The sequence below is a fragment of the Talpa europaea genome, assembly GCF_964194135.1.
Source record: "Talpa europaea genome assembly, chromosome: 16".
In the NCBI taxonomy this organism is placed as follows: Eukaryota; Metazoa; Chordata; class Mammalia; order Eulipotyphla; family Talpidae; genus Talpa; species Talpa europaea.
In genome coordinates, this window is record NC_140084.1 from 25436593 (window position 1) to 25580771 (window position 144179).

A 144179-nucleotide genomic window follows, 5' to 3' on the forward strand; every position below is an offset into this window, starting at 1 on the left:
AACATTACAATACTTACATATTAAAGGATCTAATGGAAAAGGTGCACAGCATGCAAGATCAGATGAGGCATTTCTAAAGAGCATTTGAGAGCTGTGGGACAATATCAAGTGTTATCATATATGTATTATTGGAATCCCAGGGAAAGAAAGAAGGGTGCAGAAAAAATATTTGAAGAAATAATAGCCAAGAGTTTTCTGTAATTAATATTAAACTACAGATTTAAAAACCTCAGAAACATCAAGCAGAGTAAATATACCTACCCTTGAGAAACAAAACAGAATATAAACAAAATAAACATGTGAGCATGGCATATTCTATCTGCAGAATACAGAAAACAAAGAGAAAATCCTGAAGGTAACTGCAGAGGAAAAAAAAAAGCAATATTCTATACAGAGGAACATAGATACTTGTCTGAAACCATGAAAACCAGAAGACAGTGGAATGACATCTTTTAAGCGCTGAAAGATAAAAAAAAAAAAATGTCGTGAAAATTAACACAATAGGATGGGGAAAAGGAATTGAAGATATATACTGATACTACATATAAAGCAATGTAATATTACTTAGAAATAGACTCTGGTTAATTAAAAATGTATATTGTAAACTTTGTGTCAACTACTAATAAAATAATGAGAAGCCTAATCATTCAGCAATAAAAATAAAGTGAAATCATAAAATGTACTATTTACTCAAATGATGGGAGACAAAGAAGAAAAAAAACCAGATTAAATAAATTGAAAAAGGTAGTTAAATAAAAGCCAAAAGACTTACAGATTAAATAAAAGGGATAATTTATTCTCTATAATAGACTAAATACAAGTTACTTACAAGATGCTATCTACATGGCACCTATATTAAAACACTAGTTAAAAATAGTTAACTGGTTAAAATACAAAGCTAGTTAAATAAAATAAATTAAAATATGTATCAGGTAAACACTGATTTCATTTTTCATTTTTCTTAGGAGTAGAATTGCTGGGTCATATGGTAATTCTATCTTTAACCATTTGAGGAAGTGCCAGATTATTTTCCAAAGTGACTGTACCTTTTTTAAAATACTTTTAAATTTATTATTATTATTTTTTTAATTTTATATATTTTTTACATCATTTTTCATTTTTGCACAATGTATGCATTTTCATTTTGGTTATAGTCCCCATATAATTCCCACCTCCCCTTGTTTTTTTTTTTTAAGATTTATTTATTTATTTATACAAGAACTGGGGTACAGGCCAGATTTACAGGAGGGTGAGAGGATTCACAGAGACAGAGTGGGGAACAGAACAGGCAGACTGACAAAATACATTGCTGAGGGGAGCAGTGGGCACGATAGGAAAAGTCTGCTGTGCCATGTGGGACTCTCACCGGGATAGAACTGGCGCTGCAGAGGCTTTTTATTTAACTACCTTTTTCAAGCGGACCGCTTCACAGTGCTCAACCACCTGTGCCACCAGGGGAGGCCCCCTCCCCTTGTTTTGACCCTACTCCTTCCCCCTCCCCCGTATTGTGTCTCTGGTTTATAGTTGCTTGTTGATTTTGATTTTTACTTTATTATAATTAGTCTTTGTCCTGGTCCCTTATTTAGGTTTTCTAAATTTCTGCTATGAATTTTCTTTTTCTTTCTGGCTTATTTCCCTGAGCATGATCCTTTCCAGGCTCCATCCCTCTTGCTGCAAATTGCATGAGTTCAAATGGGCACCTGCACCCCTATGTTTATAGCAGCACTATTTACAATAGCTAAGTTATAAAAACAACCCAAATGGCCAAAAATAGATGACTGATCAAGAAGATGTGGTCCATTACTCAGCAATCAAAAAGACTGTACCTTTTTATATCCCCACCAGCAGAGTGACAGGGTTCTGAATTCTCCATATAATCCTCATTTGTTCTTTTAGCCCTGCGGTTTCACTGGGTCATAATTGACATACAAGTTTAAGGGGTACAACAAAATAATTTGACTTCTATTGTGATATGGTTACCACATTTCTTATCATGCCTGTCATTTCTTATCAATACAAAATAAGAGAGAATTGGAGATGTGAACCTATACCCCTAAATCACATAGTGTTGTGAACCAGTGTTGCCTCAATAAAAAAGTTATACATTTTTTTATAAAAAAGAAAAATGTGTTTTTCCCTTGTGATAAGCACTCTTAGGATTTACTCTTAGCAATGTTCATATATGCCAGATAGCAATGTTAACCGCAGACCTCTTGTACTATCTCATAATTGGGAGTTTGCCCTTTTTGACCCCTTAATCCACTGTCTCCCACTAACCTGATCTGATTTCTTTTTCTATGATTCTCCTCCCTTCCCCTCCTCTCCCCCTCTCACCTTACCTCTTCTCCTCTCCCCTCATCTCACCTCTTCTCCCTCTCTTCCTTTCAATTCCACATATAATTGAGCTTATACAGTATTTGTTTTTCTCTTTCTGGCTTATTCCATTTACCATAATGCCCTAAATGTTGTCCAAAAATGACAGAATTCCTTTACTTTGATGGCTGAATCACGTTCTATTATATATACACTGCAACTTCTTAATTCATTCATCCATTGGCAGACCCTTAGGGTGTTTCTCTGTCTTGGCTATTGTAAATAATGCTGCTATGAACATGGAAGTGCAGATATTTAACATAGTGGTTTTTATTTCCTTCAGACATTCTCAGAAGTGGAGTTGGATCATATGGTAGTTCTGTTTTTAATTTTCTGAGGAACCTCCATACTATTTTCTGTAGTGACTGTACCCAACACTTGTGCTTACTGACTTTTTGTTCAGTGTCACTCCAATGGGTGTGGAGTGGTGTCTCTTCACATTGTTTTGCCTTTTCCTGATGTTGAGCATATTTCAGGTGCCTATTGCCTATATCTTCTTTGGCTACGGCCATCCCTTACATAGTCTTTGCCCATTTATTTATTGACTATTTTCAGTTTTAAAACACAAACTTATTGGCCTCTTATCGTTAGCCATGAACTCATTAAAATGACATTTGCATGATAACATTTGCAAAATGGATACATTAAATTTTTTTTAGAGATTTATTTATTTATGCATAGAAGAACTGGGGTATAAGCCAGAGGTGGGGTGTGTGTGTGTGAGAGAGGATTCACCAGACAGAGTGGGGAGCAGAACAGGCAGATCTACTGAAATACACTTCTGAGGGGAGCAGAGGGAGAGTCAGGAGAGGTCTGCTGCGCCATGTGGGTTGTTCCCTGGCCAGCTGGGGATCGAACTCATGCTGCAGTGGCTGGCAATAGCTTGATAGCGTTGTCTTTAACCCCTGTGCCACCAGGGAGGCCTAATACATTAAATTTTTAATTAAAGACAGTTGTACTTTGATTTTCTAAGATTTGGTTGTGTGTGATTTTTTTTTTTTTTGCCTTATTTGTTTTGGCTCCCCAGCCCCCACCCATTCTCCATCATCTCTCCCCCTTAACCTTAGAAACCTCACTTTGTCTATTAATGTCTGTTAGCTTATAAGTATGTTACTTTGTTAAATCATCCACTAAGTGAATGTCCAAGATTTGTTATTCTGATTTGCTTGACATGCTATAGATGTTTTCACCTTCTTGATAGTATCTTTTAAAGCAAAAAAGTTTTTAATTTTGGGGCCTCCCTGGTGGCGCAAGGAGTTAAGAAGCAACCTATGAAGCTATCTGCAGCCACTGCAGCATGAGTTCTATCTCTGGCCAGGGAGCTACCCACATGGCTCAGCAGACCTCTCCTGACTTGCCCACTGTTCTCCTCAGCAGTGTATTTTGGTCATCTGCCTGTTCTGCTCCCCACTCTGTCTCTGGTGAATCCTTTCATCCTCCTGTGCCTCTGGCCTATACCCCAGTTCTTGTATAAATAAATCTTCAAATAAAAGTTTTTAATTTTTATAAGTCCAGTTTATCAATTTCCTCTTTTGTTTCTTGTGCCTTTGGTGTCATTTCTATCATCAAAGCCATGGTCATTAAGATTTACCTATATGTTTTCTTCTGAATTTTATTGTTTGTTTTCAGGTCTTTGATCTATTTTGAGTTAATTTTTTGTATTTGGTGTGAAGTAAGAATCCAATTTCATCCTTTGTGTGTTCATACCTAGTTATCCTGGCACCATTTATTGGAAAGACTATTCTTTCCAGCCTGAATAGTGTCAGCACCTACGTTAAAAAAAAATCAGTGGAATATAGACAATGTCTTGATTACCATTGCTTTGTAGTAAATTTTGAAAGTAGGAAGTGTGAGTCCTTCAACTTTTTTCTTTTTCAAAGATTTATTTGGCTACTCTTGAAATTTCATATGAAATTTAGAATTAGCTTATCCACTCCTAAAAAGAAACTATTTGACATTCTAATAAGGATTGTGTCAAATCTATCTTCAACTTGGAGTATTGCCATCTTAACAATATTTATTTAGCCTTCTGGTTCATCAAAACCTGATGTTTTCCCACTTATTTAGCTCTTCTTTAATTCCTTTCACAATCCTCATAGTTTCAGAGTATAAATTTAATCTGTGAATAGAGATAGTTTTACTTCTTCCTTTTCAATATGGATGTATTTTATTTCTTCTTCTTGGCTAGATACTTTGGATAATCCTTTAATGCAAGGTTTAATAGAAGTGTTGAGAGTGAATATCTATGTTTTGTTGCTGATTCTTGGTGGAAAGTGCTGATCTTTCACCTATGGGTATAATGTTAGCTGTGGGGGTGTGTGTGAGTGTGTTGTAAATGTCCTGTTTCAGATTGAAGTTACCATCTATCATTGGTTTATTGAGTGTTTTTATCAAGCAAATGTGTTAGATTTTGTCAAATCCTTTCTGTGTTATGATCATCATGTGTTTTTTTTTCTTTTTACTCTAGTTATTTTGGGATATTATATTAATTGATGTTTAGATGCTACATTAACCTTGCATTCCAGGAATAGATCACACTAGTTCATGGTGTAAAATTCTCTGTAAGTTGTTGGATTTGATTTGTTAGCATTTTTGCACCCATCTTCATAAGGAATCAGGAGTTTTCTTTCTTTGTCATGTCTTTGTCTGGTTTTTGCTATCAGGATTATACTGCTCAAGTGAGTTTAGAAGTGTCCTCTTCTATTTTTGGCAAGAATTTGTGATGAACTTTTCCTAAAGACAGGTACTAAATTCTTCTTAAACTGCTTGGTAGAATTCAGTGGTAAAGAGTTTTGGGCCTCGACCTTTCTTTGTGACTACTTTTTAAATTACTCATTTACTCTTTACTTTACTGTAAATCTATTCAGGTTGTTGGTTATTCTTAAGTCAATTTTTATAGTTGGTATCTTTCTAGGAATTATCCATTTTGTCTAAATTCTTTAATTTGGGGCTATATAATTGTTCACAGTATACCTTTATAATCCTTTTAATTTCTGTAAGGTCAGTAGTAGTATCCCCTCTTTCATTTCAGAGTCTAATAGTTGAATCTTTCCCCTTTTTAAATTGACAATAACTAGAGGTTTGTTATTTTATTGGATTTTTCAAATAATTAGGTTTTGGTTTAAGTGATTTTTCTCTATTATTTTTCTAATTCATTGATTTCTACTCTTTTTTATTACTTACTTCAATCCTTTAGGTTTAGTTTGCTCTTATTCCTCCAGTATTTCAAGGTAGAAGATTAGTTTTTTTTTTTTTTAAGATTTATTTATTTTTATACAAGAGCTGGGGTACAGGCCAGAGGCATGGGAGGGTGAGAGGATTCACCAGAGACAGACCAAGGAACAGAACAGGCAGACGACCGAAATACACTGCTAAGGGGTGCGGCAGGCGTGGCAGGAGAGATCCGCCACGCCATGTGGGAATCTCCCTGGCCGGCCAGGAATCGAACCCCTGTTGCAGAGGCTGTGGACAGCTTCACAGCGCTACGCTCAACCTGCTGCATCTAGGGGCGGCCCTAGATTAGTTTTTTTTTTTTAAGATTTATTTATGTATACAAGAATTGGGGTACAGGCCAGAGGTATGGGGGGGTGAGAGGATTCACCAGAGACAGAGTGGGGAACAGAACAGGCAGATTGACTGGAATACACTGCTGAGGGAAGCAGCAGGCCAGTCAGGAGAGGTCTGCTGCGCCATGTGGGTAGCTCCCTGACCGGGGATCGAACTCGCGCTTCAGTGGCTGTGGATAGCTTCATAGATTGCATCTTAACCCTTTGCACCACTAGGGAGGCCCAGAAGATTAGGTTATTGATATGAGAATTTTCCCTCTTTTTTAAAGATAGGCATTCACAACTGTAAATTTTCTTTTAAACACTGCTATCACTGTACCTCATAAGTTTTGGTATGTTTTAATCTTCCTTTTTTCCCAATCTTTAAAAACTTAAAAATTTTAAATTTACCTTTAGATTTCTTTTTTGATTCACAGGTAATACAGTAGTGTGTTGTTCAATTTTCACATATTTGTGAGTTTTCTGGATTTCTTTCTGTTATTGACTTATAATTTTATTCTATGTGTTTAGAGAACAAGCTATGTCTTATTCAAGTCTTTCAAATTTATTGAGCATTGTTTCATGACCTAGAGTAAGATCTAGCCTGGATAATGTTCATGTGCATTTCAGAAGAATGTATATTTCCCATTGTTGAATAGAACATCACTTCTTTTGTAACTTCTTTTGTGTAAAACTCTATTTGCAGTGATTGGGCGCTGGGCTGTGAGGCTCCCCACAGCCTCTGCAGTGCTGATTTGATCCCTGGCCACCGGCTAGGGTCCCACATGGCACGACAGACCTCTCCTGCTGCGCCCTCTGCTCCCCTCAGCAGTGTATTTCGTCAGTCTGCCTGTTCTGCTCCCTGCTCTGGCTCTGGTGGATTCTCTCACACTCCCATGCTTCTGACTGTACCCAGTGCTTGTATAAATAAATAAATCTTTAAAAAAAACCCTCTATTTGTCTGATATTAATATAGTTGTAATTCCAGGTTTCTTTGGTTGCAATTTTGCATGATACATCTTTTTCTGTCCTTTTACTTTCAACCCATTTGTATATTTGAATCTAAAATGTATCTCTTGTAGACCACATATAGTTGGATTTTATTTCTTTTTCCAATCTGGCAATCTCTGGATTTTGATTGGATTGTTCTTATTGACACTGTTGGATTTACAGCTACCATCTGCTGTTTCATATACCTCTTCAATCCTTTTGTTCCATATTACTCTCTTCTTTCTTTTGTATTTTGCATTTAAATGTCTTTAATTTCTTCAAAGATGTTATACTGTATTTTCTTGAGTTATATCCTTATTGGCTGCTATAAGGGTTACCTTGTATATCTTAACTTATGAACATCAGTGTTAGATTTATACTAGCTGAATTCTAGTGAGAAGCAGAAACATTACTAATGTGTAGCTACATTTCTATTCCTCATTTCTGTGGTAATTATTGTTATACATAATACATCTGCATGTTATGCTCCCAACAATGCTACATTGTTATAATTATATATATAAATTAATGTATCTTAAAGAAACTGAGAGATGAACAACTATTTCACAGCTTTTGTTATATTAACCTGCTTATAAATGGTTCTCTATTTGATCCTGTGGATTCAAGTAACCACCTAGAATCATTTCCTTAGCCTAACACAAGTTCATTCTCACCTACTTCCTTTTTACAAATATAGTACGTTTTCCATATGTTATACAATGAATTGCATACATATTGTTATACAGAATTATTTTTTAAATTGGATGAAAGGAGGTAGGTGTTTTTATACTCTTTTATAATTACATTATTATATTTATTGGTATTTTTGTTTTTTTCTTGTGCATACAAATTACTGAGTGAGGTCACTTGCTTTCAGTTTATAGCTTTCCCACTAGTAGATGTTGCAAAGTGGGTCTGCTACCAGGAAATCTTTCAGTTTTTTTGTTTGAGAATTTTTTTTTTTCAAATTTTTGAAACATAACTTACCTGGATATAGGATTCCTCACTGGCAGTTTTTTTTTTTTTTTTGAAAACTTTGAATATATGACACTGCCATCTAGACACTATTGTTTTTGTTAAAAAGTCAGCTTCTAGGGCCTCCCCAGTTGCGCAGCGGTTGAGCGCTGGGTTGCGAAGCTGCCCGCAGCCTCTGCAGCGCTGGTTCGATCCCCGGCTGCTCCCCGGCCACTGGAGGAGGGTCCCACATGGCGCGCAGACCTCTCCTGCCGCCCGCTGCTCCCCTCAGCAGTATACTTCGGTCCTTCTGCCTGCTCTGCTCCCCACTCTGGCTCTGGTGAATTCTCTCACTCTCCCCCGCTTCTGACTGTACCCAGTGCTTGTATAAACAAACAAATAAATAAATAAAAATAGATCTTTAAAAAAAAAAAGTCAGCTTCTCATTTTAGTTGGTGTTTCCTAGTATGTGATGCTATCAAGATTTTCTCCTTAATTTTGACTTTTAGCATATTTTACTATTATGTGTTTTTTTGTTGATCCTTGTGTATTTATCCTACTTGGAGTGATTGAATATTCTGGATGTGTAAAGTGATTTAATGAATTTTAAAAAAAATTTCAGTCATAATTTATTTGAGCCTTTAAAAATTATTTTTTCTGTCTTCCCTCCCTGTTATGTGTATATCAGTGTCCTGCATTTCTCTCAGGTTCATTTTCTTTTCTTTTTTTCTCACTGTCCTTCAGATTTCATGATTTTCATCGATTTTGGATTCATTGATCATCCATCATTGAGTCTTTTCACTCTTTTCCTGCCAATTCAAATCTATTGTTGGGCCACCTTAGTATATTTTTTTCATTTCAGTTATTGTACTTTTCAACTCCAGAATTTTAAATTTTTTTTGGAATTTCTATCAATTCATGCCTAGCCTCAATTTAATGTGACAATTACTTCATTAATTCATGATTTCCTTTAGTTCTGTGAACATATTTATATAGCTACTTTGACCTTTTTTTCTGATAGAGCTGACATCTAGTTGTTCTGACAGGCAGTTTCTGTTATTTGCTTTTTGTCCCATTGTAGAAGTCTTACTTTCCTATTTCTCTTCATATTGTCTCTTTTTCTGGACACTGGATATTTTAGATAATATATTGTGACAACTTTGAGTACTGATCTCTTCAAGTCCTTTTGGGGTTTTTACTGTTATTTTCTTATTTATTTGTTAAATTGTTGGCTGGATTATTACCTTCCACCACCCACATAATGGAACTTCTAATTCTGCTCCTCAGGGGCTGCAGCCTTGGCTATGACCATATACACATGGGATGACAGTGACTTTGGCAGAGACCATGCTGAATGTCTCTTTCCCTGGCCACACTAGCTTTTAATCCTCATTAATTGCCAACTATTACTCCATCATTAAAAAGAAAATCTCTGTAAAATAAATTGCCTCACAGACTGATCCAATCATGTTTGAGAAATTTTTGTCAATGTTTGAGATTTGTTGTGATTCCACAGGACTTCTCCCAACTAACTCTTTTCTGGGTTCTCTCTGACAAACTTGCTGACTTACAGTTTAACCTTTATCTCACCTGAATGCATAGATTTCTTACCAATTACCCTTGGCCACAACCTCCACTGTTTTTGAGACTTTCCTTAAGCCTCTTTTAATTTTGAACACCAAGTTACAAATTAACTCATTTTCTTTGGAGTCAGAGTTTTCTTCTTAAGCCTGCATCTTCTGGGAAAGTTCTCTGAACCACACTTCTGAGACTGGGAACAATGGCTCACTTCTCTCTGAGTGACACCCCCACTTTTGGAGCTCAGTATTCAATGGCAGGAGAGAGACAATAACTACAGCTCTTCTAGCGTGCCTCTTTTGGTTTGGACCTCTTATATACAAACTTCAAATGAGCCAGGTGAGGATAATCTGGACCACAGTATTCCCATTATATCCCAACCACAGTAGTGCCTTCGTTCCATAAGTGAGACCTGGGAAGAAGGGAGTCCTCACCTCTCAGCTACAATTGCCTGCAACTTGGTCTTACCCCAGATGTCAAAGGGCAGGATAAGAGATGATGACATCCTGCCTCTCCCAGGAAGACAATCCTCTGAGTAGGAGCTGGTAGGAGAAACCCCATGTTCTTGACCAAACCAGTCTGGAATGGAGCTTCCATCTTGCTTTGATGAAAGGGAGAGGGGAGAGGAAGAGTCTTAGTTCATATATCACAGGCTGTTATTATTTTTTTTTTTACTGAGGTTTAGTAGATTTTCACAAGTGTTTCTTCTCTTTCTATAAGCCTCTAAGATCATTTCCAGAAATTCAAAATGAGGTTGAGTTTGTTTTTTATAATTTTAACTGGGCAGTTAGCTATATAATAGGTCCTCACACTTCACATGTAACTCTGAGGAGGGTACTTTTTTAATTGCATAAAGAGTACCTTAAAATTCCTACAGCTGACAGAATACTGATAAAAATGATGAAATGATGAAAAACTCAATGTTCTTGCCCCAAGATGAGGAACAAGGCATGGATGTCATATCTCACCACCAAACTTATAATCAAAGCTCTACCCAGTGCAGTAAGACATGAAAACACAAATAAAAGACATACAATTGTAAAAGGAAGAGAAAATATCCCTTTTGTAGGATATAATAATCTATGTAGAAAATCCTAGAGAATGTATTCAAAAGTTTCTAGCATAAATAAGTGAATTTTATAAGGTTGTAAGATACAAGGTCAAGATTCAAATGCCAACTGTACTCCTATATAGTAGCAATGTAGAATTGGAAGTAAAAACTTATAAAGCATTTACCACAGTATAAAAAATGAATATTTACATGTAAATATAGCAAAATATGTATAGAATCTGTTTGCTGAAATTTATAAGGCACTCATGGAGGAAATAAAGAAGACCTAAAAATGGAAATACATCTATATTTATGGATTGGAAGATTCAATATTTTTGGGGTGTTAATTCTGCCCCAAGTTATCTAAAAATTGACCTCAATTCTATTCAAAATCCTAGCAGGATTTTTTCATAGATATTACCAAGTTGTTTCCAAAATTTATATGGAACTAGAAGGAGATAGAAGGACTGAAATAATTTGGAAAAGAGGAGAGAGGTTGGAGGACTCACAGTACCTGATTCAAGACCTACTATAAAGCTATAGTAATAAAGAGAGCATGGTATTATCTGTATGTTCCACAAGGTTCATTATTTACAAATAGTTAAGACATGGAAATAGTCTGAATGTCCGTTGATAGATGATTGGGTCAAGAAGATGAGGTATATCCATACTATCCTTTCTTATATAACCATAAGAAAGGATGAAATGCAGCCATTTTCAACAAAATAGAGGAGGAAATTTGACAGAATAATGTGTGGTAAAGCAAGCCACAATGATATAAACAAACATTGAACATTTACATAGCAGACAATTTGACATCATAAAATACTTTACCAAGCCAGCGAACCACAATAAACATTGAGAGGGTTCCATGATTAAGGGGGTGAAGAAGGGTGGTAATGGGTGAAAAAAAAACAAACACAAAACACACAATAATAACATGACAAAACAATAATAATTTATATGATTTAGTAATATAAATTAAAATATATAATTCATTTTAGAAGGAGAGGCAATTGCAATACAACATAGTGGGTGTTATGCAGGGTTAGCCTAAGTGTCTGTGGACAGAGTGGAGTTGGGAAGCTAAGGAAGGCTTCCTAGAGTGAATCTTTTATTTTTTAAGATTTATTTATTTATTTATACAAGCACTGGGTACAGTCAGAAGCACGGGAAGGTGAGAGGATTCACTAGAGCCAGAGCGGGGAACAGAACAGGCGGCCTGATGAAATACACTGCTGAGGGGGGCAGCAGGCACGGCAGGAGAGGTCTGTCACGCCATGTGGGACCCTCGCCGGTGGTGGCTGGGGATGGAACCAGCGCTGCGGAGGCTGCGGGCAGCTTTGCAGCCCAGTGCTCAACCGCTGTGCCACCAGGGGAGGCCCCCTAGAGTGAAACTTAACAGGGGAAAGATGGCCATAGAGAAGGTATTCAAGTAGCACACACGAAGGTCAGAAGCTTAAAAGCATCTGCTGGTGCAACTGTCGTGCAACTGGGGGGAGGGGGTGGAGATAGCATGGTATTGATAAATAATAGTCACATAGATGAATAGAGTATTAGAGTCCAGAAGTAGGTCCACACAAATGACTGACAGAGTTACAAAGGAAATTCAATGGAGAAAGGAAATCTTTTCAAGAAATTTGGCTCATGCTATTGGCTATCCATATGCAAATAGATGGACCTTGACCAAGACCTTACATATTATAAAAAAAGTAACACAAGATGAATCATCGTCTTAAATGAAAATTGTGGAACTATAAAACTATTATAAGAACAGAGAGTATATTTATGACCTTGAATTTAACCAAGCCTTTTCAGGTATGGTACTGAAAGCATAATCTATATAAGAGGAGAAAAAGCAAAGTTGAACTTATCAAAATTAAAAATATGGCTCTGGAAAAGACATAGTTAAAACATTTTTTAAAAATCCAGTCTGGGGGCCTCCCCAGTGGCGCAGCAGTTGAGCGCTGGGTTGCGAAGCTGCCCGCAGCCTCTGCGGCGCTGGTTTGATCCCCGGCTGCTCCCCGGCCACCGGAGGAGGGTCCAGCACGGCGCGCAGACCTCTCCTGCCGCCCGCTGCTCCCCTCAGCAGTGTACTTCGGTCCTTCTGCCTGCTCTGCTCTCCGCTTTGGCTCTGGTGAATTCTCTCACCCTCCCGCGCTTCTGTCTGTGCCCAATGTTTGTATAAGTAAATAATAAATAAATATATCTTAAAAAAGGGACCTCCCCGGTGGCACAGCGGTTGAGTGCTGGGTTGGGAAGCTGCCCGCAGCCTCTGCAGTGCCAGTTCGATCCCCGGCCGCTGGGCGAGGGTCCCACATGGCGTGTAGACCTCTCCTGCCGTCCATTGCTCCCCTCAGCAGTGTACTTCAGTCCTTCTGCCTGTTCTGTTTCCCGCTCTGGCTCTGGTGAATTCTCTCACCCTCCCGTGCTTCTGACTGTACCCAGCGCTTGTATAAATAAATAAATCTTTGAAAAAAAATCTTAAAAAAAAAAATCCAGTCTGGGAGGATGAATTCCTGGTGGTGCAAGGGGTTAAGCACTGCATTGTGAAGCAATCCACAGCCTCTGCAGCACAAGTTCGATCCCTAGCTGGCCAGGGAGCAACCCACAGGGTGCAGCAGACCTCTCCTGTCTCGCCCACTGCTCCCCTATGCAATGTAGTTCAATCAGTCTGGCTGTTCTATTCCTTACTCTGTCTCTGGTGAATCATCTCACCCCGCCCCCCCACCCCACATCTCTGGCCTGTACCCCAGCTCTTGTACGCATAAAATAAATAAATCTTAAAAAAAAATCCAGTATGAGAGAAAATATCTGCAAAATCACATTTGTGAAAATAGATATCCATATTTATAAGTAACGTTTGAAGTTCAACAATAAAACAACAAATAACCCAAATTTTAAAATGAGCAAAATATCTAAATACTCACAAAATGGATATACAGATGACAAATAATCATATGTAAAGATTCCCAATATTGGTAGTCATTAAGGAAATGCAAATTCAAATAACAATGAAATATCACTACACTTTTATTAGAATGGCTAAAATAAAAAGTTTGACCATATTAAGTGCTGACATAGATGCTGAGGGGCTGATGCTCTAATATGTTGCAACAATTGAGGAAAACAATTTGAATGCTTCTTATACAGTTAACTATATGCAGCAATCCTATTCCTGGCTAAATCAAACATATGTTCATATAAAAACCTTTATACACACTTTTATAGCAGCTTTATTTATAATAGCCCAAATTGGGCATGACACAGATGTTCTTCAACCAGTGAAAAAATAAACTGTGGTACATCTGAGCAATGGAATACAACTCAGCAATAAAAAGGAAAACACTATTGAAAACAGGAAATAGGGGTAAATCTTAGGTGTATTTTGTTAAATGAAAGAAGATAGAATCCAAAGATTGCACGGCATATGTTTATGTTGCCATTTATAAGACATTTTGGTAAAAGTAAAACACTAAGGATCAGGAGTAGGGCTTGGAGGAGGGGACTAATTACAGAATCTGCATGAGGGAATTTGGGGGGATGAAATAGTTCGTGACCATGGTGGTGGGTACCTGAGTGATTATTTGTCAAAATTCATGGAACTGTACATCACCAAGCGTAAATCAAAAAAGAAACAGGATCCGGGGAAATGAAAACATGGAATAAAATCTGTGACATTCAACCTAACTGTATTGTAATGAACACCATAAGCACACTGAAGGAATCAGAGAAGAAAAAACTAACCTAAGTTATTTTGGAAAATATTCTATCCAGAAAATATTCTATCCAGAAAGGTAATGTAAAGATAAGAATTATATATAAAAGTTGTACATGAGTTAGTGAATTTGTTTCTCATGGGAATGTAAGTTAGTAAGTCAGTAACTACTTTATGTGTATAGACAAGGTAGTAAATTAAACAAATATATTTTAGGAAAAAGAGCCAGATTTCCTCACTGTTGGAAGAAAGATCAAACAAACAAGAAAAGGAGAAAGACCAGTATGTACCTTGTGGTACATTAGATTCTCATGGTAGATAGAAAGGATAGATAGGATAGATAATAGATAGGCAATTGATCAATAGATAATAGATTGATAGATAAATTATATATATTGGAAGATGATAGATAGATAGATAGATAGATAGATAGATAGATAGATAGATAGAGTGGATAGGCTAGATGGTGGATGGACAAGTGGATGGACAAGTGGATGGATGGATAGGAGATAGATAGATGGGTAGATACACATATGGATAGATGGATGGAGATGGTAGATAAATAGAAATACACATGTGCATGGGGAAGTGTACATTATATATTTCCAATTTCTGTTTCCTGAGATGACTTAGAAGCAACCGCACTCTAATAACAATGGGCAACACATAATGTACCAAATTTGGTTTCTTTGTAATGCTCTTCAATAAAAAGAACAAGACCTTCTTTTAGAAGCGGCGTGTTCTAGGGCAAGGGCAGGGACAACACAAGTTGGCTTGAGGCATCTTGCAGCTTGAGCAAGTAAGAAAACAATGGGGCTTGTTGAAAGGGCACAGGAGTCAGCTTGACTCCCCAGTGCCCAAAACTGGAACAACCAGAGCAACAAAATAAATAGTGATGGCATAGATTTATAATCCAATAAAATATTTATTGATGAGTCCATCTTAGATAGATCATTGATTAATTAGAGGTGGAGGTACATCTCTTCCTTACAAAAAAATTCCAGTCCTCCTACTACATGTAGGAGTGAAGGAAATTGAATGTCAGCAAAATGTTGCAGGCTAGACCCACTGATGGTCACTGAAGTTAGTGGACAAAAGTTTGCACAGACACAGAATAGTTGTATGCTCTCAACTAGAGAGAAACCTTACAGATACTGCTTACACAAAGTGATAAAGATTATCATCAGAAAAAAAAGACATTGATATTATCCAGTCTCAGATACAATGCACTGAGAAAGGCACATTGTCTTTGTGGCATTTTTGCCAAAAAAAGTATAATCTGAGCTGAAACAGGAGAAACATTAAACAAACCCAAATTGAGGAACAGTCTCACGTAGAATTGACCAGAATTCTTCAAAGTGTCACGACCACAAAAAAACTGGGGAGCTGCCACAGATTGGAGGAGTCACGATGACTAAATGCAATGGATAATTTTACTAGGGTTTGCAAGATGTTTACATGCGGGAAGCTGGGTGAAGGGAACTCTGTGTACTATTTTTGCAACTCTCCTGTAAGTATGAAATCATTTCAAAAGAAAACATTAAAAATGCAAGGGAGAGAGTGAGAGAGAGAGAGAGATAAGAAAACAAAGAAAGGGAGTGGCTTGGGTGACTTCATCTTAAAAATCATTCCTGGCACATGGTGTTGACTAGAAACACAAAGAGAAGCAGCTACAATAATTTGAGGGAGTTACATTAAAAGGGGCCCTGACTGTTGGGGATCTAAGTTACTCTTGGGCTCCCACTCTCTGTGGTGGGAGGTGGTTGGCTCAAGGGTCAGCCCTCAGAATCCATATTCCCCATGCACATTTTAGACAGGGCCAAAGAAGAAACTTCCAGTGACATAACCAGGGACCAGGGAGAATGTCATGAAGCAGAATCATTCTAATCAGTAGCTCTGGACAAGTGTCTATTGGGGACACTCACCCCCTTTCTGAAAGGGAGGGTGTGTGGTGCACACAATGTTTGGCCCATGGCTGTGCATGTGAATGCATGCTGGGAGTCTGGCAAGGACCTTGCTTTTAGTTCGAAGACCGCAGAATACAAGGAACCCACCCACCTGAGGGTGAGGAGAAACAGAACATTTTAGGGCTCGCAATGCAGTCTTTGTTTGGTACCTTCAGAAGTGCATATTTTATATCTGCTTTTCCTGCTTCTAGATACACAGTAAGATCACATGAGTAAGAGCCTCACCCTCCTGAAGGGAGATGTGGCCATGTGACTGCTTTGGCCAACCAGAGTAAGTGCAAGTGGGGTTAGTGCTTCTATGTGGAAGTATTTAATGACAGTGGTGAGACTCCAGTGCTCTCTTCCCTGTTTTGGGGACAGAGATGTTCCAGAAGGTGGCAGCTCCCTCAGCCAGAATCCCAGAGTGGGGACACAGGAGCAGATCCCTTGCTGGCCCGACATTGCGTGTTTTGAATCTTTAAGATGGGGGATTGTTAGAACAGCATGTGCTGGTCTATCCTGATGGGTTCCACTGGGCAAAGTGGTGGGGTTCCCAGGCAGGGACACCACACCTGCACGCATCCTCTAGTTAAGTCAGCAGGTGGGGCAGCTCAGGTACTTCAACAGTTTTCTTCCTGGGCTAGGCTAGGAGGGGCTTGTCTAGGTAAAGCCCCCAAAAGATGGGTGATGAGCTGGCATCTGTGGGTCAGCCTGGGCTTTTCTTCCACAAATATTTTGTTTATAAATTCCCCCTTCTGGGGACACTTAAAATGGCCACACCAACTTCCCACTGTGGCAGAGAAGCAAGGGCTGCATCAAATCTGAAAAGTCTGAGAAAACTTTTCAAGTCGGGCTGGTCCAGGGGCTGGAAGATGATGCTCAGAGCTGTGGTGTCACCCCACTCTCACTTACTGTGCTGGTTGAGAAGCCCTGGGATTAAACCCTGGGATTAAACTAGATACTACTGTCCACAAACTCACAAAGCAAGGGCTAATAGCTATTCTTGGGGCCTCAGTCTCTCCATATGAATTAAGGAATTGGGGTAAATGAAGGAAAGACTTTCAAATATATATATATTTTTTTGGTCAAGGAGTCCTCTCTCCAAGTAAAAACCTAAAACAAAGTGGTTCTGAACCTGCTATCCACATCCTCTCCTTATCCCCCAAAGAGCACAAGCCTTGTAGGTTAACCTAGGAACCCCCCAGTGCTCCTTAGAACACAGTTTGGAAGGTCCTAGCAGCTCATCTAGCTCGTATAGGGTGTAGCTCTTCAGGACAGCAGGAACACATGGTGCCTACAAAATCTCAGGCTCCAGAGCTGGTGGGGTGCAGTGTGGTTGGGCCTGACAGCCCAGAGCCCAGATTGTCCAGGACCCCTGCCCATTCAGTGCTTGGCTCACACCAGACAGAGCTGGTCTATCCTCAGCTATGCTGGTCTATCCAGAGCTGTCTCTCTGATCAGGTCAAAGAACTGAAAAAGGCACAGGAAGGGAATTATTTTCCCAAGACAAACTTAGTCTTTTATGCCTTACCTGTTAATATCTGAACCCCCAGGGTGCCCCCCACTATAATCCCTGCATTTTAGGAAAAGCTGGTGCAGTGCTTTGGAGTAAGACTGCTCTGGGTTTGAATTCTTCACACTTCTGTGACCTTGGAGAGAAAAGTTACTTAAGCCCCACCTGCTTTTGTTTTCTGTCTGTCAAGAACAGCAGCTGGTCCACAGAACTGCAGAAGATGGAGGAAGGGGCCTGGGCTGATGCCTGGCAAGAGGGTGTGCAGACACCAGCAGCCCCTTTTCCTCCTCATCAGCACCAACATGATCAGATGGGGTTTCTCTGAACATTTCTCTTCCCCAAGTTGTCTCTGAACAACTTGCTCCCCAGACCTTCTGCCACTTCAGCGCCACCCCGGGACTCACAGCTCCTGCAAGGACCAGAGGAGGAAACCCATCAGCACATAGTGGACAGATCTGATTTGGCTAAACTGGGGAAATCCGAGGTGCCTGTGCACCACTCAGAACCAACAATTTCCCAACAGTCTCACTCAGCAACTTGCTGACTATGGCAGGTTGCAGCCCAGGGCCAGGGTTCACAAAATTCCAAGCAGTTTCAGAGTGAAAACTATATAACACTAACACCTCCCAACACAATAGCAAGAACCTACTTTAATGTTCGTCTGATCTATTATCGATGGCAACTAATTGGTTGGTTCTAGTCCCCACAGTTGATCATTATTTGCAGCAGAATGTAGACATAATCCCAGGCTGTTTGTTTCAGTGTGGCCCTGAAGGAGTTAAGTGAAATAAAGAATATTATCAATATTGTATCAGTCACAGATGAGAAACTACATACCAGGATCAGTGTAATTCATTCATTGGTTTATGGACACCGAGTCCTCCGGGGACTGTCACAAATCCACTTGATGTTCCTGAGTGTGAGATTTAGCATTTGGATCTTTGATTTAGCTGAAAGATGTGTAAAAACTCATGCAGTCAGACAACTCCCTACAGGCGATTCATCTGTGTTGGCTTTTACGTAACAGTTATTCCAATCAAGTGCTAGCAGTAACTTAAGCTCCATTACTTGCCTCTGAATTCACATTTCTGAGATGCTGGAAGGTGGAACAGCAGCAGCGGGTACAAGGGCGTCCCTCTGGGAGAAGAGGGGCTTCTTGTCCTCTGGCCACTTTGGCAGGCAGGTACCTCCGGGAGGGCCGGCTCGGAGGAGGATGTGGCTCTGGTCCCCAAGCCACTTGAGGTCCTGGGTTTCCTGATGCAGGCGGTGTGGGAGAGGGAGAGCCAGGAGCCCCGAGAAATAGGGCAGACAGTGCTCAGAGCTGCAGTTGCCGGTCCTCGACTTGCTCCCTGGCCAGCTCAGCAAAGGGGGTAGGGAAGAAGTAAAAACCCACGTCTGATGGTCTGATGGTCTGGCCCAGGCAGGGCTCTTGTGTTAACTCTGTGGTAATGACTTGACAGGGAGTGGGTCTCGGTTTCCCTCCCGCCAGGCTTTCTGCTGCGTCCCTCACCGCAGCAGCCCTGTCCAGCTTTGAGTCTCTGATTTCTCATGACCTGTACCAAAGTGGGGGGAGGAAGCGGCAGGGGGCTGCATCCCATTAGTGCCTCCACTGAGAGTAAAATGCAAGTGGAAAGCTTGTGCAGTTTCAGAGTAATGTGTGAAAGTAGGGACGAGTGACTGTGATGGGCTTCAAATACTGTTATTAATAGGGAATACGTTAGATGGGCTCAGCGAGCAATATCACAGGGCGGGGAAAGCCCTTCCCATGAATGAAGCATCTAATAATCCTCACAGCAAACTTCAGAGGAAGACACGTTCACTGTCCTCATTTTATTCCAGAAGAAAGCAAGGCATAGGGTGGGTAGAAAGTTGCCCAAGGTCACCAAGTGGTGCAGTGTCAGAGCTGGGCTTCAGAACCGGGCTGTTGACGTTGGCGGCAACTCTCACCACATTGCCACATGGTTCTATCATGATGGCAGTTGACAGCATCTGTCCATTGCCCCATCAGGGGTGTGTGTAGGCTGGCAAAAGGGGCACATCTGTGGCCTGAGGTGGTTTACCAGGTTGGCTGTGCAGCCTCCTGGGGACTGATTCACAGGCTGAGTAGCTGTGACCTCGGGAGAGGAGGGGAGCCTCGGGGATGTTGTCAACAAGGTGGTTGGGACCTGGGTCACATGAGGGAGGGCTCTGAGTGGGAGGATCCTGGAAGGGTGTTTTGCCAAATTCCACATTTAGGTGCTCTTCCCAGGGTAGACGAGCCTTCTCGTCAGAGAAGTAGATACCCATTAAGGCAGTATTAGAAATTAGGCAGAAGACAGAATTTTAGAAATTATACAACACGCAGTACAGGAAGGCAAAGAACTCGAAAAAGGAGAAGTCGAGGGACCTGGAGGATAGAAGAAAGTTCCAATCCTAATCCCTCCACAAGGACACCTGATATCTCCAGAAGGATAGAGCATGTCCAGAAACACAGACTAGAGAGTAGAGGGAAAAGGTAATTTCTAGAGACATCATGGTTAAGAGCTTTCCAGCGTTGATGAAAGATATGCATCCTCAGAATCAAGAATCATAAAGAGTCCCAAGCAGGATAAATAAAATAACAACAATAAAAAAAAAAAAAACCAAATTCAAACCAGAACATATCAGAGGAGAGAGAGACAGATAGAGACAGACAGACAGATAGAGCGAGAGCGAGAGCGAGAGCGAGAGCGAGACCGAGAGAGAGAGCGAGAGAGAGAGAGAGAGAGAGAGAGAGAGAGAGAGAGAGAGAGAGAGAGAGAGTAGGTTCAAGTCGAAAAGGTATTCATGGAAGAGATAGGAGAGATTCCTTCTGGTTTGCACTACCTCGGGGCCTGCACCACCAGGCAGCTGCTCTGACTTCACTGGTCTGTAGTGCCTGTGGTTGGCTCTTGCCCTGTCCTGGGACTTGAGGACTCACACCACTGTGAGTCAACCCCTAGAGGAGAAGCCAGGAATAAAATGAAGCAAAGTGCCCCACTCCTGCCGGCCCCTCCCCCCATCCCTGATCTTGCTTATGCCAATGGGGCCACACCTTTGAGCTGGAGGAGGGAGAGAGGAAAGAGGTCAGACTCAGCACATGATGCTGGTGCATTTGCCAGTCACCTCTGAGGGAGAAAAGTCGGAGAGGAGACTGGGAAGGAAGCTTTCTTTTGCTTGTCAAACACCGTAAGGGAGATGTTGTGCAAAGCTATTGGCACAAGGTGAGCACCCTGTAAGGCCGAGTTTACTGAGCACAGACTGCGGAGCAGCAGTCCTTGTGACCACTCACCCTGTCCTCTCCACTGCCTATGAGGGAGGGAGGGTCATTCCCTCACTAGATAAGGTCACAGATTTTCTGGAATGTGAGCCTGGGCTGCTCATACCTGGGAGAGACAGGAAACTAGTCTTCTCTAGGAAATACACAGCTATCGAGGGTGGGGCTGAGCAAGAGCTTCAAAATCACATTTAAGATCCACAAGTGGGCATGTTTCAATGTTGCACCATAGACTCCAACCACAGTGTTTCCAGAGCACCTACTGTGTGTCCAGCTTGCTTTGCAGCCCCTGGGGTGGCTGCAGGCCCAGCTTGTGCAAAGGTCAGTGGGAGGAGAGCCCAAATGCCACGTTTCCCTTCACTGCTGGCTGGGGAGCCTGGGACGCTCAGATGCAGCCATTTCCTTGAGCTCCGATTTTTAAAGAGCCTTGGCTTGAAACGGTTCCATTTGGGAGGGCTTCTCCCTAGCATTTGGTATGGAATTATTACCAAATGCTAGGGAGGAACCCTGCCAAATGCTGTATATCAGCTAAAACCCAAACTCCTAAACAATGAAATATTTATAATAAAAATAGACCCCGGAGAGGGGTGCAGGCTGGGGTTCCCAGCTGGTAAGGGTCCCAGGTTAAGGTGTCACAGTCCGTCGGGTCCACCATCCCAGGGACATTCACAGGGGCTGCAGGCACCGGGGACAGCAGGGGAGGCTGCGAGGTCTCTCAGCAGGAGACACGCCAGGGGGTCCCACATCCAGCTGGGAGCTGCTGAAGTGTGCCTCGCCCAGCCCCTGCAGACATGGCTCAGAAATCTCCTTAGGTTCCTCCTGCCTGAGTTCTAGTGCAGTGCTCAGCATTCAGCAGGCACACAATAAATGCACAATGCCTGTGTGCATGGATCCTTCCAGTAACAGCAAACCTCGCCCATCTGGAACCCACAGGAAGTGAGACTAAGACAGCTGAGTTTTCCAAATAGAGCCATAAATTATTTTCCTGTAACATTTCAGATGGAAATATTTCTAAGATGCGGCCTGCATTTCCTTTCTTTCTTACTTGGAGAATGTGGAACACCATTAACCTTTCCGTAATGGCTCAGGGTTGCTGCTGTGAACTTCGGATGCTGAGCGGGAGGTAATGTAGCCCTCGGGGCTCCCGAGGTGTGCCCTCTGCTAATGGCCTTGGATCCTGGTGCTTCCTACAGCCTTTCGGCCTACTTCCCAGAGATTTTGGGGTTCTTCCCTTCCAGTTTTCGCTCTGGTCAGTGTGGTTGTCTCTGGCAAGCCTCCTCCCTCTTGCTAAATTGTTATTTCTAATTGACTGCGGACCAGACACCAGAATTCTGAGCTGATTAGCATTATATGCAAAAAGTGCTAACATGAGTTGACTGAATATCCGGTTGGCCTCTGTTATGTGCAGACTTGAGACCTTTGTAGTCATTGTTTGGGCCCAAGTCATTCTTAAGTTTCTTCTCGACTCACATTCCTGTCTCAGACAAGGCAGATCCCATTTTGGAAAGTAACTATTCACCGAGATGCTCAGAAAATTCCTAAGAACACCAACCACCAATCTCTAAATCCTCCACGGACCCTGGAATTTGCAAATCTTTTCCATAGAACCTCACTTCTTATGATCGCCATCATTTAACAAGAAAAGCATGTTGGTTTTTACTTCTGCATTTGGAAGATTAGGAAACTGAGGCCAGACAGATCAGAAGACCTGATGGACACCCATGGACACACTGATTGTGGGTAATTTGGTGAGAGCCTGAATAAGTCTGGCTCCCGACGGAGGGTGGGTACACAGTCACGGGGATGTCCAGGGTGTCTAAGGCAGACGCATTTCCAGGAGTGCAAGCAGGCTGGTGATGCACCCAGGAAGCCATTATCTCCCTCATGTAGTTTTAGGCAGGAGCACAAGAGCCACATGACAAGGACATGGTAAAGGGGAGGGGGCCAGGACCGGATGCCTGATGAGAGATGGCGTCCGAGAGGGGGCAGCCCACGGGCGTGATGGCCCTGCTGGAGGAGCCCAGACACTGCCATATCCTGGCTTGCTAGGGCGTACCCCACACTCTCTCTCCCATAGTTCCCCAGTCTCTTGCTACCGCCTCTCATTGTGGACTCATCTCCAAGGCAGAGGACAGGCGGTGGGAGAGAGCCCATAGAGGTCAGCCTCCCTGCACCCAGGGCCGGGGGAGAAGGGCAGCATTTTGGGTCTGGAAGAAGCCAGCACAGGAACTGATAGATTCACAGTGCCAAAATAGCTCGGTTCTCAAGTGGTTCCCTGTGGCTCACCGCCTCCACCACTGGCACGCACCCTGCTGGTCAGGGTGGCACAGCTGAGGGGAGGCCGAGGCTTGGCAGTTACCTCCAAGGCACTCACATTCTTCCACCCAGAGAGGAGGTTGTGGGCAAGTCCTGTGCAGCCTTCCAGACCTAGCGGGCTGCTCCTACCCACTTCTCCTGTAGCTTGGCCCGCTCAGCTGGAGGCCGGCAGGACGAAGGCCATGCAGAGTAGGGGGAGGTGGCACATCTGGAAGCCAGGCCCCCACAGCAACGCAGGATGCACCTTACTCGCTTTTCCTCCCTCACTTTAGTTTCTGCATCAGCCAAGTGGTGGAACCCCATCTCTGCCCCGTGTGGCCAGGTGGGAAGGAGATAGCAGATGACAGGTCCGCCCCACTCTGGGGCTGTGCAAGTAGAGCTGCTGGCGTTGGGGTCCCTGCTGTCTGAGGAAGGATCACAAGTCTTTCAGCAAAAAGCAAGTCCTTCTCCCCTTTCAGGACAAGCTGCCCAGGGCTGCTGGGCCCCTTGGTGCTGGCATTGGTGGGGGGGGGGCAGGTGCTCAGAACCCCAGGCTTAAGTGACTGGGAGACTTCACAACTTTGCCCAAATATACCTGGTACAGGTATCTCCCTGCCCCCAAGAGTTCCTGTCCCCACTCCCCAAATCTGAATTTTGTTCATTTAAAAGATTTGTGGGTATGCCTATTGCATGAAATCTAGAAAACACTGGACTCTACCAAGAATAAAAGTCACATCACCCATAACCCTCCATCCAGAACCACCATGAACCTGTGGATGAATTCCCTTTCGTACCTTTGTTTTTGGCATGACATATATGTAAGAAAGAAGTATGTGCAATATTGGCGAGGCAAAGAGGCTCTAAGGAATCCCTCCCCCAGGTTAATAGAGACTGTCCTCTGGTTAAGTCAAGGGCCAAATACTTGTTTTAAGTAAAGGTGAGTTTACATGTGTTCACATGTACATGTATAAAATAGGGTTCATATTGTAAATAAATAAAGTTTTGTACCCTGATTTTTGCTTTCCCATATGCTGTCAAATTAATCACACTATTATTGATTAATGCAAAACTGCCCAATGTACGCAATGCTCCCGTGCCACCTAACACTGTCTTGTTGTTGAATGTGGAAATAAGTATTTGTTCTTTTATTCACCTGCTCAAGAACTAGGTGCTGAGTCTCTGTGAGCTGGTGGCTACTGCCCACAGTTGAGGAGGCAGAGACACAGGAGCCATCCCATCCTGAAAAGCTTGCAATTCCATACAAATCAGTAGGCTGAGGCCACACACAGTGGGCCCAGCTTGGGGGAGGAGGTGCTAACGCATCCCAGCTCCACCTAATCCTTGTCCCTAGAGGGCCTGGTGCAGAACTGAGCATGCACCACCCTGGGGCTCGAGTGAGGCCCCTACCCTACTCCCATGAGACCTCCTGCAAACCCCCCCCCTTCCTTTTTTCATGGGTTCTGAACGCATGATTCTCACCCAAATTCTCACTCTTCCCCACAGCTTCTCCCTCTCTGGCTGCCCCAGCATAAACGCTGATGGGTCAGGGCACACACAAGACATCAGGCCTAGTACTTATTTCATCTTTAAACCTCTGAATTGTGACTTATTTCAATTTCAAGCCTCAACAGTGCAAGAATAAAGAGGCTATAAGGAACCCCCACCTGTTTCAATAAATGATTATCAGTAAATGATAATCTTTAGGAAAAGTTTTCCTCTGTAGATCAGCTTCCAGAATGTCAGCCCTGAAGTGTGGCATTTGGTAAGGAAACATAACACAATCTAGAATGCTCACGGTGTCCCTTGGTAAACACTGTGTCTTGTGTGGGTCTGTCTGGGTGTGCATCTTTGTGTCTGCTTTTTGCTGCCACAGCTGCTTCCTCTGGGGCCCCTGTGCTCTCTGGGGGTGCTCTTGCTGGGCCTGGCACTTCTAAATAGTGGAAAGACAAATGCTATTGTCCACATAGCTCTTTGCTATCATCCTCACCATGGCCAGGTGGGTTATAACAGAAACATCTCAAGGTGTCAACCTCCTGGAGTCTAGCTCCACAGTTGCATCTGAGGAATAAGTTCTGAGGCTTGGATGTGCAGTGTGGTGACTATAGTTAACAATACTTGAAAGTTGCTGAAGAGTGGAATTTTAATGCTACCACCACCACCACCACCATCACCATCACCACCACCACCACCATCAGCAGCACCAACAGCACCACCATAAGATGGCAAGATGTGAGGTGAAGGATGTGCTAACTAACCTTATTGTGGTAAGCGTTTCACACTATGTATGTGTATCAAATCATTACATTGCACACCTTTGACATACACAATATTACATGTCAATTATATCTTAATGCTGAAAATGCTGCAACTGGCTTTAAGGGTGTCTGGGTGGGTTTAACCTCAAAAGCTTCCTATTTCAGAAATCATAGCCTTGCAGCAGGCAGTTGTTTATAAAATCAGCATTGCAAGGAGGATTTCGTTGGTCAGTGCTGCTGGAAAATTGTGGACTTTATATTAACAACTGTGTTTCCACTAGTACACATCAGGAAGGCCAACTTCAGTGCTGCACTTGTAAAATGATGAACAAGTGACTCAAAGAATATTCTCCATGACCTGGGGAACATCCCACAGATAGATAACAGAAAGTGGCAAAGGGCAAGAGTGACCCCAGATTAAATGTAGTCCCAAGATGTGATTATTTTTTTTTAAATGGTGACTGCAAACGCCCACTGCACCAGAGGAAAAACAGCATTCTTGCTGTGTGAGTTCCCAGCGCAGCCTGCTCAGGAAAATCTTTTGTGACAAAAGCTAGGTGGGCTTTCAGGAAGATGGGGTGAAGGCATTGGCTTGAGAGTTTGGAACTTAGTCATTCTGGACCCACAGACTCTGATCTGACATTCTGAACACTTTCCTGGCAAGGAGAGCTCTGGATGTCACGGATGGCTTCTGTGTTGGTTTTAAGAGTGGATGCCATCTGCAGAAAGGTGGCATGCTGGAAGCAAAGGACACCAAAATATCTGCACCCTCTGGGCCACTAAATGAAATAGTGTGGGACATTTTAAAAACAAAATCATTCTTATTTAATGGAAAAGTACCTATAAAATACTTACACATCATTGATGGGTATAAGAGAGTACTTCCTTTGTAGCAGGCGTTGCTCAGTGCTAACTCACTGAACTCTCCCCAAGTGTCCATGAGATAGGGCCTCATTTTCCAGATATGGATGTTAAAGTACAGAGGGGCTAAGTTAATTGCTAAAGGTCACACAGCTCTAAAGTGGTGGTGCTGTGATTTGAACCCAGTTGAAATGGCCCCAGAGTCTATGCTAGGGGACAACGTCTCTTCTTTGAAACAACGGAGCATTCATCGCCGATGGCAAGCATGACTCAGGGAATGAGCAAGGGGAGAGGGGGCTGGTGAACAGAGGTTCTGAGCGGGCAGCAGGCAGGAAGGTTGGACCAGGCTTCTGTGATGACCACTTCTCGCTAATACTGGAAACGTTCCTCCCCATGGCACATAGTCCACTGGAGGAGCTGAAGCAAAGAGCTACAGTGTTTCCTTTGAAGCCAAGAAGGGCCTGTTTGTCCCCTGCTGGGGACAGAGAGGTATATCTGGGACTCCCTAGGACTGAGGGGTTAGCCTGGGGGCAACAGGAACCTGCTGAAAATTGCACACCACCATTGGAATTAGGTCAACTTACTTGCAGCAAATGTGATGGCCTAGGGTTGGCATTTCCTATGGGCCTATCAGACAAGCCCTAAAGCCCCTAGTGCACTTAAGGCCAAAGGGCAGGGAGACATGAGTGGGGAAGGACAATGTGGGGCAGACTTTTAGGAAAGAAAGTCAGCAGGACTTGCCCCTCCACACTTTTCAGCAACAAGGTCCATCGGGCCTTAAAGTCACTGTGCCAAGTGAAATACACCAGACAGACAAAGACAATTAAATATTATGTCACTTCTGTGTGGAATTCATAAAGGGAGAAAAAACGAACCCCCTAGCAAAAGAAATCGAGGTGGCAGCTGAGGTAGTGAGCAGGAGGAGACAGACTTGGAGGAAGGTGGTCAAAACGTACATCTGAAGCGACATTGCTGTACTGTACACTGGAAAGCTGTTAAGAGCGCAGGTCTTAAGAGTTCTCAGCACTAGGAGAACACTTTCTCTTTGCCTCTATTGTTTCTATTTGAGAAGGTAGCTAAAGGTCTGGTGGCCAATTTTTTATGCAATATCTGTGCTCAAACCTTCATGCGGAATGCCTTCAACTTATACGGTGAGGTGTGTCAATTACTTCTCAAAGAAAAAACTGGAAAAAATAAATCCTCCACCCCCACCCCTGTGACCTGATAATTTTCCCTCTGTCAACTGAAGCCAAGAAAATGGGCAGAGATGCAAACGGTTTGACCATGAAAATGCTCGCTCCACTTCTGAGAGAACAAAAACTTAGAAACAATTTAGAGGTTCCAAAATAAGATACTGTTTTAATAAATTATGTTGCATCGTTGGATGGAACATTATGTGCCCATAAAACCATGTTTTCTAAGAATATTTAATGATGTGAGGAAATACCTTGTGCTACCAGGTTAGAGAATAAAAGCAGGACACAAAATTGTTTACACAGAATGATTCAAAGTTTGTGAAAACAATAGCTATGCATGGGAAAATGATTGGCAAGAACACAAAGGCTAACAGGATGAGATTAAGGGAGATATAATTGTTTTCTTTGTACAATTTTATGCTTTCTAATTATTCTTCAATGTGCATCCAGGGTTACTTTCTTTCAGGGAAAATAACCATTAATTTTTAAAAGTTGCAATGAATTTCTAGTGATGACAATAAGATTTAAGCAGTTCTGTTCATGGTTTCATTCATTCATTCACTTCATCAATAAAAGTTAAAATAGTGCTTGACACCCAGATTTAAGTGTTAGAACTAATTTCTTGATTAGTTTCATCAATATGACTTAGTAGCAGCTTTCAGCCTAGGGTGGGGAGGGGATTCTCACAATTGAGTGTGAGATGGCACCTCTTACGTTGGCAGCTGTCACCTCAGGAGGGCCACAGATTGGGGCCCTCAGAGCAGGCAAATGGCTGGATGAGCTAGGAGAAGGGGTGAATATGACTGGGCCCCAAATGCACATCTAAATTGACACATGCACCCTCCATTGCCAGTGCCATTCCCGACTTGTTTTCCATCCCCTTAAGTGCCAGATCCCTGCCTTCACTCTGCCTGCTAACTTTCCCATGCACAGATGCAGAGCACCCAGCCAGGGCAGTCTAGAGCCCTAGAGTGCAAGTGCAGATACAGCCTTCCGACCCTAGGGATTCGAGAGAGCCCTACCCCACTTCCCCATCTGATTCAACTTTGTTTCCCTCAGGGGATCCCAGCTCCTTCAGCAGACATTCGCCCTTCAGCACATCCCCCTGCATGTTCCCTTCCTGATATCCCAAGACTCAACTCAGTCCTTTGGAGGAATCAAGGTGTAAAAGAAAGTCTTCACTGGGATGTTGCTTCCCAGTTTAACGGCCCAGTGCCAGTTGGCCCAGCACCCACCTGAGCTGTGTGACCCGGGGGCAGGCCCACAGAAGGCCAGAAGGCGCACTTGGGGCTCTGAGTGCCCATCAGAGTCCAGGGGCTTCTTCCTGCTCATGTTCCCCAGTTGCTTCCTAGCATATGGAGTCACTAGCATCCTGTTCCAGGACTCTGGCTGACCTTCCAGTCACACCTATGAGGCCAACACTGGCTATAAGATCTCTGCTAACTATATTTTTCCAATATTTGGTCCCTTTGTTTCTAGTGACAAATAAAATTTACACCTTTCTGAAAGGTAAAATTAGAGCTCAAAATTGAACTTTGTGAAAGCAGGAGTCAAATTTGTATTCATAACTTGATACACTGTTTTAATTTGTTGTCTCAAACCTCACCCCAAATTTAGGGATTATAGACTATTTAATGGATCCTCCTTGTGCATATTCTGGTCTGAACTTCCACTGGCTTCATGGCTCTCCCCCCCCCCCACCCCAAGTCTTATTCAGTTGACAATAGTCATGGCAGATGACCTTAGGGCCTCAAGTCCAGGTTCCAATATCTATCCTGGATGTTTTAGCTACACAATTTTGCAAAGAGGCAGGAAAGCAGAGTTGTAATTGTAACCAATAGTGCTACACACAATTTTTGGCCTTTGACGAGGTTAAACAAAACCTCCATGAAGATATCCATGTTGCTCCTGCCTTCAAATATGCTCCCAAGACAGGAAAATTAGACTTATAAATAAATTACCATTAATTGGTTATTTCGAAACATGAGTATTCACTTTACAAAAGACATCTGCTAAGAAGCCTTAAATAACCAGCTTCCCCCAGTACAGTAAATCATATTCCATTTACAAAAATTCAATTTACTATAACCTTTTCTCGAACAGAGCTATATGATGCAAAGCAAGGCACACCTGCAGCTTTCAGAGAGTACTGGACAATTTGCTGGTTGCTCTCTTTCTCTGTGAAGAGTATCAAAAGCTCTGTTTTGCTTTTCAACCCCTTGCTCCAACCTGGTTTTTGAGCTCTCTGCTCCCTGACCCAAGCATTCCTTGTTTTGCTCAGGTACTAAGCATATCAGACCTTATTCTATGGCAAGTGGCAGAAGAGTCAAGCAAATTGAATTAAGTTTGCGAAGGAAATTTATGCTTACGAAAGGGAAAGGTGCAACATGGGGCTGCCTTCAGGTGTGGCTGGATCTAGGACTGTCTCTCCACTTTTGCTCTGTGATCAACTGCATCAGCACAGTCTCAGGCTCCTCTTACCGGTTTCTACAAGTTCTCTGCGCTCCTCCTTGGTGTGGGGGTGGAGACCACAGTGTTCCAGCAGCTCAAACTTGCTATTCTTTGTTCTTTTTTAAAGATTTATTTATTTATGCATATAAGAGCTGGGGTGTAGGCCAGAGGTGCGGTGGGGGATGGTGGTGGTGAGAAGATTCACCAGAGACAGAGTAGGGAGCAGAACAGGCAGATCTACTCAAATACATTGGTAAGGGGAGCAGCAGGCAAGACTTGGAGCTCTCTGCTGTGCCAGGTGGGTCAGCTCCCTGGCCTGGGGATCAAAATATGCAGTGGCTGCAGATAGCTTCATAGTGCTGAGACTTAACCCTTGCACTACCAGGGAGGCCCAACCTTGCTACTCTTGCCTATTAAAAAACCCAAGATTCATTTGGATCAGACCAACCTAGGTCATAAACCTATTTCTAATGCCAGCACAGAGAGAGGTGAGGCCCTCACTGTCTGGGGCCTAAGAGCAAATGCCCTTGAGCCTTGAGCAAATGCCCTCAAAGCAGGAAAGAGAAGGCAGGGGTTGCTGCTGGAAAAAGGGGCACAATTTTGCCAAAGCCATGTATCTGTATGGCCTTTTGGGAGAGCTTGTGGCACAGCAGTACTCTAGTTCTTTAACGGGTGTATTTAAAAGGGGATGCTGAAGGAAGTTAAGGTTGACTTGACTGACTTTTGCCCAGGGACCGATAGTTCATGGCCCAAGATTCTGTCCCAATTTCTTTCTTTTCTTTTTCTTTTTTTCCCCCATGATCAGCTCTTCCACCAATTTAGAGGGCAGTCTTTGGAAACCAGTTTTCAGGATAGTCTTTGCAGACTCATTTTTCCTGTGGTGTCTATGGCTGACAAGGCTGTTCTATGGCCTCTGTGGAGAAAGCCTCCTGCTCTCAGCCACAGAAAGCTCTTTAGCCAGGGAAGGAATGTTGCTGAGGCCCAAGCAGACTTCCCCCAAATGAAGGAGAGCCCCTTGTAGATATGAAGGTTTCTGGACCACATGCAGCTGAGAAGCTATGGTTTCCCATGAGAATCTAGATGGGACCCTGAAGCCACCCAGGCCAACTCACCCACTGACACACGGGCCTTTGCAGCTCTCTCAGCATTTTTTTTTCTGCTTAAAGAAGGTGGACCAGAAAGTGGCCACGATTTTCAAAGAATCACTAATTCGAGGTGATCATAGGGTTTTGCAGATTTTGGAAATTATCTTTTTGCAGTGGGAAAACTGAAGTGTGGGGTATGGGCTGGGGGGCACTGGGCCCGCCCTTCGAAAGTGTTCTGGTCCCCCCCTGCGCTCAGAGCCGAAGATTGTGCTTCACTCTTGGGAAAAGGTAATGGCCATCTTAGTGGCTAGTTTTAACCTATTGCTACTATAGGGAGGTAGAGTTTTTTTTTTTTTTAAAGATTTATTTATTTATTTATTACAAGCACTCGGTACAGTCAGAAGCGTGGGAGGGTGAGAGAATTCACCAGAGCCAGAGATGGGAGGAAAACAGACTAGACTGACAAAATGCACTGCTGAGGGGAGCAGTGGGCGCAACAGGAGAGGTCTGTTGTGCCATGTGGGTCCCTCACCAATAGTTGGGGATCGAACTGGCGCTGCAGAGGCTGCGGACAGCTTCGCAGCCCAGTGCTCAACTGCTGTACCACCGGGGAGGCCCTGGGGAGGTAGAGTTATAAGGAATAGAGGAGAGCTGGGGGAAGGAAGAGCAATCTAGAAACAAAAATAAAATGAGGGTTTTCAAAGGAGGTACAACTTCAAAGGGTAACATTTATGAATCACTCTCACTTTGGGGTACCTAATAAAAGAGGTCAGAGTCAATCTATTGTGAGAAGGGAGGTACTTTCAAGGTAGCACTGTGAGAGGCCAGGTAGTCACACAGCCACTGCTGTGCCTTGGGCAGAGGGCACTCCTCTGCACCTTGCTTCTCACCTGTGTAGGAGTTGCCGAGAACTGATGGCACCATCTCAACTTTTATCCACAGCTGCCATCCACCTGACTCACCAGCTCAGGATCCAAAGACTTCCATCAGTTTCAAGAATTCAAAAGGCTGAGGATGCTGCAACGGTAAAGGGCCCTGGTCAGAGCACCTGGCAGGTATGTCTGACCATCCAGAGGGCCATGAGGGTCCCTGCCTGCTGACTCCACATCTGGAGTCTCTGCTGAAAACGCAGTCACAGGGACCCAGCCTGCAGGCTGGGCAGGAGCAGCGAGAAGTACTTCAGAGTCTGAGAAGGAGGCGGAGATGGAGTCCCCGAGGAGAGGCCTGCTGGGCAGAGGCAGAGCCAGGGAGAAGGGTGGTGAGGCCGAGAAATCCGGGACAAGAGCAAAAGGACCAGAGAAGCACACAGTGTGGAAACGGCCACCAAACACATGAGGTGGGGCCTTTGTCCGCTGTCCAGTCCCCTCCCGCCCCACCTAGATCCTCACTCAAAACAAGCACTGCCCTGAGTGGACTCCCAGAGATTCCAAGGCACCCAGCAAGGCTTTGGGGAACGCATATCCCACGGGCGCCGACAGGGGGCGCCGCCGAACCTCCCCACCTGCCCTCCCGTGCTACCCGACCCCTCCTCCGGGCTCTCGCGGTGGGGCGCCGCCTCCAAGCGGTGGGCAGCCTCTGCCAGGGCAGCTCAGGCCGGCGGGCAGACACAAAACCTTGGCGGCCTCAGAGTGTCGGTGCGCACTAGCCGAGGTCCCCCAGGCTGGGAGCGCGGCCCTCCCGAGACTCAGGGCCTCCTGAGTCCATAAGACCCAGGGCCTTAGGGTCTGGAAGGGGGTGCCCCAGACCTGGCACCCACCATCCTGGCTAAATGGGCCTGGGCACGGCGGAGGGCCCCAAAGTGGTGCAAGGATGCGCATTGGGCTCCCTGCCTCCCAAGGCCCAGGAGGGGCCGGCGACTGGAGGGTTAAAAGGCAACTGCCACCCCCATTCTCTTGGGGAGAAAGTGTCTTTTCTCCAAGTCCATATGGCCACTTCCTTTCGACCTGCTCGGCCCTGCTCGCCTCTTTGTCCGAGCTGTCACTTATAAAGAATCACTTGACTTACAATAACAGGTTCAAAAGACGACAGAGTATAATCAGTTGATCCACGAAGAATTGAAATAAAGAACACCCCACTGCTCTGGCTATCATTCCCATAGAGATAGTGATATCATTGATGTGATTGCGATGCTAATTTCTATACAAGAAAAAAAAAAAACCTTGTATTTTGGAATTTGTTCAAAGAGAATTTCAGACACATCAGATTGGAAAATAACGCAGACTGAATTCCTAAACTTTTGGGGGTATGCAGGGGATTTTGTTTTTTGTTTTTTGTTTTTTTTTTTAAAAAAAATCACCACTGCAGAGATTTGGGTGGACTTTAAGAACTGCTTGTTGGGGGGAACTTATTCTTTCTCCCTCCCCAAAATCAGATGGAGGGAGAGAGAGAGAGAGAAGGAAGAGCAGGAGTTGAAGGAAGAGGTGGACGCTCTGGGTTTCCTGGGCAGAGTTAGAGGGAGCTGGCAGCAGTGACCAGGCTGGGTGCCCACCCAAAGCAGGTCACAGGCAGTGAGGTGCCAAGGCCCTGTGTCCCAAGGCAGCTAGGGCTCCTCTTGTAACTCCACCCAGCCCGCTGCTTTCTCCTCCCTGCTAAATTTTCTGTACCCCTGCCCCAGACTCTTAAGGGTCATTTGCAAGTGAGTGTTCCTTCCCCAGGAGGGGGCTAGGGGTGGGGAGGCTGGGTCTGCTTTTTCTGTATCTTTGCTTTTTCTGTATTGTGGTACCCTGGTTTAAAAGCCACCAGTCATGGAAGGGGAACTATGTTTGGGCAGGCTGGAGCAAGTCTTACCTGAATCAATGTTTTAAGTGTCCCTGTGGCTTGCGTTTTGAATAATCAATCTGTCTCCATAGCTTTTTAATCATGCGCAACACAGGCCTCCCTCCCTCCCTCTCTCTCCCTCTCTCTCTCTCTTACTCTCTCTCTCCCTTCACTGCCCTTCCTTTCCTCCCACCCTCTCTGCCTCCTTCCTCTCTCCTTTATTTGTCAACTCTTTTGGATCCTGTCTTTCTGCTATTAACATGCCCCAATGTCACATGCGAGTCTTTTCTTTAAAACAAGCTCTTCATTGGTGTATCTGGATACTTCTTTTTATTATTATTACTGAATCTTTTTTTCCCCCATAATGACACCAGGATCATTATATAATCCCATAACAAAGAGGCTTTTGAGGCACCAGCTTTTGTCAACTCTAGGACAGAGAATCCATAATTGCATTATTCAGCTTTCCCCCTCTTCTTACCCTGGTGCCTGGCTTCACAGAAACCGAATCTCAGGCATCACTCACATCTCTACCTTGTTACCTCCCCTTATATTATTTACCAAAGCGTTTGCCTGGAGGACCAGTCTTGCAAAGTTGCCTTAAAAAAGTTATTTTGTTGGATAATTAAGTCCTGGAGCCCACCGCGTGATGATTATTCTGGACCCATAAGGCAGAGAACCTGCGTGACGTTTTTCTCGAAGTTTAATTACCGTATGCTAATTTCCTCGCCTACTACGTGATTAATTAAAATCATATTTTCATAATCATTTGGCACTAGTATTGTTTTAGAATTATCATGATCTCCTAAATAGTGTCTGTAAATAAAGTCGCCTCTAATGGCAGGCGCGGGAGGCGAGGCTGAGGACCTCTCCGTGTTTGTATCGCGGCGATTGGCAACATAACTGCCTTATTTACATTAAATACGCCACAAGGTTACAGCGCGGATCAACGTCATTTGATCGCTGATGACTCCCTTAAACGCCCGGGCTGTGACTGATTCTCCGCGTCCCGCTGTCCACCGAGATTCACCCGGGAGTTTTTTTTTTTTTTTTTTTTTTTTTTCCCCCTAGAAAAGAAACAAGACTTTAAATAGTTTCAGGAGCAGGTAAGAATTACGCTTTTTTCCTCTCGCTCTTTCTGCCTTTCTCTGCTCTCCCTCGGTGGCAAATCTCTCGCTCTCTCTCTCCCGCTCGGCTGGATAAAAAATTCTTTAGTCAAAGGCAGGAATGCAAAGTAGTGACAAGCGAAGGGGCTGATATATGTCTCAGTAACGAGTCTGACAATCAGAATGGAGCTCTTGGAGAATAGATAGATTTTAATAAGTGTGTTTACATGAGCTCAAGGTCAGAAGCAAGCTGCGCTGTGTTAAATGGTTTCTTAGTTGCTAGACAGAGAGAAAAAATGGACGATCACACACCATTCTTTGTAGATTATTATATCAAGGGTTCAGTCTCTGGCTCATCAAAGCTAAATGCCGCAAGACCTATCTAGTTGCTGTGAATTATGCCAGCGCGACAATGGAGAGGGTTTTTAATGGTACAATGCATTTCACCTACCAGATAGGGGGAGGCCGAGCCGGGGATGGGGGTGTCTGCTGGGGCTGGGTGATGAGTATCAATGAACGGGGCGATTCTGAAAAGAGGCAGATGAAAATCGAGCCCGCCCTGCCCCGGCTGGGCTGGGAACAGTTCGCGGGGCTCTGCCGAGTGGGCGAGCGAGGCGCGCGAGCAGGGCGCCGGTCCCCCCTCAGCCTCGGAAAATGATCAAGTCAATCATGTGGACATGTTTCATTATTCATTGAACACAATCTTTTACAACGCTCCGTTTACGTGCCCGAGTTTGCTCCCGACGCCCGCGTTTCAATGTTTAAGGTAAGGAAAACAAAGATGGGGGGGCGCGCGGGGCGCGGCGCGGCGCGGGGGTGCCGGCGGGGGAGGCGCAGCGGGCGAGGGGGGTGGCCCCGGCGTCCGGGAGGTGGCAAAGTGAGTTTGGACTCTTGGTGTGGCTCCCCCATCCCCTCCCCCTGCCCATCTCGGCGAGGCCTGCCTCGGGGTGCCTTCGCGCCCCATCCCACCGCGATTAAAAAATACGGTCTAATTAAATATCCGCGGCGGTGACGCTGGCCAGGGGAGCTGTCAGCGGGGGTGGCGCGGAGAGGGAGAAGCCGAGGGACCCCGGGCGGCCGGGCACCCACCGGCGCTGGCGAACTTCGCCGGCCCCGCGGGGGACCCGCGCCCGGGCCGCGCCGCCTCCCCGGCCCGGCCCGCGGTCCCGGGACCGTTACTTTGAAAAGGAGTCGCGGGGCGCGCGCGCGGGACCCCACGCCCCGCCGCCGCCGGCCCAGCCCGCGCCCCCGCCCGCCCGCCCGCGCGCGGCCCCGGAGCCGCTCTCCGGCCCCGGGAAACTTTCAAAAGGGCCTGGGGGGTGGGGGGCGTCCTCCGGCGACCGGGAGGCTGGGGCCGCAGAAACTTCTGCTCAAGTGACTTTATCCATTTTCTCCCCTGCCCGAGCGCGGGCTCCCCAAGCTCCCACTCTCCCCGCGCGCCGCCTCGCAGCGGGATTCCGGCCCCTCCGCCGGGGGCAGAGAGGGTAATTTGTAATTTTTTTTTTTTTTTAAATCAAAGTTAGCTGATGCTTACAGCGTGGCAAACTTGCGGGCGTTGAAGGGCCGCGGAGACCTGCCATTTTGTGTTTTCATTGGCCTCCAGGGCCCGGGAGCCGGGCGAGGCCGAGGTCCGGGGTTCGGCTGGGCCCGGGTGCCAGGGTCCGAACCCGTGACCCCGGGAGAGGCCGCGGCGCCTGCCAGCGTAGGTGGCGGCCACAGCACCTGCCTCAGCCCAGCGCAGGCCTGGGGTCAAGCCCGGGGTGGGGTGGGGGCGAAAATAAAAATAAAGAAATAAATAAGTAACAGGTTATGGAGGGAACCGAGCCGGGCGGCCCTGGACTGGGGAAATGAGGCCAATCAGAGCGAGGGAGCGCGGGCGCCAGGGCTCGGGAAGGCGGGGGATCTGGAGGGGTTGGGGGGCCTCTGGGAAGAGGGCAACTTGGGGGGAATGTACCCCCCTCGCCCAGATGTATCACTGGTGTGGGGGGGGGCGAGAATCTTTGCTGATGAACCTTTCTGTTTGCTTCAAGACATTATTTTCTGAAGATGAAGAATTGAGGAAAACAGTCGTAGGCGGGACCGGGATGTATTTTAGGCAAAAAAAAAAAGGGGTGGGGGGAGCTTTTCTTTGATGATGAGTAGGAAAGTGTTCAGATCTCGACGCGCCCATCTGTTGCAGTTTTGCAAATAATTTAAAATATAGATATCTCCATATAGATAGATGCATGTGAAGTGGAAGGTGAAAATGCAGGCACCGGGAAGTTAGAAAAAAGAAGGAGCAGGGACTGCAGGGCAGAGAGAAATCTGCCGGCACCTCCTCCCCGCGAGCTCGTCGGAGGAAACTCCAGCAGGGTTTTCTTCGGGGACAGGTGGAAAGTTGTCTGCCCCCTCTTTTCCCACTTCTGTATTGTGAGCGTGCCTCCGGCCGCCTCTTGGCGATCGCACCCGGCACCCCGAGTTAGGTAGAGGATCTGCGTCTTCTTCCCCGGGTGGGGGTGGGCCCGGCGGGGGGGTGGGGGGCAGCAGCCCGAAGCTGGGGGGTGCCCAGAGGCGCAGGGCGGGGTCGCAGCCCCGCACGCCGGTCGCCACCGCGACTGGGTTTTGTTTGCTGGATATTGTTATGTCTAACGAGTGCCTCACAGGAGACGTGATTTGTCAGGCGCCTTCGTTTTCACTTTAGCAGAAAATACGGCGGCCGCGCTGCGCGCTGGCCTGCAGGGCCCGGCGCGCGGCGTGGCCCGGGGCGCGGCGGGGGCGCGGGGGCGCGTGCGGGCGGCGGCGGGCGGCCGCGGGGCACCGCCTGGGGCCGTGGGCCGGGCGGGGTGGGTGCGCGCGCGGGGCCGGCCTCGGGTTCCTTCTGCGCCTTCTCCCGGCAGCCGGCGCCGCGGCCGCTGTGCAGTTTAGCAGCAAGCCGACAGGGGCCGCGTTTGCTGAGCGCATCCCGCTGCCGGGCAGCTCGGGCAGCTCGAGCGGGCGGCCGGGCTCGGCTAGCGGGTGTAGACGCCGGGAGGGGGCGAAGGGGGGAGGGCGGGCGGGCGGCCGGGGGGCGCGGGAAGCCAGGCTGGCCCGAGCGCTGGCCGCCCCCCGCTGGTGTCCCCCCCGCGTCCCCGGCGAGCCGGGCGGTCCCTGGAGCCCTGGCCTCGGCGCCCCAGCCTGGGCTTAGGTGAACTTGGGGTGGGGTGAGCGTGCGTTCCTCTGTGTGTGCATGGGGGTGGGGAGGGGTGTGGGCTGCAAACGCTCCGTGCTGCTGCCCAGTTTGATGTCAGCAACTGGATTTTGACTTTAAGGTCGGCTTTGCTCACTGCTGGGGTTGGGAGGGGGCGATCTTTTCCCATCACTCACATCTTTGTTCATTGTTCACTGAGTGCAAGGCAGCCGACTTAAAGAGACGAAAGAGAGGAAAAACGGGGTGGGGGGGAGAGAAAGAGAGAGGAAAAAAGAGGGGGAGCAAGAAGAGGGAAGGAACAGAGGCGTGGGGAGAGCGCCCCCGCCTCGCCCGGGTCGGGTAGGGTGGGGAAACCGTAAACCCGCGCGCCGAGGGTCGCCGGGAAAGTGGACATTACCGCTTTAATTAACTTCGAGATGCTCCGGCGGCGGGACCTGGCGTAGCCGTGACGCGCCCCCATAAATCTGCCCGGCCGGGGGCTGCGCGGAGAACTCGCTCGTACAGTAGCGGCGTCAGACCCAGCGCGCGCCTCCCAGTCCGGCGCCCATTTGCATAATTGGATTTTTTTTTTTTTTTTTGGCCTCCTTCTTCCTCCCTGAAACTTGTTTGAAAACCCAACTGAAAACCGCGACGACCTGCACGCTCAAAAGCGAGTGCCAAGTAAGTGCCCCGCCGTGGCCTCGGCGTGCCCCGAGGTGAGCGCGCAAAGCCGGTCGTCTAGGTGCCCGGGAGCCGCGCGCGGGCGGCCGGGCGGGCCTCGGGTGAGGGCTGCTCGCTGGCGGGAGGATCGCAGCCGCGGGCTCCCGGGCCGCCCGCCCGGCTGGCAGCTCGCACAACTTTTTTCCCCCTCAGTTTCCCGACTTTGCGGGTCAGGTGAGGCGTTCAGGCCCCGCGTCTACCTGGAGCGAGCTTCGGGGGGCGAGGTTTGGGGCGCGCGGTGGAGTTGGGCATCTTGGGGTCCGGGCAGTCGGTCCCTGCCTCGGTGGAGGGCAGAGCCGCTGGCGAGCCAGAAAGCAGGGACCGCTGCTCTTCGCGCCGCGCTGCGCCGCGGATGCAGCTCGTCGCCAAATGTCTCCCCCATTATTTCTAAGGTTTGTGTCTCTGACTGAGTGTGCGTGTGTGTGTGTGCGTGTGTGTGTGTGTGTGTGTGTGAGAGAGAGAGAGAGCGAGAGAGAGCGAGAGAGAGAGAGAGAGAGAGAGAGAGAGAGAGAGAGAGAGAGAGAGAGAGAGAGAGAAAGCAGTGGCTGTGCTTTAAAAAGAAAGAAAAGCAACTGAAATAAGAGCAGGCAGAGCCTCTGCCTTTGCTTGCCCCCCATTTCTCCAGCATCGTTTATTTCTGTTGCTGGAAGCAGTGCAGCGCTTCTTTGCTAAAGACAGGGTCATGGAGAGATTGACAATTCCGTTGGAAATGCCATAAATTCCACAGCCAAAAATGTAGCTGCGTTCATAAAATATCAACCCTTGCCTGTCGAGGAAAGTGGCTTTATAGTATCTCAAATTTTATTAAAGATACATAATATATTATTATTTGCAGTGTTCAGATCCTGGGGGGAAAGTCAATTTGCTTGGGAAAAAAGGAGTTCTTGTTTGCTTGGGAACTTGCTGGGGGCTGGGCCCACTACCCGGCCTGGAAGGGGCAGGGTACTCAGCTTTCTGCCTGGGGAGTCACAGGGGGGCAGCCCCCGGCAGCCCCCTGGCCTCTGCTTGGGGAGAGCCTAGGGCTCTGGCTGAAGGCTGCTTTAGTTATGATGTCATTCTGATAGCAGAGTGCAAATGTCTCCTGATTCCACCATTAACCGCCTGGCTGATTTGCTTGGTAATGATAGCACTGACGTCCAGCGCTTTGACAAATGCAGGCCAGCAGAGCCCTAAGAATTAACTTTCCCCCCACTGAGGAGGGAGCAAGCCGCCTGAAGTCTGACCACCAGGCCCCTGCCTTTGAACTTGGTAGTGCCTGGTGCAGGCACTGACATGGATGACAGCCTCCTGGACTGAGGGGACCTATGTTTTGCCAAAGTTTGGAGAACTTTTAGAAGGCTTTGACTTCCAGAATATTCTGAATCCGGTAAAGCTTGAATCCAGTTGTGTCCAGGCAGACATTTGGAGCTGCTGAATGGCTGGGACCCCAGGTCTCTCTGGGGCCATAACATGGAAGAAGGGATTGTGACATCTGCTTCCTACCTCCAGTGACTTTATGTTAATATCTCTGCAAATAAACTGGATTTAGTGTGGATTTTTAAATAGTGTACAATGATTTAAGATTTCTTTTGATTTACTGTTCAAATGAAATTTGCATAAATGTGTTGAAAATGAACTTAACATCTGGGCACATGAAAAAAGGTTAGTACCTCATATGTCATCCACAGAGAAAGTCTCTAAAATGCTTTCACCCTAAACTAGGTTGGGGGAAACAGTTCCTGGAGACAGACATGGTAATTATGGAAAACCTGAAGAAAGTGCTTTCAATAAATTTGCATTCTCTTGGACCACTGCTCTGAAAACTCATCTTGTTCTGTGCCTGGAGTGCTTAACTTCTGAGCAGGCTTGAGATCCTCACAACTCAGCAAGTTAACTGCTGGCTGGGGCTGTCTTCACGGAAGACTTGGGGCGGGCAGGGAGTGACAGTCACGCTGTTCTGGTCCAAGCCCGAGGCCAGTAACCCCCATTACAGGAGAGGGCAGGGAGGTGGCCAGGATGTGCGGCCCAACTCACCACACTTGCCCATGGGGTGCTGAAGGCAGTGCTGAGATGTGGAATCATTGTCTGCTGAGCCCCAAAAAGCTGACCGATTAGGTTGCCTACTCTGCCTTAGGTAACCAGAGAAATTTCCATCAGCTCAGACCTATAAAATCCACGAGCCCATTCAAATGAACTCTGAACTCCATTTTACTTTTTGAGCAAGACAAGCTTATCTCTGGCGTAAGGAAATCAGAGTTAAACCGCCTTCCCCAAATGTGGTTGCCTTTTGCTCAAAAGTTGGCTGTGAATGGCACAGGTGTTTTTAAAGTGCCTTGAATGGAAGGGGAAAAAAAGACAGCGATGATGCTCATGAGAATATAGATGAACTTATTTATTTTTTTTGAAGAAGATCATAAAAGAAGAAAGCAAATAGATTTATTTTTCCAGTTTGAATGAGGACAATTATAGCTTTTTAACATCTTTGGATTTAGTGTTTTTAATAAGCTCTTTAAGTAAGCTGAAATATCAGCTTGCATTTTGTTCTCAGCATTATTTAAAGTGAGACTTGATACAAGTTTAAAAACAGAAGTGAGCTTTCTGCAGGTCAACTTTAGTCCATGTTGAGGACAGAAGTCCCTGCAACGCCTCTGCCAGGACCAGAGCAGGTGAGTGCTTAGCCCTGCTTCATCCTGTCTCCAGGTGAGGCCTTAGATTCAGTTAGAAGGCCCCTGGGGTCAGGTGGCCTGACCTGTCTCTGAGGTATGAGGCTGGGTGCTGGGGTCTGGAAGCAGGCACAAGTTTGCAGCTAGGGAGACTCCTCTCTGCTGGGAGGGGGGGCTTGCTTATGAGCCCAGGGGCTTTCTCTGTGCCGCCACACCTGCCCTGCTGCTGTGTGCCCATTCCTGGCTGTGCCATGCAGTGTGAGGGAGGGGCTGGATCACCAGGTGGGGGCTCTGCCCAGCTGGTGATACACATTACGCATTTGACCTGCTGGTGTGGCGCCTGGTTGGGAGTTGTGGGGAGAGAGGGCTTTTGTTAAAGAGGGGAATCGATTGTTCAGGTTCCTCCCGATGACTGTCAGGGCCACTGTCACATTCCTCTTGGTGGCTTTAAGTGGCCTGAGAGGAATGAGAAGCCCAGCTAAGCTAGGGAGTCATCTGTGCTCAGGCCCAGCTAAGCCAGGGAGTGGCCCCACTGAGGTCTCAGTTGTGATGAGGCTGGTGTGTGTGTGTATGTGCACGCGCATGTGCTAGTGCATGCATCTGTGTATGTATGCTTGGGCTGGGGGAGGCTGATGCCTGCTAGAAGCACCTGTTCTGAGATGATTTCCTTTTCACCCTCAATTGAACTACCCAGGGTAGATTAGAGAGTCTCTAAGTGTATGTGTGTGGTGAAGGGCTGGAGGCTAAAATAGCTGGAGGACTCAGATACTAGAGGGAAGCACACACCCTCTGTTCCTGGGGGAATGCAGGTCAGCTTCTGAGATTCTTTTCTCTTTTCCCCCAAAGAAGGCAGATGTGAGTGGAAGCCAGCTCAGGGATGTGGGTCACTTGGCAAGCCACCTGCCTGTGCCTGGGGTGGGAGTGGGGTCTTCCTGCCAGTTTATGCCATCGCCTGCTTCTGTTACCCATCTGCTTTGGGTGGTCATTATGGAGAGGCTGATTTGAGCTGGTTCTCATGGCAGCTTGAGAATCCCCCACTTTCACTTTTTAAAAATCATTGTTGACCTTTAGTCTTTCTCTTAGGTTGAGAGTTTTGCTACTGCAAAAGGCATGTAGTACTTGACTTTTCACAGCCTTTGAGTGTGTTGGAGGTCTGGTTTAGCTGGCCTGAGAGACAAGATTCAAGGTGAGGTCTTTGGCGGAACTTTTTTAGACTAGCCTGAGCATTACTGCTCTAGACCAGGGTTTCTCGACTATGGTGCTGTGGACATTTCACGTGTGTGGTGTCTGTCCTGGACACTGTAGGATATTTAGCAGCACCGCTGACCTCCACCCGCTAGATTCCAGTAGCACCCCAGTTATGACAGCTGAACTTATCCCTCTGGGGGAGATCTGGCTCATTTCCCTGCCCCCCATGTGCCAGACCTTGTCCAAGTCATCTCAGGAGGCACAATAAGGACCCACCATCCGGGAGTCCACAGGCTGGTGGGGAGACAGTTGTGCCCTAGTGCCCCGAGACGACTGGAGGTTGGATGAACCTTGGGGTCTGAGAGAAGGGGGACCTTCTGTACTGGAAAAATAATGAGTAACTGGAGTGAAGGTTGGGGAATCAATTCTAATCATTTTTAAACCAATCACCCCCTGGAGGTGGTCCTGCAGGTGTGAGCTGTTTCTGGGCTCTGACAGTGACACTGCTTAGCTCTAGGTGTCCTGCTGGCAGGGCGGCGATGGTTTACTTTTGAGCACTTAATATGTGGTAGGCATCGGTTCTAAGCACTGTATTTGTCCCAGATTTCAGGAAGGGTCAGTGATGGGGTAGGGATTAGAACCCAGCCAGTCTGCCTGCCTCTAGAGTTGGCATTCAACCTCTCTGCTGCTATGAGCACCTGCCTCCCCTCTTCCTGCTGCCCTTCCTGGGGGCACGCTCACTGCAAGACCCTGTCATTTCACCACTGACCAGGATACCACCCATAGTATCCTGACGTCAGATTTGGGGGCAGGCTCAAGAGGTCCTGAACAGCCAAAGCCAGCCCTTTGGGGGACAGAGGCCTCCAGGAGGTGGTGGCAGGAAGGTCATGCAGGTGATCTGAAGATACTAAGAGATGTAGGAAGGAAAATTAGTTTATAGGGTTTCCCCCTCCTGTACCTACCTATTCTTAGTCTGTAGCTTTACAATGAGAAAATTAAGTGCCGTTTTGACACAGGAAAAATGATCACCGTAGGCTTGAGCTGACATTAACCTGAAAGTTTTCTATCAAGGCATTATGGCTTTGATTACCTGAGCAGTGTTTAGCTGGGTCTTTGATTACGGGGCTGGGCAGGGCTCCTGGGGAAGGTGTTTTTGTCTCTCCCGCTCCCTGCTGGTGCTCAGTCTGGATGCTGGTGGCTTCATCCCACACCTCACCTTTTTAGTCCATTTGGGGCCATCAGCTCCTTCAGATTTTTCTAGCCTTTTATTGTTTTGTTACTAAATCACACACACATACGTACACACACGCACACACACACACAGGATAAAGTAGTTCTAGTTAGTGTAAACGCCAATCCATAGAGTCCCCAACATTGAGATTAATCACAGAAATGCTCATTCAGCTTTAATTATAACGATGTTCTTTCTCACTTGCTTGTCTGAAGTTCCAACATAATACTCTTCGATCTGGATGGGGTTTGGGTTCCTGGGAAGGGTCGACGTAAGCCCTCAGGGGTTCGTGGTAATTCAGTGAACATTTATGTTTGTGATTTCCTGGCACCTGTGCGCAGGGTGCTGGGCTCCAATATCTGCAGTGGCATCTGTTGGTTGCTTGCCTCATGCCAGGCCCTGCCTTGTGCACCTTACTTAACCACCCAGGGAAGTGCATCCCTCCGTGTGTCACCAGTGGGCAGACCGGGGAGGGGGACAACTTGTTGCAACCAAGCTGCGCAGGGTGGTGAGGGGGATGCGAAGGCCTGTGTTGGCCTGGCCTGGATACCTGCCTCCTACCCAGACTCAGAGGGGACTGATAAAATCATCCAAGGTCATCTCAGCCCACCTTGACTGTGGAGGTTTAAATGTAAAGGGAACTTGCTGCTCGGAGAACATATGAATTGTTGTAAAATTTTTTTTCAAGAGGGAGGAAATGTTTGGCAACTGCATCAGCTAAACTGTATCAACTCTAGAGATGCAAACAGCTCACCACAGAGATATTCTATATAAAATTTTATCTCTTTGAATAGCTTGATTATTTAATTTTATCTTTCAAAATATCTAGAAACATTTATCCTATTGACTAGAGAAAAAAGTGGCACAAACGATTTTTTTGTCCTTTAAAAATTTTTTTTTAAATTCTCTATTGAAATCTATTAAAGTCAAGTCAGGCAAAGCCTTCCAAATTATTACAGAAAGGCTGTCGTTTCTCTGAAGCCTATTGCAGGGGGTGGGGGATGCTATTGAAATTACAGCTAAAGTGCTTTAATTATTTTGCTTCTTCAACTAGGGCTCCCAGTTTGGGGGTGTAATCTGTGGATGCCAAGTGGCTATTTCAGCAGCCTTAAATCTGCACGGAGCAGAGAGCGCCTCTCTGATGAAACATGGCTGGGTCTGCTCATTAAACTCGGGCGTGATTCCTGCTGCATAGAGGAAACTTTACTCCAGACCTTTCCACGGAGGAGGGGAGGCTCTGGCTGGTGGCCACCCCATTCTGGTAGCCCAGGAAGAGTTCAAAAGGTGGCAAATGTAGTGTGGGAATGTGGGGAGGGAGCAAAGCGGCCACATGCCGACATGAAAGGATTTAATCCGTGCAGCTGAAATCTTCTCTGATGGTGGAGGGCGCTTGGTGCTGGTCGAAGAGCTGCTCCCTCTCACCCAGGCCCGCCAGCCTCTGCACCCCAGCTCTGCCCTGGGGAAGCCACAGCCCTGCCCCCCACTTCCCGCCCCCCCCCCAAGCGCGGGTGGACTTTGGACGCACCGTTTCTTAAGCAAAAACCCAGACGTTCTGTCTGTGATTCTTTTTGGAGATCATTGATTTGACAACTTAATATCTATTTTCTCTGTGTTTTTTGTTTTGTTTTCAGTTTTCCCCCTCGATTTCCTCCTTTTCAGCTGTTTCACTCTGCATAAACACGCCTTCTGAAAGTATGTTGAAAAAGCTTCTGTTAAAGTTTGGTGGGGGGCATCAAAAATTTAGTTCCTTTTAAAATTCATATCTAGCATATTTTGGTGGCAGAAGAAACACAGTCAGATGTCAGGGAGCATTGGCGTCTCCAATGTATCCATTAAGGCTGGAGGCAGCAAGGGCTCCTTTAAAAAGTGCGCAGTGGTTTTGTCAGTGCCAGATAGTGATGGGCTCAGCGGGTCTGGCCCTCTGATTGGCATTTCCCAATGGTGGTGATACGGGCAGGCTGTTGGGGAGATGCCATGCCACGCTGTTGGCATGTTTATTCTTCAGGAATGGCTGTCTGGTGAGGTCAAGTAATACATTCCAGATAGTAGAGCATGCACCATTTTCAAAGTCTCCCAGAAGCCCTGGCTGCCTTTTGACATTCTGCCCTGTTATCTTACCGGTACCAGCAACTAGATCCTCATGTTTCCCTTGTCTCAAAAAGTTGATAGGAACTAGCATGGTGGGAGATTTTTTTTTTTTTTTGCAGGTCCTGCCTGAATTAGGAGCCTGCCTGGTGAAAAAATACCAGGCCCACGTGTGGATCTTGGGCACGATGGGCTCTGCTATTAAAACTTTTTCTCCCTTTGCATGGTAATATTGCTCAGATAAAATTCATGTAATTTTGTGTGTGATCTCTAAATACCACCTTCAATAAAATAATTTGTTCATTGATCTAAAGAATGAGTGGTTTCCAGCTGCTTCATTCCTCCGGACAGACTTTAGAGTTGGGATCTGTCCCTTTGCCTCCCTCCTGGTGGAGGCTGGCCTCCCGTGGAGGTCATTGTGAAGGGGCCGGCAGCCTTGGGGGGGGGGGCGCTCATTTCTCCAGGAAACAGAGGGCTGAGCAGAATCCAATGCAAAATTCTCATATAATGGCATGTGTAGCTACTTGTGCTCATCATCTCCATCTCAAAGGCAAGCAGATCAAATGGACTGGGGAGCCAAGGAGATCCTCCTTTTATTAGTCTGCATTGTCAGCCAACCATTAACCCTTAGATTAACGCAAGCAAACATGTATTTTCCTACATACTCTAGACCATTGCTCCAGAAGGAGGAAGGTCTAAAGGGGATTCTTTGTGTGCATTTTATTTGTAATTGCATTTTTTGCAAGGGTTACAGGGTACATGCATTGCTTGATATATCAAGTCCCTAAGTTAGTTTTTTTGCATAATTTAATTTGGGGGATGTTCCCTCCCTCATTCCATGATTAGGATGCTTATTTCATTGAGCTGCAAGCATCAAGTTTGTAAATGAGCAAGAGCTAGAAGCATTTTTTTTTTTTTTGGTTTTATTTTTAAGTAGCACAACACAGTGATCAAGAGCTCAGGGTCAGTCAAATGGGATCAAGTTTGACATCTACTCCCCACTTGCAAGCTGTTTGTGAGCGGGGCATTTCTATCTTTAAGTCTTAGTCTTCTCATCGGGAGAATTGGAATAGTTCTACCTCCCTAATTGAGTCATCAGGATTAAAAGAGAAAATGTTTGAATTGTGAACCCAGAGACCAGTGATGCAAGAAATGGCCAGCTTATTTTATTACTTATTTTATACATTTTGTCAAATATTTTTTGAAATGGAAACCACCAAAAACTATGGGCATCAATCATTTGCAGGGTGTAGTGGAGAAGTGTCATTCCTCCTTTGTTTGCCTGACTGGTCTTTGGAGTTATTTACCTGGAAATCAATAAGTATCAGCTGATTGATTTCCTATATGTTTCAGAAGATGCATTTTAAAGGGTTAGCTGAGTTCATGTAGGGCTTGGGGAGGGGTGGGGTTTAAGTCTTCATTAAACAAACATTCTCACTTGAATGCATCATATGTTATCACTATGTTTTCAAGTTATATATTTGCACATTTGTGCGCACACGCACTTACACATACACCCCCCCCCCCCTGCAATGGTGACTGGAGTCTTGGTGAGGATATGATGGGGCTTGCTCTTTATCCTTTCTCTGGAATAAAGCCAAAAGTCCTGAAGAGGTACTGTCATTCATTCTTGCAATCATTCACTCATTAATCTATCTATTTAAAAATATGTATTAAGTATATTCTGAGTCCTAGGCTGGATTGGCGGTGTGACACGAGCAAAATCGTTTGGAACTGTTGTGTCAGGACAAACCAGAAGTGAAGATGGTGATGGTTTCTTAGGTTCTGGGTTCCTGATTAAACACACACGTAGGTAAATATATAAGAGACTAGCCTAACTTGTTAGGTTATTGGTGCATACTTACATGTTGATTTCAAGGAAGTCTAACATTTTAGCTTCAAATCTAAGATTAATGAACTAAATCTGAAACCATTGCATTCAAGATGAGCCACCTGAGAGAGAGATGGGGAATTGAACGAGACTCCTCCACTTTTTCCCACAAGGGGCAGAGGTGCAATTCTGGGTTGACATCCCCTCACTGGAGGGGACCCCAAATCTATGGCAAAAGGGAAATGCTAGCCATTTTGTGAAGTGGACAATACCTTCATGATGCTATGTTAAGAAGCCGGATTGCATCTTCCTGGGAGAAATTTGAAACTAGTATCAGATTCTGCAAATAAGTCTCTACCATTTACTGAGTACCAATTACACTGGAGACCTTATGCTTAAAATAAATGCTGTCACTGAATATAATCCTTAGAATGCTCTCTGCCTTTTGATGGAGACAGGGAGGCTTATCCATGTGCTATGACTTGTCCAAGGTCATGCATCTTGTAGCTAGCAGTGCTGAGCTCTCTCTGAATGGAGCTTATATCTGTCATGTGTAGGCTGTATTGGGCTGGGGCTCTTATTATCTGGCCTGCACCTTCTTAGGAAGGGAATATTCTAGCATCAATAAAGTCATTGCAGAATCGGGCCTCCCTGGTGGCGCAGCGGTTGAGCGCTGGGTTGCGAAGCTGCCCGCGACCTCGGCGGCGCCAGTTCGATCCCCGGCTGCTCCCCGGCCACCAGAGGAGGGTCCCACATGGTGCGCAGACCTCTCCTGCCGCCCGCTGCTCCCCTCAGCAGTGTACTTCGGTCCTTCTGCCTGCTCTGCTCCCCGCTCTGGCTCTGGTGAATTCTCTCACCCTCCTGCGCTTCTGACTGTACCCAGTGCATGTATAAACAAAACAAACAAACAAACAAATAAATAAATAAAGCATGCCTCTATTAAAAAAAAAAAAGTCATTGCAGAATCAAGGCTCATGGCATAGACATACTTTTAGTTGCTGAGAGTCTATCATATTCATTCCTTTCTTGGACCCTAAAGGGTGAGACTTTCTGAGCATTGCTGAGCTCAAGAACCATTTCTTTTCTTAAGGTGGAGTGATGGGTAAGGGGAACAGAGCCCAACTTACCTGGTTCCCTAGTCTTCTTAGCCTTCTTGGCCATGTCACCATGCACTGCAGGTCATTCTCTTCTATTTGTCCATCCTGCAGATAGTTACTGTGTTGGCCCTGGGCTTGACATCTGTAGCTCCTGCAGCTCTAGAGAGAAACACAAGCATATTTTTCATCTCAACTGTACCATGAGACTATGGAGGAAGAGAACAGAAGTTTGTGGGGAAGCTTCCTCTTCAACTAGGTCAGTGACATTCTTGAGGACCAAGGGTAAGAATGAGCCAGTAAAGCAAAGGGTAGGTGACATTTCCAGGAATAGCATGTGCAAAGGTCCTGAGGTTGGAAACAACTTAATGGCATGAGGAGGAAAAAGAAGGTCAGCATGGCGGCACTGTGTCCAGTGTAGTTGTCTCTCTTTGCATGGGGCAATCTCTTCCCATCCCTCACTCTGCTATGAGCACAGCCTTGTGAGGGGCACTGCCTGCTGGAAATGTCCACAGCCATGATGGCCTTTTCCACCCAAAGGCAGTACCTTCCTTTAGGTGGCCCTTCCCTCTTGTCCTCCATCCAGTCTCCTTCCTATACAAATCATTTATCTGTTTTACAAATATCCACTGAATGGCTACCCTGTGCCAGTCACATAGAGAAACTAGAAAATAAATTTAGCTGCATAGGCAAAAGATTATAAACTCTTACAAGGGATTCACAAAGGATTCTGGAGTGCCTTGCTTCCTTCTGCCCACTGTCTCCAGTCCCAACTTTAGGGGTGGGAACAAATACTTATTATCATGGAAAAAATCCTCAGTTTTGTTCCATGTACTTGTTTATGCTTTGTGCAGCCTCAGAGGAGAGAGGGTGCGTCTGGAGTTCTGCACCTTCTTTCCTGTTGGTGTGTCCTCCTTCTCCCTTGTTGGTGACTGCAGCGGCTCCACCTACTTCCTTCCATCCTTTTCCATTCTGTTGAAATTGACTGCTCCTCACATCAGCAGGGTGCAGCCTGCTGGGGTGATGAGGGAAACTCCACCACGGGGATCCTTGGTCCCACAGGACACCTTGACTTTGTACTCTATTCAGCTATATTTTTTTTCAATAGGTCTTCACCTCTCAACTCTTTCTGGGGTTCATGAACATCTCCCCCTTTCAGGAAGGGATGTGTTGGTGGGATAACTAAGTGCTTGTTTATGTCACTGTATGTCCAAAGAGGGCTTCTGGATGTAGCTCTTGGAAGTGCACATTTGTACTGCCTGCCTGGCCCTTTTGATTCATTGCTTCTATGATTTCAGTGGTAACTTTTGAATTTAATTTTTTAGTGGAAAATGAAGTATGTCCTGGCTCTTTGGATACTGAACTTTTTTTCCTCATCATTTGGTTTTAAATGGTTAAGTAAATTTCATTAAATAACTGTAAACATTCCAAATAGTCCTGCATACATATCATATTTCACACCATTGTAACTTCGATGTAAAATATTAAAATGTAAATGACTCAATAGAAAAATTATGGAAACAAATGCATGACTTTTATTACACTTTCAGAAAGTTGCTTAAATATTTCCCTTTCCTTAGGAAAAACTATGATGAATTAAGAGAAAAGATGTTTATGGGCTCTCTAAAAAATAATCCTTAAGAATGAAGAAATAGATTTTGGTAAACAGCAGCTCACCTAATTTTACCTGTTCATCTCCGTGAATATATGTTGGTTATTGTTCATTCATCTTTGATTATTATAAAGTAAGCTCTGTAAGCATGGGTATAATCTTTTAAAAATTAATTCCTAATCTTTAGCTGGAATAGTATTTTTACCCCAGTATATAGGTATAGATTTAAATTTATTTATCATATTTTATGTAATTTTAATCACCAATTCTTCTTTTTCCTCTTAAGTAATATTTCAGGTTTTAGTGAAAATTGTCTGGGAAGCTTTTGGTATTTTACTTTTGACTCTCATGCCTTTCCGTGTGCTTCTCCAGTATTCATCTTGAAAAGTAACTCTAATTCCTTTTTCATAACAAATAGCAAATAATTTAATAATAGAAAACAGTAACTCTAATAAGAATTATACTTTTCTCCAAGAGTGCCAACAATAGGTAGGATAAAATAAAAATCAATATTTTGACAGTGTTCTATTATGTCTGGCTCATTAATTTATAGAAAACTTCTCTCTTTTAATCCTAAATCACAAATTGTCAACAAATAGTAGTTTTAATGTCTACATTCATCCCAGTGCATTTAATGTTTAGCAAGTTATTTTTGGAGGAAAATGATTTTTGATTCTGCAGATGTATAGAGATTGCATTGTGTAGGTTTTTGTCTTAGGGAACAATGAAAAAGTTTTGCCATGCGATTTGTATTCAAGAGATGGTTCATTTCAAATTCCAGTTCAGCACAATACTATGGTTTTTTTTTCATATAAATGAATATATATGAATGCATATCTATATATGAATGCATACATCTATGTATGTAGGTGTGTAGCCATGTCTATGTGTTTGCATATATACATATCATTGTCCTGTTTTATTTTCTGTATGTACACACACACAAACACACACACACATACACACACTCTCTCTCTAGAAGGCCATGCTCATTAATTTCACTCAAAGTTTCATGTAGATTCTTCTTCTTTTTGAAGAATCGGAGTTTGTGATTTCCGAGTACCGATTGCCAGTTGATTTAGGTCAATGCTAGCACTTATTCAGGCTCCTATTGACTCGGGGCACGTGATATAAGTGATTGATCCACCTTAGACACAGGATTGCTAATTTTCCATTGTAACGGTCCTCTCTACCCAGCCCATTCTTCATCACCTCGAGTTCTTCAAACTGTGTTTAAGGTTACGCCATGCCCTGCCCCCAGGTGCTGTGCTGTTACATTAATGCAGAATTACATCTCTCACTTCTGCAAAAAGTATTTGTAGCAGGACTGCCTGTCCTCCTTTGTTTTCCAGACATCACAAACGCCTGGGATTTAGAATAGCAGATAATAACATACAGTGCATATTATTGATGCTGCTTTAATTGTCTTATTGACAACTCACTTGAACTTGGAGAAGCATGCTAATATTTATCATCCTGTGAACTCATGTGCATTTTCTTGACTAAAGCCATAATTACAGAAGAATTCAAAACTCAGACGTCTGCCTGTAACTGCCTCACCTTTTCTCTGTTTGGACAAAGGCTTCTTGATGGCTCCATCTCTGGGAGCCTTGGCTGGCTCTCTTTGCTCATTGCCCCTTAAGCTTTGCGCATCCTCTGAAGCTTCTCCCTCTAGGGGTGATCTGGCTAATTAACACCTTGACCAGTGCCTGGCCAGAAAGGGAGACAGGACTAGGACCCACCTGAGCAGTTGCAAAGAGAGCCATGCTGTCCGGCCTTCGGGTGGCCCAGAGGTTTTTGTGTTTAGAAGAGACAGATGTTCCTTTCCTTTTGGGAAATGCCAGTAGAAAATATTAGAAAGATTTAAAACAGACCAAAGCTGGATGGAGGCCACTGCACTGACTAGGAGGCAAGAGGTCATTTGAGGAGGTGTTTTGATGTGCTCAAGTTGGTGTGGGGAGCCACCTTGATCTGACTGTGTTTCTGCCCCCACTCTCCCGCCCTGGCCTCTTGGACATGCTAGGCTTGATCACTCTGGAGGCCTTCAGCCTAGCAGTTTCCACTGGCTGAAACCCTCTGGTCCTCGCCCTTCACCTGGCTCTTCTGCTCAGTCCTCGGGTTCAACTCAAATGCTCTACTTCATGAGGTCTTTCCTGATCTCCCTCTTCCTCCACCTCCCTGCTCATCCCCCATTTTATTGTCCTGTTTTCCTTCCTTCATAGGATTTATCTTTATTGATTCCATCTATGTTGGCACACATACCGCCATGCATTCCTCCCTTCTCTAGAACTAGGATTCCCCCAGCCCTTGTGCTCTCCTTGGTGACTCTATTTCTACAGTGACTTGCAAACAGCAGCCAATTTTAATTAAAATGTTTTGAAAGAAGGCTACCTTCCTAAAGGAAAGTAAGGATTTGGATGTGTGTCCTTGACCCATTAAGAACGACATTGTGACATACAATGCAGCATCCTGCCATGGTGCTTTGTTCCTTGTTTGGGATGGAAGCTGCAGCTGGGACTTTTTCTTCATGACCAGTGGTCACCATGATGGACGTTCACATAGAAAACGTATTGGGTCATTGTCAAATCTTTCTCTCTTTGTGGGGGCACAGTTTAATCAAGGGTATTTCTTCTGGCTTGTGTTGTGGTCATGGAGCTTTTTCTCTTAAGACATTTCTCTGCCTGTAGCACCTTGACTGAGGTTGGCCATGCAGTCTCCCCCATGGGCCTCTCCCTTGACATCAGTACGTTGGGCACGGAGAGTTCTCATCGGGTTCCTTGTCACTGCTGAGAACCAGCTGTGTGGGGCCCTGATTAACACAGATAGAGTTGTTAGTCGCTCTGCATCCTTGTCTTCGGCAGCACTTGATGGGGTCCCTGGGCAGAGGAGTCGTGGAGCCTGGAGAAGATGCCGTCTTGACTCCCTGATTGGTGAGGCGCTCATCTGACTGATGAGTGAGGTGGAGTAACCCCACTGGCTTCAACAAGACACTCGAATCACAGAGGATGATTGCAGAAGGGGAGAAAAGACTTAAAGCCTATGTCACATCCTGTTGCCCCAGTGACTGCCATCTTGGGGCGCTTTACAATACGCTTATGAAACTTGAAGAATCGATTTTCTGACAGTGTTGAAGATGCTCTTCTTCTTTCTCCTCCCCACAAGTCAACAGCAGTGAAGAATTCCTATAGAAAAAGAAAATTTGGGAACAACCATACCACAAATCTCAATTTTCACCTGTCTCTCCCAAGGCAATTTTCCATTGTATAAGATTTCTTCCTTTGACCCACATTATCTGTTTACTCTGTGAGCTAAACAAGAATATATTTTCCCCATGTACATCTTTTTCCTGGCCTAGATTGTAAGCTCCCTGAGGATAGGACTTTCCTCTCTTCCTTCAGTATATCAGCGCCTTGCCAGCCACTAACCTCCCCGCCCACAGCCCTCAGCGTTATGAGGCACTCATAGGAGGGGTTCTAATTTCGAGAGGGAAGCAATAAAAAAAAAAAAACTTTAATAAATGACTAAAGAGAATTAGGAGCATGGGTTTTTTGGAAAAGATTTAGAATAATTTCCCAGTGAATTGTTCATGATTTATTGACCTCTTGGGCTAAAGACTGCTTGCTATCTAGTTGGTTGCTTTTTTCTTTTCCAATTCAATATGTTAAAAAGTCTGCTAATTATTATTATTTTTTTTTAAATAAAGACCATCACGCTCTACCAGGGAGGCTTGCAACCACTATTACTCAAAGCAGAATTTTTTAGGAGTGAGGCTGGCATCATGAATGGTTCCTGACTCACGTAAAAGAGGAAATCCCTCTGTGTGGAGCTTCTTCACAATGACCTACTGTTAGCTGCCTTTTATGAAGGAAGGGAACTCCACCTTCCAACAGAGGCTGGCGAACCAGCCTCCCATTGGAGTTTGGTTTTTACTTACCCAAGTCACCTGCAATTTTTCTCCCTACTCTCAGTCTCCAGCTTCCTGTTCAGCTGCTATGTTTCAGCTATCTAATTGTATGAGTGCAAATAAAATATGTATTCAAGGATACCCACTGTGTACCCCAGGGGCTAGTGGGCAGTTCAGAGTCACTGCAGAAGGAACACAAGTCTAGGAACTGGCCCTTGTTTGGTTAGTCACCTGGACAGTTTTTGCCCCAGCTGGGTCTGCTTTCCTGTCTGTAAAATGGGGACAGTGTACCTGGCCAATGCCTCTCAAACGTAGGCAGACGAAAGAATAGTTTGGGAGGCCCATTGAACATTCTGGGTCTGGGGCCCCATCTCTGAGTGCAGTTTTGTGGCTGATGCTGTTGTCTGTGGACATTGGTCTGGTCCAGAAGGCCTTTTCCAGGCTTGCAGAGATAGCTTCTGAAAGGCAGTCTAACCACAGAAGTGATTAGACATCAGCAAACCTTACTTCTGGTTTACGTGGTCATCTCCAGGTTGTCTGAATTTGGTGATGTTTTGCAAGATGAGAGAGCATCTCCTGGCCACAACCACAGAGCAGATTCCTAATACTTACCTGCCTGAGAACCTGTGCGGAGATGGGCAGTGACAGTGTCTCCAAGCCCCTTTGTGGACACAAGTTCCGTTCAGCCTTTACTTGAACTTAATGCCCTGGGACATTTTTCTGGGGCCTCATACACTCAAAATGGGGCAGACCTGACCTGGCCCTATTCACAAAAGGTGCAACATGGCTGCTGAATATTTTTTGTGTTTGAATTCAAGACAAATAGAAAATAGTAGAAGGGGACAAGGCAATACCCACAATTTATCAACAGCCTCAGCACTGATTTTATTTGTTTTATTTTTTTAAGATTTATTTTTATTTATTTATGCATACAACAACTGGGGTGTAGGCCAGAGGTGTGGGGAGTGAAAGGATTCACCAGAGACAGAGTGGGGAGCAGAACAGGCAGATCTACTGAAATACACTGCTGAGGGGAGCAGTGGGTGAGACAGGAGGGGTCTGCTGTGCCATGTGGGTCAGCTCCCTGGCTGGGGATCGAACTCATGTCACAGTGGCTGGTGATAGCTTGATAGCGCTGAGACTTTAACCCCTGTACCACCAGGGAGGCCCCAGCCCTGATTTTTAGAATGGGTAGATTCAAACCAACAAAAAAGAACAACAGAAAACAAACCCTACAAGGTTGGATGGCTAATCAGGCTTCAGATTTTGTGTGGTGGAGCTGGGAAGGTGTCCTTGACAGGTGTGGCTGCAGTGAGCATATATGGTCGGAGAGGCTTCTAACCTTTCATCTTATAAACCGTTCATTCCTCGTGAGTTAGAAATACTCTTCATAACTCTCTAATTGAGCAAGTGGGACAAGATGTTATTAATACTGCTCCAGGTGCATTTGACTTTTGACCCTGGCCAACAGTGGTTCTGCTAAGCCATTATTCCTGATGCCGATTAGACCTCATCCTTCAACGAGGAAGACCCTTGAGTAAGCGGACGTCTAGTCCTTTTGTCTTTTTAGCGCCCCTCCCCAGAAGTTTGGTGACATTAAGGCAGGAAGGACAAATCATCACCGTGCAGAGATCTCATATCAAATAAAAGAACTCAATTTGCTGCCAAATGTGGGTTTAACCTCTCCCAGATCTTTGACTGTGCATAATTAATGTATCGTTCAGCATTTGACTTTTGTGCTTTTCAGACTGATTTAATCTTAAAGGATGCTCTGGATCCTGTGTTCATGAAAGCACATCAGGTTTTGCCTGGCTTCATGGATTTTGCTTTTGGATTTTGGGGCTGGCCTTTCTGGGTTTTCCGGAAGATGATGAGCCGAATGGACAGAATATCCTTTTGCCTTCAAGCTGTCAGCAAGCAGTGATTCAGGGCCTAGCTCTGTGCTTCCAGACATCGCTGGAAATGGAGCTGCAGTTCAGCTGTAAGCAGGAGGCCTAAGACCAGGAGGCAGGGCCCGGCAGGAGGAGGGAGCAGGCTACAATGCTATCACATCCCATGGTCTGCTTTACAGATAACTTACCTGCATCTTTTTTTTTTTTTTAAGATTGATTTATTTATGCATACAAGAGCTGGGGTGTAGGCCAGAGGTGCAGTGGGTGTGTGGTGATGGTGGGGTGATGGTGAGAGGACTCACCAGAGACAGAGTGGGGAGCAGAACAGGCAGATGTACTGAAATACTGCTGAGGGGAGCAGTGGGCGAGACAGGAGAGGTCTGCTGTGCCATGTGGTCAGCCCCCTGGCTGGAGATCAAACTGGTCCTGCAGTGGCCGCAGATAGCTTGATAGTGCTGCGATTTAACTACTTGTGCCACCTGGGAGGCCCTTACCTGCATCTTTTGCTGAACCCTCAGCAGTTTTGTGAGGCAGGGTCATGGACAGGTTTCCCAAACAAGGAGCTCAGAGCACTAAGTGACTTACCAAATACCACGCACAGAACAAGTGGCTGCGTCCGGGTGGAAATCCCCCATCGCTGCCCATAGAACCTCTTTTTCCCACTGTGCTGTGCGTTTCCCGGCTGTAATGACTCAGGTTTTGCCAAGGGCTCAGAGGGAGAGCTGCTGGGTGACCTGGGTGGCTGCCTTGCACCTCCTTGGGGAGTGGAGGTGCGGGCCAGTTGCCGGCCAGGTGGTGGCTAGGTGGCCAGTTCGTGGAGCCTCTGGTCTCCAGTGCCATTTCCTGGGGAAGAGTTGAGCAAAGTGATCACCAGAGACTTAATTCCTATTCATGGCCACGTTTAGGGGGACATTCGTTAAATGGTTTCTCCTCTGGGCAAAGACAAGCGCTTTCTGAATCTGCCCTCTTGCCAAGTAGACGAGATGTAAGAACATGTTTTCTATTGATTTTTAAAAGCAATTCAGGACCCAACTGGTAATAATAGGTGTGACCTGTGCAGTTTTCCAGGCAGTCACAAGCAGCTCGGAGCCTTGTTGTGTGGCTCTGATGTTTGGGATGTGCATTCTTTGAAGATTACTTCTAAAGCAGGGCGTCCAAATCCTTAATTCACGATTCTGTCTATTCCTGTGGTGTTTACATTCCACCATGGCAGAAGATCACTGTAAAAAAGAAAGATGAAAATGCACTTTCAAAAAGGGCTTGCTTGCGCAGGCTTCCTTCAAAGACCCTTCCCCTTTCCCCTCTTGTTGACGCTGAAGTTGTTGTTTCATCTGCAGGGAGCATAGACATTAATGGGTGATTGAAAGGTTTGTCACATTGTCATGACACATTCAGGCTGAGTTCTGGGGCCTCGGGCCTCAAGTGGCAAGTGCTGGGGCGCCGGGCCTCAAATGGTGAGTGTGGGGCGATTTCAGGGTGTCCGGGCAGGTCTCTCTGGCACCTGTCTTGGAAGCGCTTGTGTATATTTTGGTGACAACTGCTCGCTGCCCTTGCCTGGAAGTTGGTTCTGAGAAGGTGTTGGGGAAGTGGCTGGTGGAGCTGATTGATTTGGCCAAAGAATAGAACATGGCTCTGCTAAGGCTGGGCCTGCCTGAGAGTGAAAAGATTCTCTACTTGGGGGAGTCTTTGAACTGTGAGCCTTAGCACTGGAGTAACCTGTGGACACAGGGCCCGAGAAGGCTCCCAATTCTGTAGATACTGAAACGAGTATACTTTCTACCCTCTCTGTGTCTCCCCCCACCCATATGGTTCAAAAACACTAAAAGGATTGTTGATGTAAGGAGAGTTAATTTTGATTTTCCAACCCTGACAATTTTGAACCCTTTTTATTGAGAGGGCCGGAATCAAGTGTCACAATACTGAAAACTGTATACAGTTCATCTTGTTGTCATCACCACATTCCAGTGGAGTCTTCGAGGCACATGGTCTGCTCATTACATCACTCTGGACTTTGATGAGCAGCCTCTCTGGAGGACATTGGGGGCTAGATGGATTCCCCACTGTCCTCAAGTCTGCAACATCTTGGAGACTCAAGATTCTCTGTTGTCAGTGGGGGCCCAGCACCTGGTCCCTGAACCCACGCTGGGGAACCCGGGGTGTCAGCTCAGGACAGACACTGTGCTGTACCAGGTCCCATGTCCCTGTTGCTGGAGGCCAACTGGAAACCTTTTTTTTTTTTTTTAAAGATTTATTTATTTATACAAGCACTGGGCACAATCAGAAGCGTGGGAGGGTGAGAGGATTCACCAGAGACAGAGCGGGGAACAGAACAGGCAGACTGACAAAATACACTGCTGAGGGGAGCAACGGGTGCGGCAGGAGAATTCTGTGCGCCATGTGGGACCCTTGCTGGCGGCCGGGGATCAAACCGGTGCTGCAGAGGCTGTGGGGAGCTTTGCAGCCCAGTGCTCAACTGCTGCGCCACCAGGGGAGGCCCATGGAAACCACTTTTTTAAAGACTTATTTATGCATACAAGAGCTGGGGTGCAGGCCAGAGGTGGGGGGCAGTGAGAAGACTCACCAGAGAGAGTGGGAAACAGAACAGGCAGATTGACTAAAATGCACTGCTGAGGGGAGCAGCAGGTGAGACAGGAGAGGTCTGCTGCACCATGTAGGTAGCTCCCTGGCTGGGGATCGAACTTGTGCTGCAAAGGCTGCAGATTACTTCATAGCACTGAGATTTAAACCCTTGTGTCTGTCATTAGAGAGATCCCTGAAAACTATTTTTGATGAAATTTGTGTTACCCAGGAATTTTTTTCTTCATTAGGCGCACAAGTGTGAAATGATCTTTTACAGTAGAACCCAGGATGCACTCTCAAGTCCTGTGTGATAAACGTGGGTACAAATGGTCTTAGGTTCAGGCTTTTGCGTTTGGCAATGCATGAATCTCTTCTGTAATATGTTGACAAGGCAGAGTGTGAGCGAGAACCCACAGTCTCTGCCTGTGGCCCCCAGGGCCCTTTAAAAACAGTCTCCTTAACATTTGGATGATTGTCCAAGGGATAGTTTAGCCTTGATATTAAGATACATATATACTAAAGCCTTCCACTTTAAAAACTATTTTCTATGCCCTTTACAGAGTGTTTTTGAAATTTTTGTTCTGGCTGGCTTTGACCATGGACCACACCACGGGTCCCCCACCCTGGGCCTTGGGTACCGCAGAGGAAGCTGAAGGCCTGGGGTGTGAAGGGGTGGGATTGGGCATCCCAGGGAAGAATAGGATGCTTGGCCCCTTCCATTTTCTCATGGTCCTCAAGGTCCATGGACATCAACTTGGGACTTTTGGTGTGTTGTCTGCCCATCTGTATGAAATAAACTGGAGAGACACATGCCTCACTTTCCTTAGTGTGGACACTCCACCAGCAGATCCTGCAGTGTGCGCCACTGGTAACAGGCGCATCAGCAATCAAGCATACAGGTGCCCAGGAGAATGGGAACCTTTGCTTGCATATGGCTAAGGGGATGAGGTGGGATGGAGACCAAGACAGGTAGATGATTGCTCGGTTTCCAGATAAATCAACTTAGTAGGTTCCAAAGTATTTTATTACACCTATATTTTGTGAGTAGCAGAGAAAGACTCTTGACAGTGGGAATATTTCGAGCATGTCTTATTATCTTAAAAAGTTGATGTGGTTTTCAGAAAAGTAATTTAATTTTAAGTCCATTTATTTTGTAGTACTTTAAAGAAGGCAGAATATTTTGAGATGATGGTGATGGTGGTGGTGGTGATGAGCAATAGGTGGAAAGATTTGGCATCAGTTACTGAAGTCGGCACCCACTGTTCTGTTTCTAGTTGGGACTTTTGCCCTTTAGGTAAATCTTTACCTCTTCAGGATGCTCATTTCATCAACCGCATAACCACAGGGAGACCCTCCTCGTCAAATGTGGAGAGGGACCCTCGCTGGTGTTTCCAGAGGGCAGTACGAATGATAAATACTGTTAATATTCAGAAGGAAGAATTGATTTAAAAAATGTGCCTTTGATTCACTAATCTCTGACATTGAGACATTTTTTGAAGTCTGTTGCTATAATTAGAATTCTATAAGCCATTTTATGTCTCTATCAAAATTTTAAGAGACATAGAAAATTTAGGGGTTTTTTTTGGCTTACAATTCATCACATCAACGTGAGTCATTTTGCAGTTTGGACTCCAGCACAGAGCAGTATTTTGGGGCCAGGGACTCGATCTGTCATGGGGGCTGAATCGACAGCAGCCAGTGTCCTGCCCTCATGCTACACTGCAGAACTTGGTTTTCTGAATTGCTCATGAATTGTGTTTCTGTCTTGTTTCGATGTGTTCTTTGCAACCAAAATGCGGGACTGGATGATCAAGCAAGAGGGGAACGTGTCATTCAGAATCTGTGACTTCTTCACTTATTGCCTGTGCTGGTGTGTGTCCTGGTGGGGTGGGGAGCCTGACTTTCTGGGGGACATATGGGGTAGTGTGACAGCTTCAGCTGGGCTCAGGTGAGTCATGGTTGTGCTTAGAGACAGTAATCGGTGACATGTGGTCCGTGAGCCATGTGTGAGAGCCCTTCCTTAGTCATAGGAAGGGGAGCACGCATCGCAAATAAAAGCCTCATCAGATTAGTGAGTCAGAAAGACGCTAATCCCAAACCGATGCTTAATTTCTACTTTTTTTCCTTCCTAAAGCAGAAGCTGTTCCTGTTCTTAAAAAAAAAAAAATCAGTTTGCAAAAGGACTGATTTAACCACAATTGAAAAGGGGGGGGGGCGTGTCACCATCGCACTGTGACGATTAGCATGAAGATGAGTTGCACTTCAGCCGGGCTGAAACTTGTTCCTAACAGAATGTTAAATACTTAGTGAAAAGAAAGATTATGTCTATCTAGTTACACCATTCCTTGATATATGCTCCATGTCAGAGTGCCATTGTCTCCTGGGTAAAGACGGAGAGTTCAAATACCCACTATCTCTCCCCTGGTGCTCCAAATGCTCCGCTTTGAAGTTTTTATAATCCATCTGTCATCTTCTAGCAAGGAGGGCACATGTTCTGTACCACTCAATTACAGAATTCTCCTTTGCCAGCTCCGATGAGACAGGAAAGAATGTTATGGGTGGTTGAGAGAAACTGTCAGATACACTAAATTCCTAGGATTCATATGGACAGTGTTATTCCCGGGAAGGAGTGCAGCCTGCCTATTGTTCAAGTGCATTAGGGATACATTTGGCGTTGGGGCAGAGAGCCTTTGATTTTTTTTTTTTTTAATTTCCCCTCTTCCGGAGTGTTGTCTTAAATTTGATTGTTCTTGTTTAGAAAAAAATAAAAAGAAAGCCTCGCTCAAACCTCCTCTGGAATGTGGACCTTCCAATGTGGATTGAAAACGTGACATTTGTTTTAGCTAACAAGGAGTCGGTAACCCAACTGTGCAGATTGTGAAGTATCGGCAAGCTTTTGTTTCTGTGGTTTCACTTTAGTGAAATAGGATTTTACTTGGGCTTGATAGAAGATGGTGACTAGAGGCAGCCTGATCTCCATAGAAATAATTTTCATCATCGCATGAACCGAAAGGCTGAGCATTAAATATTCTGCCATCTGGTGAGATCTGAGAAAGTTAGCTCTGGACTGAAAAGTCTTGAAAATGGGTTATTTTATTTAAAGACAATCTACCTTGGAGTGGTTAGTGTTGCTGGATAGCGTGTTAACTTCTCACTCATTGAGTCACGGGTGGTTAAATTCGTTGTCTTATGTGAAATGAGTTTGATGATCTCGGCTTAGCCTCTAGTGGGTATTAATTCACATTATGAAATATCCCAGAATAATTTAGCACCGTGTGGCATAATTTGCATTTTTACTCAAGATAGGGGCAATGATAGTGTCTATGGATATATCCTTTTTCTTTCCATTGAAAAGAGGACGATTCTCCTTTGTGGCTTTCGGGGTGATTGTTTGTAGGGTAGTTATTATTATTAATTTCTTGGGAGCGATGGCATCAGAGCTTGAGATGATGAGAATAAGACATTCTAGCTTGGCACTAAAACCTAACAAGAAATATTTGCAGGGGCATAATTACAACTGCGATGCTCCAGGATTTCATGTCCCTGCCCACGTGGACAGGGGCACACGCGTGAACCAAGAACCCAGGTCAGGACACGTGTCGGCGTCCCACGATTTGTGAGCCCCAGAATTTGTAAAAGGAACCTTTTTCTCTTTACAAAACAGGAAGGTTTTCCAGAAATGCAAGATACTATTACAGTAATTAATTTAGTGAAACTTCTTAAATCTGATCTTCTGTTCAAACTAATAATGGGAGGATGGGGTAGCTCGATGTCGTTAATTGAAATCTGGAGACAATAAAAAAATGTCTTTCTGCAACTTCAATACAGCAGTCTGGAACTGTCGGGTCAGGCTGTGAACCAATTTTCTTCTCATTACTTTTGATTTTGGAGTCAATACAAATTTCATCAGTGATTGTAGGGTGCAGCTCCTCGTCTGCATGGACCCTGTCACGGGAGGATACGTGCGCTCAGTTTAAAGATTTACGGAAAAGCAGAGCCGGAGAGTCAGGCAGGGGGGGGATGGAGAACGCGAAGGCCAGCGGCCAGCCCTGCAAGGGGTGATTAGGATCAAGACGCTTGGGTGGGGGGGAGAGGGTGGTTGCCCCAGGAGGCCTCTGCCTCAGAGCCCCTGCAGGCCGCCAGCTGGTCCTGGCCGCTGCTCTCTGGCTCCCTCCCGGGCAGCTGCCCCTCTCCTCCCCCTGCCAGACCTGTGTCTGTGGCCCAAGTTTCTCTTCTCTTTCCTTCCCACCCCCCATTGCCTCAATTTACAGATGTGGAAAGAGTAATCCCAAAGCCCTCAGAATTTAAGGCCCCACAGAAAGTTAATTGCAGGGAAAAGGAAAAGGAGGCATCTCAACTTTGGAGGAGTTAGTGCAATTTTGAAAGCCTCCTGGGCGAAGACGTCTTTTGTGTGGAAATGGAGATCCAGGGTGTCTCACCCTATTTCTCATTTTTCCTGCATCCAATTTGCATCTTTGCAAGTCATAGGATCAGCCCATCTATCATTAGGTATTGGCTTAATTGGACATTTTTTACGAGCCCAGTTTGCTATTTATGTTAAAAGCAATTCGCAGAAATGCCCTTTCTTCATGATTCGGTATTGGCAATAGCGACGTATGTTTAATCACATTTTCCATGAGTAATTATCTAATTCACATGATTACCAATATAAAACAGGAAAATAGAATAGGGGCTTAACTCCGTCCTGCTTGGGCGGTGACACAGACGTACAGAGAGACCCTGGTGAGGGCGAGTGTTGGCTGGCTCTGTTTTTCCTCTGCGATATCGTCGAGACTTTTATTAGCAACAGGAGCTCTCTGAAGCCGGGCATGTGTAGGAGAGAGGCTATTTGGAATTCTGTTATAATGCAGTTTGAGGTTCACTCTGTCTGCTTGGGTTCTTAATGTTTGGGGCTGTCCTTTTTGAAGATTTCCGGGAGACGGAGGTCACATTTTTTATTCATGTTGAAAAATATTCATTTATCAGTATTGGTGCAACTGTAAACAAGTGATAAAGTGACAACATTTACAACAGTAAAACTGACAGCATTTACTTTAATTTTCTGTCATTTTGGTAATTATATCAATCAAGACCCAAAACTAAAATGATATTTTAGCATGCAGTAAGAAATGAGGAATTCAGATCTTAAAAGACCATTACAATTAGCTTTGAAATGTTCGCCATTTTACCATAATTGTTTCATATAGCTTATATGTCTTCATTTACAGCCGAATATTCTGTTGATCTTTTATAAACAAAGTAGCACCCATCTGCTCCTTGAGACACTCCTGGCGCCTATTCATTGCAAAAATAATACATGTCCTAATGACTTCCACATATTTTGAAATCTCCCTTTTGAAATTGGTCTTGGCAGATTATTTGCAGGTACTTGAGTTGCATCTGTTTGCAATTTTGCAAATGCGGAAGACTTTAATGTTGAGCACTGCAAGAGGGCTATTTTAATCCTCAGATAACATTGGCTGTCATCAAAAGCCACATTTATCTTTTCGAAGGTGGGGCAAATGTTTAATGTTAAAAGACAGTAAAAGGTCAAGGCCAAGGCTGAGGTCTGAATGTTTTCCTTTTGTACGCCATGGCTTTTGCCGACTCTTCCTTGCCTTTCTTTTCATTTAAGTTTTTGCTCGATACCCGTTGCCAAGAGGATGTTTTGCTGATAAAATGAAAGATCAGGAAGAGAGTAAATCTGAAATAATTGTGAACTCCAGGCTCCTGGGCTCATTACCACCATGTGGCTAGCAGCTGACCGGCTTTAGGTCGACTGTGTTTACAGTGAAGAACTAAACAGCATGGCGCGGAGAATACCTCGGCGGGCCTTGATGCCGTTGCTGGCCGGACTCCCGGGAGGGCCTGGGACTCTCTGAGGGAAGGTGGTCATCGAGAGGCTGGTCTGTGGTCAGCTGGCCGGTGCTGCTCCTGGGCGCTCACCTCCTGTTTGCACGCATGAGGTGCTCAGAGTGAGCGTGGGCTTGCGGCTTCTTTGTTCCAGCCCTCGAGCCCAGAAGACTGAAGCCAGGTGGACGTCCCTGGGGAGTGCCGCCTTTGGTCAGCATTGAGGGTAGAGAGCCAGTGACCTTGTCTCTCTGCTCTTAGACCCGCCCGAACCTGGGGCTGTGCCCTCAGCCCTCCTGCTCCTGACCGCCTTCCCTGCCTTCTCTCTGGTCCTCACTCTTTTAGGAGGCCTCATGGACCAACCCCTAAGGGTTTTGCTCTTCCTCTAGTCACCATTTGGCTCACAGGTATTACATCAGAGAAGACGAGGCTAGGCCATTCTGGGGTGGCTGCCAGGAAGATCACGAGCCCCACTCGCCTCCCGCCATGTCTGGTGGCTCTAAATTGGAAACTAGCTCCAACCTGAGGGCCTACAAGCCCCGCAGAGACCAGATACAGCAGGAACTCCAGGTTGCCTTTCAGAGGTGGGTGGAGTTGTACTGTGCCCTCCTGCTGTTTCCTGAGCACTTCTGGAGACTCCTGTTTCCTGCATCTCTGAGAATGCCCAAGTATGCAGGGCGCCCCTCGGGGACCGCTGGCCACATACCCCGGCAGTGCCAGGTCGTGTCCACAAATGGGTGCTGTTTGCTAGAGGAGTGGTCTACGAGTGTCTGTTTTTATGTTACTGGTCTTTTGGTATCTAAGTCATATATAATAATATAATAATTGCATTTTTTATTATTATATTTGAATAAGTATAGCATATACTTATTCACCATAGATTTGTGGTGATTTGCTTAGAGACCGGCAAATTTCCAGAACCCTGTTATTTCTAAGCGTACATCTGAGTGAATCTTGTAGCAAGTCCTTTATTTTACTGGTGCGGTAGTGATGGTGGTGATTTTGCCTGGAATAGGAACAGGCATCTGACGTCTTTGCTTTTTCTGCATCATTTATATTCTGATGCTTTCATATACGGGTGATTATACTTTAAGGAGAAAAGACCTCGCCCTCTTCTGATCATCAAAAATTTCAAATTAGCCAAGTGTAGTTTAGAGAGCAGGGATGCAGCTAGTCCCCAGCAGAGACAAGGTGGCAGCAGGGCCCTGGGGCTGAAAGACAAGGCGGCAGCAGGGCCCTGTGGCTGAAAGTCCAGGTGCGGCCCTGGGCCATCAGCATCTGGGAACAGATAATGAATGCGGATTACCAGGCCAGAGGGCCCTGCTGCTTCAGAAACCGTGGGTGTGGCCCAGGTGACTAGAGCAGCTAACGTCTTAGAAGTCACCCCTCCCCCCAAAAAATGGACCAGGGGATGGCTTTTCCAAGATTAGAGCTATTTGCTGCCTCTGCCAGGCCTGGCAATCCCACTGTGTAGACTCTGGAAGACTTTCCTTCTCTTCTGGGTTTGCGTTTACCCAGAGGCTACGCCTGATGCCTTGAGAACCAAGAAGACTTGTCATTGACTGAGATGTGTGGTTGAAACACAAACAGACAAGCGAACGGTCACTAAGTACCTTTCCCTTGGCTTCTCTCAGAGCTCATGTACACAGGTTTCTCCTCCTGAGAACAGGAAAGTGTAGAGGTGACTTCGTCGCCTTAAATACTCTGATTTCACACGAGTTCTGGAAGTGCCCTCACCAACTTAACAGCCTGGTGGAGATGTCACTTGCAAGCTTTGTTGCTGTGTGGGGTCCCTACCCCGTGGTCCCATCAGGGCTGTTGCCTGCGTGCTGGAAATACGGCAGCAACGGGGTCACTCAGCCACGGCCGACCTAGACATCCCTGGCTGGGTACGAGATCCCGCCTCCTTGTTGCAGAGCTCCTGCGGGAAGTTCTTGGATGGAAAAGTCACAGTTGTGGGAACATCGTGAGGGCTGGGGGTGCGGCCCGCCGCCCTGGTCACGCGGCCTGTCTGCTTTCCTCCAACAGAGCTTTCTCGGCCTTGAGAGCGATTCTCATGGTGAATATAGGATAGGATCAGAACGAAAGTCACTGGCCATTCACTGTGTTGCTACTGAGGGTCCTTGTCTGAGTTGGACCATAGCTGGGTAAGGGCTTTCTGTTGGGAAACTGTGTCCTGGCCACAGGCCGAGGCCATCATGCTGGAGGCAGAGCCCAGTGAAGTCTCTGGCTTCCAGCGGAGGGGGGCGGAGATGGTGGGTGGCCACGCCCTTAGCACCTGCAGATCAGCCCTGCCCTCAAGAGCAACAGGAATCCGAGCCCTGGAGCCCAAGGCCCAGACCTACTGGTTGCCCCCCACGGACCTCCCAGTCTAAGCGGGACTCCCTGAGCCCTCTTTCCAAACGCAGCTCGCACTGCATGAGACTATTTTAGATGATACGTGGATTTAAAATTTTAACAGTTGGGTATTTTAAGATCTATTAGAAAAATATAGCTAGCACATCCTAGCTGTGATTTCGCAGATGCTATTGCTAAAGGTGAGGCTAAGTTTAAAAAAAGTGAGTTCATTTCAAGTTAACTTAAAGAAAAGTACTAAGTAAACAACAGTACAGGTGGCACAAGGTATGCTGGAAAGTGTGAAGGTGGATCAGGGACGACGGAAATACAGGGTGGCTGGCAAACCCAGGTCTCATGCTCAAGCGGAGCAGGGGCCCTCACCTGCCAGGTCGGGCTCGGCCCGGCAGATGCAGCAGACGCGGCCGGTGCTTTGTTGAGCCGAGTCCACCCACCCACCCACCCCTCGTGTTTCATCGACGATCATGCTGCTTGTGGGTGCACTTCTGAGTCTCGTTGGCAATGCAATTACTGGCACCGTGGGAGGTCTGCAGGTTCAAAGCTAGCGAGAGAAATCTAGCTCACCCTTTTCAGAGATGTGGGTTTGGTTTAGGTGGCGATGGTGGTGTTTCATAAAAGAAAAACTCCACCAACGCATACGAATTGAGTAAACACACTGGGCCCCAAGCCCATTCAGCGGAGAGACCCCAGGAAAGGAGGCGGAGCTCACTCTGCTTTTGCTTCCCTTTCACTGTGACTGCCCAGGCCGTGGGTCCTTGAGGCCCGTGGGAAAGACCAGTCATCGAACTGTCCCAAGGAGTTTTCCTAGGGGGAGAAGCGACAGACATGCTTGTGCTGAGTATGTTGGGGCTGACTTGAAATTGAAGTAAGGGGCTTTTGTGAACACAGAGGCCACCAGATGCCCTTCCCCACACCTGCTATAGGCTGTGTTGTGCACAGCTGTGAGCTGGGGAGACTGGGAGGAGCAGCAGGGCACTCCTGTGCTTCTTTTGATGTCCACATGCTGCCCAGGGAGGGAGGGTGCCATGGTGGTTGCAGACCTGAAGACGCAGTGCACCCAGAGACTGGACTGCTCTCTGGGGGTCCCTCAGACCCTTGACCGCTGGGCGCTCAGAGGGGTCCAGGGTGGCTGGTAAAGACTGGAAGCACCATCATGTCACTTCCTACAGTGGTGGGGTGTGAACGGACCGAGGAACCCCTCTGTGCACATGCTCAACCTTCATCTCTGCATCTGGGCTGGCTGGTTCATTCAATTTGAGGCTTTCTGGGGACCAGTCCAAGGAGGAAGATATGTGGATTCTGCCCCTCAGTTTCTCACCCAGAGAGAGAGGCAGGACCAGCCCTGTGGAACCACCTGTGAAAATCAGGCCTGCTAGGGCACCTGTCTGGTATGGGTGCTCGGAGACGCAAGTGTGAAGACAGAACCCCACCAGCAGACGGGTGCACGGCGGGACATCCCAGTGGCCCACAGATGGACAGAGTGAGGCAAAGAAGGAGGAAAGGGGAGCCAGAGTCCATGGCACTTCTTTAGTGAAAACCCAGGAGGTAACATGGCACAGGCTACGCAGCAAAGGCTCAGTACATATTTATTAAACGGAACTGAATTATAACAGACTCTGACTAGTCATGTGGGAGTCAGAGCCGGTCTGTGGTATGATGATTTCAGCAGCATTTACTGGGTCCGGACCCCATCTCGGAGCCCGGAACCCGAGCCCAGTGGAGCCGCAGCGCCGGCCCTCGCCCACGCCCTGGTGCGGTGCCCGTGGCGTCAGCGGTGAGACCCCTGGGACTCCTCCGAGACTCCCTGCTCCTTTTATTAACTCGGTGTTGAAGGAGTCGCCCATGCTGAGGAAGGAGGGGAATTAAAAATAATGGGGTGTGTGCGTATCTGTGAAAGTGGAGATATAAAGGTAAATGCTACCAGGAACGAGGGTATTATTCTCAACTCAGTGACTCCAGTATTCCGTGCGTCGAGGTCTTTTCTGAATCACTGCCCCACTCAGCCCCATGTCAGAAATTTATTTGTGCTAATCAAATTTTCAGCTACACTTTCTGTTGCAAGGAGTCTCCTATAGCAGATTTGTGTGTATACCCATTTTCATGTATTTGTGGGTTAAAATCAGGCCCAGCCTTCCCATTGTTGTGTTTCTAACTAAGTTAAAAGCTTTTCTCTGGATCCTTACTGATGCATCTTTCTAGAAAGAAACTCCAAGACTGGGTTAGGCAGAAATGTTTACATATAAACACACACACACACATACACACACACACACTTGCTTGTGAACATGTGCACGCTTTATTGTCACTGAAACACTGCACAAGATGAGAATACCCAACAATTCAGAAATATAGGAAAGAAACTTTCAGTTTTTTACTTCCAAGTTTGGCAGCCTGGTGAACTTGAAAGGTTAGCTATGAATAAGCATAATCAGATCTTTCTTTTTGTCCATATTTAATTCAAATGAGACAGCTCCGTGTTGACTTCTAATCCAGAAAGGCCACCCACCAGGGTAGCGCTCCCAGCCAATGAAGCAGGCTGGCGAAAGCTTTCTTAAATGGTGCTAATCAGCCCAGAGAGGCCTGCCCTCTATCCCCATCAGTATTCTATAATTCAGATGTGCTGATAACCTGAAATTGAATGTGTCAGGATGCAGACATGTGAAGGGAAGAGGGAACCCCAGCCTGGAGGAGCCTGGTGCTGGGCAGACAATGCCTGGGGGAGGGGCCTTCACACCCTCCCCTCCCCTCCCCCCTCCAGCGCCTCCCCCCTGTGGGTGTGAGTGTGCATGTGTGCGTGTGATTGTTCAGGGCCAGGGACAAGATGGAAGCTTTCAAGTTCTGAAATATTTATAAGGGAAGCTTTGGATTTTGTATATGTTAAATGAATCAACAGACATTTTGGCTGCTAAGGGGTGAATGGTAATTTGTGATTAATTTTTTTTAAGCCACGGCTATTTTAAAGCCTCTCTCCCACTCTGTCATACATGAGACAGACAGACACACACACCCACCCCAGTCTGGTGAGCACGTCTCACAGGGAAGTTTAACAAAAGAGTCGCTATTGTCACTGTCCCAGCCGGCAGCAGTGCAGCTGAGGGTCAGTTGCTATTTCTATTTTAAACCTTGATTTTTGCAAAGTTTGTCTTTTGACTGTTCTCATTCTAATCAGGCTTAGTTAGGGGATCGGCTCCAAGCTCCACACCAGGCTGTGAGGACAGAGAAAGATAAACCAGGGGATTAAACAAAAAGTTCTGCTCTTTCTGACAATAGGCCTGTGTATGTGTGTGTGTGTGTGTGTGTGTGTGTGTGTGAGAGAGAGAGAGAGAGAGAGAGTGAGAGAGAGAGAGAGAGAGAGAGAGAGAGAGAGAGAGAGAGAGAGAGAGGGACAAATACTCATTAAACAGCCATTCCTTTAATTTCAAAGAATGTAGAGTTTATTGTAAAGTTGTGTTTTTTTCGCTGCTGTATCTGACTTTGCCCATGATTTGGTGGCTGTGCCTTCAGGGTGCTGCCTCTTGTCTTCCGGATGTGCCCGTACCTGTGTCCATTAGAGACAGGGGACTGGCCACTCTTACTGGCTCTTCTAACCCCTCAGTCCAGCCCAAATACCCCCCAAGTGCCCGGATACAGTCTGCTGCCAACCTTTGCTGCTGCCAGGGTGCTTGTCCTCTTCCGCTTTGCTTGCTGATGTCTTGATTGGCTCGGGGGTCCTCTTGCCTCTGCCCTTCCCTGTGGTGCCCTGTAGCTCCCCCCACCCCCGGAGCAGGTTTAGTGGAGTGCTCCCTCTGCAGTCCTCTCTCCTCATCTGTCTGTCACTCTGTCCTGGGGACTTCTGTGTGCATCTTGTCCTTCCCAGCGGGTGGCGAGTGACTCCAACACTGTCTGGGTGTCTTCATGTACCCTCAGCCAGAGCCTTCCCTGGCACAGAGCTGGGCAGATGCTGGGGACCCCTGCAGGAGGAGGCTGAGTTGCTTGGAAACATTTCTTGAGGACTTTTGGGGTCCCTGGTCAGGACTTGCTCTATTCAGGGGAAGGGATAATGAGAGGAGAGACAGGCAGGAGTGGGCAAGGAGTGAAGAAATGCAAGTTGCCTCTTTCACCTTGGACTCACCTGGTGCCACACTGGTCCAGGGTCTGCTCTGCCATTCAAGTGGGCGTTCTTCCAAGCTTATGGATTTTCTCCCCAAGTGGCAGCTCTGTCAGAGGGTAGGGAGAAGGTCCCGACTGGCAGCTCCTCATCTCCATTCTCGCCACCGGCAGACTGATTGCTATCACATAGTGAGGCGTCCAGGACCAAGAATGCTCCCTCCAGTGTGGACCCGCCGGCGGCCTCCCCAAGGGGACGCTTGGCACCTGTTTAATTATCCATTGGTGTTCTCGCCTGTATCCCCCTGCTCCTCGGTTGTTTTGTCTTTCCCTAAAAATACTTATTTGAAATTCTGTGACCAAAGACTGAAAATGAAAATAAAGCAGGATATTAAAATGAAAATTTTTTAAGGAGGTTGAGATGTCAAGATCACTTTTATTAGAAAAGTTTACAGGATGAAGCGATGGGTTATTTACGTAAACTTCACATAGCAAGCGTAATACTCCCAGCTGTGCTTCCAGTGAGTGATATTGGCTGGCATAACCTGGATTTAAAATACCTTCTACTTAAGGCAGGACAAATTCATTTTAATTAAAATTAACGGATTTTTTTTCTCGTTCACATTTTAACACACACATACACACTCACACACATCTGTGTTCAGAATTGATAAAGAAAGAACTCTGGTTAAATAATCCACTTTTGTCTGACAACGGAATCCGTTATAGAGGTGCAAATATGCAGAAAGCTATTTGGAAATGCATCCTAGTAGTTGTCAGGTTTTATTATGCAGGAAGGTGTCATGTTTGTTACGAAGCTGAGTGCAGATGGCAGAGTGGAAGAAATGGATCACTAATTTTAACAATGATTAATGAACAGAGATAGAAAATGAATTACATTGGACTATCGGAGGCAAGAAATATTTTTGTGAAAATTTTGACTCATCTGCTGTGCTGTTCTCTGCAAATTATTTTCAGAAATTCTATATGTTGTCAACAGTTGACTGCATTTTCCATTACTGTCTATTTCTGTTCTTAAGTACTTTTGTGTTATTAGAGATACATAATTTCAAAATACCAATACATTCCTGATTACTTAGAGAAAATATATGTAACAGTGTGACTGTTCCATAGACGCCAGCCATAAAAGTCCTGTTTTATAATAATCTTTCATTCTTCCTCATTTTATCACTACATTAGGAATGTTTGATAAAAGGAAAGGGGGAGGTGGGGCTCTTCTGGCACATGAAGAATAAAGAACAAATAGACGTGGAGGTAGCAATAACAATGGCCTGGTGGCTTCCTGTCGCCTGAAGCTGCCACCAGCCCTGTCACCGCCCTTTGTCTTCCCTGCCTGTGCCCTGGCTTGGCTTGGTGGCCCACGGCCCCCTGTCCGGTCCTCTGCGGGTAAACTTCCCAGGAAAGTTCTCTGCACAGAAGTTCTCGCTGGTTCTTAAAGTTGGTCCAGAATTTTTTCTATGGTAGACCTTGCCTCTGTCCTGTCCCTGCCTGGTGTTGATAGTGAGTTTTCATGGGCCTGTCTTGTTTTCTTCATTAGCCGTGTGTGTGTTTGTGTGTGTGCACGTGTGCGTGTGTGTGTGTGTGTGAGAGAGAGAGAGAGAGAGAGAGAGAGAGAGAGAGAGAGAGAGGTGTTTATGATCTGTGACCTGCAAATGAATGTGGTTTATTTGGTTGTGTGCTGTGCCCCAGCCATAGGCACACCTATGATTTTTCGTATGGAAAAATGGATAGTGATTTTTTTTCCTTCTCCTTCCCTCCCATTCTCCCCCCCCCTTTTTTTTTTGGGTCAAAATATTAACCATCTTAAATATGTTGGCTTCGAGGCATCTCATTTTCCTGCGATCCTTTGCAATTGAGAAATGATCTGCTCGTGTTTGGATCTGCACTGTAATTGGTAGGCACTTAATTCTGTTCATCAGGAGCCACTTTAGTGGTGGCAGGAGTAAATTTCACAGTTAGCACTTGGGAAACTTGCTACTTCCAGGCTGGCCCAGTCCCGGCTTACCCCGCCCTTGTGGCCTGTGGTGCTGTCCTAGGCTTGGAGGTCATCTGCATTAAAACCTTAGAGTCTAGCCCCTGGGGGCTCTGACAGCACCCCAACCTTTCCCCAGGATGGGGACCTCGAGAAGAGGTGAGGACACTTCACGACCACCCGGTCAGCGCTGGCCCTTGGGGTCTGGCTTCACACTCTAAGCTGCCTCCTGAGAGCTGCCTGGTGTCTGAGCAAATGGACGATCTATAACTACTTCCTTCTCCTGCAAACAAGCTTTCCAAGTTTCCAACTTGACTGTTTTATTTATGCTCTTGACCTGTAAAAACAAGCAGGCTGTTTAAAAAGCAAAAAGTACTTCCCATGATTAGAGTACTTAGAGCTGAAATAAATTGCGGAATGAAGAGGACATTCGTCGCTGCTCCACTAGAAAATGTCTTGGAGGTTTTGCTTCTTGGGGGGAGCCTGCGGGTCCACATGTCAGAGCTCCCCTGGCTCCCTGACCTTGGGGTCCCCAGGGAAGGATTCACGCATCTTCCCCTATTCTTGCTTTTCGATGGTGGGATAATCCTAGCGAACATTTAAAATACATTTGCGTATGGTTCTAAGTCAAGTAGTTTGCATATAATTACGGTCCTGATGGGAAAACATTTGGAAAAACAACTAGTGATACAATGCAAGCCCTACTCAGGTTACACAGCACATGCTGAACACTGAGCCGGCACTCACAGTCTTTCGTGAACAAGGTAGAGAATGCTCCAGGGAGCCAATTTAGAATGTGACTTAAGGCAAGCGTGGCTTTCCATGTCTGTGTCTCTTTTGGCAAGTGTGTTGCGTAGCAGTGGACTCTGGAATTCTCCATAAGCCCGGCCGCCTGCCTGGGTTGCACGGGCTGGACCGGGTGGGTGTCAGGGCAGGGACGTGTGGGGGTCAGGACGCGGTGAGGGGCCCCGTGTGTATGCGGCCCAGTGGGGACAGCAGTCAGTGGCCTGGTGCTCAGCTAGGGGCTGCCCCGGGGATCACTTAATGGAGTGGGATGGGGAGCGAGGGTGGGCCCAGGGAGGGACGTGGAGAGAATGCTACAATTTATGGCTAGAGAGATCAAGAGGAATGAAAAAGAAATTGTAGATGATCCACTTAAGAGACAAGTGACTCCTAAATATAGAACTGTCTCTGTGATTCATGGTTTGGGTTGCTTTTGAGGCGGTAAGTCAGGTGGATGGATGATCTATAGGAATAATTTGAGGGTACTTGAGATTTAGACATTGGATCTGAATACCGGGAAATGAGCTGGTGCTAAGGTTATGCTCTTCCTTCAAATGTGAGCATCTTCTGGTGGCTCAGGGCCTGCGTGCATCCGTGTGTCTCTGGCACTGGCGCTCTCGGGCACATGGGCCCTCTGCCTCCTGTGTAAAGAGGCCCAGACCTCCGCCTTTTGGGTGGGCTTCCATGGACTCCTGGGAGGCAGCTGGCTCCACGGAGGGGACATCTAGGCAACCTGGCTTTACGTGGCTCCACCTTCCACACACGGCCCTGCCTATTTTTCCATGGTTGTCACCATTTTTGGCTTGGGTTGTAAATACATTCCTGTTGATTTGAACTCACTCATCAAATCAGAACGAAAGAGTAAGATGACTTGAAAAATTATTTAAAAACACTTATTATAATGGGAGGATTTGTCCAGGTCAACAGACAAGTACCCAGACCCCTTGCTTGGCTACTGTCATTGGCATTTCCTGGGACTCGCCGCTTGACCTGGTGACACCCAGGCTTGCAAACAACAGGCCCACCTGCCACCCGGTGCAGATGGAGTCCAGCGTCCACAGGCCCTGAGAGGGTGCCGTTAGCTGCCAGCCCCGGGAATGTATATTTAAGTTGGACTGAGTTGAGTAATTATAATAAAATGGCCTATAGCTTGAGCTGGAGAATATTCAAGATGTCTGTCATCCTTCTATTACCTCAGGTAAATAACTGATTGACCTTTTTGGGGCTCTGATACTTTACTAATCAGAACCTGAAATCTGTATAACAACACTTCATTTACTTGATAGACAAAAGAACAATTGCACTTGAAGTAATGTGATTTCTAAATAGACACTGCCTGTCAAAAATAAATGCATTAGAAGTAAAATGTAGCTCAAGGAGACAATTAGCAAACAGAGGTGACACCGTAAACAGGTGCACCCATTATTCCCAAAGCTTGTGGCAATATATTCGCGTCTTTTAGAGTGATGGAAGATCATGTGACGGTTTGGTGAATTATCTATCGGTATCATCTGACTGATGAAGCCGCGGCTGTTGCAGATCATTTAAAAATGCATCTCACAAATTACATGGTAGCTGGGAAAAATGCAGGTTTTTTTTTTTTTTTAAAGAACAATGCTTTTCTAAAGCTATGTGCTAGCATACGTAATTTTTTTCTTTGAAAGGACGGAGACCATTTCATTATGCTGGATATACAGTCGGTTAAGGTTGTGCAAATTCATTACAATGTTTGTTAATGTATAAAACATTTTCCATTCTGGTTTTAGTGACATTGGATTTTTTTTTTTTATAATGTGCTGTTTCTGAAACATCTGCCATCCCTTGTTACCTGTGGGCAGAGGAGAGAGAATATACTCTTTCTAAGAATGTTTATAAAATCTTTACTAAAATGGAAAGGCTTGGAAGATGAAAAGGAAAGGACACTTATTTTTTCTTTTCTGTGAATTGTTCAGTTTGAATTTTCTGGACTAGGAACTTTATTGTGAGCCAGGTGGGGGGTGCGGTGGCCGCTTCTGGGCCGGGCCAGGAGAGGACCAGGCTTTCTCGGACCTCTGTGCCCGTGTGCGCCCTCGCGGTGGGCTCTGCCCGCGGGCCTCACGCTCCTGGATGCTCCCTGTCATTTTTCATCTGTCATCTCTGCGAGTTTTTGGCTCTAGACGAGGGATACTTGAGGGACCCCTGGCTTTGGCAGTTACGGTTTCTTCTGGTTTCTGCAAAATCAGAGGAAAGGTGAATTATTTCACATGGCCTCCAAGTCAGTCTGCCCTTGAAATTGCTTGGCCTTCTCCAGAACATACCATCGTAGGAGCTCACTGGGGCAGGCTTTGGAGGGACCAGTCTCACTCAGGCAGCTGCATTCTGATGCGCCCTGTGTCCAGAGAAACCCTCCTGTGGTGGTCCCGACACCCTCCACATTCCTGTTGGTGTCCAGCAAGGGAGGTGACTCACTTGAATGCCTCACCTCCCTCGGGTCCCTGATGGGCATTTTCTGAGGCATTCAGGTTTCTGTCCCTGGACAGCGTGGGTGGGGCAGTGGAGGTGGTGGGGCAGAAGGTCCTGTGGTGCCCCTTCCCTGTCCGAGCTGGGGGCCAGGCGGGCCGACCTGGACTCCCTCCAGAGCCACGAGGCAGTTTCATTTTTGTGAGCTGGAGCAACGCCACAGTGACAACAGCCACAGGAGCACACGCAGGAGTCAGCTCGGGCTGAAGGAGGTCTCCAGCCCCTGGGACACGCGCCCTGTGCCAAGTGCACTTCTTGAAGAACTGCCCGAGCAGCCTCCCTGGGAAATTTTTGGACATCAACTCATCAGAGAAGTGGCAGCCAGAAGGCTTCTGAAGGAGCCTAAATCTCTAAGCACTGGAGAGTTTCCTGCTTTTCAGAAGTGGAAATACTCCAGCCAGGGGGAGGTTCACCAGGCTTCCTCAAAGCTCTTCTTTCTGTTCCTTTTTCTTTTTTAAAATAATAGGCTTTGATTTTTAGAGCAGTTTTAGGTATAGAAGATATCTGAGCCAGGAGTGCAGAATTCCCTTGTCCCTCCTTCTCCTCGGTTCCCCCTTTCATGTTTTGTGAGGTACATTTGCTGTATTTGCTGAACCAACCAACATCGATACATTTTTATTATTATTATTTTAAGATTTATTTGTGCATACAAAAACTGGAGTGTAGGCCAGAGGTGCAAGGGTGAGAGGATTCACCAGAGACAGAGCGGGGAGCAGAACAGGTGGATCTACTGAAATACACTGCTGAGGGGAGCAGCAGGGAGACAGGACAGGTCTGCTGTGCCATGTGTGTAGCCCCCTGGCTGGGGATCGAACTCATGCTGCAGTGGCTGGAGATAGAGCTGAGACTTAACCCCTGCGCCATCAGGGAGGCCCGGATACATTATCTTTTACTAAAGTCCATGGTTTACGTTAAGAGATCACTTTTTGTGCTGTACATTCAAGGGGTTTAGAGAAACTCTATAATGATGTTTATCTACCATTATAGTATCACAGAGTAGTTACACTGTCCTAAAAATTCCTGTGCATCGCCTATTCAATTCTCTCTCCCCCAAACCCCTGGCAACCACTAATTTTTACTGTCTCCAATATTTTGTCTTTTCTAGAATGTTATAGGGTTGCAATCTTGCAATATGTCATCTTTCAAGATGGGTTTCTGTCACTTAGTAACACGCATGTGTGGCTCTGACACAGCATCTTACAGCTTCGTGATGCATCTTTTTTTTTTTTTAAGATTTATTTATTTATACATACAAGAACTGGGGTACAGGCCAGAAGTGTGGGGGGTGAGAGGGTTCACCAGAGACAGAGTGAGGTACAAAACAGGCGGATTGACTGAAATACACTGCTGAGGGAGGCAGCGGGTGAGACAGGAGAGGTCTGCTGCACCATGTGGGTAGTTCCCTGGCTGGGAATCGAACTCATGCTGCAGTGGCTATGGACAACTTCATAGGTTATGTCTTAACCCCTTGCGCCACCAGGGAGGCCCCCGTGACACATTTCTTTTACTATTTTTTTTTAAAGATTTATTTATTTATTTATTTATACAAGCACTGGGTACAGTCAGAAGCGCAGGAGGGTGAGAGATAATTCACCAGAGCCAGAGCGGGGAACAGAACAGGCAGACCGACGAAATACACTGCTGAGGGGAGCAGTGGGAGGCAGGAGAGGTCTGCACGCCATGTGGGACCCTTGCCTGGCAGCTGGGGGATCGAACCGGTGCTGCAGAGGCTGCGGGCATCTTCGCAGCCCAGTGCTCAACCGCTGCGCCACCGGGCAGGCCCTCTTTTCCTTTTTTTTTTTAAAAAGATTTTATTTATTTTATGCATAGAAGAACTGGGGTGCAGGCCAGAGGGTTGTGTGTGGGGGTGAGAGGATTCACCAGAGAGAGAATGGGGAGCATAACAGGTGGACCTATTGAAATACACTGCTGAGGGGAGCAGCGGGCGAGGCAGGAGAGGTCTGCTGCGCCATGTGGGTAGCTCCCTGGCTGGGGATTGAACACAGGCTGCAGCAGTGATAGTGCTGAGATGTCACCCCAGGCCACCAGAGAGGCCCTTGATGCATTTCTTTTTACTACTGAATAATATTCCGCTGTTGGGATGCTCCGCAGTTTGTCCATTTCCTTATTGAGGGACATCTTGGTCACTCCCACGTTTCAGCAATTATGAATAAAGCTGTTATAAACATCTGTGTGTAGGTTTTTGTGTAGATGTAAGTTTTCATGTCCTTTGGTAAATAACGAGGAACAAGATTGCTGGGTTTTACGTAAGAGTACGTTTGACTTGGCTGCCTTCTGGTGGTGCCCTTCTGTGTCCCTGCCAGCAGCCAGCCGGGGCTCCGCGTCCTCCCAGCGTTTGCTGGTTGTCAATGTTTTGGGTTTCAGCCATTCTAGTAGGTACGTGGTGGTATCTCATTATTGTTTTAATTTGCATTTCCCTAGTGGCAGGTGACGTGGAACATCTTCCTGTGTGCTTATTTGCCATCTGTAGGTCTTTGCTGGTAGGGTGGCCATCCTTTGGCCCATTTTTTTTTTTTTTTATCATGGGCAAAACTGTTGAGCTTTTTTTTTTTTTTTTTAAAAATTTATTTATTTTTGCCTACAAGAACTGGGGTACAGGCCAGAGGTGTGGGGGATGAGAGGATTCACCAGAGACAGACTGGGAAACAGAACAGGCAGATTGACCCAAGTACACTGCTGAGGGGAGCAGTGGGTGAGTCAGGAGAGGTCTGCTGCGCCACATGGGTAGCTCCCTGGTGGGGAATCAAACTCGTGCTGCAGTGGCTGGCTGCGGACATCTTCATAGGTTGCGTCTTAACTGGTTGTGCTACCAGGGAGGCCCAAAACTGTTGAGTTTTAAGAGTTCTTTTTATATTTTAGATACCAGTCAAGGTTTTCTCCAGGTGTATGGCTTGTCTTTTCCTTCTCTGAATACTTTCCCTTTTTAACACCTGTGGGAACCCAACCACCTCAGCCAGTGGCCTGTATTCTTATATGGTCAAGTCGCTTTGCTTTAATCTGGGACTGGGGGTTTTAGAACATGTGAACTCGGAGATTCTCATAAAATATGTTCTCAGCAGTGCATCTGCTGAGCACCTACTGTATGCACACACGTGCACCTGTATGCACACACAAGTAGAAGCATAGAAAGCATAGAAAGAAATGCACCAGAATGTGAGCAGCTATCTCTCCAGCAGGTAGAATTAGGGATTGTTATTTTCTTCCTTGTGATATCGTGTATGTCCCAAATTTTCTACAAATGAGCAGTGTTACCTAACAACCAACTTATAAAACTAAAAATAAATGAACTAAAACAAAAAGACAGCATCTGGAAAGGAGATCCCTTGATAGTTCAGTTAGAACTTGTATGGTTTTCATTTTGACTTTGGAGAATATTTATGGAACCAACATTTCAAGTGATATTGATGATCATACATTTTCACTAAAAACCTGCTTCAGAAAACCAGCGGACTTTTGTTATAGCCAAATTCCACTGTCAAAATGCTCTATTTTTCTTGCTCAGCTATAAATTGGCACTGTACAATATAAACATAATGCAAGCCATAAATGCAAGCCATACATGCCATTTTAAATGTTTTAATAGCCACATTAAAAATGATAAGAAGAAACAGGTGAAATTGATTTTAAAACTATTTTGTTTAATTCAATATATCCAGAATATTATCATTTCAGCATGTAAAAAGTATAAAGAATATAGAGGAGAAATTTCCCATACTTCCAAGTGGGACATATATTTTACACTCACAGTACTTGTCAATTGGGACTGGCACATTTCCAGCGCAGGGTGGCCGCATGTGGCTTGTGCCCACCAAGCTGGGCAGCGCAGCTCTGTGTGGGGCTGGACATTGCCAAACAGAGTATTGAACAGCTGCATCACCTGCAGTAAGTGCAGATGAAACGGGGGACAGGCACCTTGTGTGCTCCAGTATTTCAGGTTTCTTTTTTAAGAAAAAAACCCCATAGATACCTTGTGATTTGATGACGATACAAAATTTCTTCTGTAAAGGGGTAAATATTTTTAGCTTATGAACTGACAAAGCATTTGCAATTTTCTGGGTTTTTGTCTTATTTTGCATCACTCTATTACTGGGGCCAGAATTGTTTCAGATTTGCCATCCTGTGAGATCTTCAGCTGATGGGCGTCTACATTCCCAGGGGTGGAGTGAGCCCCAAAAGCAGCCTGGGCAAAAACATTGGGAGCGGCTGCCAGGCACTGGCTCTCAGAGAAAATGGCCTCTGGGGAGAGCTGGCGCTCCAGGAGCACGGCGGCATGACACCCGGCAGCTTGGCACCGCACTTGTGTCCAGCCACGCAGGTCTTGAGCCTTGTGGGGAATGTCTACATCTGAGGGCGCTGGTCCAAGGGCTGGTGCCCCTTCCCCGCCTGGTCCTGTGTCAGAGTCTCCCACCTTGGGCCAGGAGTAGGAATCCATGGGCTGATTGGTGCCAGGTCTGTACACTGAGAGCACGGTCGGGCTGGCTGGGACCAGGGGACACTGGGCAAGTTCATCTGCCTGGGGACAGAGCTCTCTGATGCCAGAGGGGGAGCAATGGTGCCTTGTGTAGGGAAACTGTGTGACATAGAGGCTCATGGCACTGGCCGTGGAGTCAGAACACCATAGTGAGACCAGCTTCCCCACGACATGCTCTTAACGTTGGACAGGTTACTTCATAGTTAGTGCCTCAGTTTCCCTACAATAAACGAACATGGTAACAGTTCCCATCTCAACAGGTTGTATACAGGGTGCATGGACACTGTGGGCCAAGAGTTGGGACATGGGTTGGAAAGAACCATGTGGGTTGTCACTGGTTTCTGGAATGGTGAGGTCGATGACAAACCCCTTTACAAGTGGTGTGTGTGTGTGTTAAACTCTGGCTGTTTCCTGGACTATGTTTCATCCATGGCTCAAGTCCTCCTTCCTTCCTGCACCGTCAGCCGGCACTGAGTCACCAGCAAGAACATCTCCCCTCTCCCTTCACTTTCCCTCCTTCTGCCCTTCTCAGGGCTGTTTTGACGATGAATTAATTGTAGGTTGGGGGACTTGCAAGCAAAAAATCAAAGCCAATAAACTTCAAAAGGACAGGGAGGACCAGGGCCACCAGGGGAGAGCAGGGCAACCAGAGCTCTGTGGCTGTGGGGTGGGGTGCTGGGGGCTCTCCGTGTTTCTTCAAAGGGACACCAAGTGTTTCAGATTGTCACTTAAAAGCTCAGATGCAAAACTTTGGAAATCTGGGTGAGAGGCAGCGGTTTCCAAAACAGTTATTTTTATCTTTTGCCAGCAAGCCCGAGTCCAGTGGAACGTAGAGTTAAACTTGGAATTTCTTGGCAAGGGTTAATAATCAATGTAGATCTCCTAACAAAGGAGATGCTGCCTTATTATACTGGGAAAGTTTTTTTTCTTAACTGTCAGTGAAGCAGTACTAATTATTACTCCAGTGTAAATGAGGTCATTTCCTATTAAGAGAACAAAATGCTTAGCCTCGCCTTGCCAATTCATACCAACTATTTTTCACACATACTCAGCTTTTTAGTTTTTTTAAAATTTTGATAAAATCCATTCATTTGTATTAGAAAAGTGTAAACCATCGCAATAATAGTTGCCCATGATTACCCAGATGAGCTTTTGTAATGTGTGGGTTGTTTGAATACCATGTGTTAGCTATGGAACAATTAGGCAGCTGAATGGATCTTTAAAACAATCAGATACTTTTATCTCACTGAAAAAATACATTCCTTGGATGTGTACTGTTAAACCGTAAATTCCGGGGAGCATTTCCTCACGTCACGAGGAGAACTTTTGGATATATGTTGATCAAGGACAAAAAGACATCCAAATATCTTGTCTTCATGTTTTCATTTTTTTATGCAAGCAAAAAGATTTAAGGAATATTGTAGCAAACAAAGGGTAATTGTTTTAGCCCAGATGTTGCTTTTGCACAACAAGCAGGTTACAATGTTCCCACAGAGCTGATGAGCCCAATCAGGGAAATGATTAAAAATTGATTTTGTCCCTGTAATTACAGTATGTAAACTACTTAGCTTGGATTGCAAAGGAAGTGATTTTCTAATTACGTATATACTCTGGTGTCTAATGATTGGTTTTTTGAAGTAATGAAGAGAGAGCACTAACGACTCCTTGGTGTTCTGTTGTTTAAGAAAGACCATCTTTAGAGTAAGCAGCAACAGACAAAGAGTTTAAATTGAATTTTCAACACTGTTAATGTGCACATGGATTTGTTTATTAAAGAGACAGGGAAGTAATTTGATTGGCTCTCAGCATCTTGGCTTTTTTTTCATGCTAAAGCATGTAAGAATACATGCACCGGTGGGCAGACGGGAAGAAGCCTCTCCACTCACCTCTTATCATCCCAGCGCCAGGGCTGGGATTGCGGGGTCTCGGGTTCCTGTGAGCGTCTGATGTCTGTGTATCCTGAAAGCATTTAGATCGAACAGGTATCAAATAGCTTCTCCATAAAAGTTACCTTTGTTTTAAAATGAAAGAAGAGGCTTCCTTTGCAAGCATGTCTGGGTTCTGCTATTTCAGCTGCCTCCTGGGATGCTGGGCTGTGCATCAGCTTGGCAGCTGCCACCCACCCCGACATGTGTGAGCACACACACACACACATGCACACACGTGCACACACACGCACATGCACACACAGGTTCTCCTATATTTGGAGGCCCAGCTGCCGTGGGTCAGTGCAGGACCCTGCAGAGCAGGCTGGTGGGTGAGGAGAGCTGGCTGGGTCCCGAGTGTTTGCTCGCTGCTTTCAGACTGTTTCTGGCTGTTGAATAACAGCTCCCCTAGCACTTGTTCTGGCAGAAGTTAGAAGAGGGTGACTGTTTCTCAGTGGCTCTAAGGCACCCCCAGGGAGAGGGCAGTGGCTCTGAGGTGACCCGAGGAGCAAGCGTGTGGGGAGGCCAGCAGATCCAGCTGCCTTGGGCAAGACCGGTTTGTTCCTCATGGTACCCCCAGAGGAGGGGGTACACCGTGAAGGGCCATGGGAGGAAGCGCCAGGTCTGTCAGGAGGCAGAGGGAACAAGGGGAGGTGTGGGCAAGAGCCTGTATTGTAGTTTTCACCAGAAGGAACTGGCAAGGCAGGGTAACAGGCTTAGGACAGGCTAGTTTGGATCTGGCCAGCAGGCTGAGGGAGGGCTGCTCTCTGGGGTCTGACCCTAGGGGGATGGCCCCATGTGTGAGATCCCATGCAGGAGAGGGTTGGTCCAGGGCTCTGAGGGGAGTCAGCTCCGCCCCTTGGAATGACCAACCAGGGTCTGGGGTGTCAGAGCACCTGAGTCCTAGGCTAGGGCTGAATTGGGAGGTGGCCCCTGGGCCACCAGTCCTAGGCCAGGATGAGCAAATGTGGCTTTTTATACTCATGTCCTTCTCAGCCAGTTTGCTAGCTCTGTAGGAAAGGCACACTGGATCGTCCTGTTTCTGTCTGTCACTACAACTCCTACCTCAGGTCAAGCCAGCCTCCTGTTTCCCCTGGGTAGCCTCCCCACTGGTCTTCCTGCCTCTGCTCTTGTCCCCTCTGGTTTATCTCCCCAGAGTTATTTTCCTACAGTATAAGCCAGATCATTTTATTCCCTTTAAAACCTACCAATGGCTCAGAATAAAACCCAAATTTCTCACCACACTTGACAAGGTGTGTAGATCCCGAACAGCCTTTTCTCTCCCATTTCCACACTCACTGTCTGTATCCTGGCCTCATGGAACTTCTTATTGCTCCTTGAATGCACCATCTCCTTCCTGCCCCAGGGCCTTTGCACTCATTGTTTGCTCTGCTTGTATAGCTCATCCCCAGATTTTCAGGATGCGCCCTTCACTTTATCCTGGCCCTCTGGTCAGATTCACTTTTAAGAGTCATCTTCTCTGACTGCTTTATCTACCCCAGTCTGTTGATGTTGATCATTTTCCCCAGCTTTATTTTTCTTGTTAGAGTTTATTATTCATCCCTTATTTGAAGCTGCTCACGAAAACAAAAGTTTCACACAGGCCGAAGCATTTATCGCTGGTCTCTGAATCTAAAAGTGAGCCGGGCACACACAGAGCACCCAGACCAGGGCTGAGTGAGGGACTGACTCCCTGAGGCTCTTTCCCAGTTCCCCAAGCAGCTTCTCTGCAGGATCCTCTCTTTCTGGAAAGCTGGGGCTCTGTTTGTCCAGGTGGGGCTGGAGAACCTGAGCTGTGTCCTGGAGTTGCCCCTAAGCTTTGGAAAGGCGCTGTGGCCCCTGCTGGTGGCCTCTGGGGGAAAGGCTCAGGCTGCCCCTCTGTGTGCCTCCCGGGACATGCTCCGTGGGGCATGTTCCAGGTGTTGGCTCCAGGCCTGGGTGGCATCACTGAGGAGGTGGCTCTGTCCACTCCATGTAGCTCCAGATGCGTCCCCAGTTTGCCAGTTTTCCAGACAGATGGATGACTGTCCCCCAAACCTTCCTCCAAAGTCTTTCTGGAAGGAAAGTTGTTTTTCTGGCTCCCACCTGCCCCAGCTGCCTGGACTCCTCGGCAGATGGCCCTGCTCCCACACCTGTCTCCTGGGCGCTTCTTCTGCTCCCACCGCAGGATGGAGCAGACATGGGTTGGGGGCAGGGTGTGGCTGGACCAGCCCTTCCTTTAGCTCTTCCCCCTGCACCTTCCTCCTCCCAGCTCCCTCCTCCTCTTTCCCTCTCTCCTCCCTCCCCCATCTCCATCCTCCCATCTCTACTTTCCCTCTCCCTTCCTCCCTCCTCCCACCCACCCACACTTCCTGAGCCCCAGGTCCTTTCCAGGCCCCAAAGGTAGTGGTAACAACCTCCCCACCTCCCCAGCTGTGAGGCTGCAGAGTGAAAGACAGGAATGAAGACAACACAGACAACATGTTGACCAGGAGGAAGGGTTTTGCATTGAACTCAAGACCCATTTTGGAGGCCCTGGATGTACCTGGTGCATCTCTGCCTTCCCCAGACTCACCAGCCACCTTCCTCTCAGCACTCCTCGGCCCCAGTCTGGGAGGCTGGGCTCCTGCCCAGAAAAGATTTCTCTGGCTCTGCTCAGAATTTCCACGTGTCTCTTGGGGAACTCAAGGGGGGTAGTGTGCCCCTGTCTCCTAGTGGGGCCCACGTGGCCTCTCTTTTCCAATAAGTAGACGCTCCAGCACAGACAGGGCTGCCTGGTAGAAGGCCGGGGCTCTGGGAGCTTCACAGGGCTGGGCTGCAGTGCAGGCCTACTCTGTGCAAAGGGGAGGGGCTGGCGGTCTGGGCTACTTCTTCCTTTCTTTTGTCTGTGTCTCTTTGTCTTCCTATCCTGCCCACTCCCCTTTCAGGCCCTGCTTTCAAAGCTCCTCCACCTGCTTCTCCTCTCCCTTCCTCATATTGTAGGAGATCCCTCTTCTCCCCCGCCTTTCCTGATACCCTGCTCTCCTGCCTTCTCACTCCCCCTTCTCAAAGTTAAAGCCACCCCTGCCTCTCTCATGTCAGGGTCTCTGACCTCTGCCTCTTCCTCTCCTCCCCTTGACCTGCCCTTTTGTTGGCTCCCTGTCTCAGCAGACACTTCACACAGTAGGTAGTTTTGTATTTTTTGGGTTCTCCCAGCAGTCCTGTCCCCCAAGTCTGTGACAGGGCTTGGTCTCTTAGGTGCTCTCAGGTGCTGAGGATAGCTGCTTGTGAGCCTTACCTGTGCCTTTAAAAAAAAAAAAGATTTATTTATTAAGCAAGAACTGGGGTACAGGCCAGAGGTGTGGGGGTGAGAGGATTCACCAGAGACAGAGTGGGGAACAGAACAGGCAGACTGACTGAAAATAGACTGCTGAGGGGAGCAGCGGGAGAGACAGGCGATGCTGCTGTGCCATGTGGGTAGCTTACCTGTGTCTTAAAGGGGAGAGAGAGGTTCTCAGTTTATAGCAGGTGGATGGATTGCAGGTGTTGAAACTCAGATCTGGGGGTGAATTTTTTGGTGGGCAACTGCCCCCACTCCTGATCCTGCCTTGGTTTCTGCTGCCTTTGTAAATCCTGCCTTGGATCTGGTGGCACCTGTCGCAAACTGGGTTCGTGGGCCCTGTCTCCTAGGGGGCCCTCCTGTCACCTTGGCAGGGGAACCTGTGGAGACAGGGTGAAGGGAAGCCTCGAGACTGGTTCTGGTTAACCTGCTGCATTATCTCAAATGCAAGTTGCTGACTTGCACCAAAATAGTTGTTGTTATTGTTTTTTTGTTTTTTTTTTTCCATTGAGGGAGATGGAATGAATGTGCTGGTGTTTCCTTCCATCCCACCCAGAATCCAGAGCCTTAGGCCCCTTTGCAGACCTGCAGTGCCTGGAGTGACCTCAGAGGCTAGGAGCACCTCTCTTGGCTGGCACTACCTTGATTTCAATTACAATTCGAGGGCGACCTCTTAGGTGGCTCCTCTGCTCTTCCAGGGGGAAGCTTGCTGGACTGAGCTTGCCTGGAGGGGCCAGCTGCCTCTGGATACTGCCCCCATCCCCATTCACTCCAGAGAGCACTTAGGAAAGCATAGCCCCCATCTGGGGCCTGAGGTGGTTCAGTCAGGAAGCAGAGAGAGGAGGGAGTGCCTGCCCATCACACCCCAAGGTGTTCTGATCAATGGCCTGGCTGGGAAAGTGGCTGGGTCTCCCCCTGGAAGTCTCCCAACAAGGTATTCACCCTGTCATTGGAGTTGATGGGGCTTCTGAGTGACCCTCCCCAGGGGATTAATCCAAAAAGTTTCCAAGGCATGAGCCTGGTAAAATCTGAGTCTGTCCCCCACTCCCTGAAACCCCCACCCCAGACAGGAGTTTTGTGTGCAAAGCAGATCCTTGCCTGGCCAGCGGACTCCGGGCCTGTTCTGCAGAGTGCCGGGACAGGACTCAGGAAAGCACAGCAGAGAGCGTTTGCTTTCTCCTCTTTAGATTTTAATCTTGTATGATACAGAAAAACACACAATACAAAAGATCATTTCAGGAGAGAGAGGGAGAGAGAAGAGACCAACTTGTGATTTCTTTCCTTGTTGCAGATGGTGGCGATGCAAACTTTAACTTTCTATCTCAAGCAGGCAGGTAGGATGTGTTTACACATAGCACTGTCCCCGTTGCACTTTGAGGAAACACTTTAGCTGACAGTCAGCAAACACGTCTTTGGTTGCCAGAAATCCATCTTGAAGCTGGGTGGAGTGCTGCAAGTCCGTGATTCCACGTCCGCGGGCATCTTGCTTTCCTTCTCAGCTCTTATCTTATCTGAGCGTGCCAGAGTAGGTGAGATATTCTAGAACAGAATAAGAAGTAAAGCACCTAAGTGGCTGCTGCTTTCCTGGTCTCAAAGCGGAGGCAGGACGTTGATGCCACAGTGCCTGAGCAGGGGCAGCTGCAGATTCCTGCAGATTCCAGGTCCTGATCCTCTGATACTGTCCTGGGCGTGAACGTCAGTGCCCTTGAGATTTGGGTGGAATTATGGTCTAGTGTTGCAGCTCCTGAAATCAGGGAGAAAAAAGAACCCACTTTTAGAATTGGAGAGAGAGAGAGAGAGAGAGAGAGAGAAAGAGAGAGGAGAGCATTTATTTGCTGTTACTTCTTTTTCTGTCCCATCTAAATGATGGTTATAAGCTCCACCCCCTTCTTTTTTGCAGGTGGCAATTCCCCATTAAAAGAAGCTGAGCAAATTTGGTTTATTGCAGCAAAGGTCATATAGTTACCATTTTTTAAATTGCTCAATGAATTGGGGCACTGGGGCTATTAAATGTTTTTAGATTCTCAACTAACCCAGCAAATTGTTGCCTTGGATGAAAGCGATGTATCTGTTTTGTCTTGTTGAAGCCCCTGCACACAGCACTGAGAGTTTCTAACAGGTCTTATTATTGCAGTTCCTGCCCACCTTGGCTTTAAGAAGACCCTTCAGCTGGGAGGGAGCTCCGTGGCTCTAACACTCGCCCGGTAAGGAGCCTCGTTTTGTAGTTCTGTGAAATGGTGTCTGTCTGTGAGTCTTGGTGGGGGGTGTTTGGGGGATGGCGGGCAGGCTGCCCTCTTGAGTGGCAGACCCTGTGCTGGGTAAGGGCTCCCCCAGTTCCTGTCCTCTGTGGACTGAGGTGGGCTGCTGAGAAGCTTCCAGGTTCAGGCTTCTGGGTGGGATGAATATGTGTTGTCCAGATGTGACCAGATGTCTCGGGACAGGGTGATGTCTCAGGACAGGGTGACATCTCAAGACAGGAGCCTGCCAGGTGGGCTTCTTCCTCTCTTGTGGCCTATCCTGAAGAGTCACTGTCTCCAGCCAGCAGCCTGGAAGCAGAGCTGTGAGCGGGTGGGGCTGCTGCCCGATGCCAGGTGGCCCTGTGCAAGCCATGCCAGTCATCCGCCTGCCTCTCCCGGTGGTGCTGGGCCTGGCCGTTCCCAGAGCAACTCTATGTTGGTCACTCAGTCAGGCTCAAGTTCATGGATTCATTAATGGACCGTGAGAGCTGATAAAAACTTAAAATAAAATATGAAAGAAAGGGCAAAGCTTGTATTTGTACCTGCGCTCACCTTATCTGTAAAGTCACCCTTGGATCTAATTAGCCAAAGCCACCTTTTCCTGACCATGGGCCTCAGAGGTCGCTGTGTAAACCAGGGAAATTGATAGTGGAATTATGCACTCAGAAATTAATTTTATATTTTACTGAATATACATTTTTTTTATTGTGACTTTATCTTGTTGGAAAAGTGCTTACTTCTGATTTTGTGGATATTACTGACCGTGGATTACTTTTATTTTGGTTTTTACACAACAGTTATATTAGAAATTTGCTGTTTTATTCTTACCTTCTTAGTAAAAATCCTTTTATCACACAATGGGTAATTTATATCCATTACCAGGCCTTTCAATCCTTTTCAGTGGGGCTGTCAGTGCCGTTGGCACAGTAATGATTAATGTGATCTAATAATAGTGTGCCATTATATTACCTTAGTAAAACATGTACCAACATCCTATTCGGATCTACCAAATTCATAGCTTCCTATAATATTTTTGTTGAAAGACAGGATTACTATTTTTCAAAGCTGATTTTTTCCCCTTTAACATATTTAATGAAATTCACAATTCCTTGCCTTAGTAATCCGAGCATGTGATTGGGCTCGGTGGATGAATTTGACATCTGCAGGCACTGTTGTGATTTGTCAGGCAAGAGGTTGGCCGGTCCCAGGGATCTGCCAGGGAGATTATTTTGTTTTTATTGGGCCTGAGTTGTTTTGCCTTGAAGAGAAAAAAATTGTTAGGTTTCCAGCCTTTTCTGACACGTAATAAGGAAGTGTGTTTTAGATCAAAAGGCAAAAGAGTAAGTAATTTCGCTCAAAGGCCCTTTTATTCCCTCCTCTGTTTTATCTTCTCCTCTCTCACCTGCATGGGTCAGCCTGCTGGTGAGCGGGAGGGGCAGCAGAGCCCGTGGAAGCAGCTTCAGCCTCCTTTCCCTGCAAGGCCCTATCTGGACTCCACTTCTCCTCCCGCAATGCAATGCCGCGACCTCCCCAGGCTGAGGCAGGACTTCTTAGCCAGGGCAGTAGTGATGGGCTGAGCCCGGCCATCTCGGCCATGTGTCCTGGGCACAGTAAGATGCGTAGCTTGGCCTCTTCCCACCAGATGCCAGTAGTACCCCCCACTCCCTTATGACAACCAACAATGTCTCCAGAAATTACCAAATGTCCCCTGGGGGGCACAGTCGTCCCTATTTTAGAACCATCAGTCTAATATAATAGGAACATAAGCAGATGTTTTTGGGTGTGGGGAATTCCAGAGTTCTGTGGGGCTTCCTGGGACATCTCTGGCGTTGGGAGGGACGCGTGCATGGTGGCTTCTTGCTGTGTCCTTCCCTGGCTGAATGCAGCCCTTCACTTTCCCTCCAGACTCTGTCACAGAGCCTGGCCCGAGCGAGAGCCTGAATCTTAGCTTCTTCCACTTAAATCCCATTATAATCATGCCCATGATTGATAACATTCCACCTTTCAAAGGGTTGAAAATCTGTGTCAACCAAGGATGACATTATTGTCGTGCCAGCGAGATGTATTCAAACAATTACACACTCAAATCGAAGTGGGAAGGTTTGTCCTTCTATCTCAGTGCCTTTGTGATGTGGCTTTAGCCAGCACCTCGGCTGGCCCCACGGTCCCTGAGACCTTCAGCGGGGAAAGCACATGGGGAGAAACAGGTTTCTCCCTTGATAGCACTCAGCTCTGAAAGCAGCTTGAATATCTGGGCTTCTAAGGATGGTGGGGGAGGAAGGAGAGTGGTTGGGCATGGCCATGGCCGGGAGGGAGGGAGGAAAGGAAAGAGAAAGAGAAGAGAGAGATGAAATGGGGGGAGAGAGAGAGGGAGGGAGAGAGAGAAAAAAGAGATCCTTGTTTTTGATTCAGAACAAAAATTACTGCTGCAACATTGGCTGGAAATATGCAATCAGCTGAAATCAGGAAAAGTATTTTGAATACAAAATTTATATTGAAATACTTGAATCTTGATACGTGTGCACCCAGATACATGTATATGTTTAAATCAAGGATAGAGACGATGAGAAATAAAGCTTTTGTCATAAAAATATTGCCTGTAGTATTTGCCCTCAAATGATTCTGCCACATTGGAATACATTTTTGTACTGTTAGCATTTCCATAGAAGACATCCTTGTTTGCTTTTACAACAAATCCTGATGGTAACAAATGAGGAAATGTCTCTAACCTAACTTTAGGGTAGGATTTTAAATATGTTTCAAATGTTAGGATTTCAAATGTTGGGTGCAGGAACAATTTTGGTGGCCCATTCTTTTACTGGTTTTGAATCTCTCCCCCTACTAAAATAAAGACCTGGGAGTTCCTGGAATGCAGCTGATGCATAGTAGGCCCTCAGCTGGTGATTGGAAGAGTGGATGGGTGGGTGGGTGAGACTGTTGTAAGCCTTAGCAGAGCTTTATAATAGTAGGCCCAGAAGTCCAAATGAAATTCCATTTTTTACTATCTTTTCACCCCTTGTCCCTCCAAATATATATACATATATTATATCAAAATGACCAATTATAGAAAAATAGTATTTCTTCTTTTCCATCTATTTTTTAAAATAAAAAAAATATGTCTAGGACACTGCCAGGTATTCTTTGTAAGTTGGAACCACAGGGGTGCCTTGTAAAAATTTCTTTAAAAATCCACACAGGCACATACACAGGTGAGCAGGACTGTAGACAGGGAAGTGGGGTATGAGAAGGTGACCTCCTTCAGAATGGGACACGGACAAGGCGTTTATGAGGCTCAGCAGACTTCCTGGCCAGAGGGCTGGTTGTCTGTCTCCTGGACAAAACTCTGCAGAGTGTTCCATGTTCTTATCTGTTCTCTGCAGACATGCATGCCCCATCTCTGTGGCTCTGGGGGCTGGGCAGTCATGGGGGTCGGCCCTCCTGAGCAGGTGGCAGTGGGATTCCCACATCCAGGCATGGGGGGGGTACCTGCCTATTGGGACACTTATTCCTAGTGATAAGGATAATGCCACCTGATCCTTGACTTTTAAATGGTTGCATAATGGAGCTCACAGCAATGCCAGAAAGAAAATAATACAGAAGAGAAATAAATGACCCCTAAGCCTGGGAACACAGCAAAGTTGTGGACTCTGGAATTTTCTGGGCTGATACCCTGACTCCATGACTCTTTGACCATGTGCCAAGGGACTCAGCCTCACTGGGTCTCAGTTCTTCCGTGTGTAAGTTGGGAATGGTGATGACAGCGCAGCCGGCCGCTCAAGCACTGTACCCGAAGAGCTTCAAATGTTTGGCTCAAAGTGGGCATTTGATAAGTGTGTTGCTATGATTATTGGATGTTCTCTGTCTAGTCGTCTTTTCCCCTTTATTCAAGATTGATGAAAGCATAGGCCGTTTTCCAATAAATTAGCCTTTCCCCTCCTCAGACTCATACTGGAGCTTGGAACCCCAAGACATGGCCAGGCCTGTGGTCTCCCCAGCAGCCCTGGGGACCTCAGTTAGCAAGTTCAGAGGCTGTCAGAAGGGTGGTGAGTGTCCTAAGTCAGCTTCCCATCCCGCTTCCTTTGTGAAGGAGTACTGTTGACACACCACTGGGGCTTGGGGATTTGTCGGTGTTTGGGGAGCGCATTCCTGGGCCAGATGCCATGTGGTCACCACGGTGGGTGGAACAGCAGGCTCTGAGGAGGGAGGGGTCCCCTGGCTTTTCTCTTCTACCCCTTGCAAGCGAGACTGCTCCACGTCATGGCCCAGTTGGATATTTTTAGCATCGACTGAAATTTAATGTTTTGCTTTTGGTTTATTATGTATGCAAGTATCTTGCTGATAAATTACATGTGTAATTGTACCATCGTAACCACTGCTAGTCAGCGACAACATATAATTAAACTCACCCTTGTAGTCATTGAACTTTTCCGTCCCTGACAAGATCATTGACCACTCCAAAGAGGGTGTGCCTCGTGGATGAGCCCGCAAGTGCCTGTGGCCTGGCTGCTCTCCCAGGTCCAAGGGTGCCCCAGTGGACCCCTGGGTGTGGCCACATGTGTGCACGGTGGACTTCTTAGCCAGAGCCTGCAGGTGGAAGGGTTGAGTTCTAGGACCCAGGCTGCCTTGCTCTGTTTTTGTGTCTATGCCCAGATGATTACTGACCCCAGGGTGAGTTGTGGACTAGATCTGAGAACTCTCTTCATTTGCTCCTGAGCCTCTTTTCACATATAACTCGGATGCCCTTCTAGTTGTCTCCCTTTTTGGGGAATGAGTATGCACAGCTCTTATGCTTGTGACAGGGATTGCTAAACTGTGGCTGTGGTCACATCTGGCACACTGCCTGCTTTTCTTTTTTAAACATTTATAAAAACTTTAAAAAATTCGGAAATACACAAAACATCAAATTTGCTCTGGTGACCATTTGTAAGCGGGCAGTTCAGCTGCATGCAGCACATTTATGCAGTTGTTCAGCTCTCACCACTGTCCACCTCCAGAACATCTTCACCATCCCAATTAAACATCATCCCCATTCAACAACCACACTCCATTTCCTCTCCCCCTGCTTCTGTCTCTGCATTGACTACTTTGGGTATCTGGTTTAAGTGGAATCCCTCAGGGTGTGGCCTTATTTCGACAAACATAATGTCCTTAAGGTTCATCCAGGCTGTAGCATGAGACAGGATTTCCTTCCTATTTAAGGCTGAATAGTATTCCCCACCTTCCCCCTCTCGCTCTGCATCTATATCACATTCTGTTGTCCATTCTTCCATCAATGGACACTTGAGTTCCTTCCACCTCTTGGCTATTGTGAAGAATGCTGCAGACATATGCACATGCAAATATTTCTTCAAGTCCCTGCTTTTAGTTCTTGTGGATGTATACCCCAAAGTGGAATAGCTGGATCAGATGATAATTCTATTTTCAATTTTTTGAGGAACAGCCATGCTATTTTCTGTACTGGCTGCCCCATTTACAGTCCCGCCAGGGATTTCTATCTCCCCGCATCCTCACCAACACTTGTTTTCTGCCTTTTTGATAGTAGCCATCCTAGCGGGAGTGAGGTGGTGTCTGCTGTGGTCTGCCTGGTTTGTAGAGCCTGCAGGCTAAGGATGCTATTTACATTTTTAAATGTAAATCTAGAATGGGATTGATTGAAAATGATTGGAAGAAAAATAATGTTTTGTGACACGTGACAAATACGAAATTGAAATTTCAGTGCTTGTAAATAAAATTTTCTTGGCATGCGGCCCCTACCATGCATTTTTTTGAAGATTTTTTTTTTTTATTTTTAAAAGAATTGGGGTAAAGGCCAGAGGTGTGGGAGGGTGAGAGGACTCACCAGAGACAGAGTAAGGAGCAGAACAGGCAGACAGACAAAAGACACTGCTGAGGGGAGCAGCAGGTAAGACAAGAGAGGTCTGCTGCGCCATGTGGGTATCTTGGGTGAGATAGGAGAGGTCTGCCGTGCCATGTGGGTATCTCCCTGGCCGGCTGGGAATCAAATCGGTGCTGCAGAGGCTGCAGACAGCTTCATAGCACTGCACTTAGCCCACTGCACCACCAGGGAGGCCTCCCCTCCCATGCATTTATGCGTCATCTCTGGCTGCTCTCACGCTGATGTGGCAGAGGTGGGTAGTCAGGGCCCAGGCCATGTAGCCTGGAAAACCTGAGATAGCTCCCCCTGCCCTCTGCACAAAGCACTGGCCACACCTGCTTAGGGTCAGAACATGCTCCCTTTAGTCTTCCTAATCCCCTCAGCAACCCACTGCAGACGAGGAAACTGAGGCTCATCATGGAGCGAGTCATGATGAGTCACATCTGCATGCAGCTAGAGCAGCTCCTGCAACTCCATGTCCTGCCCCCCGACCATGGCTTCAAACAGCATCACTTGAAGATCGTTCCTTGTGGGGAGCACTTTTGGGGTGACAACAGCCCTAAGTGGATGCGCTTGGGCTTGCTGAGAGTAGGCTGGCTCAGGATGCCTGCGGTCTACACGCATGGAGCTTCCTCAGGATTAGAAGGAAAGCTCAGTCAATCAATAACTTCTTGCCTTAAAAAAGTGTGTTACTTCCCTAACCCAGAGAAAAGAAATCTGGGGGATATAGGAGGATGTGTTGCTGCATGCTTCTCCTGTCGTTCTTGTGATCACATATCATTTGGCCCAAACACTAGCCTCGCTATCTCTGCCCGGCCCACCTCTTTTCTCCCCACCTGGAGTTGTGCCCTCCCAGTGCCCGGGACCATCTCGGATGACCCCTTTGCCTCTGGGCTCAGATGGTCAGTTGTTGCTAAGGGGGGTCAGGCAGTTGTCCCTCCGTTCTCGTCACCCTCCCCACCCACCAGGATGTGTGGATGTGGTACCAGGAATTCTCTGATATTTCTCCATCCAGAGGACAAAGCATGGATAGTCATTTGTTCTTTCTTCAACAGAGAGAAATGTTTGAGTTGGTTTTTCATATTTGTGTGCAATATGGAAATCACCTCTCAATCCAAATATTATGGGGAGATGGGGGGCTCCAGGGTGCCTCAAGCAAAGAGCTGTGGGTCTCCTTTTACAGGGTCTGGGAATGCATGACCCTACCCCAGTAACTTCTGTATTTCAGCCTGGCATAGGGCAACAAGAAACGCAGCAGTGTGAGCATTTGGCTGTTTTATGGCCAGTGGAGTGGGCCTCCTACCTTTACAGCTTCTAGTTCAGTTCATTTTGCACAAAGCAAAGTTTGATCTTCTGAATTGTTGGATGATAGTGTGATCGGTGTGTTAGCACATTGCAAGAAGGGCAGCGATGACTTTGGATGTTGAGTTTCATCCTTGAAGATATACAGCGATGCCTCCAGCAAGGGGCCCGCACCTGTCCAGGGAAGGGCTGGTCTGCTCATCACGCTGTCCCTGAGAATGAGTGGGAAAAAAGGGTGCTAACAAACGTGTGCCCCTGGCTTTTTGAAATGGGGTTACTTGTGGCTTTTTTTTTTCTCTTTAAGGATTAAGTTTGGGTTTTGACCTGATTTTGGTCTCTGCCCGCCCAGACCCAGTACGTGATAATCCTTAGACCCACAGACTCATCCCACTCAGGAAGTTCTGCCTTTTCTGGCTCCACCTGCCTCTTTCTTTCAGCTAGGTTCTGCTAAGCCTTTATTGCAGTCCCCCTGCTAAGTGCTAGTGGGTGGGAGGTGGCCCCCCACACTGAGGACCTAGCAGGCTGAAGAGGTGGCGCTGCATGTGTGAACGGCTGGGGTGCACTGCGGGGTGCATAGTTAGCTCTTCCCTACCCTAAAGTCCTTCCTATTTCCTTCGTAAAATACTGCAAGAAGGTAATCAAGTTTTCTGTGTGGTCACAGGTGGGGAATGTTTCATGGCTAAAAACAGTGAATCGCACAAAATGACACTCTCACGAGAGAGCTGCATTCAACAGTGGAGTATGCTCCTTAAATGCCTGGGACTTGAGGTGACACCGGCAGGCGCAGCATCACTGTGGCTTGTGCGGAGGGGGCATGGGGATGGTGAGCCAGGAGTTTCCAACTCCCGAAGGGAGGACACAGCCTTGGGCCCCAACCCGAGTCAAATCTGGAGTGGGGTCCAAAATTGAGAATTTCTAAAAAGTTCGAGGCAGTGCTGGCACTGCAGGCCTGCAGGTTGAGACCCACTGGGCTATGTCTCTGGCTTAGCAGTGGGTCAGTGTAGAGACTACCAGAGAGTGGGTGCCAAGGCCTAGGACCCCATGAGCCCCATGTCCAGCGTGGCCCCCCAGCACCTGTGGTCTCCAGTGAGCTTCTCTGATGAATTACATTTGAAAAAGATTTGTGTGTAGGAAAAAATGTTTGCATACCTCTGAAGTAAAGACAAAACTTTCAATCTTGGGGATGGCGAAGATTTATTCTCTAGTGTTTCCTCGGTCATCTTGGTTGCCAGATGTGGCATTTTTGCTCGTCAGCCTGCCCTGTGTCTCAGTGTGGAAATGCTCACCCCTCCTGGGGGCCTCCGTGGGGCCCTGCCTGGCGCTGGGCATCTGGGCTCATGGTGAAATCACATGTGGGCAGCTGTTGGTGCCTAGTGACTGTTCACCAAGTGCCAGGCACTGTCCTCATTTTCTATGCATGATCTCATTGAATTCTTGTAACGACCTCCTGGAATAAGTGCTGCCATTATCCCATTTTGTGTGTATCCCAAGTGTTTGATGCTGCCTCCCAAATTAAGACCGTGTAGATGAAAGTGGCAGTTGGTTAGGCTGAAAAGACTGAGCACTGCTGTTGGTGAGGGCAGTGGAGAATGGTGGTCAAGACTTGACTTTGATGGTGTTTGGGGAGAGCCGAGCAGCGCCCATTGGCCGGCAGGTGCAGGTGCAGGCCTGGAGTGGGTGACAGAGCTCAGGGCCCCTGGCTGCCTGGAGCTGAGGTCACCGTGAGTGTCCTTCTTGGACTCAGTTTCAGTTATCCCAGGCCTCCTGGGGAACCTGGGCATTGAGTTTCTTCTTGGGTAAGACCCTGTTCCTTAGCCCTTCACTTACGGAGGTGACTGGGAGAGATTGGGTTAGCTGGGCACTGGGGCGGGCTGAGCTTCTCCGGGTCCTGCTTCTGTGCTGCCACTTCTCACTGCAGAGTGCTGGCTCGGTCAGCCCTCAGCTTGCTCTGCCTTTACCCCCAGGGATCAGGGATGTGTCCAACACAGCAGATGCTTGCTAAGACATCGTTTTCAACTTGTTCTTCTCCCTGTTCCGCTAGTGCTTGGGTCAGAGGTTGTGGGGAGGGAGGCACTCGGGGACGTGTGATCTTCTGGGTGGCATCTGGGCTCTTGGGGGGCAGGGCGTTGCAGCAGCCTTGCTTGAGCCACCTGCTGCCATGCTTGCCCTGGCACTGGGCTGCCTTGACCTGACTCAGGCCTAGTTGCTCATAGCTTGCTTGGCAGCAGACAGGAGGAGACCTGAGAACAAAACTCACTGAACAAAAGCTTGCTGACAAGGGCAGCAACCCAACATCAGCACGAGGCCCATTCAGGAGACCTTCCCAGTGACCAGGGAAGGTCTCCCTGCTCCCCTCACCCTGGGTTTCCAAAATCTTGAAGCTCCCTGTAAGGCCTAGCATCTTCCTTTCAGTTTGCCGGTGTTCCTTCCTCAGTTTACACTCAACGGGGCTAATAAAAGTCTGGTTTGGAAACTCGACTGTGATGTGATTAGGCACCTTAATATGAAAGTCTTTCTCGATACAATTAGTATGCTGGCAAAGACATGTGTGGGAAAGTTTACATCCTTCTTAACAGAGTTTCTATGTAAATGCTTTTCTTAATATAACTTAATATAACCCCAAGTCGCTTCTGTTTTTCAGCCTTTGAGAGTTTTATGGCTGAACTTTAAAGCGATCATTCAATTCCGAGGGCTGATAGGTCCTGGAAGGGGTGGCATCTTGTGAGAGAGGAGACAGCCGTTCCCCCAGAGGAGCTGTGGGCGCTAGCTAGAGGGGCCAGGGCCCTCCATCACCTCTGTAGGGTGGCACAGGGGTGTAGCTGAAGGATCAGGCCTATAGACAGTCTATGGAGTTTGTAAAGTGGGTAACAGCTTAGGTAAAGGCCAACTGTATACACTACTGAAACTCCTCCATGGCCCTTTTCTCTCTGGCTAATGCACAGCCATCTATGAGTCTGTGCTTCGTTGTAATCCCTGCACCCAGCCTGGGGGCCTCCAGGCAGACAGCCTTGCAGAGAGCATCCTTTAGAAGGTGTTTTCCACATGGACCTCATGTCCAGGGAGCCCACCAGGTCCTCCCTAACATGCCTTTCCCTTTAGAGTAGTGGGCTGATTCTGGACACCCATTAGAAATCAAAGCTGTAGCACCGCATTTTCTGGGTCAAACCTAGCCCCTAGGGTGCCTGTGGACCAGAGGACGTGTGTCCTCCTGTGAGTCATGCCCCATCATTAGCTGTGCAGGGGCCTGAGCTCTTCCTTTACCTTGCCTCAGTGCACAGGACTGACCTGGCCCAGAATGTGGCACTGGAGCTTCATGTAGTCCAGGGTTTCATGGGGAGGTCTTCTGTCCAGCAGGCGGGACACCAGTCTTCAGACACATATTCCCTGATGGCCACCGAATGAGAATTCAATGCTTTGGTGTGAGCACCTGGATATTCAACAATAGAAGAAGGGTTTGCTGACTGTTATCCTATCTTATTCCAAGGAAACTCTTGGAATCTGGGAGACGTGGGGCCAAGGACCCTATTCTGGTAGTGGTTTAGTTATGGCCGTGAGAGCATGCTTCAGGACAGATTCCCAGGCCAGGCCTGAGGCTTGCTGGTTCGGTAAGGGGCTGGGGACATGCCTTTTCTCATACCAGCTCCTTTGACAGCACAGGTGGCCTGGGGTCATGCTCACACTGAGCCTGAATTTCAGTGGGCAGACAATGCTCAGTCTGGACCTCGGAAGACCAGATTCTGGTAGCTTCTTTCTTACTGCTCAGCTGAGAGACATTGGGCCAAACATTTTGAGTTCCTCGACCTCAATTTTCTTACCAATAAAAAGAGAAATTAGGCCTCTATGATTCTTAAGAGTCCCTCCAAGTCTGAAGTTTTTTTTTTTTTTTAAAGATTTATTTATTTATTTATACAAGCACTGGGTACAGTCAGAAGCAAGGGAGGGTGAGAGAATTCACCAGAGCCAGAGCAGGGAGCAGAGCAGGCAGAAGGACCGAAGTACACTGCTGAGGGGAGCAGCGGGCGGCAGGAGAGGTCTGCGTGCCATGTGGGACCCTCCTCTGGTGGCTGGGGAGCAGCTGGGAATTGAACCGGCGCTGCAGAGGCTGCGGGCAGCTTCACAACCCAGCGCTCAACCGCTGCGCCACCGGGGAGGCCCGAATTCTGAAGTTTTAATGCATTAAAAACAATCTGCATTTTAGGCCTGGCAAGTTACATTTCCCCTGAAGGGGGCCTGGAAAAGAAAGAATCTGCAGTGTGAGTGTGTGCTTCGTGGTGTGGGGCCAAGGTTATAAAGGTAGCCTCCGTGAGAGAATCATTTATATTTATTGAAATGGCTGATTTTAATCGCCCTGGATGCTCCCTTGATAAAAAATTATAATCCTCTGTAAATTATGAATACCTTGATATTCACAAATTCTATCACTTTTGTGATTGGCAACATTAAATGGCAACAGCTCATTTAAATAAGCAACATCTGGACATTATTATTTTTAGGGATTTTTCATCTGTTGATTTAGAAATCTGGGCCTTTATGAATCTTGCATGAATATTCTTTTATATTCACATCTACCATCAAGACACAAAGAAATAGCCAAAAAATATCGTCCAGTGCTTCTTTGATGCAATGCATGTGTTTTTTAAACAACAAATCCATTGTGAATGAGAGAGGATATAAAATAGGCTGCCTGTGAGTGTAGGTGGAAGGGGCAGCTTGATCTTCTAAGAGCAAGAATAGCCTGAAATTCAAAGCCACAGTAGGAAGAAGGTTTTGATTTTTTATATAATAATATAATGTTTTAAAATAACAATATAATTTTGGACTGATGATATCAGAATATGGTATTCACTATTTCTCAGAATAATCCAATTTAGAACAATGTATTCTGAGCAGGTTTGGTAAAAATAGAAGATCTATCACTCCATGGTATAAGATAATGCATTAATTTTTATGAGTGAGTTATGAAGATGTACAACTCGGTTAAGAGTTAGGATAAACATAATATTCCTTAATTAATCCATTATGCCACGGTACACATGTGCCATTTTTATTACCTTAAAAATGAAAAATGTCAAAAAAGGAAATTGCTGCTTTTTTATATGAAAAAAGCCTTTTTTGAAAAATCATAAAATGTCTAATCTAATTCACCATATAACACTAATGAGCTTAACAAGCCCCCTCAATGCACAGTTTAGGATAAAAGGTCATCAGTTTCTGGCAGTCAAATTCCAGTTCTTCTTTAGATGAGGTAAAACCTTTCAGCACCAAATATCGGAAATGGCATTTGTGATTAGAGGTGTTATTAATAGCTATTTGTTATTAACGTGGTGGGGATTTAGAAGTTCCTATTACACCTGCCTGCCTTTTCTACGACTTAAGGCTGCAGCTGTCAAGGTCTGCCAGAGTTCAGGCATTTGCCCCTCGTTTTTTTAACTTGTTGCCCATCTAGGGTCTGAGTGGTATTGAACAGAGGACCCCCCCCAACCCCCACAACTTTCCATTTGACACCACGCTTAAATGTCCTCCATCTCGCTGAGTCCCCGACAGGTATTTTCTGGTGTCTCCCTGCTCTGGGGCCAGTGCTCTGTCCCCTCTATGCCTGTGTCATCCGTCAGCGATTTCTTTTGTCTTATCACAAAGTGGGTTGTTTGGAGGCACCTTTGGCCGCAGTGGCTGCTGTCGGCCTTGTTATGGAAAAGAATTGCTGGGTGGATTGAGGGAATGGCCAACAGTGGACTGGAATCATGAAGCTGAAAGTAATATTGCCGACTGGAGGTCATTTTTCCCAACTGAGGGGCAATAGTTTGCCACTATAAACTGCACATTGCAGTCAGTATATGTTTTATTAAACCATTTAAGGAACATGGGAGCCATTTCATTTAAACTTCCTGCTTGATGTAGCTCTGGGCCGATCCCAGAGCAGCTCACAGAAGAGGCCTGAAGTAATTTGCAGGAGAAATACCCTGAGTGCCCAGCAGGATGCTCCACAAACAGGGAGCCTGGCCTGGGCCATGCCTAGTGCTTGTAGAACCCCTCAACACTTGACTGCCCAAGTGTGTGTGTGTGTGTGTGTGTGCATGCATGCATGTGCATGCAGTATGTACATGCAGTGTGGGTGCATGCAGGGTGTACGTGTGTGTGCTTGTGTGTGTGCGTGTGTGTGTGTGTGTAGTTTCTACTCCCAGTTTTACCACTAACTAGCTCGTGACCTTGGTCAAATCTCCAGAACTGTTTCGGCTGCTGCAACATGAGGGTTTTGGATTCAGTGTCAGAGGCAGGCTTCCTTCCAGCTCAGTGGTTCCCTGAAATGCTGGATTGGCAGGGAGTCCCCTGTGGAAATGTGGTTCTGGGGCTCCCCATTGGACTCCCAGGCATCATAATGGAGAGTCTGCCCTTATCCTTGCCTGTCTAAGAAGGCATCCCAGCTATGATGTTTCCAGAGGCTTGGGTCCTGGTACTGACTGGCCTGGTGGCAATGTCTGAGTTCTCAGCAAAGAGCAGGGAAGGCGACCATATCCCCTGAGTTCTCAGGTTAAATAAGGAGATATCCATGTCTGAGAAGTTAGGAGGTGAGGAGAAGGCATCAAAGCCCTTGTTCCAGGACTGCTCTGACTCCGGCTTGCTAAACAGCTCTCTGAGACTTTGAGAGACTCAGCCTTCCTGTCTGTGAAATGGGGTGATGCTGGTGTTGCTGCTATAAGGCTTCACCCCCAACCTGAGAAGGTCCAGCGACTGGGCCTTGGGAGCTGTAAGGTCTTATAGGTGGGATGACTTTGTCATTATTGATAACTCTGTGATTACAATGGAGATCTAAAGTCTCCCCTGAATAGCACAGCTGTGGATTCTACACTCGCCATTTGTGCCTTAAAGAAAGGGACACAGGAGGTGAGGTGCCCTTCATCTGCAGAAGTAATTAACAGAGGGGAATTAGGCATTTTGGCCTTCTCAGCTCTATCCGGTGGTCTTTAGTAGGTGGCCTTAATTCTACAAAGTTATATAACCAAATCTTTTGTCTAATTGGTAACTATATTTAGGAGGTAGAGAAATATGTGAGCTATTCGTTTCGATTAAATTTTTTATTATGCACTCTGCATTTGGATTGACAACTATTAATATTAAAGAGCTTGGCCAAATTGAAATTTGTATTGCTGGAGAGACTTAAATATAATGTATGATGCTGGGGAAAAAAAAAAGCCCAGGGAATATGGGAATTACCAGGCTGGGTGCAGACAGGTCCCGGCCAGGTGTGATGTGAGCTTGGTAAAACGGGCCCCACGTCTGCAGGCAGAGAGGGAGGGGTGTGGAGGTTTCGGGAAGCCTGTGTCGGGTATCAGGACTTAGATACTTTCCTGGAGATGATGCTAAATAAAGATGTGGAGCACGTTTGAGCACATTATACAAATAATTTTTTTATAATAACTGTTTGTATACAGTATTTTCTCCATTACTAATAAGAAGGTTTGGGGCTAGAGGAGAGAAAGTCATTCGAAAATAGGATGCAGTGTGATGATGGAAAGGAGGGGGCAGTTCTTTAGGAGGCGAAAGCAGATTGCACTGTGTCTGTAAGTCCTTGGAAGGCTCTGTCCATCTTCGAGGAGGGGGGACTCGAGACCGTGGTCACACGGGCAGTTCCAGTTCTAATTCTGCTGTCTTTGGGGTTTGGTCCCTTTGGCAATTCCTGAGGCTCCCCCAGTGCACTGTATTATGACATGCAAGACCCCGAGGGAGGTCTTCAGAGTTGGGGACCCAAGGAAGTGCGGTGTCTGGGTCCACAAAGCCTCTGAGCAACAGGCACAGAACTAGAACTCAGCTCTGGGACTCAGTCTATGGGACACTGTCAAGAGAGTGTCCACTTTAGGGGTCCTCAGTGTTATAGTGTGTGTGGCTATAGCCCACTAGCCACAGATGAGGCTTCCGTAGTGGCTCCTCAATTCTCGGGCACCTCCCTCTCCCCCTTGGGTCCTCTAGCTATGCTCTGTCTGGGGCCAACCCCATCCCTGCCTTCAGGCAAGCTCTCCAGGGGCCTAGGCTCAAGAGCGTAGCCCCCTGCATTCTCCGGAGTTGGACCTGCACCCTATGGTTGTCTGGGTCTTTCCCCCACCATTCCTCTAAGAACAGGGCCGTGCTTCCCTCCTGCACCCCCAGTGCCTGCACACAGAGCTCATACAGCGTGTCCAGACACAGCTTGCTGGGCCCGGCTGGCCAAGCAGGGGCAGAGAACAATTTCTCGGTGTATCTACTGAGTTGGTGCCGTAATTACTGAATGCAGATTGTTTCCCCGCCCTGAACTACAAACTTTGTTTTACCTGTGATTTTCATATTCTTTTTCCTGTCTTTGGAAGCTGGAACATCCATGTAGGGAACCTCTATTAACAGGGGTGCTCAGAGAATCCATGGTTCTGAGTCAATGAATTTGGGGGGTCACAAGGTTTTTACCTGCAAATACTTTGGTTTCAAATTATTTGTTTATGAGTCATTTTTTAAAAAAGACAAGGCACCAGGAGCTCAGGGTTGAGAGATGGTTTCCTGAGGCCCAGCTGGGGTCCCAGGTCTCCTGCTTATAACTTCACTGCTGAGCCTGTTTTGTCTCCCAGACATGACCCCACCCCCCTGCATCCCATCCTCGTCAGCCAGGTCATCCCTTACTGCTCAGCTCAGTGGCTGGCATGTCTGTGCCCGTGGCTGGTCCCTGCGATGAAAAGGTGGGTGCAGGCTGGAGGGGGAGACAGAGGGGGGCTGACCCGAGCTTATCCCAGGACAACCTCACTCAGTTTCTGTGATTAGCTGGGCTCACTGGCACACAGGCCACCTAAGGGTTGTCTATGACAAGAGACTAGTTACCCCCTTGTTTTGTGATATGGGGTGTAGCCAGGTTTGGTAGACACCACTGGGGACCCTAGGCCCACACTGCTACCCTCTAGGGGTTCTCTGTGCCTGCGTGGCCAGCGATGGGGTAGACCAGAAGTGGCAGGGTTAATGTTTGGGTGGATGTTGCGTGGGGCCTGGGGGAGCACCCAGCCTCCTTGCTCCTCGGGGACAACCTGGGGTGGGCTCTGCTCAAGGTCCTGGAGCCCCTCTGTGGGATGAGACCCCCCCTTGACCTCAGTCTGGCCCACTTCTTGGCTCACTTTGTTTAGGCTCCCTTTCCTGCTGCCCGTTGGTCCCCTTTGGAGCATCTGGCTGTCCCTTCCCTTCCCTCACCCTTGCATCTCTGTCCAGGGTCTCTTCCAGGGAGCAGCTGGAGACCCTGGGGCTGCAGGACCAGATGAATACTTTTAAAAAATTAGTTTTTTTTAATGTTTTTTAATGTAGAAAAACTGGGGTGTAGGCCAGCAGTGTGGGGGTGAGAGGATTCACCAGAGACAGAGTGGGGAACAGAGCAGGCTGACTGACTGAAATACACTGCTGAGGGGAGCGAGCAGTGGGCGAGACAGGAGAGGTCTGCTGTGCTACGTGGATATCTCCCTGGCTGGGGTTCGAACTCAGGCCACAGGGGCAATAGCACTGAAACTTAACCCCTAGGCCTCCAGGGAGGCCCCTGATGAATACTTGTCAAAGCTGGCTCTCACTTGCTTGCTCTATTTGATCAGTCCAGAAGCCCCGGAAAGAAGGGAGTAGAAGTCATTCCCATTCTCCAGGAGGGGAACGGCGAGGCCCAGAGGCTTTGTCATAGGAGCCACCCTGTGCCTGCTCCTGCCCGCCTCACTCAGCTCAACAGCAGGAGCCGGCTGGGTGGGCTCTCGGGGCTCCCAAACCTGTCTCTAGAGGAGGGGAGAGTGAGGGAGCTCCCAAGACAGTTGTGGGCCACGGGGAGGGAGTGCTCTGCTCCCATTCAGTTGGGAATGAGAACAGTGGGTGGCGGGGCTGTGGCTGCTGCATTAGACTGGGCAGAAGGCAGGGCCCATGGGGCTGCTGCAGGCCTCATGGGCTGTCTGTCCTGGCCTTGGATTCCCTCTCCTGGGAGAGGATGGAGGGCAGGAGGAATTTTGGGTGCAAAGGAATGTTTGTATCTGCCTGCCAGTTGGCAGACGCCTCTATCCAAAGAGGGGTACATGGTCTTTGGGGGCTCCTGGCTGTCCCTCACTGCTGTGTTGAGGAGACTGCCCAGGACAGACATTTCTGTCTTCAGCACATTTGTTCATCTGAAGTGCTGGAGATTCCAACAAGAGCCCCAGAAAGTAGCCAGAGAAAGGTGAGGTCTGGGAGGCAGGAGATGGGGGATCTGCTTCTGGTTAGTTCCGGGGCCTGAGGCTACACTCACCTTTCTGGGCCTTGCTTTCCCAAGACGGGATGGACAGCGTGAGTTCCCCTTCCAGGAGGGCAATCAAGGATCCTGAGGGGCAGGTGCTAGGAGCAGAGGCTCTGCCAAAGTCTTGTGAAGGAGCCCCAGGTGAGGAGAGTTGGGGCCACTGCTGGGCCCACGGAGGACTGGTTCTGACTGCCCCAGTTCTCCATGTGTATGGGAGGGACAGACGCCCTCTGTCAAGTAACTAAATAAAAGGCTTTGTGGCTGGCAGGGGGCCGTGACAGTGAACTGGGGCGGGGTGGCGGGGATCACTCAGTGTCCTAGGGAGCTTCAGCTCAGGCTGCTCAGTGGCCTGCATTTCAGCCCCCCCCCCCAGGTACCCCATGTATCTTACCCCAAACCCCTCACAGAGGAGCTGCAGCTTGTGTATTCTCTGCTTTTTCCAGCATTGAAGTTGTTACACTTGGGCCACTGCATAGGGTGGGGCCTGCCCATAGCATCCTGACCTGCTGGGGTCCATTGGGTGATGCCAGGCTGGACCTGGGAGTTGGGCTTGGGAGCCCACCTCGATACTTGGAGGAGTCTCCCAGGCAGGACTGGGTCAGGGACCGTGCAGGGATTTGGGGCCTGGCGCTGCCTGGATGCTGTCCAGGCTGCGGGCCGGAGGGCCCGTGAAAGCAGTGACCGCGCCCGCCATCGGGTGACCTTCCCTTGCTTTGTCCATCACAGCCTGGGGTCCAGGCACAGAGTAGGTCCTTTCAACATATTGATTGATTAGATTTGATAGAGGGTCACATCCGTTTCTTTCCCTCCAATTTCTAATATCAGACTCATTTATTATGCTGACTGCAACTGATAAATGTTCACATCATTCACCCATTGATTCATTTGCTCATGAAATCTATGTGTTGAGTAATTGTCTGGCCTTATTGGCAGTTTTAATTTCAACCCCTTTCCACCAGAGGTCAAGGGCTCACTAGCTGACCAGGCCCGCCTAGGTGTTCCTGGAGAGACTTCCTCTGCAGAGAGGTGTTCCTTGGCATCAGTGGACTTGAACTTGAGTTTCTCTCCTCTCTTGTCTTGAATTGATGTCTTGTGGTCCCCGGGAGCCATCAGGGCCTGGTCTCTGTCATCCCTTTCCTGACTCCATGTCATCTCCCCCCCAAGTGTGATTCTTCTTTCTGTTCTACCTATTCCTTCCAAGTTAAGATTGAAAGATGAAAATCAAAATGGATGTGCAAGCCCCGGGACTGTGAAGTTTGTGATGCTCCTAACTAGTATTTGGAACAAATGACAGCTGTGAAGGGCCTGAGGGTGGGGTGTTCCGAGCTTGGAGCGTCCAGGGCTTGGCTTTTGGTTTTCACCTGAAAGGGCACAATATGCAAAGTAAATTTTTAACTGGAGATTTTGATTTGGAAAACTGATAAGGTGGTTATGAGTTCATGTTAGGGAGAAGATGGAAGCATTCTGACAAATTTAGGTCCAATAAAGTTACTTCTGAGCTGAAATGCTCCAAGTGTGGAGATCTATGGTCTAGCGTGTTATTTTATGGTAACTTTCTCTATGCAGCTGTGTTTGCTGCAGAAACTCACATTTCTGTACAGAACACTGAATGAAATATGAATGTGCTTTTTACAATTTAGTACTTTTAATAAAGGATTTGTGAGCAAAAAGCTTAAGTACAAGAACCACAAAACATATAGATAAAAATATAGCCATAATCACACATCAAACCCCAGAAAATTCATTACGGAGAGAACATCAGTAATTGAGAGAAGTTGAGAGAACCGACAGAAAAATAATATATATGCCCAGAATTCTAAAGACATGAATCCTTTTAGCTGGGATCAGGGCTTCTGAGTTCTCGAGGGCGGGTGTTTTATTACAGTGGATGCTTTACTTAGAAGGATATAATTTATTATCATTGAATCCGCATGGCAACATGAATTTGGATTTGGGTTTCTGGGAGAAGTTTACAATTAGTCCCCCCCACATATATTTATAGCTTTGAAAAACACATGATATTAAAATAATTTAAATGCCTTTTTTTTTTGATTGATCTGCAAAACATTGCCTTAAAAAATTAACTACTGCTGAGTGGAGCGTGACTGCTGTGTTTGGGGGTCACGTGCAAAAAAAGACAGAGCTCTGTGTACCCCACGTACATTGGTGTTATTCGAGGAGTGTTTCTGATTTTTCTATATTTTCATTGCTTCCTCGATGGAAAGTTTTGTTTGGGGATCTCAGCAGACTCCAAGGACTCACTGAAGGCTAGCTAGGAAGGTGAGTCTCCTGTCCCACTTTCTCACTTGGCCTGTTCAGCCAACAGTGACCTTCACTCATTCACAAAGAGGCCTTCCCCGCCACTTCCCTGCCCTTAAAACCTTGTTGCTTCATAACATTTAAGGATTATTGGGAGCCTGTGATCTCTATGGTTTTCCTTTTTCTATTAAAATACAGTAAGAACTTGATTATGTGTTTCAGTATTTCTCAGTCTGACCCACAAGTAAAACCGGCGACAATGATTTAGTTATTGGCTTCTGTTTATTGCCAATGCAATAAGGTTGTGGTGTCTGACATTTTCTTCTCACTATGTCGAAGCTTTTAGCGAGTTGCTCTTCTTACCCAGAAAGCAGCGTAACGTGGCCTCTCTTTGCAGATGGGTTACACATTCCTTTAACACTGGCATGCTCCCCTAACCTTCCTGGGTGGCTTTCGATGACTTAAACACAGTAATTGGCATGGAGGTCTGAAGCTTTATTTTATGATATTAAATCATTCTTTTCTGGAAACAGAAATTTGCAAAGTATACCATTCATTATGTGAAGGCCTGTATTAACACGGGCCCTGCTGATGGATGGCGATGTCCTGGAGGAGTTCGGAGGCACATCTCCAGGAGGTGCCAGCGCTCACCTTTGGAGGTGGGCCTTAGCACCGAGAGCAGCACCCAGAAGTCCACTTGCTGCATTTCCGGGGTGGAGGGGTTTGGTTTTTCTCCACTAGCTTGGCGCACAAAGGGTGACCTTACCCTAAAAATACTCAGAATGTGGACTGAGATGAACTTGACCGCTATGGCATTATCTTAGGGGAACTTGGCGATCTCTCCATGAATCTTGTGAACATTTTTTTTTTTTCCATTTAAACCATGCTTTTCTTGAAACAAAGAGGATTATCAGTCATAAGTTCTGAAGAGTGAAATGGGGTAGGAGAAAGGTTCAGAAAGAAGATTTTTTAAAAGAAGGACTTACAAAGCTGGCACTCAGCTCCAGCTGTGAAGGAATTCTTGAGCTGGGTACCATCTTGGTTTTCTGTTCCGTGGCAGGAAGAGAGGACTGGAAATTCCCAGGCCCTGAATGTGCTCATCTGTTAAGTGAGAATGGGTGAGCTGTGGAGGGAGTCAGGCCTGGAAGAAAAGCTTTCGTGTCCTTTGAGGCTCCTGGGTTAAGGCTCTCTCCTCTCCAGACAGCTGGGGAAATGGAAGTCTCTGTGGTCCCAGTTGGACTCAGACCTGGGCTGACTGATCTCTTTAGTGCATCGTTGCACCCTATCTCTGTGCAGCTTTGCTCCACGCTCCCCCGCCCCCATGATTTCCGGGCCAGGAGGATATGGGATAGGTCTTTGGTGATGAAAACAATTAAGAGAACTGGGCCCTTCAGTTACATTGTGGTCCATGGCACTACTTGCCAGTCTCTCCACCCTCTTTCTGCTGCCCGACTTGCCACATCAGGTGAGCCGGGACATGAAGTCCCACCTTGGTCTGGGGACAAAGTTTTGAACAAGACAAGGTGTCCCCTGGGACACAAAAGGGAAATGTAAGGAGATCACAACAAACGCAAACGCGTGTGAAAATGCAGAGAATCGAGAGGTAACCGATACAGTGACATAGGGTAAGGAGGGACACCAGCGCTTCATCCTGCGTGTGGCCTCCTGGATGGTCTCCGATGATATAGCTTAGCAGTAGAAATGGGCCAAGGGGGGACCCACACTTCCGGGAAGGTGAAGGAGCTCTGCTTATCTAACTGGTATCAAGTGGGAGAGTGTGGAGTCGCTTCTGCGTCTAAAAATGATTTTGTTAGTATGTAGGTCACATTACTGTACTGTCTGGTTATTGGACGTTGCCTTAGATAACTGTTTGTGGAGTATTAAATGGTTTTGCTGCCTCAGCACACTTTTTAACTGGTATTTTTCACACAGTTGTGCTGCTGAAAAGGCGCAGTGCTGCAGCAAAAATCAATTTATCTTTCCCTCTGCTCCTTGTGTATTGTGAGTTCTGTAGTGTTTTACCATTTGATTAATTGATATTCTTTGTGTTGGATATCATTTGTAACCCTGCTGTCCAACTCCGGGTGCCTTAAAAACTTTCATAAGAACACTACATTATTTATGTGTGAGACCTCCTCATGACAAAGTACAATGGCGAGATACAGAAAGAAAAATTAGATCAAAACGCTTTTGGCGTATAAGTTTATTAAGGGTGGAACAGAGTTTTCATTCACGCCTCTAACCCATCTCAACCGCTATGGTGCACGCGGCTTCCGCAGGCTTGGCTCAAAAAGTTGGGTGATGAAAGTTTTTTTCTGCCTTAGCCTGTTATGGGTGATCATCTAGCAGAGGCAGGTGGAGAGGTTTGTGGTTCCCCTTTCAGATGGCAGTGGGCGGGGGGCGATGAGAAGCAGGGCTGGCTGCAGAGACCGCACCATCTGAAGCCCCGACGTAGGGGGGCAGGAAGGATCTCCATCTCCACAGGTCCCTCCAGGGCCTTGCTTGCCGGAAAGGCCTGATGCCTCGAAAATAACGAGTTTGTATGCATTTCACACGGAGCGGGTCTTTCCGTGGGTATTATTAATATCTATTTTTAGAGCGCAGAATGTGGCGGGTGAAGGCACCAAGTCCCGCGTTATAAAAACAGAATAATACTGTTGCTTTCCCATTTCATTATAAAGTTTCTTTGACCCTGTGGTTTATTTTCAAACATTCAAGTTATTTGTTCTGGTGTATTCTTAAACAGGGGTTGTTTTTCTCCCTTTCAGAAAATGAGCACAGATGGTGATGGATTTTTCAAGTGCTGACATCCCTGCTTGAGAAAATGTTCCCACCTTCTTTGTGCTGAACAAGTCAGGCAAACTAACATGATGATACGATCATCGGTCTCATGCAGACATGCAGAATTGATTGACAGGGGAAAATTTAACATAAACCACACATTCTTTCAGTGCCTTCAATTTCTTAATGATGTTTATTTGTTGGATATTAGCAGCGGCAGGAATTTCATTTAAGGCGAAAAGGGGGGGAGAGAGAAGACGGAGTGAGGAGAGAAAACTTGTTCCAGGCAAGCAGGTTGAAGAGGAAATTTACTGCTCTGGTAGAGTCTCCATCAAAACAATTTGTAAGCGCTCCTCGGAGCCAGCTCTGGAGCTGAGGCTGTCAGCGGCTAACTAGCCATTCTCAGACCATTGCTCCTGTTTGCGTGACTAAATACAGACAATTAAAGCCGAGCACTTTCATTCTCTATGAACTCACTGTTATCCAGGGTTCAAGTACTCAGATAATGGGCCACAGGGAGACTCGATCATGACGGGCAGCGGCAGAGGGCTACTTGGTGAAACCCATTCCTCACGATCTGATGTGTGTCTGCCAGAGCCGGCGAGGCCCGCTGACCGCCGTGTCCCGGGTGTGGGGCTAGATTGGTCAAGAAGACTTGATATTCTGTGCTCTGGCCTGGTGGCCAGATTCTGAGGGAAGCCCTCACTTCCGGACCCTGGAGATGACAGACTCGGTGTCCCATCTGTGAAGGGCAGTGGTCACCCCACTATCACTTTCTTTGCACCGTCATGGAGGTGGTTTCTAAGTTGGCTGTGTCTGTCTTTCTGATGCTCTGGACAAAGGTGGGGTGGGGGACCAGAAGCTTATCTGTCCTGGAGCTCCAGATAGACCTGGAAAAGGGGTGTCTGCACCCCAAAAAGGTAAGGGTTCCCTGGGCCTCCCCGGTGGCGCAGCGGTTGAGCGCTGGGTTGCGAAGCTGCCCACGGCCTCTGTGGTGCCGGTTAGATCCCCAGCTGCTCCCCGGCCACCGGAGGAGGGTCCCACATGGTGCGCAGATCTCTCCTGCCGCCCGCTGCTCCCCTCAGCAGTGTACTTCGGTCCTTCTGCCTGCTCTGCTCCCCGCTCTGGCTCTGGTGAATTCTCTCACCCTCCCTTGCTTCTGACTGTACCCAGTGCATGTATAAACAAAAAAACAAACAAACAAATAAATAAATAAATAAAACATGCCTCTAAAAAAAAAAAAAAAAAAAAAAGGTAAGGGTTCCCTTTCTGCAGCCCTATATATGCCATTCAAATAAAAACCCAGCACAATATGCAACACAAGTGTGGTGAAGTCAAACTAAGTTCCAACTTCCTCCCCTGGATGATATTTAAAATTTCATCCCCAAACATCATATTTTTCCAAATACCTTATCTCTCCATCTTTTGGTGTCTGCACACCTCTGGTGCACCAAGCAGGTGTTCTGCCTGCTCCTGGGGTGAACCTCAAGTCACTCCCTTTTAGATTTCTGTTTGCCACACCCATGTCCTTCTACTATTTGTTTAACATTTTCTCTGGGGCAACTTCACATCAACTGCTCTCTCTGCCCCTCTCTCCCTGACTTAGTCAGCGTGGCCCTCATAGTGCCTGGAGGTCGTGGGTTTGAGGAGCTAGCTCTGTCTCCTTTTTCCTGAGACATATGAAGGTAAATGCAAAGCTATTTAAATAACATTTAAAAGTGAGTATCACTTGTTGTCACTGGTGCGCATGCTGCAGGCTGTGAGCACTGGGTGCAGCTGAGCCATGCCTTGGCAGGCAGGGAAGGAGGCACCAGAGAGGATGCCCCTTCGGGACTGGGATGTGTGTGCCCAACGCTAGGCGAGAGCCCGTGGTGGGCCCCAGGGCTGCTCCCACTTTCTGAGAGGAAGCTCTGGGGGGCGGGCAGTGGTGGTCCTCTGCCCTTCCCCACCCTTCACAGCACACCCAGAACCCCCACAGAAACGTGCTTCCAGGTTCCTTGAGATTTCAGTTTTTAGCTGTCAGAAGGAAAAATCTGGAGTTTCTGTATGAGTGCTGATATTTCATTTGGTTTTAAACTAGTACAAAATAAAAATTGAAAAATGAAATGTAGAGAACATCCTCTGTCTTTAGGTCTCCGTGTTCAGCAGAGTGGGGCACTCAGCGTGACAGACTTGCTCGTGGGGTTATGTGGACGCCAGCTGTGATGGCCGGTGGAGGTGGGAGCAGGCCCTGCTGGGCACAACCTCAAGGACCCGGAGCCCATCCTACTGCTGATGCCCCCATGTCCTCGTAGTCACCCTCCCTCGCTGGAGCCCTGCTCCCCCTTGGTGAAGCGGCACTTGCCCTGTGCTGTGGGCAGTGGGGCTTCTCCGGTCTCCAGGGACAGCGATGACTGCATTTCCAGACCTTTCTCCTGATCAGAGAAAAAGGCCAGGCCTTCCAGATCCTGCTGGAAGTAAGCCAGGTAGCAGAGCATGTCAGGTGTCAGCTGTGGATCTCGGAGCTGCTCTACGGAGGGGGGCAGGGCCCGGCAGGCACAGAGCCCCCGGGGCTCATGGGATCTACAGCCTCCACAGTCCTTGAGGCTGGATGGAGGCCAAGCTGCCACAGGGCCCAGATGGCACAGTGGGCTGCTTCCAGGTGTGTTACTGTGTGTCTGGTCAACTTTCCTGGGGTGGAGTTGACCCCACATGGGCCCCCTGGTGGTGCCAAATAACTTTGAGTGGATGAAAGTGACCCCAAGGAAACTCAGTGGGGTGACTGACCTCTGCTCAGGGCTTCTGCACAGTCTCCCTGGGTTTGTTGGAGTCCCTGCTCGGCCACAGGCTCTGTTTCTCAGGAGGCAGGGAGAAGACAGCCCACTCCTCACATTCTATGGGTGGCCCCTTCTTTCCCTGACATTCTAGAATCCTCTCCATGGCCCCTCAACCACACCCCAGCCTCTCTAAATCTTCTGGGGCCAGGGACCTCTTAGATGTGGTGCCAATGTGAGCTTGTGTGTCTAAGCAGTGGGGTCCAGCACTCCTGGCCTTTTGAGGGCCCTGGGCTCTGTGTGGCTGCTGGCCTTGGAGAACCTGACTCCTGGGTCCAGGTCTCGCCATCCTAAGTACAGGTGGGCTCCCCTTTAAGAAAAAACTGGCATGTGAAATTTGAGTCTCCTGACCTGCAGGCTTCTTACAGGGCCAAGGATGCAGGAGGCCTGGGCACTAAGGAGGGATGGCCTTTGCCCTCACGCATACCTCCGAGATATCGCGGGTTCAGTACACCTCCATGAATATTTTGGTTTCCAGGTGCCTATAGAAGTTATAGTTACATACATGTCTGTTAAGTGTGCAATAGCATTATGCCTAAAAAAGCCAATGCGTGTGACTTAAGGATACTTGTTTGCTAAAGTGTGAGCCATCCTCTGAGCTGTTGGAAAAATGGTGCCTGCAGACTTGCTGGACACAATGGCCACAGACCCTCGATTTGCAAAAAGCACAATACCTGTGAGCAAAGAAAGATGAGGTGTGCCTGCACTAGACCAAACGTGGGTGCGAGGACATCCCCTGCTCCCCTCATGTTCTTTTGAAAATATCAGCCCAATCATTTGATTCCAGTGCTCTCAGCTGGGGTTGCCCTGCCTTGCTGCAGTCCTGTACTTGCTTCCTTTGCTATCGTGGCCTGTTATCTTCTCAGACTGCAAGTGGCTGAGGATCTTGCTACACAGAGGATAATGGAGTGAATGGGTGACCCTCGCCCTTGTGGAGGGGCAGTGGCCTGGCCTGAAGTGACCCTATGTGTCCCTATTGGGTGACGTATCCTGCAGGCTCATGTAGACCGTGAACCAAACACCCTGGCTTATGGGTGAGGTTGGCCTAGCCCTGGTATTCTTGAGGCTCCGAGGAGCTGTGGATCCTCGTGCCCTGTCCAGGCACTGTCAGTCTGTAGGGACGGTTCTGTGGTATGTCTGCTACAGCTGTGCTCGCAGGTGCTTCCTGCCAGGTGCCAAACACTTGAGGGGCCAACTTTCCAAGGCCACTCTGCTTTGTGACCCTCCCTCCTTGCTGCCTGTCCTGAGAGGTTGCAGGCCCAGGCTGGGGGCCCTGATTGGCAGAGGTCTGATGTTGGATTCATGTTTAATTTAACTGAAGTAGCCTCTCTTTTCTCTCTCTCTCTCTCTCTCTCTCTCTCTCTCCTCTCTCTTTCTCTCTTTCGTCTGGGGATGGGGTGAGCTTTAGTTAGGTGGTTGGCATGACCTTTGCTTATTCTGATAGGAGGACTGTGTTTGGGAGTGTGAGCAAGGGAGGGGGAGAAGGTGGGCGCCCCAATGTGCCTGACCATGCCCACACCCTCTCCTCTCTCTGGTGAAGCCACTGCTGACTGGGTGGGTTCCTTTGCTTGTTTCTTGGTCCAGATGGTTCTGGTTCTTCTGCAGTGTGCCCAGTTCTGGTCACGGCACCATGAAGGAGATGAGACCAAGCCACCTGCCCACCCTTCCTGCCGGCTTCTTACCTGGCTGTTTACCTGCAGGCCTCAGCCCAAAGGTGACTCTCAAATAGGTCTTTTTTTTGCCACTCAGTCCTCTTCCTGCTGTTTTCTGGTTTCTGTTCCTTGCTTGTAGCTCCTTGGCCCTTTTATCTACTTCCTCTTACGTAATTGTTTGTTCCTCTACCAGTTTAGAGCTCCTTGAGGTGCCTTTTGTTCTTTGCTCTATTTTCAGCACCTGGAGTCTTACTGAGCACAAAGTAGATATGCAACAAATAGGTGTTGAAGGGGTAATGTTGAGGCCTGCCTGGCTCTTCTCTGGAGGAGCAGATGGTCCAGTGTGAGTCACCCTCGGCCATAAGTGATGGGCTATAGAGGTTGTAGGATGTGGCGAATGTTGCTGTGGAGAACAGGAGTGGGGTTGCTATGGACCCATTGGTCAGGGAAGGCTTCCTGGAGGAGGTAGCCTTGAGGTTGATTTTTATAAGCAAAGGGGGGAAAAGACAGAAGAGCAGGGTGTGATGTGATTGACCATTGCACACTTCAGAGTTGCATCTGATTTGGTGGGAAGGGTCATGAGAGGCATGAAGGACTCTGATCTTTGTTCTGGAAGATCCTGGAGCAGCTTGGAGGATTTGTGCTTTAATGTTGTTGATTTTGTCTACTTGTCTGTGTGTTCAACATTAAGATTCAAACAGTGTAGAAGTATGTAATGTGAAACCCAAACCCCCTCCTTCACTCTACTCCCAAATCCTTCTTCCTTCTCTGGAGGAAAACTGTTATAAAGTTTTCTGCCAGACTTATATGTTTAGATTACTTGTTTATATATGTATATGTATACCAATAGAGATAGCTATACAGATATTTAGATGTATATAGTAAATACATAAGTAAATAATGCCACACATACATATTTCCTTCTATATAATTGGGTCATACTATACATTATATAGTATGAGACTTGCTTTTATATTTTTAAAGTAACAGCAATGTCTATAGGTCAAAACATGAGATACATAGAAAGAGCACACATTTCTAACCTTCTGTATATATCTCTAAAATAGGCATGTTTGCATTTATGTAACCAGATACCTATTGATGGATATGGAGGTAATTTTCATTTTTTTCCCCTTCTACATTCTACTTACATTGCAGGAGTGAACATGTTCAATACGTGAACATATGGACAAGTTTGAGTATTTCTGTAAGCCGGATTTCTAGCAGTAGTATTGCTGGGTTACTAGGTATATTTTTTTAATTTTCCGATAAATCCCAGCAAATTGCCCTTCAAAATAATGCTATACATTTCCAGTCCACACATATTTGCCAGTAATATATACATGGGACTCCTTTCTTCAAACCTCACCGATCCTGATCTTTTTGTCATTAAATGATTAACAAATCAGCAGTGAAGACTGGTAGAGGGTTATGTTTCCTTCAGTAATAGTGCAACTACCTCTTCCTATAGGTATTGGCTTCTCCAATGTCTTCTATAAAATGCTTGCTAATATTTTTTCCAATTTTCTACATTTTTGCCATTGATTTGTTAACTGTTGTTCATGCCTGTGGGGCATTAACCCTTCGTTGCACACCTTTTAAATATTTTCTTGGACTACTTTAGAGCAGGGGAAGGAAATAATCAGCATCAAGGCTTAGGAAGACAGCGGTCACAGCTTGCTGGGATGGATGGGGCAGGCAGCGCCGGGGGAGGACGTGCTGTGCATAGTCAGGACTGGAGGCGGGATGAGGTGTGACTGTTCTTACTCCTCACGACACAGAGGCATCCTGGATGTCTGTTGAAGAAGCTGGAAAGGTCCAGAGATCAGTGCTGGGGTCTAGTTGTGTAGAAAGACTAAAGACCACATTATTTATCTTTCTGGACCTGTTGGGCCTCTGAATCCTGTGCTTCCTCTGGCCGTGACTCCCCTTGGTCCAGGTGGGATCCCAGCATCCTTGCTCTTCCCTGATACCTGGGGGGTGACCCGGATGCATCTAGTTGTGGGGTCTGAGGGCGGAGTCAGTTCAGAGGGAGCGGAGAGTGCCATGGGGCAGAGGCTAGGATGGAGGAGGTAGCTCTGGGCAAGGCTTCATGTTGCCTCTCTGTTGTGAAGCCCCCGTTGTCTCTAAGGTGCCCAAGCTCTGAGAGTTTGTAATGTAAAGCTTAGTTTTCAAAATGTGGATCAAAATCCTAATGTGAAAAATAGCTGCAAGTACCCCACAGTGGAGGCAGCTGGTACGCACTGGCCAGGGCCTCCCCGGGGCCCAAGCTCTCTTCTGTCCCCAAACACTGGCACTGATATTACACATTCTGTGGGCAGGGAGCTTACCCTCTGGCCTGAGGTTTCCCAGTCAGCTCCTGTCCAAGCAGGGAATCGACTCCAGTCTCCTGACACCCACAGGCGTTGCTCCGACATCAGGTGACATTCTCTTCAAGCCCCAAACCTGGGTCCTGCATCTGTGGCCATGGGTTCAAATGGGGGGGCAGCCTGGCTGGAATCCTGGTGGCCCAGAAAGGGGGTGCCTCTGCCTCGCCCCTTGCCCCACTGGGGCTCATGTTCTGGGAGGCCGAGGATGTGTGTTGGAACCCACCTTCAGGGCTGCTGGCCCTGGGTCTTGGGCAAACCCTTTGCTTCTGTCTGCTGGAGGGGTGCCGGGCATTCCCCTTGGAACATGAGGTACATTTCAAGGACCCATGACTATCATCTTTGGGGGTTTTACCTTGTAATTGAGTGTTGAGTCAACATTCAGAATTAAGAGCAGAAAGGTAACATTTTAAGGCATTTCATCAATTCTTCTTAGACGCCCACACATCTTGTTTTCCCTCTTCACCACTTAGGCAGCAATTTCTCTTCTTGTTTCTAACAGCTACCTATAGAAAACACTTGAAAGCAGATCATATCTTGATGGTATTTACTAATATAAATATTTGCTTTCTAGAAGCAATGTTCCACAAAATGCCTGAGCTGCAGGCTAAGCAACTGAGCGTGCGAGGTAAGCAGTGCCCTCTGTGGAAGGGGCTGGTGTATTCCATATCCACAGTGGTGCATGGGGGTGGCCATTATTGGCATACAGGCCTCTCTTCCCAAGGACATCGTGGTCATTTTTGCAAAAACGAAGAAACCATCTTTGCCAACTCCCCAGGACTCCTGAGCTTCCTGGAGGCCTCTATGAACACTGTGTGTGGCCGGTTGTATGCTTATAGCTTGCCCAGAGCTGTGCTGGGGCAACCTCCGGAGTTGGGAAGTGTGAAGACGGGGTCAGAATCAAAGCAGGCATCTGCTACTTTTCTTTTGCCTGGTGTAACATTGAGAGGGAAGGAACTGAGCAAGCCAGACTTAAGTCTCCAAAGAGCCAATGAAATGATGCAAGCCATGGTTCGGGTGGGCAGATGCGATGGAATTAGAGTAGTTTAAAATTGGGCTTATTTCAAGTAATTCTAAATATCACAAAACTCCACTAGAGCCAAGGACCGTGGAGAGGCCTTGGGGTTTGAGAAAACAGGATTTGAGGAGCTCGAGCCTTTGCAGTCACCTCTGTTTGTAGGCTGCAGCCTGGGGCCCTGAGCTGACAGAAGGAATCCTGTGTGCCTGTGTGTGTGCATGTGTGTGCGCACGCGGTATGCTCACATGTGTGTGCATATGTCCATGTGTGTGCACAGGCATGGGTACATACCTCGCCGCAAAGGGTGGTGTTTTACAGATCATTCTCTTCAAATGAGCCGCAGCCCTGCTCCTCATGTCCTATTCCCTGTCCAGCAGGGAGCTCCCCTGTGGAGGCTTCTTTCACCCCGGGCGACTTCATTTTCAGACACGCTGGACTGAGGGCAGTCTTGAGGCAGCACCCCATTTTCCTGCACATTCAGTAATATGATAGTTTTTGTAACCCCAATGGCATTGGTTTTAACAAATAAACCAGGGCTAACTGCTAACTTCTAGTCTGGACAGACGTGAGTTGGCTGTAGCAAGTGCATGGATGACATATCAAAGATAAAATGTTGGCTAATCCCTCCCCTGTCTGAGAGCATCTTCCAGATAGTAGGCAAATACACTGGAGGCATTTAAAATAGAAGTCCCGGCACGGCCACAAGTGTATTCTGGGGAGTTTCAGGATCTGCATGCGACAGGCAGGTGAGTATTTATAGGAGGTGCTTTGAAGTTGGGCACGCCAGCGGGGAGCCCTCTCCATCTTTAGGGCTGACTGGGGCAGGATTATGCTGGAATGAGATTCTGCCTTTATTTATTATTTGCTACCAATCTGACTATCTTTTAATTTTTTAAAACAAATCATTTAGTTGTAAAGCCTCAGACAGAATTTTTTTTTTTGCGAAATAGTTCTAGTGAGCTAATTTATTTTTCAACTTTAAAACATCAGCATTTTATAGATCTGAATTTCACAATGTGAGGATGATTGCTACGTACAATTTGCAAAATTGTGATTAGCCAGCCCTTGCTTTGAGTTAGTTCTCCCTAATTCACAAAGGCTTCCAAGAATAGTCTGCACGAAATTCAGTTTGCAAATTGCAGGGCAGAGTTTTAGAGGGCAGTTTAAAGAATGAAGTCCTAAGGGTTTTATCTATATTTATATCTCTTGTTAAACCAAACTCTTATGTAAATGTTACAATCTGTAAATAACTAGCAGGGCTGCCTTCTTAAAGGCAAGATTGCAACTCCATTTTTGAGATTTAGCAAAATTATTAAATGGCAGAGTTGACTAAGATGCAAGTATATTTGGAACAAGCTAATAAACATTAATCAATATCATCAGCTGTATTTGTGTGGTTATTTGAGGGTTGGAAGTATGGAGACCTTTCCGTTTGCAGTTGAATTTCTCATAAATTAAAAAAAAATAATGATAGTAAAAAAGGCACTGCCCTTCGTGATGTTTTGGGAAAAAAATGAAGATAGCTTAGCACACTAGGACTTTCGATAGTCATTAATGTTTCAGTAAATCTTGCGTGACTATATCTAGTCAGGATTCATTTTCATCCTTTTGCATGGGCAGGAGAGAAATGACTGGCTCCCATCGGTATCACTGGCAATCCCAACATTGTGACATCTGTTCCCTTCCAAACATTGTACCAACCTTGATGAAATGGAGTTCAGTGTTAGAAGCGGACTTGAAAGAAAAAAGATGGTGATTTTAAAAAATCACATTGATTCAACACCAAAAGTCATTTCCTAATAACTATCAATGTTTTGATGGCCACTGCAGTTTATTTTTTCTTAAATTTAGAGAATGTATAGAAATTTTAATTATGTTTAATCTTTGAATGAAGCTGAATTAGTGACTTCTCATTTTGTAAATAGAAGTATAGTGGATTCATTCTTGTCAATTTTAATCAAAGTCTCTGGGCGCTATTCATAGGAATGTTTTTGGTCTTTCTCAGAGAAATCATGTAATGTGCTTCTCCCGAGCAAATTATACTATCTCCATGCATCAAGTCTCCTTGATCCCCTGGTTCCCAGGCAAAGGCACACGGCATCTTGGGGGTCAGGACCCACTAGAGGGAGGGGTTTGGGGGAGGAGTGGAGGCAAGATCTGGGCCTGATATCTGTGAAGCCCTGTCTGGGGGCCTCCCAGAAGAAATGGTGTGCAGCCCACACAGTATTGGGAAAACCAGGGCCTAGGGAAGATTAAAAGGCTCCCCTTCCCCTGCTGGGTTACCCAAATGGTTTCCAGGTTAATTTCCTACGTGAAATGGCCTTCTGATCGTTCCTTCACTGGGTCCCCAGAACAGCCAGGACCTGTAATTCAATTTGTAAGCAATATTGAAGGCCTACTGTACACGGGGCAAGTTACTGAGGACAGAAGTACACTTCCATTAGTTAATTCATGCACCATACTCCACTACGCATGCTCCCAGTGCCTCGTGGGCACCCATGCTGAGTGGGGGAAGCAGGAGGGATAGCCCTGTGCTCCTGGGCTTCCTTCCAGGGATACAGACACTTGCCTCCGCCACTTGCTAGGCTTGGGGGTGGGCCCTCCAGGGAGGCTTCTCTCCAAGGCTGCTCCAGGACAGGTATGGTATCAGGAAGCCCCTGAGTCCCATCACCACGTGGCTGCTGCTTTCACTGCGACTCTCATTCTCTTCTGGCGATTTCCTTTCTCCAGCCTCACCTGCGCTCTCTCTTGTTCCAATGACGAGAAACCACCACTCCATTTATAGTCTCAAATGACTCCAGGTAGCTTAAAGTTACAAAGAAAATTCATCCAATGCTACAAATTTAGAGACCAGAGGATGAGGGAGACAAAGTCTCCTGAGCACCCAAAGCAGTCAGGCCAGTAAAGGCACACTAAATTTTTGGTGAAATTCCCTTTTAATTTCCGCCTTCATAGGTATATGTCACTCTGTGTAATTGTAATAATTGCACCCATCATTTTAAATCCTTTTGCTGGCACCACGTGATTTACATTTTGCTAAGTTCCCTTTTAGTTTATAACCGTGGTTCTTAATAGCTGCTGTTTCCCGTGGACTGCTCTGCCCTCATTTACATCAGTTCCTTTATTACTAACATTCAAGTTATTTCCAATACTTCCCTAATATAAAAAATACAGAGAAGAGCAACTTTGTGCAAGAAAGATCTTGTCCCCTTATTTTAGTTATTTCCTGAGGTCAGATTCCCAGAGGGGAACTTTCTGGGTTAGAAAGCACACTCTATTTTCCTGCCCTTTCTCACAGGAAAGGGTCTCACATGGGACCCTGTCTCGCTGCCTTAGGAACTTTGCAGACTCCTGGGCAGGGGCTGCAGGTGTCACACGCTCACTTCTGGGGATCTCTTGAAGCTCTGGCCCTTGGCGAACCCCACAGGAGATGAGCATGTCTTCATAAGAAATGCTTTTACCCCTGAAATCTCCTTATTCCTTCTAATCAATGCTTTATGGGCCAAACACTCCGTGTTTGGGAGTTCACACTAAGTTTTAGAACTTTCTAGTGGCCACACCTGGGAAAACCATGAACCTCACTCACCCTGGCCCACCATATGCAATTCTTCCCACCCCCCCACTCCAATATCAGAGTCCCCAACTCTCCATGGGGTGCGGGGACTTTCAAATGCCAAGTGCCTGCAGACCGATGAGTCAGGGCGGAGGCCAAAGTGCCAGCTGCTGGTCGAAGGCCCGGGGTCCTACCTTATTGATACTGCTGTGGTTTGGGTCTTCTTACCTCACATGACTTCCTGGGGGTCCTGGTCAAAACCTTCTGGACATCCTGCTCTCTCCAGGGAAGTTCAGAGTGTTAGGACAAGTACTAGGTCTGAGAAGTCCTCTGGCCCCTTTACCTGGAGGAAACAGTAATGAGTGGCAAGACCAGGGACTGGGGCCCTGGAGGCTCCTTCCCCATTTTGGCCCAGCGCCAGCACTCTGTGATTTTCCTGTTAAAGCAGACCAGTCGCTGGAGCTCGGGAGGCTCACAAGGGGCATCCTGGTCTCCTTGCTGGACTGAACTTTGGCAGTAGAAGCCACACCTCTAATGCTTGCTGAAGTGGGGACAGTTGTGGGAGAGGAACTCCTCTCTGCTCAGCACCAACATTGCACAAATGTCTGCTCTTCCCACAATCCACCCTACCCCCTTATCCCTTCCTTTCCTCCTCTGTGCTCCATACAGACACCCCCTCCCCTCTGGCACTTAATTCTAGTCCTCTCACCTCCCATTTGCATCTGGATCTTTCTTGAGTTGCTAATTCACCCACAATCAATAATTTTATTCTTTTAAGGAAATTACAGAATATTCCTAAGTGTAAGCAGGGAGAGGGGGAAAAGCACAGTGTGTGTTGTTTTAGATTTGATGTGTTCTAGATTTAGAAGTGCTGAATAATTCATTCCTGTTTAAAAAATAAACATACTATCTCTATCAGTACTTGACTAGGGGGCTTCATAATGAATTGGTTCCAAGGTTGCAGGGTTTGTGGGCTGGGTAGAATGAGAAAGAAGGCAGGCGTTGAATCGGAGGAGGTTGTCTTCCTTTCCTTGGATGGGGTGACAAGAGGGTCTGGGCTGTGCCTGGAAGTGACATTTCTGGTTCTTAAAGCTTTCATCTTCTCTAAGAGGTTCTTTTCCCCCACTTGTGTTCAATCTTACAAACCATCCATCCCTCCTTTGTTCCACCTACTGCCATCTGTTTCTCCCCCCATCCCTCTTGATTTCTGTTCATCCATATCTGTCTCATTATCTACCTACCCTCTTCTCCATCCCTCTGTACATTCCCATTTCCCTTTACTTACCCATCTACTAGCTAATCCATCCATTTACCCACTTAACCTCACCCAACTTATCATCCATCCACCCATCTATCCATCCAGCCATCTCCCCATCTACCCACCCACCCAGCTACCCACTCATCCATCCATCCATCCATCCATCCATCCATTCATCCATCCCCCCCCAATCCATCCACCCACCTACCCATCCATCCACCCACCTACCAACCTACTCACTCATCCATCCATCCATCCATCCATCCATCCATCCATCCATCCATCTATCCATCCATCCACTCACCCATCTATCCATCCACCCACCCATCCATCCATCTACCCACTCACCTGTCTACCCACCCAACTATGGCCTTGAGCACATTTAGGAACTCCACTGTACCTGCCCTTATATTCTAGGGGGAGATTTAGGCAAGGGAATCACCAACAGTTATACAAGGTGGCCACTAACTGTTGACTGCACCTCTCCCAATGAAGTCAGAGTCTTTTACTCCTTATATATCATGCCTTTTGCATAAAATTCCTTCTCTTCTTCCAATCTTTCCTGAAAGATGATGAGTTTATTTACCCTGGGGTATTAATGTTAAGTAAAAGTTCCATATGATACCCTCTAGACCTCTCATGTGTCATAGGGAAAGGCCTGATATGGGGGGTACGGGGGACAAACTTGTCTGTCTAGAGTCATACAGTGTACAGTGATAGTGACAGTGCTCTTGTTCAAGATTCATCCATATCAGCACCTTGGTCAACAGATACTTTTTTTTCTGGTGTCAGCGCCCAGGAATGTATTTTTCTGGTGTCAGGATTCATGTGGTCCTAATCCACAGGGAAGAGTAGTTGATGTGATAGTGAGGGTTGTGATGGCCATGGTGCACTGCTCAAGGTGCACACTTAACTTCCCCTTCTCACTTCTCCATTCTTTGCTATCTGATGACTCTAGATCAAGGTGGTTTGGATGTGGCTCCCACATCCCACCCTTCCCCTGGAGGTCAAGTCTCACCATCAGCCTGGCCACCTCAGCTGGGTATTAAAATCCATGGGGACGGGTAGCCTCTGTGAGGCCAGATGCTGAGGCTGAGGACAAGCTAGTCAACACTGAGCTGTGCTAACTGGCTGTGGAGATGCTTTGAGCTGTTTCTTCATCTATAAAATGGGAAATGGGGAGTGCTGACATGTTTTATCAGGATGCTGGAGCCCCAGGAAGACTGTGCATGGAAGCACTTTGGAAGGGCCAGGGCTGTGGAGAGGGTCCTTGGAGGTACAGTGGTTGGTACCCTCTAAGTCTGGGAGGAGGTCCCTCAGGTTCAAATCCCACATCTCTCTCTTTGGTCCTCACTTGCCCCCTCCTCCCCTTCTGCCACGAAGCAATCCAATCATCTGGGGGTAAATAGGCCCAACCTTAGACATACAGCCTTAGATGTACCAGGCCTGGCATTGCCCAAGGAGCCCAAGACTGTGGATGGTGGCCTGGGAAGTGTGGCCCCGCAACCAAATTCTAGAGAAACCCCACCCAGACATCATGCTGGAGCAGCCTCTGAAGGCTGCTTAGTGTGGGAGTGAGCCAGGCCTAGTAGTGGTCATGGGTGTGGGGTTGCCCTGCCGCCCACCCTACTGGCTGAGAGGCTGTTGGGCGTCACATGTCCTCAATTGCAGAATGAGGGGCTGTGTGTCCACAGTGCACTTGATAGACACACTCACCATGCCTGCCAACTGCACGCCATATACCTTGTCTCCCCTCTGCTAAATCACAAACAGAAAATGAACTTGGGGTCACACATGAAGTCATGAGTGTAAGTTTATTTTTTACATGTGGAGTGTTCTTTATTTACAGCCAAAATCCCCTGAAGATTAAACTTTAAAAAGATTTAATAGAGCTGGGGTCAGATGGTGACCTTGTGCCATGCTCTAGGCAGGCAGGCGAAGCTGAGGAAGAGCAGCCTCTTTGAAGAGGCTTGTTGAGGAGGGCAGCTGGGTGCGAGGCCAGTCAGCCCGGGGTGGGTGGAGGGGGTTGGGCCTTGGGGGTCTGTTGTATGGACTCAGAGGCAAAGGGGGCTCGGATGCCAGAGCAACACAGGGAGAACCGGGTGAAAAGTAAAATGGTTTTTCATTTGGGGCTGAAAGTTGAGGCTGGAGCTCCTTGAACCAGTGGTGTCTCCTTTTGCTACAGCAAGAGTCTCCTCAAAACAGCCTGGCATGGCCCTTTTGCTTCCAGGGAATCCTCTCAGATTTAGTCACTGGTCACTTTCTGAGAAGGACGGGGGTGATGACTGTCCCTTCCTGGGATGGTGGCAGGACGTGGTTGGGCACAGCTGAGCCGAGACTGTACAGATGGCCTTTCCAAGGCCCGCTTGTTTGTGAACTGGGAGATTATTTTTAAAAACACTTTTACCTTGTGCACTTTAGTGTCCTATTTGCTTTTGGGGAAGGATGTCTTAGGTTGACGTGAATGCCAGAACTATGTGTTTCCCCTGGCTCTGGGCTCAAGCCCTGGCTCAGGCCTTGTTCCTTCACCCCACAGTTGGACGGTTGGGGCCTGTCCTCAGGCCTGACTCCCGCCTTGGCCAGTGTGACTAGCACATCCTGACTCCCTCTGGGATTCCAGGCTCTTCTCGGCGTGCAGTTATTTTATGAGGAAAGTGGGGTGTTTTCCAGGCCTGTGTTTGATTTTCACTTATAATTATCTCCACATAAGTCTTCAATTTTGGATTTTGAATTGGAGACACATGAACCCGGCTATGCATGTTAAAAGATCAGTGACAAAAATCACATGACATTTGCATGCCGTAATTACTCCCCCCACCTTTTCAGCAGGCTTTGTTTGCAAGTCAGACTTGCATGTGGCACTGCGTGCCCTTGGTCAGGGGGTGGCTCTCGTGAATTGGGGTTTGGGTTCCTTTGTGTTCAGGTCTAAATTCCCCACAGTGAAGTGAGCTTGTTTCCTGTTTCCCTTCCCCACACACCAAGCTCTCACACTCTCTGCAGCCCCGCTTCCTCTGCACCACCCATGCAGAATGAGCTAGGAATGGTTAGCCTATGGGCAGCATGTCTTTCCCAATGGCTGGAATTGGGGTTCATAATGACTTCTACGGGTAGGGCATAGATTTCTGTTACCCAGTGACCTTCTTTAGCACAAGGGTGCAACTTCCATGACCAATGTAGTGGTCAGAGTGAGAGTGGGTAGGCGGCCCGGACCATCTCTGCTCATATAGGAAGGCCACCCTCCCCAGTGCCTGTCTCCGCCTCTCTGGGTGAGGGCGGCCACGGTGCCTACTTGGTGGGTTGGTGTGGGTGAAATGAATTACTGCGTGCCAGGTGCCTGGAGTGCCTGGCATGGAGGGAAAGCTCTGTGTGTAATACTATGAGGACTGTTGCCCCCGTATTGGCTTATTGGTGAGCAAGTATGTGCCTCTGTGTGCTCATGTCTGTGGGTCTCACCTGGGGCTATGGAGAGGCATCTGAGTCCCAGTAACAGAGGTGTCTTGCCTGGAGAGCTGGGCAGAGAAGGCTTGCTGAGCCACTTGCTGGGAAACAAGTTGAGATGGAAGAGGCCTTGCTTGGGGCTTTGACCACTGGAGGGTTATTTTTACTCCTGTGTAGGGCTTGTGCCCCATCACAGCCAAATCTCTGCAGCCCCCAAGGAGTCATATCAACTCAAGTGCTCTCAGGAGGGTCTTGATGCCCGTGACCTACCCTCAGCACTCTCTGGGCATTCTCGGCAGTGGATTACTTGGCCTTAGTAATCATTCCCTCTGTAAATCGTGACGCATTTTTTTGGGCTGTCCATGCAGCCTCAACTAATCACACAAATGCTGTTGGAATCATTTTGTAATGCAAATAGTTATTTGTACCACATGTGTGCTTCAGACAAAGGTCTGATCTGGTGATTCCACTCTGTGAGGGGAGGTATTTGCTGGGCTTAATATGAGCTGGAGGGGACAAGCCTGTCTTTCTCTGGAAAAACTGCTGCCTGGACATAGGTATGGGAGGGGGAGGGTCCTTGGAATTTTCTGGACTCTCTGGAAGTCAGCGTGGCCAGGCACTTGGTGAACTTTGGATCTAGTTTGGTGGTCTTTAAAAGTAAGGACCATCAAGAGGGACTCAGAAATATCAGCTGCTTTCATTTTGTTCTTCTTGATTCCTCTCTCCCCCACCCCATCTTGTTTTCCCCCAAAACAGCAGAACTATTAAAGTGAGAAATGAGAATTAAGTTTGTAGAAGGGGTTCATTTATACAAGGGGAGTTCTTTTGGAGTTTATTAAAATGGATCTAATTGCAGGTTTGCGGAAACGCTGTGTTTAGAAGACCCACAACTTTGTTTGAGAGGCTTCTTAGGGTCACAGACTCCAGGTCAGGGTCGTCTCGGAACTCTCAGGGGGCTCACACCTGTCCTGAGTCATACCTGAGGGCCTGGGCCGCTTACCGCCAGCCAGCAGACAGAGCCTCATTGAGAGCAGCCTGGGAGCCCGAGCAATCAGCCGGCAGGGAAGAGCTTTGCTTCCGAGGAATGTGGACCTGCTTGCTGAAAACATATCCTCTGCACAGAGCACACGCATAGTCCTAGATCAGCTTTACCCTTTGCGTAAAAATAGACTCAGTTATAATCTTAGGGATGGGGGTGGGGCGGGGGTTGGGGGATGGGGACGCATCTATTTCAAGCCTTTTCAACAGACTATCTCCTTATAGACAGAAACTGGGAGGGAGTAATAATGGGGGTCTGTTTTGTACAGTGGGACCAACTAATACAATGAAACATTGATAAGAGTAGTAATTAAATTATATCTGAGAGAGCACCTAATTGATGAGCCTTAAAACTACTTGCCGAGGTGGCTCTGGGGGCAGACCTTGGGAGGCCCAGGGCAGGAGCAGACAAAGTTCATCAGTTTTCTCTCCCTGGCTGTGTCCGCTGCCCCTTTGGGTGCTGCTATGTGTTCTGTGGGTCACGTCAATATTTCCATTCCAATACACTCTTTCTTTAAAAAAAAATGGAGATTTATTACTGTGGCAGGATATTTTGCTGTGGGGCATAGCTTAACAACTCACTGGGTCTACACGTCGGGGAGGTACTTTCTCCACCAAATTTCTGAAGAAAAATCAAAATTGATCTGGGTGTTATTGAACTGAGCTACTCGATTTTCGAAAAATATTGATCAAGCAGAACAGACTAAAATATTGCAAAGTAATACGTTTTTGCTGATATTTGATAAGCTCATGACTTAAATGAGATGCTGTGTTTGAAAATACTCAATATCATGCCCGGTATCCAGACAACACTCAATAATTGTCGCCAGGCTCTGTTACACGTCGGCTCACCACCAAGGGCACCACCACAGTCTTCTCTGAGTTGGATAAATATCGAGCAATACCTGGCGTACTTTTATCACGGTGCCAGGAGGCTATGGATGCCCACATGTTAAATATTAATTGTACTCAGTCTGATCATGTACATGTCTGTGGCCAATAGTACAATTACATTAAAATAAACTTGGTGGGGTAAGCAGCTTGGGCAGAAGCTGCGGGGCTGGGCCAGAGATTCAGTCTTGAGTGGTTAGTTTCTTGCCCACTGGGTCTTGTGGGCACAAGTTGGTTGGGGGCATTTTAGCTTTGCATCAGTCCTCACTCTGTAAGAAGAGGACCTTATAGTTTTCTGGACTGGGGAAGAATTGGGAAGAAGTTTTGAGCTGGGAGTCGTGAGCCCTTGTTCAAGGCTTTGCTTTGTCACCAAACGGGTTTAGAAAAGTAACTTGGCACTCTGGACCCCTTTCCAGCTGGTGAATGCCAGGACACCCAGTGCTTGTTCTCTCTCTCTCTTTTTAAAGATTTATTTATTTATGCATACAAGAACTTGAGTGTAGACCAGAGGTGCAGGGGGTGAGAGGATTCACCAGAGAGAGTACAGAGCAGAACAGGCAGATCTAATGAAATCCACTGCTGAGGGGAGCAGCGGGCAAGACAGGAGAGGTCTGCTGCACCACGTGGGTTGCTCCCTGACCATATGGGAATCAAACCTGGCGACAGCTTGATAGCAGTGTGTCTTTAACCCCTGCGCCACCAGGGAAGCTATCTGGGCTCTCTTAAGGCCTATCCTTGGGGCTGGCTTCTGTCACTCTCAAGATGAGCCCACTGGAGACTGGTGCTTGTTCAGGGTCAGAAAGGGGTGGAAGCAGATGGCTAGAAATTTCCAAATCTTGAAAAGGAGCTGGTCTCCCCTAGGCTCCCATTGGATTGAGCTGGGCCTGGGGTCCTTGAGGTGCTTGATTGAGGCATGGTTCCCCCAAAATGACTGCACCCTCTGCTGTCCAGCTGCACTTAAGACTCAGGAGCCAGAGGTTTCTCTCCTTACTGCATTTCCAGTGATGGACTGGGAAAATCAGGCGCAAAGTTATCGACACCAGTAAATAAGAGAGTATTGTTTGTCTTGTGACAGATTGCCGTTTCTTATTAGATAATTCTTGAATACCACAAATCTTAGATCTCTTCTGTCCCTTTTACAATAACGCTTATTTTCAATCGGATTTCTCTGTCGAGTGAGTGAGTGAGTGGGGTGGCTGCTGGGAGGCAGGAACTCATGTCCCTGCATTCTGATATCGCTGTTTCCTGAGAGGGGGTTTCACTTTGATTTTCTGCAGCTCTGTGGGGCAGTGTCATTGACTGAGAGTGTCAAGGTCATGCACCCAACAGGCTGGACTCTGCTTACTTGATTTCTCACCACCAGCAACTTCCCTTCCACTTGGCCGCAGTCATGGCGCGTGTAGCCACCGCGGCCTGCGTGACAGGCACCTGCACTGCCTTTGGGGTCCCTGCCGCTGTCCTGTCTTCTGTTCCTCTTGGCCTTCCCTTTCAACTCACTTCTGGGGAGGCCGCCATGGTCAAATGGCAGGTGTCCTCACCCACTGGCTCTGTGTCCTCCGTGTCCCCCGATGCCTATCTTCTCCCAGCTCATGTCCATATTTCCATCACTTCCCTGAACCCCTCCTCAGCCCCTGGCCTTCCTCTCCCATCATGACAAGGCTCTCCCTGGGGAACTCAAATACCTGCCTCTTCCATGCCAGTTCCTGGCACCTCGACTTTCCCACAACACCCCTCGGTGTAGCTGCTCCCACAGTGTGAGCAGTACTGGGCACCCTGTGTTTCTGGCGTGTTTCCCCTAGAGGGCCACACTGCCCTCTCCCCTTTGTGCTCCCCTGCTGCTGCTGACCTGTCTCCATGGAGAAAGCAGAAGTTCTCTGAGGCCTTTCTCATCGTCTCTCTGCCAACCTGCAAATCCCTGGCCTCTGTTCCTTCCCTCTCAGAGACATGGCCCTGGGGGCGGTGTTCACCCCAGCAGCCGTCCTGCCCCTGCACTGCCCCCTACTCCTTGCCCCAGCCCCTACACCCACCTCCACCTCACCCTGCAGGCTGTAACCTGAGCGTGCCCTCTGCAGAAAGGCCTTGCTGGGCTTCCAGGTGGAGCCAGCCCTCTTCACCCGCTCGCCGCCTCCCACAGTGTCTTTCCCTCTGTTCCGCGTCAGCACAGCCTACAGTTGTCTCAGTGTTGTCGCTTCCCTTCCTATAAGTTTAATCCAATGAGGGAAGGGCCCGGCACATGTTGCTCCGTGGGTGTCCCCACAGTCGAGGCGGTTCCTGGGAACTCACTGAATGCTGAAAGAGTGTGCCGCTGTCACCCATGGGGCCTCCTCCCCTGGCCAGGGCCCCACTTTGGCCTGGAGGGGACCACAGACCCGAGTTGCAGAGAAGCCTGGGACTGCTGGGGACCATCCCCGCCCCCCAAAAGGAAGCACAGAGGTGGTGCTGCGGGCAGCACTGGGCAGAGGCCTGTGCTCACGGGCTCCCAGGCAGGGTCTAGTCCCTGAGGCCAATTTGGCTGGCTCCGGCATCTCTGGTTTTGAGGCATCTGCATTTTCCCTTCCTGGTCCCTCTCAGTCTGCCTGGTCCCAGTGCTGTCCCCCTGCTGACCTCTGACACTTCAGGAGCTTCCATTTGACCTCGCCTGACCTCTCCGCACCCTGCGCCCTACCTACGAAAGGTGACCAATGACTGTGTCCCACCTACTCCACCCCAGCCAGACCCCCTGAAGGCCAACCATAGATAACCCTCCCCCCAAATTAGTGGACCATGTCTGTGTTGACACATCCATTCTCACCCTAATGATATGTTTATTTAACTGATGACTGCTGTCCTCATTAGGGACTCATTGTTGAGCCTGGAATAGTGATTATTTTTGCTGATATTCCTTTTCTGCAAAGATGATTTTTTAAAAAATCACTCTTTTGGTGTGTTATGAATCCTTAATGAGGATAGTTAAATTTAAAAGAAACCCCCAAACCGCCCTTCAGGTTGAAAATAGAAGTGTCTGCACAAGCAGGCTGCTAATCTGCTGATTATTGATGGACATGATCGGTGACAGAGCCACAACTTACAATAAAAGAGCCCCATGCATTTGAACATGGGAGCAACCAGGGAACAAAGCAGCCTAGCCAATGGGAAGAGAGTGCTTGGGGTTCCAGAACGTTCTCCTCCCTTTACCTGGAGAGCAGAGATTCTGACAGCTTGAGTGTTGATAAGAGAGCATCCAGATTGGATCCAAAGCTGTGGATTCTTGGGGAGAGATGGTGGAAGATGCTTTCAAGTGCTCATTGGCTGAATGCTCAGGAAGCCCACAAATAAACCTATTTTCTCTCTGGGACTCTAATCCAATTCCTGTGTGGGAGGTGAGTGTCACTTGCTGCTTCTGAGATGAGGAGGCTGAGCCCGCGGGGGTCAGGGGGAGCTAGTGTGACATCAGCCGACCCCTCCCAGCGAGGCCTGTCTCCCCTATGCGCCTTGTCTGCATCTCTGTAGATGACTTCGACAGTGTTGTGAGGACCGTCTCTTGATCGTGGTGGCATTGTTCCCCACCATGATAATTCCCATGACCTCTGTCCAAAGACCAGCCTTTACCATCTCCTTGGAGCATGTGGGGCTGGGGATGGCAGGAGATGAGAGGAGCAGGATGGCAAGAGGAAGAAGTGAAAGAGCAGATGGAGGATTCAGCACAGGTGGTAAGAAACCAGGAGAACCTGGTTATGGTCTTAGCACTAGCTGTGTGACCTTGGACACGTCACTTGACTCCTTGGAGCCTTAATTTCCTCACCCCTGATTGGGCTGTTGGGAAACAAATCAAATAATAATGCATGTAAGTTACTTCTTATATTCCAATAATAGAAGCTTCTGTGACAGTGCCACCTCCAGCCTGGATATGTCCTGTCTGACCCTGAAGATGTAGCCTCTTCTCTCCTCCTCTCGAGGTCTGAGCCTTAGGGACCCTGGAAGTCCACCCAAGCCCTCTGCCCAGCGTAGCCCATCCTTGCACCAGGCACCTGCTAAATTAGTGCTGCAGGTGTCCGGTCACATGGGCTGAAGCAGCATCTCCTGGCCTCTGGCCTCCTGGCACCTGCTCCTAGGACATCCATTCTTCCCTGCCCCACGTGTGTGAAAACGCTGTGAGTGCCACGCCCCACACAGCCTTCTGGTCTTGTACCTGGACAGAATCTTCCTTGTGGAAGCTGCCCTCAGATCCTGACTTTAAAACATTTTTGCTTGTTCATGACCCACCTGGCTTAGGGCGTGGGTTCATTCTCTGCCTTGGTTCTCTGTGGGTCCCTCCCAGCTGCTGCTGCCCACAGCTCAGCCCTGGGCCACCCAGTGGCCACAAAGAACCACAGCATTTCTGGAGGGACAGTCCCCACCAAATGATTCTCCTAAATGCAGCATTGGGAGGAGTCAGGGAGGCAGAGCCATGGCTGGGCAGAGAAGGAGGTGACCTGCGCTGGACTCCAGGCTGGATGGTATGTTCTGAGCACACACAGACTATGCATCTTAGGCAGGCATAGGGCGGGGCCTGACTCCGGGAGGTCAGGAGTTCAGCTAGAAAGACAGATGAATATTTAATGGTGAATTTCTCATTGGTTCCTTCTAGAAGGTATCCTTGGGAGGGTGGGGACCATGCCTGGCCATTCACTATTATTTCTCTGGTGTCTGGTACATAATAGGTGCTAAGCAAGCATGTGCCAAATGAATGGATGACTGGATGCATGGATGGATACATGGACAGATGCATGGATGGATGGATGGACAGACCTGCAGGACACATACATGGCATCTAATCATGCTTGGAAGGGCAAGGGCTTGTTCAGCCTGGGGCAGGGCATGTTCAGCCTTGCCAAGGCATTACATGAGCAGTGGCTATGGAAATTCAGACACTGGCCACGGGCCCTTCAAGCTCGGGTTGTCCAAGGCTTCTTAGTAGAGTCTGCTCAATCTCAGAGTTGACTGCTGGCTGGCACTTGCAGCAGAGAGGAGGAGAAGGCACGTGTGGAAGGCAGGTGGGCTGGGCAAACGTGTGGCAGTAGGCTGGCAAGTGGCCTCCAGGGCTGGAGAGAGGCTGTGTGCCTGGAGCATTGGAGACTGTCCTGGGGAGGTCAGCAAGGCTGAATCCACGGGTCCAGGCCAGAGAGTTCAGCTATGACCCCTGGTGTTATTTTAAGGTGGTGGCTTTTTCATATTTAATTATGAATGAAATTGCATTTGAGGACGGCAGCTGATGACGGCGTGTGGTTATGCTGTGTGGGCTGCTTTCAAAATAGCTCACCCCAAACTTCATTAGTGATTAGTTCGAGGAAAGTGCAGCCTGACCCGGCAGCATTTTTCATGTCATCTGTGTAAGAGCCGTGCGGGCGCAGGCGACGACAGCCCGTGGCTTTGGCGGGCCATCTTTTTCCCATCTTGTTTTTTGAAGTCACCTGCCCGGGAACCTCTGAATTTCTTGATGGTGGCCAAATTGTACTCCTGTATGATTCTCCTTTGCTGCTTGAGTGTGTCTTGTCTCTGTGATTTGACCTTGGACCCCTTGCAGGGGTCCAAGATGCTTTGCATGACCCGGAAGCCAGTCTGGCACGCGATGCCCATGGTCAGGCCACTTGGTGCTCTGTGTCGGGCTGCTGAGCTGAATGACTGGCGTGTCCCCAATCTCCTGATTTCTCCTAAATATGGTCAGTGTTTGTAGTAGCTCCCACCACCGTCTGCATGAGCTGTAGATTTGGGCTGGGCCCCCTCCCTCCACTGGACTTAGTATAAACCCTCATTATAATCGAGATTAGCCTTAGTGAGAAGTCCACATGGGTTGGCAACAGCAAATCCCAAACAGCATCTTCAGCGCTTTGATGAGCTCGACCCACCAGTGCGGGTCCCATGTCCTCTGCTGAAATCCCATTCCTGACACTAGCTGGAGAGACCCGGTGGCTGGGGTGCTCTTCTCCATGTGCTGCTCCAACTCTGGTGGCCTGGATCTGCTCTCAGCTCTGATGCTACCATCTGACCTTCAGAAAATTGCGTAACCTCAGTTTCCTGGGATCTGTAGAAATTAAATATAATAATGCATGGAATGGAAAGAACTTAGCACCATGCTAGACTCCCAGCAAGAGCTCAGAGAACATTAATTCCTCCCCTCCGTTTGAGTGGAGACAGTGACTATAAAGACAGGCAAGGTGGCATAGTGACTATGAGAACAGGGCAGTGAGTTCGAATCCTGCTTTTATTAGTTTCTGGTTACTTAGGGGAAATGATCTGACTTTCCTTTGCCTCAGTTTCCTCCTATCTGTAGGCGGGTGGCGCTAACAGCACTTCAAGGGATTGTTGTAAGGATTTGAACTTGGTTGATACCAAAGGGAGTCTAATCTGCGGTAGGCATTGTTAAAAGGCTAGTGAACGCTTACTGTTTACCGTTGTAAGGGCTATATATTATTTTAGTAGCTGTGTGGTCTTGGGCACATTAGTTAGTTCTTTGAACCTTGGTTTCCCTACAACAAAGTGGGGATATCGTACCCACTGTAGAGAATTCTGGGGGCAGGCGGCACGTGCGGGAGCCAGGGCTGCCATGGCCCGAGGTGCCCGCTGCGCGGCTCTCCTGGCTCTCCCTTTCTTCCCCCAGGCTGTGAAGTTCCGTAGCTAAGTAACCCTGGCTGATGTGTGGCTTTTGACGGTGGTGCTTGCGGGAGAGCTGCATGTGCCGCCTCCTCCTTTGGGTGACAGCTGTTTCCAGGCAGATGCCTCCCCCATGTTCTGGAGCAGTGAAAAAAGGGGAGAATGTCCCAGATTTAAATTTGGAATGTGCACGGAATTGTGCCAGCCTGCCTAAGGGCCCACGGGGCCACAGGCTGGGTACTCTGCAGGGTCACTGCTGCTCTGGACGGAGGACATGTCAGCTGCCGGGGCCTGGGTTCTGGAGCCCAAGAACACTGGGAGTCCCAGCTGGCTAAGGCACTAGGGAGTGACCACTCACTACCTTGGCTGCTGGTCTGGTGGGTGCCGTGCAGGGGTGAAATGCCAATGGGAAGTGTGGATACATCGGTGGTGAGCGAGAGTAAGGACTTGGGTCTGCTTCCCAAGAGGCCCCCACCACTACTCTTGGATCTTGGGGTGTAGCACCCACAAACCCTGCTTCACCCCAGCTCAGTGTACTGATATGCTGACTTTCCCAGGAACCTTGGAGAGGGTCCCCAAACCATGGACAAGCTCCTGTGTGTCCTGTAAAGCCATCCTAAGAGATGGCCTGTGGGTGGCCAGGCCTCTATACCCTTAGGTCACGGGAAGGACTGGCTCACCCCTGGTGTGGAGGAGAGGCCAGAGGGGAAGGTGGCATAGGCAGCGACAAGCTCCACACAGGGCCTGCGGGTGGGCGGTGGCCGTGGACTTGGAGGAGGTGTGCTTTAGGGCAGATCTACTGCCTGTAGTGCTCTTTTCCCCCAGGGTATCCCACTATTTGGAGCTGGAGACACTTGCAATGAGGAGTCTGACATTTGCTCACCACTGTGGGGAAGAGAGGCTGAATCTCAGCTAAATCTGCGCCCCTTGCAGGCTGCCCCCACCCTGTCCCAGCTCAGGGCGTTCCGCTGTCCAAAGACAAAGGTGGACACAGGGAGAACTGGACACACCTGACCTCTGCGGCTGATGCACAATGTCTCCCTCACTCTAACCTCTTTGGGGCAGTCAGAGTAGCCTCCAGGCACCAATGATTCTATCTCTGGTGGGATAGGGGTCAGGTATCCTGCCTAAGGGCCCACGGGGCCACAGGCTGGGTACTCTGCAGGGTTACTACTGCTCTGGACGGAGGACATGCTCAGCTGCTGGGGCCTGGGTTCTTAAGCCCAAGAAGCTTAAGTCCTAGTCACACTGGCTGCTGTTCTTCAGAAGTGGCTAGAGAACAAGATGACAGGCATGGGAGCCCCTAGGACACATCTGGGCAGCAGTGACATCCCAGGGAGAGATTGCACTGGGCCTGGCAGGGGTCCCCTGACTCCCCAGGCAGCGCTTGCCCCTGCCCCCAGCACAGCAGGGTCCTCAGCCCAAGAACTGGATGAGTGCACAGTCCTCGCACCTTTCTAGTGTTCCAGAGACAGACCTTCCCAGCGAAGAACAGTTTTCTTCTTGCATATTGGAATGAGTGTTTTCACTGCTCGGGCACCTTTGCCTCCCCTTGGGCCAGGGCGCGGAGCAGAGGAAAGACAGCAGCCTCTAAATGATCATTGTCTCCTACCTGCATATGTACACAAAAATAAGCCGGAATGCTTTTTCTTAGTGTGCAATTTGCTATCTATTTTTAACTTGTACATACAGGACCCGAAAGGAAATTCTGTGAGGAAGTAAGCACGTACTGAGGTTGCAGATACACACTCACCCAAGAACCTAAGATAATTGCTGAAATGACATCCTCTATAAAACGCTGCTCTCTCTGAGAGGGGTCCTCTTTGCAGCCGGCCCCGTGCGGGTTTTGGGTCCCCTCTTCTGCCACTGTGCTCTTATTTTGGATCCAGCCATGTCAGGAAGACTGGAGGAAAAAACCCACCATTAAAGACGTGCTCTTTGTTTTTTCAATCTGTGACCCCAGCAATCTCTTTAGCAAGCCATGGTTCAGTGAACTGGCAACAGCAGCCGTTCAGCAGTGGAAAAATCATAAAACAGATGGAAGCTTTACATTTTTGTTTAGTTTTTAAGAGCAGTTTTTATAACATCGCTTAAAACCATTCTGATGCATCATACTGTTTACACTCGAAGCTTTGTAGCTAAGATGTTTACAGTATGGAGAATGTTTTAAGATATTTTATAGTTATGATATTTAGATAATTGGCAAGAAAAAAATAGTTTGTTGAGATTGCAGTGATGTTGGTAATCGTGAAGTAACTTATGAGTCTCAATAAATATGTCCAGTTTGGTGGAAAGTACAAACTCAGTTAAAACAAAACAACACAAGAGGGAATGTCTTTTTAGTGAAATCATTTCCTTTTCTTAATCAAAAGATGACAGTCAGGGCCTTAGAACTCCCATCTGTGCGCACCACGCCCCAGCCAAGCACGCCGCCTCTTCGTTTGTGATTGACACTGCATTATCCCAGGGCTGAATGTTCCGCAGGCGGGACCGCCTGTAGACGCCAAGGTGAATGAAACTCAGTTTCAGAGGCCACCTTAAAACCAACCTGGCAGCCCCTCCCCCAGCTTTGCACAGTGGAACTTGCAGGGATTTTTTTTTTTTTTTTTAATGTCAAAGAATTTATGCAGAGCAAGGATTTGGAACTCCTTTTTTTTTTTTTTTAACTACCCCAAAATGGAATTAATCAAAAACAATAACTCCTTTTAACTTTTCTAAGTGCTCTAAAGGAAAGTATGAAATAATCTGTGTGTGGGCCACAAATGTGGAGAATGCAAACATTTCACAATAAACATGTTTAAATGAAAGTCCCTGGCAAGATAGCCTGAAAGATAGTACATGCTGGGTTAATTAATGCATACTCATAAAAATAAACCTCACTTTTAAGATTTGACCAATAAAAATCATTAGCATATTTGGATCAGATGACTTTATGTATACATTGAACTTCTCCACAGCAAATGGTCCTTGGGAAGTCTGGAAACATTTCAGTTGAAAGTCCAAACACCCCTTCTATCTGCTATTTGTGTTTCCAATACAGTGATACGATGATTTATTCTGGTTTTATCTGTTATACCTGCAATTGATCTACTGCTGATGGGATTAAATTTATCATCTTAGATGTATAAATCATAGTTAGATAGCCAGAAAAAAATGTTTCATTGCATAAAAATTCCGATTGTTTGCTTACAGCCTACAACGTCTGATTTTCACTAAAGTCAAATTACTAGAATGCATTATTTTTATTCCAAGATGTTTATTTTTTTGTTCTCCTGAACAGAATTATTTTGGCCTAGTCACAAATGCTATTTGCAAAAAACTAAAAAATTCTCTTCCTGAAAACATACATTCAAACAAATGTTGACTTTGGGTTGTGGATTATGCAGTGTTCCGAGGTTCTGCTAAATTAGAAATCACATAATTTTCTAAGCCTAATTACAGTATAGAAGATTCTGGTTTTATGTTGTACTTTTGGTACAGGAAGAGACAAACTGCTACAAAGACCTCTTCAGTGTGAAGCTAACAGTAAAACCAAACTCATTTTAAAAGAACTGAAATTGGAATTCATAAACTCAGTAGAAGTTAAGTTGTAACTACCCAGAGAGTGAAATTCTGAACCTAAGATAATGCCGCATTTCAAATCCTTATGAAAATAAAAACAACCCGGCAAAAATTATTGAGGAAAAAACTCCAGTGTGAGTTTAATTTTATCCAACTTTATTGGCAGCTTATTTTGAACTAATGTGCAATAAAGTTGCCAAGCAGAACAATTGCAAGAAATGAGAAAAAACATCTTTTTGTTGTTTTCTCACACTGTTTGTTTTAATAAAGATGGTGGAACAGTAAACACCTGAATGAAGAATTTGGGTTTTGTCCGACTGCACCCGGCCAGGGCTTGAGGGCTTCACGGTGTCAGAGTGAGTGGCCAGTTCCGCGAAGGGCAGACCTGGTCCTCCGCTGGATGGGCGCGACCCTGGTCCTGGATGTGCCCTGCCCCACCTGCCCACGTGGGGACAGCTGGGGGCCGGGAGGCCCTTCTATGGTAGCATCCTGTCAGCTTGCCGGGCAGCAGCACAGCACCCTCTGCTAAGAAAGCGCCTTAAACATGAGTATTTCTGGGAAAAGGGCTAGCAAGTTGGGACCATCCAGCAGATTGTAAACACTGTCGCCTGCAGACCATCATTTTATACCAGAGACTCAACATTGCCTATTTTAGAGAGCGTGTGTTTACGCCTAGGAGAGAGCCCCTGCGTGCATGCGTGGGGGTTATGCTGAAGCCACACCCTGTGACTGCGGGCGGGAGGGCCAGCCCCCCTCGTCGTGAGCTCGACTTGCTAAGGTCACAGCACACGGGGGACCAGGTCCACGGAGACTGCGGCCTGGGGGTGCCTGTGGGACGGCCTGTGTCCCAGAAAGGCCCGTGTCCTTCTAGCCACCAGCTGGGAGGAGGTGGTGTGCACCAGTGCTGCTGAGCTGGAGTCCCCAGCACCCCAGAGCCTCGGAGCCTCTGAGTTAAAAATCCAACAGGCATGTGTGACTCGCCATGGAGAAGGCTCAGACCTACCACCCGATTTTCAAGGAAGTTCCTTCCTTGTTTGTGTCTGAGAAACAAACCTTTGTAAGTGGGCCTTTTGAAGTGAAAACTAGGAGTTGAACACGGCCTGTTCTTGGAGAAACTGGGAGCTGCTTCAGGATAAAGATAAATTTTTCTGTTGAGAGGGTCTCCCCCATAGTCCACTGCTGGACCTGGGGCCGGGGCCAGGGATTGGGCACCCCCAGAGCATGACACAAAGTGCCACCATTTCAGGACTTTTAAGGTCCACTTTTGAGATCTCTGTGTGATGTGGCAGTGAAGTGTGGAGGAAGAGCACCAGGCCTGGGGAGGACTCAGAGAAGGCAGTCGAAGATGGGGCCTGCTGGGTGCTGCTTTTCTGGGCTGGGTCAGAGGGGAGGAGCCCCCTGGGCCAGCTCTCTGGTCTCCGGCACCCAAGGCTGGGCCTCCATGGGACCAGGACTGCTGGGCTTCCCAGATACCAGCCTGGGACCAGACACTTAGCTCCTTCCTTCCCTCTCTGTGCCAGCACTGGGTCTGTGTTTCAGGGATCATTACCTCTTGTATGTCTCTCCCCTCACCAGCACCTGCCCCCACTGGAAGCTGCTTGTCTAGTGAGCACCCAGGGCCAGGTTGTTTCAGGGATTCGAGTCCCCAAAGCCAGAAGACCCTTTGAAGACCCCTGGGCTCAGTCCCCAACTGGGGTAGTTGGGAGAGTTGAGACTCGAAGAAAAAGACTCCTGAGGATGGACAGTGGGCTCATGGCAGTGCTGGGGGTCCAGACTGCCCTGCCAGACCCCAGGACCTCGTCCCATGGTATATAGTTTGTCTGGTCCAGTATGTGAGCAAAGATCTGTGGGAGACATGGAGCGGGCGGCCCACTCTGTAAGATTGCCCCTTCCTGCTGGCTTGTCTTGTAGTAGAAAACAATGCAATAGAAAACAATGTACTGCCAGGTGCATTATCTTGTTCAAGTTACTGTCAACTCTCATTTAATTAATTCTTATAACAAACTTTTGTGATAGGTTCTACTATCACCCCATTTTACAGATGAGGCAACTGGGGCACAAATAGGTTGTTAGTGCTCAAACCCCAGTCATAGGTAATGAAAGTTTCAAGTCCAAGGCTGCTTCATCCTAAATAGCTGCTCTCAGCTCCACCTGTCTTCCCCCGCACCACCAGGTGACTTTAGAATGCATACTTGTCTCTTGTGATAGTTCGGAACCTGGATGGGAAATTTATATATATAATTTTCAAGGATTTCTATTATATAGTTTTTTTATTTATAGCCATATTATAATGAATTTTCCATTTGAAACAAATTGATTTAAGGAAATCTGTGAGTCCGTTTCAAGTGGGACAATCATGAGTTAATGGTCCAGGTCCAGGTGGGTGTAGGAGTAGGTGAAGGTGCTATGCAGATGGCTGTCATGTGGGCGTCACAGTCCCAGTGAAGGTAGAGGAAAGAGGACAGCACCGTCAATCTCCACTTTTCAAAATCTCAGACAAGTTCTTGTCTCCACTTTATTTTATTTTCTTTGACTTTTTTTTTTAAGATTTATTTACACAAGCACTGGGTACAGTCAGAAGCGCAGGAGGGTGAGAGAATTCACCAGAGCCAGAGTGGGGAGCAGAACAGGCAGAAGGACCGAAGTACACTGCTGAGGGGAGCAGCGGGCGTGGCAGGAGAGGTCTGCACGCCATGTGGGACCCTCCCTGGCGGCCGGGGATCGAACCGGTGCTGCAGATGCTGCGGGCAGCCTCACAGCCCAGCGCTCAACCACTGCGCCACCGGGGAGGCCCTTGTCTCCACTTTAAAGAGGATTTCTGACAGCATCTTAGGGCCATCCATTGAAGGTGTTTATTTTCCTTAATGTTGGTGGCCACAGACCCAGCAAACCTGTGGTCTTCCTGGGGTCCGGCCTGGGTCTGGGTCTGTCTGCCTCAGTGGGGTTTGGCCTCTATCTTGGAATCAAGGGCTGGAAGCAGAAGAAAGATGAGGTGGCTGATGGGGCTGATGACTCAGTGTGGGGAGGCAAGAGGGTATCTTCTCTCACTAGCACCTATACCCACGGTAACCAGGTGTGGATGACGGTGCTGGGGTGGCGATGGCCCTGCTGTCTGGTGGGCATAATGCTGCCATAGAGCAACAGGTTCACTGGCCATGAGGAAGGCACCAGTTCACCGGTTTTCAAACTACTATGGGACTTCCCTAGGAGGGGTTTGGGGAGCCAAGAGAAGGGGAGGACTCAGAGCTCTTTTCTGCAGCTTTGACTCAAGAAACTGTGCTTTTATCAGCTTATATGTGGAAAGATTTCTTTGGGAAAGGAATCTGCTAGAAAATGCTGAAAAATCATGATCTAGGCCAAGTTCTTGATTCTGCAGATGAGAAACCAAGTCCAGAGAGCAGCAAAGAATCACAAAGATTGACTCTGTACCATCCTCTACATAGAAAAGGGCTTTATCTGGGGTAGATTGGTAGAGCTGGCTAGAAGAAATAAAATGCACACTTGGAAGGGCCCCATGGCCCAGTGCCTTGCTCCGGCAGCCTGGCCATCGGCGCGTTTGGTGGAGACAGGTGTCCACCTGGCCGAGCTCTCCAAGGGCAGGGTGCCTAACACCCAGAGGACAGAGTGGCTCAGCAATGTCAGATGACGATGATGGATAGCTGAGGGGGCCTACATGTCAGACCCTGAGCTAAGCTCTTTCAAACACTCTCTCCAGCCTAAAGATGAAGAATGGGGGCTTGGGGTGATGATGTGACTTCTCAGTTGAGCCATTGGGGTCTGGTCCAGGGTCTGTGCTCCATCAACATCCAGCCAGTGTAGGATGTACCGAAAACTCATGTCTCATGGCCAGAAGCACCTGAGTTTCCTCATCTTGAAAGTTCAGGCTGGAGGCAGGGGTGTCTGTCTCCCTTCTGTGAATCTGCAAGGTCTAGCAAGGCCCTACAATCCTTCTGAGTTTTCCAGGAGCCTGTTCTTTGAGCTACAGGAAGGAGGCCTGAGATGGGTGGCAGAACACTATGACAATAAACAAAACTGACTATTTCTCCTTTATAGCGACACCTAGATCTAGGCATGCTGTAGGAGCTCATGGGGAAGCTTGTTTATTAGAAGATGGTATTCTTTTATTCATTGACAGGGCATTTTTCATTTACATGTGTATTTGTGTTTATTTGCATTAATGTATGCATTTATTACTTTTTAAATTCAGCCAATCATCAGTGGATATCTCCATCCATCCGTTCATGCGGGCTTCATTCACTTATTCACATACTTGTTAATGTATGCATTTGTCAGTTCATTCATTCATCCATCCAATAAATAAGACACTTTGAAATTAATTGAGGTCTCTGGAGACATGTCACATAGTCTGATAGACTCTGGGCATCTTTCTCATCATTGAGTATGAACTTGGAGAAATAGTGTTTGGGGCCTCGAGAGGAATTTTTTGGTTTGTGAGAAGCACAGGCTAAACCCATGCACTGTGGCCTAGCCACTTCCCTGCTGAGATCCTCTCCCAGGCCTCATATTGGTGTGTCCTTTGGACCTCCTCCACAAGTCTTGTGACCCTGAGTCACCTTTGGGTTGTTCCTGGAATGAATGTGTGAATGAGCTGAATCCCCCACTGAGAGGTAAAGGAAGGTTGAGCCAGGAATGGGGCTGTTCAGATAAACTACCTGGAGTGAGGCAGGCAGGGAGGCCATGAAGGGCAGAGCTGGCATAAAAACACAGCGGTGTCATGTGGAACCTAGCCTTGTCTTCCTTCTCCCCACCAAAGAGTTTCCATCTATTTCTTTCTTTTGAACTTCACTCTCGCCCTGCAAGCCAGGCAGGAAGAATGCTGTGGCACCAACTCACTGGTGCAGATCCTATATTTGAAAGCACAGAAACCATAAAGCACAATCCAAAAACGAGGTGTGATTTCTAGCAACAATCTTGCTGACTGCAAGCCAGGCTAAGAACGGTAGTGTTTTATACTTGGACTTGGAGCAATTGGGGAAATGTGTACCTGCAAATGAGTGAGGATTAGACATAAGTTTTGCGTCCAGCTTTGAGTCAATTGGTTGTGTAGATGGCTTGAATGTCTTTTTAATTTTTAAAGATTTATTTATTAGGCCACCCTGGTGGCACAT